This window comes from Amblyomma americanum, chromosome 3 (assembly GCF_052857255.1).
Source record: "Amblyomma americanum isolate KBUSLIRL-KWMA chromosome 3, ASM5285725v1, whole genome shotgun sequence".
NCBI lineage: Eukaryota > Metazoa > Arthropoda > Arachnida > Ixodida > Ixodidae > Amblyomma > Amblyomma americanum.
Window position 1 is genome coordinate 221,873,105 of NC_135499.1, and position 118,306 is coordinate 221,991,410.

General features: G+C 48.6%; 5 protein-coding genes across 8 annotated transcripts; 2 read left to right on the forward strand and 3 right to left on the reverse strand.

The window, feature by feature from the left end:
* Nucleotides 1-1,985: 1,985 nt before the first annotated feature.
* Nucleotides 1,986-11,127, forward strand: LOC144126145 (uncharacterized). Its single transcript, XM_077660113.1, has one exon. The coding sequence runs from the start codon at nucleotides 2,001-2,003 to the stop codon at nucleotides 11,040-11,042; it is 9,042 nt and encodes a 3,013-aa protein (XP_077516239.1). The 5' UTR covers nucleotides 1,986-2,000; the 3' UTR covers nucleotides 11,043-11,127.
* Nucleotides 11,128-49,525: 38,398 nt separating this feature from the next.
* On the forward strand, nucleotides 49,526-65,072 carry LOC144126147 (uncharacterized). The gene is made up of 4 exons (XM_077660115.1): nucleotides 49,526-49,872; nucleotides 56,367-56,463; nucleotides 62,426-62,733; nucleotides 64,261-65,072. Exons 2-4 carry the CDS (start codon nucleotides 56,385-56,387, stop codon nucleotides 64,354-64,356), a joined length of 483 nt encoding a protein of 160 aa, XP_077516241.1. The 5' UTR covers nucleotides 49,526-49,872; nucleotides 56,367-56,384; the 3' UTR covers nucleotides 64,357-65,072.
* Nucleotides 65,073-65,221: 149 nt separating this feature from the next.
* Nucleotides 65,222-77,341, reverse strand: LOC144126146 (dual specificity protein phosphatase 19-like). Its single transcript, XM_077660114.1, has 3 exons — nucleotides 77,002-77,341; nucleotides 73,504-73,753; nucleotides 65,222-65,719 (listed from the first exon to the last, which is right to left on the reverse strand). Exons 1-3 carry the CDS (start codon nucleotides 77,210-77,212, stop codon nucleotides 65,578-65,580), a joined length of 603 nt encoding a protein of 200 aa, XP_077516240.1. The 5' UTR covers nucleotides 77,213-77,341; the 3' UTR covers nucleotides 65,222-65,577.
* A 1,587-nt stretch (nucleotides 77,342-78,928) lies between these two features.
* LOC144126148 (uncharacterized) lies at nucleotides 78,929-90,944 on the reverse strand. Its single transcript, XM_077660116.1, has 6 exons — nucleotides 90,814-90,944; nucleotides 87,711-87,995; nucleotides 85,770-85,874; nucleotides 84,049-84,264; nucleotides 81,704-81,803; nucleotides 78,929-79,137 (listed from the first exon to the last, which is right to left on the reverse strand). The coding sequence occupies exons 1-6, from the start codon at nucleotides 90,919-90,921 to the stop codon at nucleotides 79,010-79,012; spliced, it is 942 nt and encodes a 313-aa protein (XP_077516242.1). The 5' UTR covers nucleotides 90,922-90,944; the 3' UTR covers nucleotides 78,929-79,009.
* A 3,128-nt stretch (nucleotides 90,945-94,072) lies between these two features.
* Nucleotides 94,073-115,387, reverse strand: LOC144126149 (ras-like GTP-binding protein RHO). 4 transcript variants are annotated; one of them, XM_077660117.1, is made up of 6 exons: nucleotides 111,053-111,698; nucleotides 108,489-108,596; nucleotides 97,641-97,772; nucleotides 97,103-97,190; nucleotides 95,861-95,970; nucleotides 94,073-94,791 (listed from the first exon to the last, which is right to left on the reverse strand). In XM_077660117.1, the coding sequence occupies exons 2-6, from the start codon at nucleotides 108,561-108,563 to the stop codon at nucleotides 94,498-94,500; spliced, it is 699 nt and encodes a 232-aa protein (XP_077516243.1). In that variant the 5' UTR covers nucleotides 108,564-108,596; nucleotides 111,053-111,698; the 3' UTR covers nucleotides 94,073-94,497. The 4 variants fall into 4 exon arrangements, with proteins under 4 accessions (XP_077516243.1, XP_077516246.1, XP_077516245.1 ...); XM_077660118.1 differs by lacking the exon at nucleotides 111,053-111,698 and adding an exon at nucleotides 115,369-115,387 and having other exon boundaries at nucleotides 94,346-94,791; XM_077660120.1 differs by lacking the exons at nucleotides 108,489-108,596; nucleotides 111,053-111,698 and adding an exon at nucleotides 103,264-103,419.
* Between the last annotated feature and the right edge of the window lie 2,919 nt (nucleotides 115,388-118,306).

Below are 118,306 nucleotides of genomic sequence, written 5' to 3' on the forward strand. Positions count from 1 at the left end.
TTTGTGATAAAGGGTGAGGCTAGCAATGCGACGACGAAAAGAGAGGGGTGGCAGTCCGGATGTAGCTTTCAAGGATGAGACACTGACGTCATATGAGTATGAGGAATGAATGAATCGGGCAGCACGATTCTGCACAGCTTCCAATGCGATTAGATATGCTTGTTGTGGGCTCCAGATGGGGGATGCATATTCTAATTTGGGTCTTATAAGTGATTTATACGCGGGCAATTTAACATTTGGTGGGGCAAGACGAAGGTGACGTTTTAGAAAACCGAGTGTTTTGTTTGATGCTGAAATGATGTTACCAATATGAACCTGCCATGATAGATTAGAAGAGAGGGTGACTCCTAGATATTTATATGATTGTACTTGCTCAATCTGTGTGTTAGAAATTGAATAATGAAAGAGATATGGATTGTGACGACGAGTGAAGGACATGAGTTTACATTTAGTAGGATTGAGGGACATTAGCCAGTTATCACACCAATTTAGTACGTAAAGCAGAATTTTGGTATCTACACGCAATGCATACAGCAAGTTTCTAAAATGCAAAAGCGAATATGCCGCTAATCAATCTTATTTGATCTCCAGTCGACTTTTCAAATTAACATGTATTGCAGAAACTCAGCACACCGTGCCTGAATATATTGTAACTGGGTACTTACCGCGCCGCTAAGACAGGTGTCCGCTCGCCTTGCTGCAAAGTCTGCAGTCATTACGAGAGAATACATTCATCATCAAAACACCATGCTTATTAGTTCTCTTAAAAAATTCGCGGTCTTTTATTGTCGGCTTGCTTGATGAGGGTAGTACATAGTAGAAATTTGGTGGTTCGTAAACCCAGAAAAATTGTTTTATGCAGTTGAGGCGCGGTGAGGAATCGAGAGTCTTGTATTCAATTTCTTTCACAGTTTATTGTTCTCTCAATTACCTTCCTGAAAAAAATAACTTGCTACTAAGCTGAATCTTTATTACGTATGTCAGTCGTACAATCTGTCTCGTGAACCTGGTGCTCATCAAAAATGCGCGTTGATCATTTCTCTTTCATGTTCCTGGCTTGGCACACAACAGAATGTCACGGCCGGTAAGTCCTAACTTTTATTTATTTATTTATTTATTTGAACATACTGCTGGCCTCACATTTGAGGCCGTCGCAGGAGTGGGACATCACATACACAAAATAACACAGGTCAAGTAAGTGCCAACACAAAGGCGATCGTAGTCCAACAAGGCAATATGCATTATACAAAAGGTAAAACAAAATAGCAAAACAGGAGCAAGTAGCATATTTGAGGACTTCGGCACGATAAAAAAAAAAAAACAGGAGCAAGTAGCATATTTGAGGACTTCGGCACGATAAAAAAAAAATGCAGACAAGTTTTTAAGGAGCAAGAAATGAAACAATAGCTGCTGAAGAATGATACTGATGTAAACTTTGTAAAACTTCCCTTCCGGCTTGCTATTTTTGGTGACTTTAGGCAAACAGGTTTTACTTTACACTCCAAACAAAGAAAATACAGTATTTAAACTGTGGTGCGACGAACAAAAAGTGCCGTCACTATATAAACGCAACTTGCCGAGTCATCGGTAGCGATCACAACATCAGTCATGTGCTTATATTGTTAATAAAAGTGGAAGTGAAACCAAGCATCTGACAGTATAGATGTTGCTGTAGTTAGAAATGGCCGCATATTACGAAATGTAGCAAACTGGCCTATCAAGAGTACATAAAAAAGCTAAATCCACGTTATAAAAGCTTCCTGGCACATTGGAAACATATCCTCGATCTTGAAATTGATCTTTAAAGCAACCATAATTAGTTTTTAGGGCGACCGTGAGCAGAGAAATATAACTCATCACAAATAAAGTATTTCCGCTCTGTTCTAGGCGAACTTGAACGCCAAGAAATATGCCCTCTAAAAGAGTACACTTTGCCTAGTAAGAAGTTCATGACCAACACTTATCGAATCTTTAATATCTATCTAAGCGTCTTTATACGAATGCCTTGTTCGAAATTCTCTCCTTTCAGTGCACTGACATCTTACCAACAAAGAACCACTGAAGATGAAGCATACGTTGTGGACACCCTCAAGGACATCGGTAGAACACTCAAAGAAAAGTTTCTTGTCATAGGCAACCAGATTCAAAACAAGACTCAAGAGCTGAAAGAGGCCGCGGGTAAACACGCCCAGCAGATAAAGGAGCAGCTCAAAGGACTCGGTGAGCAGCTCACGAAATCTCGTGACGCGCTTGCAAAGAAGCTGTTTGAGCTGTTCAGCCCGGCCAAGTACTCGGAAGACAGCGGAAACATCTTTCAGACACTAGCGTCGCTTGCCACCCTCCGTGAGAAGTTGCAGAAGTTCCTCACCGAGGTGCACTCAGCTACCGGCGAGAAATGGGAGAAACTGAAAGTGCTGATCCATGAACTGCGAAGCGAAATCAGGCAGAAAGTCCATGAGCTCCTTCACGGCTCTAGCGCACCTGTCGCCTACAGCGCTCTCGACGTTTATGAAGAGGATGAGGACGACGATGAGGCATACGTTGTGGAAACACTCAAGAACATTAGCAGGAGCCTCAAGGACCAGTTTCTTGTTATTGGTAACCGTATCCAAAACAAGACTCAGGAGCTCAAACAAGCCGCTGGCGAACACGCCCAGCAGATTAAGGAGCAGCTGAAAGGTCTCGGCGAGCAACTCAAGAAATCTCGTGACGCGCTTGCAAAGAAGCTGTTTGAGCTGTTCAGCCCAGCTAAGTACTCGGAATACAGCGGAAACATCTTTCAGACTCTAGCGTCGCTTGCCACCCTCCGTGAGAAGCTGCAAAAGTTCCTCACCGAGGTGCACTCAGCTACCGGCGAGAAATGGGAGAAACTGAAAGTGCTGATCCATGAATTGCGAAGCGAAATCAGGCAGAAAGTCCATGAGCTCCTTCACGGCTCTAGCGCACCTGTCGCCTACAGCGCTCTCGACGTTTATGAAGAGGATGAGGACGACGATGAGGCATACGTTGTGGAAACACTCAAGAACATTAGCAGGAGCCTCAAGGACCAGTTTCTTGTTATTGGTAACCGTATCCAAAACAAGACTCAGGAGCTCAAACAAGCCGCTGGTGAACACGCCCAGCAGATTAAGGAGCAGCTGAAAGGTCTCGGCGAGCAACTCAAAAAATCTCGTGACGCGCTTGCAAAGAAGCTGTTTGAGCTGTTCAGCCCGGCTAAGTACTCGGAATACAGCGGAAACATCTTTCAGACTCTAGCGTCGCTTGCCACCCTCCGTGAGAAGCTGCAAAAGTTCCTCACCGAGGTGCACTCAGCTACCGGCGAGAAATGGGAGAAACTGAAAGTGCTGATCCATGAACTGCGAAGCGAGATCAGGCAGAAAGTCCAGGAGCTTCTTCACGGCTCTAGCGCACCTGTCGCCTACAGCGCTCTCGACGTTTATGAAGAGGATGAGGACGACGATGAGGCATACGTTGTGGAAACACTCAAGAACATTAGAAAGAGCCTCAAGGACCAGTTTCTTGTTATTGGAAACCATATCCAAAACAAGACCCAGGAGCTCAAGCAAGCAGTTGGCGAACACGCCCAGCAGATTAAGGAGCAGCTGAAAGGTCTCGGCGAGCAACTCAAGAAATCTCGTGACGCGCTTGCAAAGAAGCTGTTTGAGCTGTTCAGCCCGGCTAAGTACTCGGAATACAGCGGAAACATCTTTCAGACTCTAGCGTCGCTTGCCACCCTCCGTGAGAAGCTGCAAAAGTTCCTCACCGAGGTGCACTCAGCTACCGGCGAGAAATGGGAGAAACTGAAAGTGCTGATCCATGAACTGCGAAGCGAAATCAGGCAGAAAGTCCAGGAGCTCCTTCACGGCTCTAGCGCACCTGTCGCCTACAGCGCTCTCGACGTTTATGAAGAGGATGAGGACGACGATGAGGCATATGTTGTGGAAACACTCAAGAACATTAGAAAGAGCCTCAAGGACCAGTTTCTTGTTATTGGAAACCATATCCAAAACAAGACCCAGGAGCTCAAGCAAGCAGTTGGCGAACACGCCCAGCAGATTAAGGAGCAGCTGAAAGGTCTCGGCGAGCAACTCAAGAAATCTCGTGACGCGCTTGCAAAGAAGCTGTTTGAGCTGTTCAGCCCGGCTAAGTACTCGGAATACAGCGGAAACATCTTTCAGACTCTAGCGTCGCTTGCCACCCTCCGTGAGAAGCTGCAAAAGTTCCTCACCGAGGTGCACTCAGCTACCGGCGAGAAATGGGAGAAACTGAAAGTGCTGATCCATGAACTGCGAAGCGAAATCAGGCAGAAAGTCCAGGAGCTCCTTCACGGCTCTAGCGCACCTGTCGCCTACAGCGCTCTCGACGTTTATGAAGAGGATGAGGACGACGATGAGGCATACGTTGTGGAAACACTCAAGAACATTAGAAAGAGCCTCAAGGACCAGTTTCTTGTTATTGGAAACCATATCCAAAACAAGACCCAGGAGCTCAAGCAAGCAGTTGGCGAACACGCCCAGCAGATTAAGGAGCAGCTGAAAGGTCTCGGCGAGCAACTCAAGAAATCTCGTGACGCGCTTGCAAAGAAGCTGTTTGAGCTGTTCAGCCCGGCTAAGTACTCGGAATACAGCGGAAACATCTTTCAGACTCTAGCGTCGCTTGCCACCCTCCGTGAGAAGCTGCAAAAGTTCCTCACCGAGGTGCACTCAGCTACCGGCGAGAAATGGGAGAAACTGAAAGTGCTGATCCATGAATTGCGAAGCGAAATCAGGCAGAAAGTCCATGAGCTCCTTCACGGCTCTAGCGCACCTGTCGCCTACAGCGCTCTCGACGTTTATGAAGAGGATGAGGACGACGATGAGGCATACGTTGTGGAAACACTCAAGAACATTAGCAGGAGCCTCAAGGACCAGTTTCTTGTTATTGGTAACCGTATCCAAAACAAGACTCAGGAGCTCAAACAAGCCGCTGGTGAACACGCCCAGCAGATTAAGGAGCAGCTGAAAGGTCTCGGCGAGCAACTCAAGAAATCTCGTGACGCGCTTGCAAAGAAGCTGTTTGAGCTGTTCAGCCCGGCTAAGTACTCGGAATACAGCGGAAACATCTTTCAGACTCTAGCGTCGCTTGCCACCCTCCGTGAGAAGCTGCAAAAGTTCCTCACCGAGGTGCACTCAGCTACCGGCGAGAAATGGGAGAAACTGAAAGTGCTGATCCATGAACTGCGAAGCGAAATCAGGCAGAAAGTCCAGGAGCTCCTTCACGGCTCTAGCGCACCTGTCGCCTACAGCGCTCTCGACGTTTATGAAGAGGATGAGGACGACGATGAGGCATACGTTGTGGAAACACTCAAGAACATTAGAAAGAGCCTCAAGGACCAGTTTCTTGTTATTGGAAACCATATCCAAAACAAGACCCAGGAGCTCAAGCAAGCAGTTGGCGAACACGCCCAGCAGATTAAGGAGCAGCTGAAAGGTCTCGGCGAGCAACTCAAGAAATCTCGTGACGCGCTTGCAAAGAAGCTGTTTGAGCTGTTCAGCCCGGCTAAGTACTCGGAATACAGCGGAAACATCTTTCAGACTCTAGCGTCGCTTGCCACCCTCCGTGAGAAGCTGCAAAAGTTCCTCACCGAGGTGCACTCAGCTACCGGCGAGAAATGGGAGAAACTGAAAGTGCTGATCCATGAATTGCGAAGCGAAATCAGGCAGAAAGTCCATGAGCTCCTTCACGGCTCTAGCGCACCTGTCGCCTACAGCGCTCTCGACGTTTATGAAGAGGATGAGGACGACGATGAGGCATACGTTGTGGAAACACTCAAGAACATTAGCAGGAGCCTCAAGGACCAGTTTCTTGTTATTGGTAACCGTATCCAAAACAAGACTCAGGAGCTCAAACAAGCCGCTGGTGAACACGCCCAGCAGATTAAGGAGCAGCTGAAAGGTCTCGGCGAGCAACTCAAGAAATCTCGTGACGCGCTTGCAAAGAAGCTGTTTGAGCTGTTCAGCCCGGCTAAGTACTCGGAATACAGCGGAAACATCTTTCAGACTCTAGCGTCGCTTGCCACCCTCCGTGAGAAGCTGCAAAAGTTCCTCACCGAGGTGCACTCAGCTACCGGCGAGAAATGGGAGAAACTGAAAGTGCTGATCCATGAACTGCGAAGCGAAATCAGGCAGAAAGTCCAGGAGCTCCTTCACGGCTCTAGCGCACCTGTCGCCTACAGCGCTCTCGACGTTTATGAAGAGGATGAGGACGACGATGAGGCATACGTTGTGGAAACACTCAAGAACATTAGAAAGAGCCTCAAGGACCAGTTTCTTGTTATTGGAAACCATATCCAAAACAAGACCCAGGAGCTCAAGCAAGCAGTTGGCGAACACGCCCAGCAGATTAAGGAGCAGCTGAAAGGTCTCGGCGAGCAACTCAAGAAATCTCGTGACGCGCTTGCAAAGAAGCTGTTTGAGCTGTTCAGCCCGGCTAAGTACTCGGAATACAGCGGAAACATCTTTCAGACTCTAGCGTCGCTTGCCACCCTCCGTGAGAAGCTGCAAAAGTTCCTCACCGAGGTGCACTCAGCTACCGGCGAGAAATGGGAGAAACTGAAAGTGCTGATCCATGAATTGCGAAGCGAAATCAGGCAGAAAGTCCATGAGCTCCTTCACGGCTCTAGCGCACCTGTCGCCTACAGCGCTCTCGACGTTTATGAAGAGGATGAGGACGACGATGAGGCATACGTTGTGGAAACACTCAAGAACATTAGCAGGAGCCTCAAGGACCAGTTTCTTGTTATTGGTAACCGTATCCAAAACAAGACTCAGGAGCTCAAACAAGCCGCTGGTGAACACGCCCAGCAGATTAAGGAGCAGCTGAAAGGTCTCGGCGAGCAACTCAAGAAATCTCGTGACGCGCTTGCAAAGAAGCTGTTTGAGCTGTTCAGCCCGGCTAAGTACTCGGAATACAGCGGAAACATCTTTCAGACTCTAGCGTCGCTTGCCACCCTCCGTGAGAAGCTGCAAAAGTTCCTCACCGAGGTGCACTCAGCTACCGGCGAGAAATGGGAGAAACTGAAAGTGCTGATCCATGAACTGCGAAGCGAAATCAGGCAGAAAGTCCAGGAGCTCCTTCACGGCTCTAGCGCACCTGTCGCCTACAGCGCTCTCGACGTTTATGAAGAGGATGAGGACGACGATGAGGCATACGTTGTGGAAACACTCAAGAACATTAGAAAGAGCCTCAAGGACCAGTTTCTTGTTATTGGAAACCATATCCAAAACAAGACCCAGGAGCTCAAGCAAGCAGTTGGCGAACACGCCCAGCAGATTAAGGAGCAGCTGAAAGGTCTCGGCGAGCAACTCAAGAAATCTCGTGACGCGCTTGCAAAGAAGCTGTTTGAGCTGTTCAGCCCGGCTAAGTACTCGGAATACAGCGGAAACATCTTTCAGACTCTAGCGTCGCTTGCCACCCTCCGTGAGAAGCTGCAAAAGTTCCTCACCGAGGTGCACTCAGCTACCGGCGAGAAATGGGAGAAACTGAAAGTGCTGATCCATGAATTGCGAAGCGAAATCAGGCAGAAAGTCCATGAGCTCCTTCACGGCTCTAGCGCACCTGTCGCCTACAGCGCTCTCGACGTTTATGAAGAGGATGAGGAGGACGATGAGGCATATGTTGTGGAAACACTCAAGAACATTAGAAAGAGCCTCAAGGACCAGTTTCTTGTTATTGGAAACCATATCCAAAACAAGACCCAGGAGCTCAAGCAAGCAGTTGGCGAACACGCCCAGCAGATTAAGGAGCAGCTGAAAGGTCTCGGCGAGCAACTCAAGAAATCTCGTGACGCGCTTGCAAAGAAGCTGTTTGAGCTGTTCAGCCCGGCTAAGTACTCGGAATACAGCGGAAACATCTTTCAGACTCTAGCGTCGCTTGCCACCCTCCGTGAGAAGCTGCAAAAGTTCCTCACCGAGGTGCACTCAGCTACCGGCGAGAAATGGGAGAAACTGAAAGTGCTGATCCATGAACTGCGAAGCGAAATAAGGCAGAAAGTCCAGGAGCTCCTTCACGGCTCTAGCGCACCTGTCGCCTACAGCGCTCTCGACGTTTATGAAGAGGATGAGGACGACGATGAGGCATATGTTGTGGAAACACTCAAGAACATTAGAAAGAGCCTCAAGGACCAGTTTCTTGTTATTGGAAACCATATCCAAAACAAGACCCAGGAGCTCAAGCAAGCAGTTGGCGAACACGCCCAGCAGATTAAGGAGCAGCTGAAAGGTCTCGGCGAGCAACTCAAGAAATCTCGTGACGCGCTTGCAAAGAAGCTGTTTGAGCTGTTCAGCCCGGCTAAGTACTCGGAATACAGCGGAAGCATCTTTCAGACTCTAGCGTCGCTTGCCACCCTCCGTGAGAAGCTGCAAAAGTTCCTCACCGAGGTGCACTCAGCTACCGGCGAGAAATGGGAGAAACTGAAAGTGCTGATCCATGAATTGCGAAGCGAAATCAGGCAGAAAGTCCATGAGCTCCTTCACGGCTCTAGCGCACCTGTCGCCTACAGCGCTCTCGACGTTTATGAAGAGGATGAGGACGACGATGAGGCATACGTTGTGGAAACACTCAAGAACATTAGCAGGAGCCTCAAGGACCAGTTTCTTGTTATTGGTAACCGTATCCAAAACAAGACTCAGGAGCTCAAACAAGCCGCTGGTGAACACGCCCAGCAGATTAAGGAGCAGCTGAAAGGTCTCGGCGAGCAACTCAAGAAATCTCGTGACGCGCTTGCAAAGAAGCTGTTTGAGCTGTTCAGCCCGGCTAAGTACTCGGAATACAGCGGAAACATCTTTCAGACTCTAGCGTCGCTTGCCACCCTCCGTGAGAAGCTGCAAAAGTTCCTCACCGAGGTGCACTCCGCTACTGGTGAGAAATGGGAGAAACTGAAAGTGCTGATCCATGAATTGCGAAGTGAAATCAGGCAGAAAGTCCATGAGCTCCTTCACGGCTCTAGCGCACCTGTCGCCTACAGCGCTCTCGACGTTTATGAAGAGGATGAGGACGACGATGAGGCATACGTTGTGGAAACACTCAAGAACATTAGCAGGAGCCTCAAGGACCAGTTTCTTGTTATTGGTAACCGTATCCAAAACAAGACTCAGGAGCTCAAACAAGCCGCTGGTGAACACGCCCAGCAGATTAAGGAGCAGCTGAAAGGTCTCGGCGAGCAACTCAAGAAATCTCGTGACGCGCTTGCAAAGAAGCTGTTTGAGCTGTTCAGCCCGGCTAAGTACTCGGAATACAGCGGAAACATCTTTCAGACTCTAGCGTCGCTTGCCACCCTCCGTGAGAAGCTGCAAAAGTTCCTCACCGAGGTGCACTCAGCTACCGGCGAGAAATGGGAGAAACTGAAAGTGCTGATCCATGAACTGCGAAGCGAAATCAGGCAGAAAGTCCATGAGCTCCTTCACGGCTCTAGCGCACCTGTCGCCTACAGCGCTCTCGACGTTTATGAAGAGGATGAGGACGACGATGAGGCATACGTTGTGGAAACACTCAAGAACATTAGCAGGAGCCTCAAGGACCAGTTTCTTGTTATTGGTAACCATATCCAAAACAAGACTCAAGAGCTCAAACAAGCCGCTGGTGAACACGCCCAGCAGATTAAGGAGCAGCTGAAAGGTCTCGGCGAGCAACTCAAGAAATCTCGTGACGCGCTTGCAAAGAAGCTGTTCGAGCTGTTCAGCCCGGCTAAGTACTCGGAATACAGCGGAAACATCTTTCAGACTCTAGCGTCGCTTGCCACCCTCCGTGAGAAGCTGCAAAAGTTCCTCACCGAGGTGCACTCCGCTACTGGTGAGAAATGGGAGAAACTGAAAGCGCTGATCCATGAATTGCGAAGTGAAATCAGGCAGAAGGTGCAAGAACTTTTTGTTCAAAAATCGGGTACGGCTTTATATGCCCATAGTGATGAAGATACGGCAGAGCCAACTTCGCCAGTGGCTCAAAGGGCTCTGTCTCTTGCAACGAGAATGTTCTCATTGAGATGGCGTTTGGCAGTCCTGCAAAAGGAGTTGGAGGAAGGCGGTGAGGAAAAATGGAACGACGTGAAAGAAAAAATTGATCGCCTCAGGAAGGAAATTCGGTACCAGACAGAGCTTTATTTTAATCGAACAAAGCCACTCCCTGCATTTTACTATGCGAGCGACGAAAATGAAGAAGATATGTATGTTCTAGACACGCTGAAGGGCGTCGCACACACATTAAAGGAGAAATTTCTAGTCCTCGGAGAAAAGATTAAGGCTAAGGTTGCTGAGCTGAGAGTAACCGTCGGTGAGCGCGCTGTTGTGGTTCAAGAGCAGCTAAATGAACTTTACTTGCAACTTCAGCAAGCCAGAGCACAGCTGAAGAAGCAGCTTTTTGATCTTTTCAGACCTTCCCAGTATGCCTCCTTCAAAGAGAATGCGGTGACAATTTACGAACAATTGGGCGTGCTTCGCGAAAAGCTGCGAAAATTTCTTGAAGACATTAAGAACCTTTATGGGGAAAAGTGGGAACGCGCGAAGGTGACCATTGCTGAGCTCCGACAAGAGATCAGAGAGAAGGTGCAAGAGCTGCTTGGTGGAGGAAAGAAAGGTCCTGCCTCGTACTCAGCTGAAGACAGCGCCTCCAAGAAAAGTCTGGCGGACTCACTGAAAGACGCAGCGACCACGCTGAAGGAAAAGTTTCAGGTTCTCGGCAAGAAAATTCAAGCTAAAGTGGCCGAGCTCAGAGGAGCGGTTGGCGAACATGCAGTGACGATCAAGCAGCAGCTGGAATCCCTCAAGGCTAAATTTAACAAAGCTCACAGTGATCTCATGACGAAGCTTTTTGATATTTTTAAGGTCGCACAGTATGACGCTCTGGATGGTGCTCAGAATGAACAGCAGCAACTTTCGCAGCTGGAGCTGAAGCTGGAGCAACTCTTGTGCATGACTGGAGCAAGCCCTGCTGAAGCGTGGCCGTCCTTGGAAGGCGTAGTTAGTGAGCTGCTCCAAGAGATAGAGGCGTACCTCAAGAAGCATGAATAAGTACTGCAGCAGCTCTAGCTATCTTGCAGCAAATGCGTCGTTTTTATTTCTCATAAGCTGAATAAATTGTTTACGATGAACATCAGTTATTTTCTTGTCTCTTCTTGGTCTGGTGCGGGCAAGGTCTTTTTTTATGGACCTCAACCAGTCAGTTCTTGGGCATATATTGCGGATGATGTAACTTCTCTGCCAAAGACAGCTCACCAACTAGGCTGACGTCAGCTGGCAGTCTAGCTCGGCACCGAGCAAACCGAGTTTTCCTCACCAAGAAAGAAAATAATCAGGTCATTCAGTTTCTGGACTGGTACGACAGACGTACAAGGCGGAATTTAGTAATTCTCCAGCCTTACATTACCGCTTCTGAAAAACTGACCCGTATCTTAAGACACAGCAATCTAGACCGTATGAATACAGTAGCTTCAGCGCGCTGCTTATAATACGAAAGAATCGTAGTCGCTTTCGCGCCGAGTGGTTGTCACTTCTAGGGCATGCAGGTTTAACTTTCCGCTGCAATTCCTTGAGTTCTGTTTCCCCAGCGTGGTCTGCTCTCACTTTGGCTTTTAGCGGATACAAGTAAATGATGATGATTATTGAGGATTTTTATGGCGCAAGGGCGTCTATGACCAAAGAGTGCCACGGCACAGGGTGTTTGCGAGTTCTAAAGGTGGGGTCAAACACCAATTTCCCAAGCATTTCACCCTAAATAAGCCAAGCACAAGACAGGGGAAAGCATGTACCAATTGTATACCAGTGTGTACCCGGCGGCCCTGGGGATCGAACCCCGCATCTCCAGCATGCGAGGCGAATGCTCAACCGCTTGGCCACCGCTGCGGTGCGTACAAGTAAATGCTTGGTTGCTGCGGACTTGTGCGTCTGTCCTGAACTGCAACTAAAGCAGAATTGGACATCCGGCAACAACGGGTCCTACGTTGTCCTGGGCAGAATTTTAGGTTTCGTGGATATAAGGACGCCATCATAACACTTTGTTGGAGCTTGTTCAGCAAACTTTTTCCAGTATATGTAATTCTTTTCTGATGTGCCCTGATGATAAATTCAGCCTGCAAGAAATGTTTCAAAATGCAAGTCACGAGACAGATCATACCACATGGAAAATCACTACGTGGAAAGCTATTCAGTGTACTGATCTCGAGGGTGTGCGCGCTACCCCCCGCGATGGCCGCCTCGCTCTGTCCAGTACGAAGCGTCAACGTGGCCTGCAGGTTCAGGGCCGCCATAGTCGAAGAGCACGCCGTGTCTGTGCTCGGACCTGCCGAGGTGGAGTCGATGGAAGATCCAAATCCATAAAAAGACTCCAATCTGCACTACTTTTCAGAGAGAAATAGTTATTTAATTCGAGCAATGCATCTATTTTCTGTACCACAGATCAGAAGGAAGATTACAAATCTGCATTACTTTTGTTCCGGGTCTTTCCTTTTCTGTAAAAATAAAGCTATAACAATGAATACAAAGTGTCTTGTTCCACTTTTAACTAGTCGATTCCCGATATTGGCTAGTTGCATTACGTTCCTTTCACGTTTGTCTATACCGACATCATTGCACAAGGTTATTTGCCGATTATTATAGATTTAAATGCAGTCATTGCAAAATCAAGATGATTACAAGCGCAATAAATTTCCTTAGCTATTTACCAATGCCTCTGTGCGAAGTTAATCACCAAATATATAGTCGTACTAATTCTTCTAATATCCATGCCGCATGAGCAGGCCTTGTTGGATATGCCTTCCATAGTCCGCACGAACGCCGCAGAGTCGTTTAAATTTGGCGCAAAAAGAAAAAAAGAAACGATTTGTTCTCCGAGGAAAACGCAAGCACGAGAATGTTGGATCATGAGGTACTGCCCCGTAAGAAGCCGCGCCAGGATGAAACGAATCTTGAGGGACTGGTTCTGCCAGCAACCGTTGAAGACGAGCGAGTATGAAATGCGTATGAAACCAACAAGATCATAGCCGTCTACCTTCTCCGTGTCCATGGCCAGCCCCTGGAATCGCGTTATCGACGGCCCGAATCCGGAGCAAAAAAATATAGAAAACACGGAGAAAACTTCAATATAGTCACAAAAAGTACGCCGACAACGCTGTGGCAAGCCTTCCTCCTCCACATATTATACTGAAGGTGATATTTTAGGTTTAAAAGCGACCCTCGGTGCAAACTTGAGAAATATTCTGATTAACAGTGATGTCCTGAGCTCATAAAAACAGAAGTTCGTTCCTGACTATTGCGTTTATGTCGCTTACGTATGTACTTATACCTTTTCATAAGGGTGGCTCCAGAAACATTGAGTAATTAGTGTCCTATCTGGATTCTTCCATGCATTGGTCAAGTTTTCGAAAAGCGTCTGCTACTTACCATGAAGAATTTATTGAATACTCACAGTGTTCTGTCACCTTGTCAGTATGGCTTCACACCAGGAAAAGGAACAACAGTCTTTCTTGAAGAATTCTCTGACGTGCTAAATTCAGCTTTCTATAAGAATCAAGTCGTGTGCTCTCTTTTTCTTGACGTAAGCAAGGCTTTTGATAACATCTGCCACGTTCTTTTGCTTGATAAACTTTCTGCACTGGGATTTCGAGGTTCATTTTTGCAATTGCTTACTAATTTTTTACAAGATATGTGTCAATATGTGTAGATTTAAAATTCCATAGCGATTTCACGGCAGTTACGTCCGGAGTCCCGCAAGGTTCCATATTGAGTCCTTTGCTATTCAGTCTATACGTTAATGATATTGCTAACAATGTGCCTGTTTTGTTTCTCCAATATGCTGACGACACTGTTATTGTTTCACGCGCAAAGAAATACACTGATGCAGTTACAGCATTACAGATAACAGCTGTTAAAGCCATGAACAGGTTAAGCCTAACCTTATCAATGTTAATACTTCTAAAACGCAACTTATATGTTTTCACAACCCATTAAAACAATTTGAGTTGAGTCATCCTGTTTATTCGCATACTCATCCGGTTTTGATTGTAACTGTGTACCAGTAAAATATGCGCAGTCGGTCAAATATCTTGGCCTGATCTTCGACAGTGATCTCTCTTGGAACCACGATGTAAGAATTCTTTTCTATTCTATTCTTACACCGTGCTTGGAACTCACACCTCTCTTTTGTTTGCAAAAGAGTTCGTGCTGTATCGTGTGTGCTGTATAATATCAGATACTTTATGCCTTTTTCTGTCCGTAAATGTGTTACACATGCTCTAGCTAGCCTATAGTGTTCTTAGATATGGCATCACTGTTTATGGTCACGGCACGGTTCGCTGGCAGCACAGGGTGAATTTACTTCTGCGTTCCCTTCTAAAGAATATTGCCTACGACTTGTCTATTGGTAATGACATTGATATTTTTAGAAGGCTAAAGCTTCCAAGTTTTAACGCTTTGTTAACAGAAACTATTGTGCTAAAACATTTCTGGTACAGTTCACCATTAAATATGTTCTTGGACGTGATTTAAGACCAAAATATCATTACTGCATTCCTCGCTCCTAAACCCGGTACGGAGAAGCGCATACGTCAATACCATGTACCTGCCTGTTTCAATAGTTCGCCACCCTAAATATAGCCTGAAAAAAATGTTGCTTCCTGCCCCATAATTATTTCATCTAATGTTACTGTCTTATTTTCAAATTACTGTCATCCCTCTTGATGGTGTAATAAGTTATGTCTCTATATTTGTCTCTCCGTGTTGTTAATTTTTTTAGTTGTTGTCAAGTTCGTTGCAACGTCTTTATTTTTTTGCCAATGTTCGCTGTCTGCCATGCGCTGCCACTCAAGCCCTTTGAGGCTTTAGTAGGCCTGATTCATGCTGCATTAAAATCGACATGAATAAAAGTGTTATCTATGTATGTGCAGCTGGGCATAAATTTGTTCAAAGCTATAACTGAATCCACTGCGCGCACACCACAGACCAGGATGCGACATACACCGCAGCTGAATGCGCTGCTTCTCTGTGACAAGGCAGTCGTTGGTACAACTGCAGCGCTCCTGCAATTGCTCCAAGCAATCGTAGGAGCAATCGTAATCGAAGCATCCCACGGTAGCTTATGAGAATCGTAGAATTGCTCCGATTACGAGCTACCATTTCTCCAAGCAATCGTTTCGGATTGCTCCCATTTTAAACTACGAGTGCTCCAAGCACAAGATATAGTATGAGTGCTCCATCATTATCGGCAACCTGATTATGAATGAATGAATGAATGAATGAATGAATGAATGAACTTTATTTACTCGTCATAGCGAGTGGATACTGGGACTAAAGGCACCGATGACCTGACGAAAGGTCCCAGCCCCCTGCAGTAAACAGTTTCGACAGCAGTGGTAAGAGAAGGAAATACATATAAAAAGCAAAAGAACAGAATTTACACAAGTACAAATATATTATACTTGTAGTACGCACTACGCAGCCACAATGCACACATAGCACAATTAGAGTGGTGCGGGAATTAGTCGCATTGAACATCCTAAGAACGAGCTCTATATATCATTCTTCACACATGGAAGGAAGCCAGACAGCAGACGCTCTCTCATACAGCGTCTTGTGTGTTTATCTTTTTTTGTCCTCATAGTCTTCGCGCTGTTCAGTCTCAAGAACGCCAAGTCGTATATCCCATGGTATACGTCGATCATCCCTTTAGTCATTCATTTATAGGTCATTCCTGCTTCTTGAGAGGGTACATTGAATCCATTTGCGGAAATTGCTTTATTACGTAACTCCCTCCTTTATTCCATCCCTTACGGTGCGTTTCGGGTGTCCACCGATATGTGAGACAGATACTGCCCCATTTACTTTTCCCAAAAACCAATTTTAACGCGACAGCGTTAAGGAGCCCGTGTCGCAGAAAAGACGTTGTCGTCGGCGTCTTTGGCCGTGAGTGAAAAATGGCGCATCTCGGTGCCCACCTGAACCGCGCCGTAAAGAAAGAAATTTTTCTTCCGTTACGGCGCGGTACGGGTGTCCAGAGAGAATTGCGAGACAGGCGTAATTTTCTTTCCTTAAAACCAATTTTCAATTTCCTTCCCTTACGGCCCCGTTCAGGATGTCCACTGAGATACGTGAGACAAGCGTCCTTTCCTTTCCTTAAAAAAATTATTTTCATTTCCCTTTCTTTACGGCGCGGTTCGGGTGTACACCAAGATATGTTTCCTTTCCTTAAATTGTCCGGGAAAGTGGCCGCACCGAAGGACAATGGTGTTCCGTGTATTCCTTGGCAATGCTGCGACACGCTGTCGCGTCCTGCTCTTAAAGGCGAAACTGAAGCGCGCTCCAAATTTTCCATTCTCTATGCCCGTTGACAATTTTTTTCTTTCCCCACTTGCTTTCCTGTCTCTCTAATTTTATAGCGGGAATATCGAAGACAGACGAGCGGGTACAGAGCTTGTAATAAAGGTTAGTGCTGCCTAAGCAGTTAAGCATAAAGCAGTGATGCATTGAGAAATCGCTGATTGCACGTTTCTTTTTGCTTGCTCGGAATAATTAGAGACCTTGAGCGCTTTTTTTGCGTCTTACAAGGTAGTGTGCGCTGTATTTTCAAGAGCTGCTCGGCTCCGTCGGTAGCGATGTAGCGGGCTTTATGTGATGAGTGATGAGGCTGCTTTAAGCCAGCTCGGGTAGAAACCACGAATTGTTCACGAAAATGTCATTTGCATATATGTGATACCTGTACAATGATGGCTCATTGTGATGCCCTTGGAAACCAGACCACTTGTGTAAAGAGTCCTTAACACTTTAGATATTTTCAGAAAAATAAAATTCTCTTAAAAAGGGTGCCCAATGCCATTTTTCATGCTGGTCGCATATAGTTTACAGCAGCGCATTATCGCATTTACCGCAGCCCAGTTTAAAACGCAGTTGTACATATTTTGTTTTGCTTTTCCAGAGCACGTATCTCTATACTGAAACGTTATATGTTCGCTCACTTCAGCGGCTGTTGCCAGTAGAAAGCTACTCATTCGAGTTTTCTTTACGGCGGCCATTTCTGTGATCGTCTCGCTATAGTGAAACTGTCATAAAGGAGGTTTTGCTGTTTGCAATGTGCAGTTACAAGAAACGCCTCTCGTAACAAACACAGACCTCGCTTGCCGGCTGAACCGTGGGTATAAATATTCATTGCAGTCGCCACGAAACGTTTGGCGAGCCAAATCGAACGATTCCTGGCTTTTAGGCACCAGTTTTAGCCTTTCGATGATGGGTTCTTTTCGTTTCTCTTCGCCTTCGTACAGTCTTCGTACTTTTCAGTTCGAAGAGTGTCAGAACAGTGTAGAGACTACCTTAGTGAAACTGCCCGCGACAGCTGCTCCCTTGCAGCGGCGGCTACCATCCCCGCCCTGCGACTGCACAGCCAGCAACACGCAACCTTCCTGGGCTCCTCCACCACGGCGGAGCTGATGGGGATCCGGCTCGGCCCCGCCGCGGTGGCTCAGTGGTTAGGGCGCTCGACTACTGATCCGGAGTTCCCGGGTTCGAACCCGACCGCGGCGGCTGCGTTTTTATGGATGAAAAACGCTAAGGCGCCCGTGTGCTGTGCGATGTCAGTGCACGTTAAAGATCCCCAGGTGGTCGAAATTATTCCGGAGCCCTCCACTACGGCACCTCTCTCTTCCTTTCTTCTTTCACTCCCTCCTTTACCCTTCCCTTACGGCGCGGTTCAGGTGTCCAACGATATATGAGACAGATACTGCGCCATTTCCTTTCCCCCCCAAAAAAACAATTATTATTATTATTAATATGATCCGGCTCGGGCTGGACCTGCTGCTCACCCTCGGCCCTCCTCCGCCCAGGAGTGCTCTGCTGTGCGACTCCCGCGCCGCCCTCAGCCGCCTGCAATCCAACGGCCGCGGTACCCCACTAGTGCGGGAAATTCGCTCGCGCAGAGAGGATCTGCCGTGCGTGCACAGTGGGTGCCCGGTCACTGAGGCATCGCCGGCAACGAAGAAGCTGACGACCTCGCGACCGCTGCACACCAACTACCTGCCAGCGATCTGCCCCTTGCGCTGGAGGACGTGCGTGCGGCCATCCACGACCATCTCCGAAAGCAGCATCCCGACCCACGCATCGCAGGAGGTGAGCGCATCGACAGCATCACCGGCTGTCGCGCACTTACGCGGTCGCAACGTGTAATGATCCTCCGCGCGCGCATTGGCTGCGTGTGGCCCGGGGAATGGCGAGAGCGTCACGGAATCGCGACGAGTGATGTGTGTGACGGATGCGGTGCAGTAGAAACACTAGAACACCTGCTCCTTGCAAATCTCGAAGAACTGGCGAAACGCAATGCGTTATAAACGAATGCTGATAAAAGTAAAGCTCTTTTCTTTCTTGTTGAAAGAAAAACTGTTAATGGCGCAAGAAACGGGGACCCTTTCTTTGTGCGCAGTTCATCAGACGTTATTAAGCATTTAGAGGCTTTGCCCGCCCACAAGTACACCGCGTTCTCCATTGACATAGAGGAACTGTACTACTCGGTTCCTCACCAAGGACTCCTAAGAGCGGTCAGGGATAAAACCCTGTCTACAGGAGAAGTTCGCTTCCAAAATGCCGCTGGAATAAGCACTGATAATTTCATTACGCTATTAGAATTCTACTTGAAATCCACCGCAATTTCCTACGAGGGAAAGTTCTACGTCCAGAAGAAAGGAATCTGCATCGGCTCTTCTGTTGCACCCGTCCTTTGCGACATCTTCCTTTCAGTGGTAGGAGCGGACATCAGCAGACATATCAGTGACCCTCATGTAGTTTCTATACACAGGTATGTCGACGATTTCTTGGTCATTATGAAGGACAATCCGGAACAGGATTTAGACGCTGCCGTCACGAGGATTGTGTCCGTTTTCTCAAGCCACGGCCAGGGTCTCACGTTTACCAAGGAGGTCCCTACGGACGGCCAACTCCAGTTTTTAGATATCAAGTTATTGTTTCCGGAAAAAGGTCTCTGTTGGATGTACAACCCGCGTTCTAAAAAAGGCTTGCTACCATTTGACAGCGCTCATTCAAAGCTTGTGAAACGCGCGATTGTTTCTAACTCCCTGCAATCTGCCTTAAACAAATCCTGCCCCCACATGTTGTCAACAAGCTTTCGCACTCACGTTGAAAGGCAAAAACAGGCAGGTTATCCGCTTTGTCTGATTTCGGCGGTTTGCGAAATGCTTTTGCAGAATCTTAAGCAACTCACTCGCATCAGGGAGCCGGTTTCGCATTCATCAGTAACAGTAATACCGTATATTCACAAGGTGTCGCATAATATTAAGAAAATAGCGAGCAGACACAATGTTCAGGTTGTATTCACCGCGCCTTGTAAGCTTTCAAGACTTTGTGCCATTACCAACAGAGAAAAGCGGCCGGCTTGCACCATAAAACACCAAAAAAAGTTCACGCAATGCAGGACACAAGTGGTTCATGAGATACCGCTTAGCTGTGGCCTCGTTTACATCGGGCAAACAGGTCGTTGTTTTAATGAGCGTGCAAGTGAACATTCCCGAAACTTGCGCAACAACGAAAGGAGCTTCCTCGTTGACCACTGCAATAGCTGTTCTAAGTGCCGTCTCGAATTCGACAAAACTAGATTTTTGAAGAGTGGAAAAGATAAAACAGAGAGAGATTGTTGAGGCATATTTCATCAAAAAAGCTGGAAACAAATGCGTTAGCAGGCCTTCCATTATTCTTAGCAGTGCCGAGACGTCTTTTATAGAAGGTTTTTTGTAGTTCGCAGATTTCCCTTGGTTTTGTGCTCTTGTTTCGTCCTTTCTTTCGATGTTTTACAATTTTTAGTTTTTTAGACGCTAAGACGACTGTTTTTTACAGGAATGATATTCAGTTTTTATCACTTGACGCTAGGCGCTGTATCTTCATACTTCATTCCTCATTACTGTCATCTTTTTTTCACGTGGTTTTATCTCATTGTCGTTCAATTCGTGCTCTTTTTCGCCTTCTTCACGCGTTTCATAAATTGATAGTGTGGACTTGTCATGCCCCTTGGATGATGTTGTTATTATTTCTGCTGGCCAGAAAAGAAGTTGGCTTCCCAAGCTCTGTGTAGATTAGATTCTGTAGTGATCAGCGTTACTTTGTTGCCAGTGTTCGATGAATTGCCGTTTGATATGTACAACGTTTACGCATTTGTTTATATGGCTTGGTTGTGGCATAAAAGGCAGGCTAGGTGCAATAAACCCCAGTTGTAAGTTGGCGTCAGTCCTGTCTTTTGTGTGTCTTCTGTGTCCCCGTTTCTTGCGCCATTACCAGTTTTTCTTTCAACATGAACCAACTCGCCCAAACTAGAGTTTTACTCTTTTCTTTCGCCCAAAAATAAAGATGTATGCACTGTCAATTGCATTAAACATAATAATTCGACAATAGAAATGGTTAGCTCATTTAAAGTACTTGATGTGATCTTCACAGAACAGATGACACGGGATGACCATGCAGATTGCATGGTTATATAATTAAAACTCACGTCCCGAGGCTTGACTAACATGAGCAAACATATCTTACCCATTAAGCTTAAGATTCTTACACATCACGCACTCTTCTTTTCCCGCATCAAATACTCTCACTTGGTCTGAAAACGACAACACTAAGTAACATGCAAAAAATGCATTGCCTTCAGAAAAAAGTATTAATTAGTGTTTCTAATATTTCTCATGATCATACGTGTTTCCCACTTCTTCAAAAACAAAATAATGACTAGATACGATATGCATGCTTATCACTTTTCGGTTTGTAAACAGGAATAAGAGACAATGCCAATTTTATGACCGAACTGGCTTCTTTAAAGAAGAAGGCATTGCATTGTCACGCTCGTAACCCATAAATATGGAACCATTCGGTATGGTGCACAAATTACGGAAAACAAACGATAAGGTGTGGACTTCGAAACTTGTTGAATTTGTTATGCAGACACAGACTTCATTTAGAACGAGCATCAAAATATGATGCAAGATCAGTTTTAGCCACTACCAAACCTAGTTATATTTGACAGGCTTAAATAGAAAATTAACTTTGATGTTCTCCTGCAGGGTAAAGACCATTAGGTTGAAAGCCTTTAAGTTAAAGGTCTTTTTGATAAAAGCCTTCCGGGTAAAGGCCTTTACGTTGCAGTCTTTTAGGTCAAAGGGCTTTACCAGGTCAAGCACCTTTAGATCAGAGGCCTTTATAGTTAAAGCTTTTAGTGCAAAGGCATTTAGGCCACAAGATAATAGTTACTAACGTCCTCAAACAAACAACTAGAAAGCAGTTGAAAGCCCTTGTCTTCGAAGGATTTCAGAGCCGTTTAAGATGCTTTTTCGTCAGCCTTCGATCTGGCGTACCCATTCTCCACAAGACACTTCAGTCGTGCAGTGAAGTGTTGAAGCACACACCGCGGACGTGAGTCATGCGAAGAAGCCCATCAACACAGTTACTTGCGCCAAGATTGCCGCCGCGAGCCCTCTTTCACAGCAGGCCGTATCGGCTTCAACGCCTAGAAAAGGGGCAAATTTTTCGGAATATGTCACTTCCTGTCCCTGCGACATAACACCTTCAAGATCCACGTTCTAGGCGCTGAAGACAATACGGATTCGGCTTGTGCATGCACCTAATACGGCCATGGCAGGGGCGCTGACGCGCGTGTTGAAGACTTCCTTGAGGCACGTCGGCTGGAAACTAAACGCTAGCTGGGTTGTCGTCTGTATAGATGCTCGCAGGTAAGCATGTTTAAATGCGGCAGCAGCAGCCACTGTCACATACGGCTGTGACGAAGCAACGCCTATAGCGAAGAAATCGCGGAGCCCCCTATGACTTTGGTATAATAAGGTTAAACTGTATTCAAATACCCTTTCAGGGGCACTTGCCGCAATTTTCGGGACACATGCGTCCTCGGATTTCAAAATGGTGTAACTAAGGGGGGACTACCGCGTGCATAACCGTAAAGTTTGCGCATATGACTCTTCTGCGCTGACTTTAACGAAAAATTAGGCCTCGGTCGGTAAAACTGGCACCGACCCTCCTTAAAACGAGGTATTTTTGCCCCCGTGGAGCAGCGACTTTCGCCCGATAATGTAAGTGTATTTTGTTGCATTTGTTGTATTTTATTAATTAAACTGTGGCAGAAATAGGTTTGTTAGGGTTTTTAATTACCGAGAAAAGCAATGGTTGCCCCAGTGCATATCGAACTTCAGTAGCAGAAACAGTGGCTTGGGACATTATAGTGTCCCTATGTAACCAAAAGGAAGTTTGGTTCTGCTTTGAATTCGTGTACATGAGCGAAGCTGGCGCCCTCTCGCCTTTCCAAATGTGACATAATAGAAATTATTGGTACTTTTTCGCTTAGTGTCTTTATGTGAGCTGTCCAATTACTTTTTCCTAACTGCTGCTTTTTGCTTCGCAGGAGGATGGCAGGCGCAAATTTTTAGTGTGTGAGATAAACTATTATCTTTTTCGCCGACGGCATTCGTCGCAAGGTCGCGTTACAACTCCACGAGGAGGATTTGGACTTCATGGAGGAAGACGTGGATAAGGTTGAACCAAAGATTGTCACTGAGCCCCTAGACAAGCAGGAGCCTTCCAGTCACTAGAGTAGACGCATCAGGAGAACTGGATCAGCAGCGCTTAACTCTACTGACATTCCCGGGATGAAAGCCGCAGAGAAAATCACATGAAAAAAGTCTCACAGAGCAATGAAATTTAGAAATAAAGCTGGAGTGGAGCACGGGTTAGTAAAGTTCGTTACCAGGCCAAAATAAAGGTAGCGTCACAAAACGCGATTTTCTCGGAATTAATAAATTTAGATGTGCTAGTTTCTGACGCACTTGTAAAAGAAAGAGCCAATTACACACATCTGAACGGAATTCTTTTCGCTACAACTAACGGAGAGATAAAAACGTTCTAGGAGTAAACCTTTTTTTTTCTTGACGTGGGAATGAACACCACCCGGATTTGCTACCACCAGCTGCAAGCTAAAAATGCTCATCCGCCTGCTTTCACCTACATGGGTTTTAACAGGCCACGGTGCGTTCTCTTCTCCCTAGTTTTCATAGCCGGCAACGAGGCTCAAGTCTTGTGCATACGCTGTGACTCGTCGCAGAGTTCACGCAGACCGTAGCCACAGCACGCCAAATGCACGAAGGTTTCCCTGGCAAGCGCTGCGCGAATTGCGCAAAGTGGTTGGTTTATAACCTTCAGTTCAATTATTGCACAGTTTGTACAGTGCACGTGGGCTTTGTGACGGCAAGAAGCTGTTTCCCAGAGTTGCAAAGCGCGAAAGAGTAGCGGCTATGGCCGGAGCAAGTTTACTCCCTTGAGGTACACAAGAACACCTGTGTCCCAACCCATATCTTGTTTTCATTTAATACCAGTTGGCTTATTCTCTGTTTTCTTGTTGTCTTGGAGGCCATATTAAACGAAAAATATTAGTGCACTGATTTTCCCACTGCTCATTTCTTGTGTACCTGAGAGCGCAGCGCTGGTATCACGTAGGAGATCCCGGTTTCGCAAAGCGAATCTCGAGGAGGAGGAGGAGGTTTGCTATGGCAGTCTTATCTGTTCGATGCGATCGATTGAACCATTTAAATATTTTGCTATATATCAGAAGAATGGACCATTACCTTCAATACTGGAATAACAGTGTCTTACAATTTTCCAATTTTCAAAATTGTTGCCCGAAAAAACTGGGCATGATGTTCTTTAGAGCGGCCAACAACTTCAGTTTTCCGGAGAGTGTATGACATTGGCAACGTAAACAATGCTTGGGCAGGTTGTTAGTTGTGTCTGATTAAACGTTTGTTGAGGCAACGACCGGTCTGCCCTATACAGAGACGACCACATCTCAGAGGCCCTTCTTAGGCAACACCAACATCGCACTAATAGGACTTGGTAACAAGCTTGATACTACAAGCCACTTTTTTATGTATTCCGCTCGAAAGTGCACTAAGGCTCGACAGTTTTCGAGGTGCCGTGAAAGCGACGTCCACACCAAACTTTGTTGCTATCGTTTTCAAATTGTGAGGTACGCGCTGGACAAGGCACCACCTCGTAATTATTTTTCTGGTTGTTTTCCATGCCACCGCTAGAAACGGGTTCCCTATCTTCTTGATTACGTAACTGCTCACACAAGCCTTTGGCGACGGCAGTGAGTACAGAATTAGGATAGCCAGCATTCTTGTGGCGTTCAACCTGAAATCCAAAACTGGATTGCAGTTTGTGAAAACATGCGCGACTTTGAAAGCGCAAATCTAAACGACAAAGAAGCGATACCACGCTAAACAAGTTTGGAACATGAGAAATATTATGGTAAATCCGCTTTTCTTGAACGCGGCATAAAGGCTCAACATATGTGGCTTGTCGTGTTAAAAACAACCTTAAATCTAAGAGCTGTAGCGAGCAGTTCTCTGGACGGTCAAAGGTAAAATTCATGGACTTGAAAATGGTTTCGAAAACTCCTCTCGGGTGCCGCACGTGGGCGGGAGGCCAGAGCCCGCAGAAATGCGAAGGGTAAGAATAGGCTCGGGCCATCGCCTGTGAGATCAACGCCCCGCAAGAGCAAAGTTCTGGATCGGAGCGAGAGAAAAAGCGACCGCAGCCGAAGCCGCTGAACCGTCACAAAATTCAGAACGTCTTATTTTTTTTTTTGTGACGCTTGTGCATTGTTTCGAGCTGACTGTGGCTTGTTAGTGCAAAGTTACCGCGGAAACATAGACAGCCACAGCGAGACGACATACATACACAAGCGCTAATTGTCAACTGACTTTATTGCCGAATTTTACTAGCGCTTGTGTGTGTACCGTCTACCTGTGGTTGTCTATGTTCGTGCTATAACGTTTTACTAAATCATTATGCACCAACTCGCCCAAAAAAAGAAGTCTTAATTGTTACGGTTACAAACGTTGTGAGTGTCCTTGCATGCCCCGAAAAAAAAAAACGTTCGTAACAAGGTAAAGGCTCGAATAAGGTGACGACAGCCTGTGAGCTGAAGGTGTTATGCGCTAGCAGACGAAGACTGACGAGATTGCGGAGCTTCGCCGTCTGCGCTCGGTGTAAATTTAAAGTAGTGAAGCACTTTCTCAAAACGTAAAGCTGCGCTCGATCCCGTTGTTTCGTCGCGCTTCTGGCTTCCACGCTTTGCAAATTCTCACTTGTGATCGTTTGTAATCCGTGCTCAATGGCTAGCAAGCTGTGGCGTACATCACAAGGATATCGATCTTTATCGGTTGAAACCAAACTTCAAAACATAAATCCGACGCACGTTTTTTGGTGTTTTTTTCGGTTTGAATAGCAAACTCCGGCTCACAGTAAAAGTTAAAAATGCACATGAATTACTGCGTAAAGTAGAAAACTCAGGGTGCCATTTATCAATAGCGGACACACGTGAGGATAACAAATTACACTCCTTAGGTGTAGTCGGTAGAAAAAATTTGGTCAGAGGCTTAGCTAAAGTGTTAAGCCTGGATATCTCGAAGCGAAAAGCTTCGTGGCGATGCTCGCGGGTAGCTTAAGGTTTCATACATAGGGTTACAATTTGGGCATACCTTTCTAGCTTTTCCAAAACGTGTTGTCTTGGGTATACAAAGCTTGTACAATCGTTATACAAGGCTATTAAAATCTCCAACTCCCACGCTACCACTTCTGGGTTTTCTCCTCCTTCCGTGGCGAAAGGTCAGACGACAGAGTCAGCGCGCGGTGGCTACGACGGCTGCGGCAGCAGCGACCACCTGCGCTCCGCGTGACGTCACTCGGTTTCGCGCATGCGCAGCTGTGGCAAATCTGTAGTGTGGCAAACGCGAAGCCCGGTGTTGACGAGCCTAGTGAAGCTTTTCGCTTCAAAATACAAAAAGTGACATCACATGGACAGCACGGCGAGCGTCTTTGCCTTGCCATCGGCCATACCATGCTGAATACTCCGGTTCTCGTCCGATTTGTCACAGGAGGGCTCCCGCTTAGGGAGTCGATCTTGACATTTTAAACCACGACTCATGACTGTTGGGAGCATGATTTGCTCAGGCCAGGGTGTTTTTCTTTTTTAATTGCTGCCTATTGCTGCTAATTGCCGTTCGCAAGGTGGCGCTCTATAATTTATAAGCGATTTGTCGACTGGCTCCTGTTATCCTGTACTGCATATTGTTACGACGAAGTGGCAGTGGAAGACGAAGTTGCCTCTCGCGTGAAAGGACAAACGAAGGAGAAGAAGCCCCCTGTTCGTGTTGGTGCTCAGCTACCCAGGCTGCGGGGCAGTGGCTAAGTACCTGGCGGTGTTGCGTTAGCTTGCTAAATTTCTCCTTCTTTTTGTCTGTGCCTGTTTGCTCCTGTTCTGGGGTGATTGGGTGCGGGACGAGAGCTTAATGTCGACTTCTTCTCCTGGCCAGGGGTTTTCCCCTTGGTCGGCATCTCTTCCTAAAGACCAGCTCCCACTTGATCTCTTTTTCCGCAGCGGTGTTTCAAGCATTCCAGTCGCATTAGTGCCTTCCGATGGAGGCGCTATCCGACTGAACAACCCGGAGGCAGTGCAGGCAGCCCTTCAGTCCACATCGAAGCACTTTATGCACATTACCGATGTCCGGCAGTTCGGCAGGGGTGGTGTTTTGTGCCGGTCGTCGGATAAAGACTGTATTGAAGATCTTCTCAAGTGCACGACTTTCGCCAGCCACCCGGTGAGCGCATTCATTCCGCCTCATCTAGCATGTTCCAAGGGCTTGGTCCGAGGGGTCGACTCTCGATTGAGCCCTGCGGAAACGCTTGAGAACCTCTCGCCTGCGGGAGTGATTGCTGTCCATCGCTGCAGCAGGCTGGTTGACGGAGTAAAAATTCCTACTGAGTCCGTCATTGCCACATTTGCAGGAATATTTTGTCCGTCAGAGATTAAGGTGTGGCCATTGGTTTTTCGAGTAGATGCCTTTAACTCTCGGCCCCTTCAGTGTCCAAACTGCTGGCGATTTGGCCACAGCGGCAAGGCCTGCAAATCGGCCTTACGCTGTTGTGCCTGTGGGGAACGTCATTGCAGAGAGGAATGTCCTGCACAGCAAGAGAAGTGTTGTTTGTGTAGCGGTGCTCATCCTGCTGATTCGCCTGACTGTCCTGCACGAGCACAAGAAGTTCAGGTGCTCGAGCTTATAGACAAGCGCAGATGCACGCGGAGAGAGGCTTTTGCCGCAGTCAAGGAGAGAGCCTCAGCCTACTCTAGTGTGGCCGCCAAATGCCCACCCATAATGGATTCTAGTTTGTCCCAGGCTATTACAGCGGCAGTTGAGAAAGCTGTGGCAAATGCAATGGATCGCATTATGGAAACCGTGTCCACGTGCATTTCGCAGGTCATAGCTGCTCAGATGACCAATCTTCTGCAGGCGTCCACCACTCCGCTCTTGTCTTCTTTGGCTTCGGCAGCTACCCCTCCTTCTGTAGTAATCGATTCCGCTCCACAGGGCCAAAAACAATGTGAGCAACAAAAGACCTCTCAGCCCTCTCCTTCGAATAGCGTTATGGACGCATCCTCTATGGATTGTATTGATATGGAGTCTGATCTCCGCGCCCAGAAACGAAGTGGGTCTCCTCTGAATATTGCAGGTCCATCTTGCCCCCAGTCAAAGACAAAGAAAAGTCACACAAGTCAAAACGCTAAGACCAGTATTCTAGAAAAGGCAGTCGCGGCTGCGGCACTTCCGCCAAGATAGGGTTCTTAAGTGTCCTCCAGTGGAATTGTCGATCAATATTCTCAGCTTCAATAGATTTAAACTGCCTATGCAATCAGCTTCTACCAGATTTAGTTGCTTTACAGGAAACATGGCTAACTCCAAATTTCAATTATCATCTCAAGGATTACCATCCGTTCCGGCTTGACCGGTCATCACGAGGGGGAAGGTTGTTATTGCTCATATCTAAAAAGTTTTGCCACAGGGCATGCATTTCTTTTCAATATGCGGACAATGAATGTGAAATCCTTGCGGTTGACCTCAGTGTCCCAGGTCAACAGCCCTTTACGGTAGCTAATGCATATTTCCCGTCTGGTGTGCGTGACACTCGGCCCCTTGACTCACTCATGTCTAGTAGCCGATCTCAGGTTCTATTACTTGGCGACTTCAATTCGCACCATGTGACTTGGGGGTTTAAAACAGACAGCTTTGGTTCTAGGCTATTTGATTGGGCTTCTGGCAACAACTTGATCTGCAACAATTCCGGATTGCCTACGTTTGTTCGCAGTCAATGCCGCTCTGCCCTGGATTTAACTTTTTCCTCCCCAGGAGTCTCCGTTATGTCTTGGGCGCCTGTTGACTGTGCAACAAACAGTGATCATCTACCGATTAGTTTCAAGTTTGCGTGTAAATTAACTCTTCCTGAGCGACATCAGCGCACGTTAATAAATTACAATTGCTTTAAAGACACTCTAAAATCAGCCCTCCAAATCACTTCAGACAATCGCGCTCAGATAAGTGCCGAAAGCAAGGCTGCACATCTATGTTCAGTACTGGACCATGCAAGGCAAAAGTCTGAATTTTTGGTTAAGAGAACAAAGGGTGCAATCGCGAACAATTGGTGGAATTCTGAGTGCACGCGTGCATATAGACGACGGAAAGCAGCTTGGAAGAAACTTCTCATCAATCAATGCCCAAAAAATTGGCTGGATTATAAGTATGTTGCAGCAACATTTAAGCGCACTGTCGCCCGTGCAAAGGAGGAGTATAATACAAATCATTATGATTTCCTTTCCCAATCGGGAAGTCAACGAGCCTTGTTTAGTTTCATGAGGCGCAACAAGGTGATTCCTCCGACTGCCAACATTGAATCCCTCGTTCAGTCCCCTGCTGACATCGCAAAGGCCTTAGAAGATATTGCGTGTGGCCTAGAGCTTCGCTTTACATCTGCTTTACCTTCTACTATATTCACATGCACCTCAAGTGATTTCACTGAGGTCTCTATGCCTGAACTGTCGCAAATTGTTCTGCGCTTATCCCCAGCGGCTCCTGGCCCCGATAAGGTCACTTCATCTATGATCAAAATTTTGTTCAATGAATCTCCTGCAGACCTGTTGGCTCTAATTAACCATTCTATTAAAGGTCCTTGGATACCGCATGAGTGGCGTCTTGCTGAAATAGTTACATTGCTTAAAAAGCAAGGGGAGGGCTTAACTGTAGACAATATACGCCCTATTTCGTTAACATCGAACCTAGTGAAATTGGTGGAAAGGGTCCTTCTCGGCCGTGTCATGTCATTCATTTCAGAAAATGCTGTATTGAATCCATGTCAAATTGGTTTCAGGCCGGGTTGTTCAATTTGGTGTGCTCATACTGATCTTGAGAGTCGTATTAAATTAGCTCGCAATAGAAAACAGTTTGCTGCGCTTGTCACCTTGGATATCAGTAAAGCATACGACAGCGTGAAGCACTCGACTCTATTACTAAGATTACAGGAACTCAACTTCCCAAGCTATTTTGTAGCCTGGATTTCTGTTTTTTTAGAAAATAGAGAATTTTACTGGTGCCAAAATGGTATTTCCTCAAGGAGATTTCCACAGACAAGAGGTGTTCCGCAAGGATCAGTTCTCTCCCCTGTTCTTTTTAACATTTTTCTAAGCTCAATTCCATGCATTCAAAATGTGAAAACTTATGTGTACGCCGACGATATTGCATTTTTTGCATCAGCAGGTGACATTCACACTCTTTATCGAACCCTGCAAAATTACCTCAATGTTCTTGACAACTGGCTAGGAAGAATTCATCTGTCCCTTAATGTGAAGAAATGCGCATTGTTAGTATTTCCAGTTTCTGTTCCTGTAAACATCTGCCTGGTCTATAGAAATAACATAATACCTCAAGTTCAGACGGTGAAGTATCTCGGTGTAATATACGACTCTACTCTCTCCTGGCGGCCACACATTGAGCAAGTTTCTGCAAAAGGAGTTCGGGCCATTGGCATCCTGCGCAGGCTTTGTAGTGCTAGGTCAGGCATGAGAAGGCATACGCTTCTGATGATTCATAAAATGTACGTCCGCCCAATTTTGGATTTCGGGTGTGTTTTATTCTCAGGAGCTCCTGCCTATAAACTTCGCCCTCTTGTGCTTTTGGAGCGTGAGGCGTTGCGCCTTTGTCTGGGGCTTCCAAAATATGTCGCCAATGCTGTTCTGCACCTTGAGGCGCGAATGCCTTCGTTATCAGCTAGGTTTCGCCTTTTAACAGTTCAAACATTTTTAAAATTGTGCGACTCCCCTCTTCACGCTTCCAGTATAATATTTCTTAGTCAACCTTCCGCCTTTTTTAGTGCTGCCTGGTCTCGATTTCATACCCCGCAGATATGTTACGTGCAGTCCCTCCTTGATCGCATAAATATCCATTTCACTGCTGTCCGCCAAATATATAAACACTCCTCATCTGTCCAGATTGAATTCGATGACATTTTCCCATCGAATGCAAAGCTGCAGCCCTTCCCGCTTCTTCAGGGTCTATTGCTGGACCACCTAAGGTCCTTTCCCTCTCATGTTCTTATTGCTACCGATGCCTCGCAGGATCGCGAAAAGGCAGGTGTGGGAATTTTTTCACCTTCACTGGATTGGTCTTTTTCTCTCCGTCTTCCTGACTTCACTCCAATTTTTCTGGCTGAATTATTAGCAGTAATCTTAGCCTTACGAAAATTAGAATCTACCGTTTCCCAGGTCGTAGTTATGACAGACTCTCTGTCCATTTGCTCTTCCTTATCCTCGCCCACTGACTCTCGGCCATTACGCCTCTTTAAGTTCCTGATTCCGCTGCATCTAAATTCGGTAAGGTTGCTTTGGGTACCAGGTCACATGGGCTTTCACTTAAATGAGGTTGCAGATTCCTTAGCAAGAGCCTCTCTCAGCGGCCCAATTGTTGCTGTCCTACCATCGTGTGCATATACAGCTGCGGTGAGGTTTCGCAGCTACACAATATTTCAGGAATTTGCTGCCTCGGCTCTTACATCGTCTCCCGAATATCAGCATCTTCTGCATCCTTGGAGTAGCAAAGACTGGCGCTCACGCAGACTAGAGGTCTCTTTCACGCGCTTGCGTTGCCGGGTTCCCCTTCTAAATTTCTACCTTCACAGATCTGGCCTGGCAGCTTCCCCACTGTGCCCTTTTTGTGCCGAACCTGAGACAATAGATCACTTCCTGCTGTTCTGCCGCCGCTTTTCTCATTTGAGGAAGCGTCTTTTGCAAATTCCATTTCATCAACTGGGCTTGCCTGTGTCTTCCGCGGTTGTTCTTTCCATTGGCGCTTCTTTGCTTGGACGAAGCGACAGGAGTGTGCGCTCTGCTGTGCAAAATTTTCTTCAAGAAACGCAGCGACTCCCATTCTAATTTCTTTTTCCTGATCTCTGTCAGTAAGACATTGCAACATTACAGGCATTGTGTACTATTATGCACATTAAGCAATTGTCCCGTCTTCGATCTCCAAGTTAACTGGACCCCTTTCCTTCCCTCATCCAATCTATCAGACTACATACTATTTCCACTGCTTTTCCCGTCAAAAATTTCCTGTATCCAGTAATTAACCGCCTGTGTCTTGGCCACTCCCCCGTAGTGGGTATGTGCCAGCAACGTCTGAGGCCTTCCTTCCTTCCTTCCTTCCGTTGCCGTTCGGTTCCTTCTGGCTGTTGACGTGGCTCAGCTACCCAGGCTGCGGGGCAGTGGCTAAGTACCTGGCGGTGTTGCGTTAGCTTGCTAAATTTCTCCTTCTTTTTGTCTGTGCCTGTTTGCTCCTGTTCTGGGGTGATTGGGTGCGGGACGAGAGCTTAATGTCGACTTCTTCTCCTGGCCAGGGGTTTTCCCCTTGGTCGGCATCTCTTCCTAAAGACCAGCTCCCACTTGATCTCTTTTTCCGCAGCGGTGTTTCAAGCATTCCAGTCGCATTAGTGCCTTCCGATGGAGGCGCTATCCGACTGAACAACCCGGAGGCAGTGCAGGCAGCCCTTCAGTCCACATCGAAGCACTTTATGCACATTACCGATGTCCGGCAGTTCGGCAGGGGTGGTGTTTTGTGCCGGTCGTCGGATAAAGACTGTATTGAAGATCTTCTCAAGTGCACGACTTTCGCCAGCCACCCGGTGAGCGCATTCATTCCGCCTCATCTAGCATGTTCCAAGGGCTTGGTCCGAGGGGTCGACTCTCGATTGAGCCCTGCGGAAACGCTTGAGAACCTCTCGCCTGCGGGAGTGATTGCTGTCCATCGCTGCAGCAGGCTGGTTGACGGAGTAAAAATTCCTACTGAGTCCGTCATTGCCACATTTGCAGGAATATTTTGTCCGTCAGAGATTAAGGTGTGGCCATTGGTTTTTCGAGTAGATGCCTTTAACTCTCGGCCCCTTCAGTGTCCAAACTGCTGGCGATTTGGCCACAGCGGCAAGGCCTGCAAATCGGCCTTACGCTGTTGTGCCTGTGGGGAACGTCATGGCAGAGAGGAATGTCCTGAACAGCACGAGAAGTGTTGTTTGTGTAGCGCTGCTCATCCTGCTGATTCGCCTGACTGTCCTGCACGAGCACAAGAAGTTCAGGTGCTCGAGCTTATAGACAAGCGCAGATGCACGCGGAGAGAGGCTTTTGCCGCAGTCAAGGAGAGAGCCTCAGCCTACTCTAGTGTGGCCGCCAAATGCCCACCCATAATGGATTCTAGTTTGTCCCAGGCTATTACAGCGGCAGTTGAGAAAGCTGTGGCAAATGCAATGGATCGCATTATGGAAACCGTGTCCACGTGCATTTCGCAGGTCATAGCTGCTCAGATGACCAATCTTCTGCAGGCGTCCACCACTCCGCTCTTGTCTTCTTTGGCTTCGGCAGCTACCCCTCCTTCTGTAGTAATCGATTCCGCTCCACAGGGCCAAAAACAATGTGAGCAACAAAAGACCTCTCAGCCCTCTCCTTCGAATAGCGTTATGGACGCATCCTCTATGGATTGTATTGATATGGAGTCTGATCTCCGCGCCCAGAAACGAAGTGGGTCTCCTCTGAATATTGCAGGTCCATCTTGCCCGCAGTCAAAGACAAAGAAAAGTAACGCAAGTCAAAACGCTAAGACCAGTATTCTAGAAAAGGCAGTCGCGGCTGCGGCACTTCCGCCAAGATAGGGTTCTTAAGTGTCCTCCAGTGGAATTGTCGATCAATATTCTCAGCTTCAATAGATTTAAACTGCCTATGCAATCAGCTTCTACCAGATTTAGTTGCTTTACAGGAAACATGGCTAACTCCAAATTTCAATTATCATCTCAAGGATTACCATCCGTTCCGGCTTGACCGGTCATCACGAGGGGGAGGGTTGTTATTGCTCATATCTAAAAAGTTTTGCCACAGGGCATGCATTTCTTTTCAATATGCGGACAATGAATGTGAAATCCTTGCGGTTGACCTCAGTGTCCCAGGTCAACAGCCCTTTACGGTAGCTAATGCATATTTCCCGTCTGGTGTGCGTGACACTCGGCCCCTTGACTCACTCATGTCTAGTAGCCGATCTCAGGTTCTATTACTTGGCGACTTCAATTCGCACCATGTGACTTGGGGGTTTAAAACAGACAGCTTTGGTTCTAGGCTATTTGATTGGGCTTCTGGCAACAACTTGATCTGCAACAATTCCGGATTGCCTACGTTTGTTCGCAGTCAATGCCGCTCTGCCCTGGATTTAACTTTTTCCTCCCCAGGAGTCTCCGTTATGTCTTGGGCGCCTGTTGACTGTGCAACAAACAGTGATCATCTACCGATTAGTTTCAAGTTTGCGTGTAAATTAACTCTTCCTGAGCGACATCAGCGCACGTTAATAAATTACAATTGCTTTAAAGACACTCTAAAATCAGCCCTCCAAATCACTTCAGACAATCGCGCTCAGATAAGTGCCGAAAGCAAGGCTGCACATCTATGTTCAGTACTGGACCATGCAAGGCAAAAGTCTGAATTTTTGGTTAAGAGAACAAAGGGTGCAATCGCGAACAATTGGTGGAATTCTGAGTGCACGCGTGCATATAGACGACGGAAAGCAGCTTGGAAGAAACTTCTCATCAATCAATGCCCAAAAAATTGGCTGGATTATAAGTATGTTGCAGCAACATCTAAGCGCACTGTCGCCCGTGCAAAGGAGGAGTATAATACAAATCATTATGATTTCCTTTCCCAATCGGGAAGTCAACGAGCCTTGTTTAGTTTCATGAGGCGCAACAAGGTGATTCCTCCGACTGCCAACATTGAATCCCTCGTTCAGTCCCCTGCTGACATCGCAAAGGCCTTAGAAGATATTGCGTGTGGCCTAGAGCTTCGCTTTACATCTGCTTTACCTTCTACTATATTCACATGCACCTCAAGTGATTTCACTGAGGTCTCTATGCCTGAACTGTCGCAAATTGTTCTGCGCTTATCCCCAGCGGCTCCTGGCCCCGATAAGGTCACTTCATCTATGATCAAAATTTTGTTCAATGAATCTCCTGCAGACCTGTTGGCTCTAATTAACCATTCTATTAAAGGTCCTTGGATACCGCATGAGTGGCGTCTTGCTGAAATAGTTACATTGCTTAAAAAGCAAGGGGAGGGCTTAACTGTAGACAATATACGCCCTATTTCGTTAACATCGAACCTAGTGAAATTGGTGGAAAGGGTCCTTCTCGGCCGTGTCATGTCATTCATTTCAGAAAATGCTGTATTGAATCCATGTCAAATTGGTTTCAGGCCGGGTTGTTCAATTTGGTGTGCTCATACTGATCTTGAGAGTCGTATTAAATTAGCTCGCAATAGAAAACAGTTTGCTGCGCTTGTCACCTTGGATATCAGTAAAGCATACGACAGCGTGAAGCACTCGACTCTATTACTAAGATTACAGGAACTCAACTTCCCAAGCTATTTTGTAGCCTGGATTTCTGTTTTTTTAGAAAATAGAGAATTTTACTGGTGCCAAAATGGTATTTCCTCAAGGAGATTTCCACAGACAAGAGGTGTTCCGCAAGGATCAGTTCTCTCCCCTGTTCTTTTTAACATTTTTCTAAGCTCAATTCCATGCATTCAAAATGTGAAAACTTATGTGTACGCCGACGATATTGCATTTTTTGCATCAGCAGGTGACATTCACACTCTTTATCGAACCCTGCAAAATTACCTCAATGTTCTTGACAACTGGCTAGGAAGAATTCATCTGTCCCTTAATGTGAAGAAATGCGCATTGTTAGTATTTCCAGTTTCTGTTCCTGTAAACATCTGCCTGGTCTATAGAAATAACATAATACCTCAAGTTCAGACGGTGAAGTATCTCGGTGTAATATACGACTCTACTCTCTCCTGGCGGCCACACATTGAGCAAGTTTCTGCAAAAGGAGTTCGGGCCATTGGCATCCTGCGCAGGCTTTGTAGTGCTAGGTCAGGCATGAGAAGGCATACGCTTCTGATGATTCATAAAATGTACGTCCGCCCAATTTTGGATTTCGGGTGTGTTTTATTCTCAGGAGCTCCTGCCTATAAACTTCGCCCTCTTGTGCTTTTGGAGCGTGAGGCGTTGCGCCTTTGTCTGGGGCTTCCAAAATATGTCGCCAATGCTGTTCTGCACCTTGAGGCGCGAATGCCTTCGTTATCAGCTAGGTTTCGCCTTTTAACAGTTCAAACATTTTTAAAATTGTGCGACTCCCCTCTTCACGCTTCCAGTATAATATTTCTTAGTCAACCTTCCGCCTTTTTTAGTGCTGCCTGGTCTCGATTTCATACCCCGCAGATATGTTACGTGCAGTCCCTCCTTGATCGCATAAATATCCATTTCACTGCTGTCCGCCAAATATATAAACACTCCTCATCTGTCCAGATTGAATTCGATGACATTTTCCCATCGAATGCAAAGCTGCAGCCCTTCCCGCTTCTTCAGGGTCTATTGCTGGACCACCTAAGGTCCTTTCCCTCTCATGTTCTTATTGCTACCGATGCCTCGCAGAATCGCGAAAAGGCAGGTGTGGGAATTTTTTCACCTTCACTGGATTGGTCTTTTTCTCTCCGTCTTCCTGACTTCACTCCAATTTTTCTGGCTGAATTATTAGCAGTAATCTTAGCCTTACGAAAATTAGAATCTACCGTTTCCCAGGTCGTAGTTATGACAGACTCTCTGTCCATTTGCTCTTCCTTATCCTCGCCCACTGACTCTCGGCCATTACGCCTCTTTAAGTTCCTGATTCCGCTGCATCTAAATTCGGTAAGGTTGCTTTGGGTACCAGGTCACATGGGCTTTCACTTAAATGAGGTTGCAGATTCCTTAGCAAGAGCCTCTCTCAGCGGCCCAATTGTTGCTGTCCTACCATCGTGTGCATATACAGCTGCGGTGAGGTTTCGCAGCTACACAATATTTCAGGAATTTGCTGCCTCGGCTCTTACATCGTCTCCCGAATATCAGCATCTTCTGCATCCTTGGAGTAGCAAAGACTGGCGCTCACGCAGACTAGAGGTCTCTTTCACGCGCTTGCGTTGCCGGGTTCCCCTTCTAAATTTCTACCTTCACAGATCTGGCCTGGCAGCTTCCCCACTGTGCCCTTTTTGTGCCGAACCTGAGACAATAGATCACTTCCTGCTGTTCTGCCGCCGCTTTTCTCATTTGAGGAAGCGTCTTTTGCAAATTCCATTTCATCAACTGGGCTTGCCTGTGTCTTCCGCGGTTGTTCTTTCCATTGGCGCTTCTTTGCTTGGACGAAGCGACAGGAGTGTGCGCTCTGCTGTGCAAAATTTTCTTCAAGAAACGCAGCGACTCCCATTCTAATTTCTTTTTCCTGATCTCTGTCAGTAAGACATTGCAACATTACAGGCATTGTGTACTATTATGCACATTAAGCAATTGTCCCGTCTTCGATCTCCAAGTTAACTGGACCCCTTTCCTTCCCTCTTCCAATCTATCAGACTACATACTATTTCCACTGCTTTTCCCGTCAAAAATTTCCTGTATCCAGTAATTAACCGCCTGTGTCTTGGCCACTCCCCCGTAGTGGGTATGTGCCAGCAACGTCTGAGGCCTTCCTTCCTTCCTTCCTTCCGTTGCCGTTCGGTTCCTTCTGGCTGTTGACGTGGCTCAGCTACCCAGGCTGCGGGGCAGTGGCTAAGTACCTGGCGGTGTTGCGTTAGCTTGCTAAATTTCTCCTTCTTTTTGTCTGTGCCTGTTTGCTCCTGTTCTGGGGTGATTGGGTGCGGGACGAGAGCTTAATGTCGACTTCTTCTCCTGGCCAGGGGTTTTCCCCTTGGTCGGCATCTCTTCCTAAAGACCAGCTCCCACTTGATCTCTTTTTCCGCAGCGGTGTTTCAAGCATTCCAGTCGCATTAGTGCCTTCCGATGGAGGCGCTATCCGACTGAACAACCCGGAGGCAGTGCAGGCAGCCCTTCAGTCCACATCGAAGCACTTTATGCACATTACCGATGTCCGGCAGTTCGGCAGGGGTGGTGTTTTGTGCCGGTCGTCGGATAAAGACTGTATTGAAGATCTTCTCAAGTGCACGACTTTCGCCAGCCACCCGGTGAGCGCATTCATTCCGCCTCATCTAGCATGTTCCAAGGGCTTGGTCCGAGGGGTCGACTCTCGATTGAGCCCTGCGGAAACGCTTGAGAACCTCTCGCCTGCGGGAGTGATTGCTGTCCATCGCTGCAGCAGGCTGGTTGACGGAGTAAAAATTCCTACTGAGTCCGTCATTGCCACATTTGCAGGAATATTTTGTCCGTCAGAGATTAAGGTGTGGCCATTGGTTTTTCGAGTAGATGCCTTTAACTCTCGGCCCCTTCAGTGTCCAAACTGCTGGCGATTTGGCCACAGCGGCAAGGCCTGCAAATCGGCCTTACGCTGTTGTGCCTGTGGGGAACGTCATGGCAGAGAGGAATGTCCTGAACAGCACGAGAAGTGTTGTTTGTGTAGCGCTGCTCATCCTGCTGATTCGCCTCACTGTCCTGCACGAGCACAAGAAGTTCAGGTGCTCGAGCTTATAGACAAGCGCAGATGCACGCGGAGAGAGGCTTTTGCCGCAGTCAAGGAGAGAGCCTCAGCCTACTCTAGTGTGGCCGCCAAATTCCCACGCATAATGGATTCTAGTTTGTCCCAGGCCATTACAGCGGCAGTTGAGAAAGCTGTGGCAAATGCAATGGATCGCATTATGGAAACCGTGTCCACGTGCATTTCGCAGGTCATAGCTGCTCAGATGACCAATCTTCTGCAGGCGTCCCCCACTCCGCTCTTGTCCTCTTTGGCTTCGGAAGCTACCCCTCCTTCTGTAGTAATGGATTCTGCTCCACAGGGCCAAGAACAATGTGAGCAACAAAAGGCCTCTCAGCCCTCTCCTTCGAATAGCGTTATGGACGCATCCTCTATGGATTGTATTGATATGGAGTCTGATCTCCGCGCCCAGAAACGAAGTGGGTCTCCTCTGAATATTGCAGGTCCATCTTGCCCCCAGTCAAAGACAAAGAAAAGTAACGCAAGTCAAAAGGCTAAGACCAGTATTCTAGAAAAGGCAGTCGCGGCTGCGGCCCTTCCGCCAAGATAGGGTTCTTAAGTGTACTCCAGTGGAATTGTCGATCAATATTCTCAGCTTCAATAGATTTAAATGGCCTATGCAATCAGCTTCTACCAGATTTAGTTGCTTTACAGGAAACATGGCTAACTCCAAATTTCAATTATCATCTCAAGGATTACCATCCGTTCCGGCTTGACCGGTCATCACGAGGGGGAGGGTTGTTATTGCTCATATCTAAAAAGTTTTGCCACAGGGCATGCATTTCTTTTCAATATGCGGACAATGAATGTGAAATCCTTGCGGTTGACCTCAGTGTCCCAGGTCAACAGCCCTTTACGGTAGCTAATGCATATTTCCCGTCTGGTGTGCGTGACACTCGGCCCCTTGACTCACTCATGTCTAGTAGCCGATCTCAGGTTCTATTACTTGGCGACTTCAATTCGCACCATGTGACTTGGGGGTTTAAAACAGACAGCTTTGGTTCTAGGCTATTTGATTGGGCTTCTGGCAACAACTTGATCTGCAACAATTCCGGATTGCCTACGTTTGTTCGCAGTCAATGCCGCTCTGCCTTGGATTTAACTTTTTCCTCCCCAGGAGTCTCCGTTATGTCTTGGGCGCCTGTTGACTGTGCAACAAACAGTGATCATCTACCGATTAGTCTCAAGTTTGCGTGTAAATTAACTCTTCCTGGGCGACATCAGCGCTCGTTAATAAATTACAATTGCTTTAAAGACACTCTAAAATCAGCCCTCCAAATCACTTCAGACACTCGCGCTCAGATAAGTGCCGAAAGCAAGGCTGCACATCTATGTTCAGTACTGGACCATGCAAGGCAAGCGTCTGAATTTTTCGTTAAGAGAACAAAGGGTGCAATCGCGAAAAATTGGTGGAACGCTGAGTGCACGCGTGCATATAGACGACGGAAAGCAGCTTGGAAGAAACTTCTCATCAATCAATGCCCACAAAACTGGCTGGATTATAAGTATGTTGCAGCAACATTTAAGCGCACTGTCGCCCGTGCAAAGGAGGAGTATAATACAAATCATTATGATTTCCTTTCCCAATCAGGAAGTAAACGAGCTTTGTTTAATTTCATGAGGCGCAACAAGGTGATTCCTCCGACTGCCAACATTGAATCCCTCGTTCAGTCCCCTGCTGACATCGCAAAGGCCTTAGAAGATATTGCGTGTGGCCTAGAGCTTCGCTTTACATCTGCTTTACCTTCTCCTACTATATTCACATGCACCTCAAGTGATTTCACTGAGGTCTCTATGCCTGAGCTGTCGCAAATTGTTCTGCGCTTATCCCCAGCGGCTCCTGGCCCCGATAAGGTCACTTCATCTATGATCAAAATTTTGTTCAATGAATCTCCTGCAGACCTGTTGGCTCTAATTAACCATTCTATTAAAGGTCCTTGGATACCGCATGAGTGGCGTCTTGCTGAAATAGTTCCATTGCTTAAAAACCAAGGGAAGGGCTTAACTTTAGACAATATACGCCCTATTTCGTTAACATCGAACCTAGTGAAATTGGTGGAAAGGGTCCTTCTCAGCCGTGTCATGTCATTCATTTCAGAAAATGCTGTATTGAATCCATGTCAAATTGGTTTCAGGCCGGGTTGTTCAATTTGGTGTGCTCATACTGACCTTGAGAGTCGTATTAAATTAGCTCGCAATAGAAAAGTTTGCTGCGCTTGTCACCTTGGATGTCAGTAAAGCATACGACAGCGTGGAGCACTCGACTCTATTACTAAGATTACAGGAACTCAACTTCCCAAGCTATTTTGTAGCCTGGATTTCTGTTTTTTTAGAAAATAGAGAATTTTACTGCTGCCAAAATGGTGTTTCCTCAAGGAGATTTCCACAGACAAGAGGTGTTCCGCAAGGATCAGTTCTTTCACCTGTTCTTTTTAACATTTTTCTAAGCTCAATTCCATGCATTCAGAATGTGAAAACTTATGTGTACGCCGACGATATTGCATTTTTTGCATCAGCAGGTGACATTCACACTCTTTATCGAACCCTGCAAAATTACCTCAATGTTCTTGACAACTGGCTAGGAAGAATTCATCTGTCCCTTAATGTGAAGAAATGCGCATTGTTAGTATTTCCAGTTTCTGTTCCTGTAAACATCTGCCTGGTTTATAGAAATAACATAATACCTCAAGTTCAGACGGTGAAGTATCTCGGTGTATTATACGACTCTACTCTATCCTGGCGGCCACACATTGAGCAAGTTTCTGCAAAAGGAGTTCGGGCCATTGGCATCCTGCGCAGGCTTTGTAGTGCTAGGTCAGGCATGAGAAGGCATACGCTTCTGATGATTTATAAAATGTACGTCCGCCCAATTTTGGAGTTCGGGTGTGTTTTATTCTCAGGAGCTCCTGCCTATAAACTTCGCCCTCTTGTGCTTTTGGAGCGTGAGGCGTTGCGCCTTTGTCTGGGGCTTCCAAAATATGTCGCCAATGCTGTTCTGCACCTTGAGGCGCGAATGCCTTCGTTATCAGCTAGGTTTCGCCTTTTAACAGTTCAAACATTTTTAAATTTGTGCGACTCACCTCTTCACGCTTCCAGTATAATATTTCTTAGTCAACCTTCCGCCTTTTTTGGTGCTGCCTGGTCTCGATTTAATACCCCGCAGATATGTTACGTGCAGTCCCTCCTTGATCGCATAAATATTCATTTCACTGATGTCCGCCAAATATATAACAACTCCTCATCTGTCCAGATTGAATTCGATGACATTTTCCCATCGAATGCAAAGCTGCAGCCCTTCCCGCTTCTTCAGGGTCTATTGCAGGACCACCTAAGGTCCTTTCCCTCTCATGTTCTTATTGCTACCGATGCCTCGCAGGATCGCGAAAAGGCAGGTGTGGGAATTTTTTCACCTTCACTGGATTGGTCTTTTTCTCTCCGTCTTCCTGACTTCACTCCAATTTTTCTGGCTGAATTATTAGCAGTAATCTTAGCCTTACGAAAATTAGAATCTACCGTTTCCCAGGTCGTGGTTATGACAGACTCTCTGTCCATTTGCTCTTCCTTATCCTCACCCACTGACTCTCGGCCATTACGCCTCTTTAAGTTCCTGATTCCGCTGCATCTAAATTCGGTAAGGCTGCTTTGGGTACCAGGCCACATGGGCTTTCACTTAAATGAGGTTGCAGATTCCTTAGCAAGAGCCTCTCTCAGCGGCCCAATTGTTACTGTCCTACCATCGTGTGCATATACAGCTGCGGTGAGGTTTCGCAGCTACACAATATTTCAGGAATTTGCTGCCTCGGCTCTTACATCATCTCCCGAATATCAGCATCTTCTGCATCCTTGGAGTAGCAAAGACTGGCGCTCACGCAGACTAGAGGTCTCTTTCACGCGTTTGCGTTGCCGGGTTCCCCTTCTAAATTTCTACCTTCACAGATCTGGACTGGCAGCTTCCCCACTGTGCCCTTTTTGTGCCGAACCTGAGACAATGGATCACTTCCTGCTGTTCTGCCGCCGCTTTTCTCATTTGAGGAAGCGTCTTTTGCAAATTCCATTTCATCAACTGGGCTTGCCTGTGTCTTCCGCGGTTGTTCTTTCCATTGGCGCTTCTTTGCTTGGACGAAGCGACAGGAGTGTGCGCTCTGCTGTGCAAAATTTTCTTCAAGAAACGCAGCGACTCCCATTCTAATTTTTCTTTTCCCGATCTCAGTCAGTAAGACATTGCAACATTACAGGCATTGTGTACTATTATGCACATTAAGCAATTGTCCCGTCTTCGATCTCCAAGTTAACTGAATCGCTTTCCTTCCCTCTTCCAATCTATCAGACTACATACTATTTCCACTGCTTTTCCCGTCAAAAATTTCGTGTATCCAGTAATTAACCGCCTGTGTCTTGGCCACTCCCCCGTAGTGGGTATGTGCCAGCAACGTTTGAGACCTTCCTTCCTTCCTTCCTTCCTTCCCTGGTAGGAACTCTTTATTCTAATTCCCCAAACACTTCATAAGCAATTTGTCGACTGGCTCCTGTTATCCTGTACTGCATATACTTGCAGACCGCTCTACTCAATTATGCACCGACTGCAACACACGAACCTGTAGAGGAGACTCAGGGAAAATTGTCTTTCTGCTGTTCGAGTCAATCGAACGGGGTGGAACTTTAATGCAAGCAACGTTCGCTTCGGATCCGAGTTCCAGGTTAAAAGCGCGCAGAGTTATATGGTCGGAGCAACCTTCCAGGGGGAAATTTTCGCGCGTTGCTTGAGTAATTCTGCCTTGTAAACCTACCAGGGAAAGCCCGGATTCCCGTGTCTCTTATCCCACAGCCCCATCCAAGCTGCAGATTTCCTGAGGGCTGCAATTTCCGGGGTCAAACCTGACTGCTCGACACTTGGAAAATGGATGCAGTTTCTTTTTTTGTTTTTTTTTCTATTTATATTATTCTATTTTATAGCGTCTTGCTATGCTGTGACGTTGTGGACTTCAGTCTGGAGGCACTCCGTCGCAGGCATGTCAGAAGAGCTGCTCCCACGACGCGCGGTTTCCTTTTCGGCGCCGAAGTCAAGCGATAATTTTCTCGGGTATTTCGGCATGCAAATTCGCCTTATAGTGCAGAAACCGGATTCACTCCAGTGTACTGGCCGCAAAAGACATTCCACGTCCTTGGTTGCACGCAGCTGGATTTACACACCCGCCCACAAAGACTTAAACAATTGAGCCGGTCTCTGCAAGCGGTTGTAAGGCAGCTATCGGTCAGGCGCACGCGGAACTCGCATATCTTTTGTTGCCAACAAAAGCCGACCAAGCGGGCAAGCGCTCCACTATATATATACAACTCAACACTGGCGTAGCAACGGCCTTAATTAGCTGCGATGAGAGATAAATGCTTCGGAAACTTTTCGCATCCCGGAGACGTACTAGCGGAGACGTATACCGGTCTACCGGACCCCTTCTGCACATGCGCAGTAGCATGGGTGGGGTATACGTCTACGCTAATCCAACTCTCGTAAGCTAAAAGCCTCTATTATTGGGCACGCCTTACCCCATTTGACCCTATTGCCGGACGCCCTGTAGTGTCGATTGGGGGGTGAGAGATAGAGACACGAGTTGTTTCTCCCTAAGCTGTTTTGAGGTATGACGACACTCTTGAAATGGGAATTTTCTTCAAGAATAAAGTTTTGAATTTTCATTTCTCTTTATAACCGCGAACGTTCTTCTACCTTTTGCAAAAATAATTATGATTCTGTCTATAGTGTGATTCAAAAGTTACAGGCAAAAATGTTACTTGCGCCATGCTATATTAAACCAAAAGAAAAAAAAACAAAGAAAAAAGGCGAGCTGCTAAACGTGCGAAAACGGATGGAGGAAAGCTCAAGGAGGACGTTCCTTGGTATGGTAATGTACGGCTGCTACATGTGGTACGGTGCGGCATATGTAGAGGTTGGACTTTTCGGTTTTTGTTTTCTAAAAATCCGGCGGAATTTTTACAATGTTTATTTCAGAATGTGAGTTTCGATTTTTTTTTCGGCGAATATTATTTTCGACAAATAAATTACTGACTTTTTAAGGTAGTCTAATGTAGCAAGTCCTGTGTGATCAAAACTTACTTAAAGACTGTCTCGACGTTTTTAATTGTCAGCGTATATAGTTTACCAGTAATTAAAGTGCAAATGGTAGTACTTGGAGCTGTGCTTGCACAATAAATTTCTATTGTCTTTAAAAGAGTAACTCAATTTAAATGAGACAGCCGGCACACAGAAGCGCAAGTGGAAGTTTACCTCTAAGAACTGGGTTCACATATTATCGTTAGGTTGTCGCGCTCGGTAGGCCGCGAGGGCGGGGTATCATGTGGTTTTATTTATTATTATTTTATTTATTGATACTGTCAGCCGTAAGGCCGTTACAGTGTGGATGCATACAACTCAAGAAGTACACACAAGTGTGCGTTGGTGTCAGCGATGGAACTGCTACTCAATCACCGTGGTAGCCGGAACATGACACTCTTTCGCGACGCCCATGCACGGTTTCGTGTCAGCGTCCCCCCCCCCCCCCCCCCCCAACCATCGCGCAGTTGATTATTTTACCTAACCTACTAAGTGCCCTAAGCTGGTGATTACAGTGAACAAGCAGTGCTTAGCTATCAGGCGGCGAGGCAGTGTTGCACAGGCAGAGCCGTGTACGCTAGCAGAGCAATACTTCAATTAGCAAAACTACGCAGTTTACACAGAATTACCGTGGTCTCATCATGCTCCCGGCATACCTACTTAGTTGATTTTCACCTCTGACTGAGTGTAACTCGTTCTCAACATCCCGCTAGCTAAGCCTTGCATACAAATCGCGCTTCGTCACATCACGCTGCAAATTCACTCAGCTTGTCTTCTTTTGTCTCCGGAAACCACATCAAGAAAAGTACAATACTTCCTGCTGTGACAATGCAATGGATGGCGTGCTTACGTATCATTAGTTTTTTTTTTCTTTTTTTCAGTTCGGGTCTCTTCAAAGGCCCCGGGTCAGCTTGCTCGTATCCTTTAATGTCAATTCATAGATTGGTCAAAATAATGCGCGCATACACAATCTCTGCGACGAATTCCTAAATGCCTTGCCTTCGCTGCAGTAACATAATACTAATGCCGCGCAGCCTATCGTCGAGACATCTGCCAGCCTAACATGTATATCTAATACTGCATGATAGTGGAGTCGACCAGACAATATTTTCGACACAGTGGATAAATACAGGATTATGGAATCCACGTGCATGCTTCTGCGTCCTTGAGCTGTTCTCCATAGCCGTCCACAGCTGGACTATCGATCGTGGCCTCGGTGCACGCGCCCTGCCCCAGACAGTCTTCAGAAATGCTGCAGCAATATGCCGACAGGGGAGGGAGAAAGTTGCAGCGCAAAGAAAATTCACCGAACGTCTACCCTGTGCTCGTTAAAATTTCAGCGATGGGGGGAGGGGTTCCGCAATGCCGGTGCCACTCGGAGAATTTAATAACTCTGGGTAGGGGTGCATAGGCTGCCTGATTGCATTCGTGTCGCTACACTCGCATTAGCCCCATAGGGTAAGCTGTAGTCGATGCCTCGTTATTTCAAGAGTGATATTTTTCTGTTCGAACCAATCAGTGATCGGCATTCTGGCCGATATTCATGGCGCGTTTTTATGGAGTCATGCGAGACATCACTCTATTCTGACCAAATAGCGTGACGCGCTGCGCCTGATGTTCTATGCCATCGACACTGAGGTTGCATAAACGGGAAAAGTGGCCTTAACCACTCGACGCATGAATAGATGGATATTTTAAATGAGGTGGTGGCGGGTGCCAGCATGGCCGCTGTTTTTTCTGTATGTTTCTAATCTGTCAAACTTAAACATACTATCTAGAAATCCTCCCTTCTTAAACAGCCCATCTTGGAAGGCTCTTATTATGCGACGGGCGTTCTCCTCGGCAGAAATCGTGGGCCTCTCCATCCGCAGCTCGTGTCGTCCGCCGCTTGCAGGAGCGATGACGAGAGCTGCAGTAAGTCGATCGGAGATACGGTCTGACAATGGATTTGGAAATCGGCGTCGACCGAAGCAGACGACACCCGATTAGTGGCGGCAGCCGCCGGCACTCAGCGAGCGAGATTGGTCGGCGCCTACGGCTGATTGTGCGCTGGGGCGCCCTGTTGTCTCGTCAAGTGCCTCTCGAGTGGGCCGGCTTGTTTGCACCTTGTACCTGAAAACAAACACACGAGATAAAGCCCGGCTCCGCGCCTCTCTTTTCTTGCGCGGACCTAACGCTTCCAAGTGGCACTGGCTAGCTGGCGAGACATCACAACCACTGCATTAAACTCCCGCTCCTTTGGAAAATGTTTGCAGCTCTTCCGAGACATAATCTGCTGGACATTGAATTCTGGTGGTTTCAACTTAGCCGAGACCTCGAAGAGCATCGGCGTAGAATCGATTGACCGCCAGCACGGATCGAGCAGCAAACCAAACGTAACGGCGCGCCGCTAGTCCAGCCAGAATTAAAGTATCCGGCCTAGAGATTTCAACGCCCTCTACACACATCGACGCCAGCATGCATGCACTGAGAGGAGTCGACGGATTCTGTTTCCGGACAGTACATGATAAGAGCAGTGAGCCTTCGTTGCGTCACTTAGTCTTTTGGGATGTGCGATCCGTTTGTCTCTATTGTGACTAAACGCTGACTCTGCGTGAACCTCGTCGCACTGACAGAAGCCTCAGTTTACGGGCGTGCAGGGGTTCTCGTCTGCGCCAACGTAGCATGCCGCCGCGCAAAGGAGTCACGTGTGTGGTGCGACAGAGAACGTAAGGAGAAGATCATTGTTAACGCATCTCCTTTTTTCTTATCCTTACCGATCAAGAATCTATACTGACTGCGTGGAGTATCGAAAAATCTTGAGAGTCCTTGCTGTGCCCGGCAAGTGGTGTGTACAACGATGGCTCGTGGTTTTATGTATGAGGCAGAAACAGAGAAAGGGAGCCTATATGTACTTTCACTCGCTGACACAACTTGGCCGACAGGTCGCAAAGATGGATAAGCTTAGACAGTCGGGTGCAGCTTAACCCTCTCAGGTACACAATGAAATGAGCGATGGGAAAATCAATACAATAATAATTTTCTTTTGGCCTCCAAAACAACACAAAAGCAGCGAATAAGCCAAGTGGTATTAGATGAAAACTAAAAGCCATAATTGGCAGACGCAAAGCGGAAGACAGACACAACGCCGGCTTTATTCAGCTTTATTCGCCGAGTCGCGCCCTTCAGGGTTTGCTACGGCCCCCGGAAATAATGTCGGCCGGCTTCTTCTCCCGTCGATCCTCGGATTTCGCGCGGACAACGAACCCGCATCCCCCGGGCTGCGCGTGGCTATTAATCGTATACGTTACACAGATCAGTCATCAGTTATTTTATGTACTCTCGAGCAACTAAAAGCCGCATTCGCAATAGTAAGCCCTGACACCATTACTCCTTTCCAAATACCTTTCAGTGCTACACGTCTGTTGTTTACCCCTAATTCTCTATGCTTCATTATCCTGGCTTCTCTGCGCTCTTCCTCCCTAACAGTCTTTTCGTGCTTTTCCATATACACCTCTCCTTCATTTACCCGTACCCTGAGATGCTTGTGTATTTCGTCGCCCTCGGTATATTATCTGATGTCCTTGTAAAGTAAACGCCTGATCAGTAGTATCGTTTAATATCACCAAGTATGACTTGTCTGCGCAAAAAGTAAAGCCTAGAGCGTCTCCTTCCTCTCCACAAATATTAACCAGAGCCTGCAAATCTCCCAGGATATCAGCTAATAATACAATATCGTTCGAATACATTAAAACGGGCGCAACTCTTCTAGCACCATTCTGTCTACCAGAGATTATAATTTTTGTAGGCTTCTTTCTATAGTTATCATATAAATCACGAACAGCAACGGTGAGTACCGACAAGCTGCCTTAATCTTTGAACTCTTGCCGTGCACCGTATGCCTTGCCGTGAAATTAGTAGTCTATTATCTTGGCAGACTTCCTTTAGTAAGACTAGTATATCATGACCGATACCTTCCTCTTTGACTATGCTCCACAGGAGCTCCCTATTTACGGTGCCATACGCACCGCTGATGTCAATTAAGGAAGGCTATTCTCCGCACTAAGGCTGTTTTCCGCACTAAATACTCCTGTGCATTGTGTAAGCACGAACGTTAGGCTGTCACCTAAGTGCCTACCACCTGTGAAACCGTTCTGAAGTTCTCCCGGTACCTTATTACTTTCTATGCATGTCTGCATTTTTTATCTTGCTGCCTGCATTACCAGCCTATAAGTAATTGACGTCATTGTAATCGGTCTGAAGGCTTTTATGCCGGTCTTATCCCGTTTCCCCTTATAGATCTAATTCATTCTACTTTGTCACCAGCTGTCCGGAATTTGCTTGCATGATATGAATTTTTCCTATGCTTTTGATGGCACTTCTTTACTGTTGGAACCATTTTCATAAGTTCACTTGTTTGGGATTTCGTCTATCTCTGCTATAGTGCATTAGCAATATTAGACTCCGCCTTGGTTCAGTCAAGATCACTAAAATCATAACTCCTTTCGGTTCTGTTGTCTTGTGCTGCTTCTCGCGCACACAATGGGATCGCCCATACTGTAGCTCCGAAGTGACTTGGCTATAACCGACCTAATATGTTTCAAAGAATCATCCCTCTCTTGACAGTTTCCGTCAGAATCTCGAATTTGCTCCTGCTTTCTTTGATTCTTCTTGCCAAGAAAGCTTATATGTTTCCTAAATTTTCGTAATCCATTCTTAGTTTTACCATGAACTTCAGTCATCCAGCGATCAGCGACTGTTTTATTTTGCCCTGGACGAGCATTTGTACATACAGATCCTTTTGTCGATATGATTCTCATTTCCAGCCTATTTTATTTTGAGAAAGCTGCGTTTTCTCTCAAAGCCATCCGTCATTGTTCGATGGCCTTTTAATTCCTTATTTCCACCAGCTCCGTGGCTTCCTCTTTCCCTTCCGGCGGTTTGTCAATTTATTACATATTTTTGTTTCGTTTGCATGAGCCGCTAATTCATTATAATTCCGCATTTCCAGGGGGCGCTGCTCTATTGCTTCCCCAATGTCTGCCGCTATTTGACCTATTTGTTTGCCATTTAAATTTGTTTTTCCTTTCAGGTCTCACTAAGGCAGAGCACAAGGTCCATCCAGCTAGCAAAGTCATCCTTGCGAGGTTTTCCCGCATAAAAAATGCCGGAAGCCTACTCCTCTATTGAAATAGGTAGACTGCTTCACCAAAGCTTGCACAGTGTCTTACATGCGACAGTACCCGCTAAGGAAAGTCACCCCTGTAAAGATAATGGCAGCGAATTGGCGCGGATCTGCCCAGCCTCTTGTATCGTTGCAGCGGCGTCCGCAGGGTTGGGCGCCTCTGTGTTTCCCGCGAAAGATGTCTGCGCAGAGGTAACGATAACGCGGCTGTCATGTGTCCTCCTCCTCCTCCACCACCTACCGGCAATGTGTATGTAAACCTCGCAATGGGCGGCCCTGCTACGTTTCCCTCGCAACGTCGGCCGAGCTCTTGGCCACCTTATCACGAATGGAGAACCGTCGTCGATACGCGTGCGTTCGCAACGTGAGGCAAGGGTGCCACCGCGATAAGATCGGCGTCGCCAAATGATCCCCGCCTATTGCAGCCTGCGTCTGTCATCCGGCCCGGTCAACGTAACCATCCGGAACTGCGCGGATCTAATGGGCGTAAGGCTCCCAAGAAGCTGGGGTGCCACAAGCTATAGGACTCCCGAACGCGAGTGTTGCACGGATCGGAAGGCCAACTGAACAACGGCCTCACCACGACTGGCCTCTGCTACGGACCAATCAGTCGCGGAAACCTCCCTCGAAGCTGAGGTGTGCGTGTCAGAGCTCCGTCCGTCGATCTGGTGAGTGGGTGCTTCTTTTTCCTTCACAGCGGTGCCAGTGAACGCGGTGGCCTGCTGTGTGGGAGCTTCTCGAGGTCCTTAAACTTACGTCTAGCACACTGTAAGCGTTAAGGAAGCAGCTTTGCCTGCAGTCTTAAAGGGGTACAACGAGCGAAGTCACACCTGGTGCGATGCCCCATTCCTTTGCGATATAACGAAAGAGAAACTGCTTATTTTCTAACTGGGAACGGTACTTTTACTAATCTGGCATAGATAGCTTGCTTAGGAAATACAGCAATAATTGGAACCAACTTCCCTAACAGTTATTGTTTGATTAGGAGGGAGGCGGGGCCGGCATTTCTTATGTACATCTGCGTTATACTATTTATGTGACGATGCATTAAAATAAGTGCATCAGTGACGATCAGAGACGGCAGGATCTCTCTGGCTGCCAGACTTGCACATCGCAGCATAGCGTCCCTTGAGAGGCACAGTTCATGTGTTGGACAGCATACACCTGCATGGTTAGTATGATGCCGGTCTGCTACTGGAGGCCCCGGTCGCCTCTCACGTAGTCCGACGTGCTTGCGGATAAATCAGCGGAGCGCGAGAATGGACAGGCCGGAGCTGTGGCGAACCGCTGCGCACAGCCTTGAGCCGAGCTGACGTGACTGCTCAGGGTCAGACCCAGTGCATATAATCAGTCCGGTTCGCTCGGTTTGCTTAACCTCGGCACCTATACAGCTGAGTACGACCCATCATGGACAGAGTACGCTAGCACGAGTGCACTATAGCTGCTAGCATGCGCTTTTGACGACACGGTGCTTGGGGTCTGGACGGCAGATGATAGGTTCCTTAGTCTGCCTTCTGATCACAAGCGGTGCGTTATCAGAAGAACGTGGCGCTAACTCAGCTCGTGCCAGTACGCGACTCAAGGTCGACTGCAAGCACTTACACTGTTGTATCAGCTTATTTTATGTGGCACTGCCATGGCAAGCACCTGTGCTTTGTAACGCAACTTTGTAAAACAAATATCGAAACGTTGAAGCACTTCGCGGTGACTGCTTCCCGTCCATGTCTAACACCAGGTTCCCGTCCTCGTGAAGACGGTCGCAAGACTCGCGCCGAGTCTCCGAAGTCGCTCTTGCTCGTTGTAACTTCGTACTTCGCCGTATCTCATTCTCTGGCCTCACTACTCCGCCACTCAAGCTATTACGTAGGTGGCTCAGTCTCACAGCGTTTCTTTGCACCTGGTATCTTTTAGCGCGACAGCACTACTTCACTAGCAAAGCTGGAAAACCCGAGGTAGGTGTGAAGCCTCAACATCTGACGGAGCGCCAGCGGCGGAGGCCTTGCGCAGCTGCCGACTGCGGCTGACGATTGCGGCTGACGATAACACCTGGCACGCGGTTGCCTTTGACGAGGTGTTCCCTCAAGTGCTTTCGCATGTCCTACTTTGTATAATTACGCTAAAACCGTGTACCATTTCTTTTTCTTTGCCGTACAGTGATTGGACCTCAGGCGCAACTGCGCGCTCGTGCGATTCACATTTGTGGAAGCCGCACCTATACGAGTAACGGACGCTGTTCTAGCTCACCATAATCAACATTATTTGCAATTTACTTTCTTGGGCGGAGTTTATTCCCTCCGGGCATACAAGAGAAATGGTTTCGAGAATAAAACAAGGAGCACGGTTATATAAATTTAAAGAGACTCACAGCTCTCATGAAGAGACCGATGATGCGGCCTCTGCGTATGAGCATCATATATGATGCAGAACTACATTGGCAGTTGCTGTTCGTACACGCACACTCTGCAAAATCGTCCGAAAGCCCTGTGATAAAAACAAGTGGTTACGCAGCGGCCGCGAGGCGGCAGATTAGCGCGTATACTGGACACGAACAACATGTGACGAGGAAGTGTGTATGGGAGCTGCTGATTTCTTTTCTCGATCGAAGCACTGCACGCAAAGAAGCGAAAGTGAACGCGAACTCTATCACCGGGAAGCGTTAACACCTCCGTAAGAATAAAGGAAGTGCGGAGTTACTAATGCATTGCTTTAAATGTACGCTAAGAAATGGCAGAAACACGATAGCGCGAAAACTTTCGGCAGACCTTCGTAAGAAAGCGCTTGTTTCGGTCACTTACAAAGTCGCTAGTGGTTATTTGATTCTGTGTTTTGAATCAAACGCAATGATTCAGCCAAGAAATGAGTAGATCGGTAGACCGGCGTTTTTCCTTTATTTTATTGTGCGCATTTACGCCAACACGATTACTCAAGATCTCAGCCAACTTGCCCGTCAACAACTCTTACAACGCAACGCCTCCTTGGCAACGCAGTGACAACTCGGCCGGGTCTCAGCCGCAGTCGTGCACTTGTTTACCGAGCACTTCAGAGATGGCGACTCACTGATTGCCCCCCACTTTCGTGATTGCATCGGAAACGTGCCATTCAGGGTCGCTCACTGCAATCTCGCGCGGCAGGCGGATATGTGCTTATTTGCAACTCTGGCAGCATAGAGAATACTTGTACGCGCCATTGTTGCTTCACTGTGCTCACGTGCGCAAAGGTTGTACAATCATATTATGAATGATATCTGAATCGAACGCTTCCACTCGACACGCCTTAATTTTCCTCCGCCACCAATTTCTCAATGGCCGCGTAGGCTTCTCGTGGTGACACGTGTTTTATATTCGTGTACTTGAGCATACTGCTGGCCTTGTTCGTATGCGGCAGTAGGACGATCCGGTAGCAGTGGGAACCCGAAAAGTTGGTGTAAGCAGAATACACTACCGTAGTTTTCACAGAAGACAACACAAGCCCAGCAAACGTCTTGCAGGGACATTACAAAGACACAACCTGCAATATGTCAAAAATTGCAAGGTCGTGGCGCAGGCCATTTGATGATCCGTTCGATAAACGTCATCCGTTCGATAAACACGGACGAGACAAACGGAGAAAAAATTAGTGGACGTAAGCTTACCGGCTTAGCGCATTAATCAGCGAATCCTGACTGGCATCAGCGGCTGGGAGGTCTGAAGCTGCAGGCCCATTTTGACGCTTCACAGGCGACTGTCCGGTTGGGCGCCTCGTATACGCTCACGTGCATACTCGGCCTTTCTTCCGCTTGCGGTCTCGGTTCGACCCCACACCCTGCGCACTTCACGGGCTCCCGCTTGCACCAAGCAAGACTGTCCAGTTCCCAGTCGAGACCCTCCCCTGGATTCATCAGTAAAGAAAGGCGCATAACTGGCTCATTTTGTCGCCGGACACCTGAACCGCGCTTAACAAAAAAGGTCGGGAAGGTTAAAACACGGATTCTGAGGCTGGGACTTCAAAAATTGCAGAGAATTTTTGCCTAAATGATAAAAACGCGCGAAAGCAGAATTGCATAAACATTGGCTTGTGTTGTTGCTTTACTGTTGACTTTCTAAAGTCAGGTTATCATGCTGTTTTTCATGCCGTACTATCATTGCGCACGCATGTTTTTTATCGAAATGGAGCACACGTGTGCGATGGCTGCCGTTTATACAATGCTGGACGACGCGTAAAGAATTTACAGATAGCACATCACTGAGAACTTAATTGTGTTGCATGAATCAGACGCTATGCAAGTTGACCTCGCGGCAGCTCGGAACACGACTGAGGTCACGCGGTTTTTAAAACGTGCATCATGCGGCATGCACATGTGTTTGGTTTTTAGTTATGTACAGAGCTAGCATATATACGCTATGCGCAGTCAGCCCCTCCTTGCAGCTAGGAGAATTCAACTTCACCGGGGAGCTGTTGCCCACAGAGGGATCTGTGGATGCACGCGATTTCGTTAGGAACACTCGCCCTTTGGTTTGCCTTCCAAGCTTCCCGCCGCTGCGGTCTCCTCGATACCCCCCAGCGAGAGTTGGCGAGACGCGCACGAAGAGGAGCACGCACAGCGTTGGCGGCTCCAACGCCCGGAAACACTGAACTTCAACAGTTCTGGCCCCGCCGCGGTGGCTCAGTGGTTAGGGCGCTCGACTACTGATCCGGAGTTCCCGGGTTTGAACCCGACCGCGGCGGCTGCGTTTTTATGGAGGAAAAACGCTAAGGCGCCCGTGTGCTGTGCGATGTCAGTGCACGTTAAAGATCCCCAGGTGGTCGAAATTATTCCGGAGCCCTCCACTACGGCACCTCTTTCTTCCTTTCTTCTTTCGCTCCCTTCCTTATCCCTTCCCTTACGGCGTGGTTCAGGTGTCCAACGATATATGAGACAGATACTGCGCCATTTCCTTTCCCCAAAAACCAATTATTATTATTATCAACAGCTCTGGGGAAACGGGCTTGCATAGGGGAACGCCGCCGGCCAGAACGGATGCCGCCACTTGTTCAGACAGTAGCAGCTCGTTAAATTGTATACCACTGACCGGATTCCGGGAGACGCTCGCTAGGGCGGCTATAGGGAAACAGCCCGCGGAAACACCAGCCGCATGTGAACGCGGTTCAGCGCTTCCGTGTGGTTCGCGACAGTAGCGGCTCGTTTGAGTTCGATAACGGCTTCAATTCCGGGAGAAGCCAAGCTGACGGGTCTTCTGGAAACCGGCGGACCTGTGGAAGTGTTTAGATGTGTTTTAACGCGACAGCTTTAAGAAGGAGCTCGTGTCGCAGAAAAGCCGGTGTCGTCGGCGTCTTTGGCCGTGAGCGAAAAATGGTGCACCTCGGTGGACACCTGAACCGCGCCGTAAGGGAAGGGATTTTAACGCGACAGCGTTAAGAATTGATTGATTGATTGATTGATTGTTTTCTCCTCCACTTACAGTGCGATCCGGGTGTCCAGCGAGAAATGTGAGACAGGCGTCATTTCCTTTCCTTTAAAGCAATTGTTCATTTCATTTTCCTTCCCTTACGGCCCGTTGCGGTGAGACAGGCGTCCTTCCCTTAAATTGTCCAACGGGCCACGCGTCGCGCCGAACGGGCAATGGCGTTCCGTGTACTCCTCGGCAACGCTGCGACACGCTGTCGCGTCTCACTCTTAAAGACGAAGCTTAAGCGTCCTCCAATTTTTTATTGTCATTTTTTTTGCTTTCGTAGGAGAGAGAGTTTGTGTAACGCGATGGAAGTAACGAACGTGGCACGTACCTAGTGGGTCAATCATTCTGTCGTTCATTCCTAGAAGACCGAATTTTGTGGAGCGAAGTTGATCTTCCTTTTGCACTGTATAGTTTAGAAAGTGGGCTATTAAACCTTATGAAATTGGAAGGCGTGCCGTGCTGGTTGTAAACCAATCAAGTGGTGAGTTTACCGTGATTGGGTGATGCACAATGTGGGCCGAGCTCCGAGGTCTTTAAAACCGAGCGCCGGAGCCTGAAAAATGGTTCTGAGCTAGGCGTTTATGTCCTGCATCTTCGGCTATGCCCAGAAGGAAAGATTTTCCCTGCAGACAGTTTCATAATGTTGCGTTCGCTGTTCAAACTTATGTAAATTTGTAAATCCCTGTATATAAAGCTTCAGTTTGTCTCTGCTAGAGGCCAGCTGTTGCCAGACGTCGTCTCTACACCGTCTCGGATGGTGGGGTACCTTTGTTGCGAAGATTGCAACGATCCTTTACTGTTGACAAACCCGGTGTCGAGTGTTGTTATGACTATATTGGTCTAACGGTATGAGTCCGTCGAGAAGTGCGAGGTGTTGGCCACGACACCGTCCCCCTCTCTACATAATTGTAAATGTTTTTGGGTAAAGGAAATGGCGCAGTATCTGTCTCATATATCGTTGGACACCTGAACCACGCCGTAAGGGAAGGGATAAAGGAGGGAGTGAAAGAAGAAAGGAAGAAAGAGGTGCCGTAGTGGAGGGCTCCGGAATAATTTCGACCACCTGGGGATCTTTAACGTGCACTGACATCGCACAGCACACGGGCGCCTTAGCCTTTTTCTTCCATAAAAATGCAGCCGCCGCGGTCGGGTTCGAACCCGGGAACTCCGGTTCAGTAGCCAAGCGCCCTGACCACTTAGCCACCGCGGCGGGTCATTCGTCCCCCTCTCTCCACCTCCGCTTTCAGTGACGTTCCATAGGAGTGTGGCCTGAGTGGGGCAACGTTTTCTTCAAGGAGCGGAAACTTGAGTCTATTCGCCGTTTATCACAACGCTTATCACATGAGCCTCGTCTGTTTCCGTGGCGACTGCAGCTGCTAGGTCTGCACGATTTGGGCACTGACCCCTGTGGAGCTGCACAGCTTTCCTGAACTAAATGTGCACCTGAACTGAACCTGTACGTTTTTTTTAAACTAATGGTGTCGTGCAGTGGCCGCCATGTTGCACTGCTGAAATGAATGGCGAAGTGCAGCACCGAGAGAACCAGTCCAAGTATAGTGCAGGCGAATCGAATGGTACTAAAAATTTATTCATTTTTCAAGCGCATACGACTCTGTGTCTGCATACGTGGTCCTTATACGAATCCATGATGTCTGGCATCTGGTATGCTTCTGTGCATACAGGTGTGTAGCTTTACATGTGCTTTTATAGTTATTTCTTTCTTTCTGCAGACACTCGTGCGGGAACAGATGACGACGTTTAGGATCAAAATGGCGTTGCTGCCTCGAGTCATGCTGCTGAGTCTACTCTGCACGCTCGACTTTCCCAGTGAGTATACGGATACAACTACTTCCCCTGTGTGCATACAAATGCAAGTGTCTCGCCGAAAGTACCCACAGCCAGCAATCCTGGATATCTCAGTGCAGCGCTGCTTTCTAGGGTGGGGGTATCTCCGCAATTTTCGGGCACATTTAGCCGCATCAAAATGTTCTTTTGTGGAAACCAGCGTTTACGCGTCTTCTCTCCATCACACACTGAAGTCTTATTTCAGATTACATTTTAGAAGCTTTCTCTATATTGAAAGAAGCTTCATTCAGGCACCCTATGAACATCTGCCGACCGCCGCCATCTAACGCCGCTTAGTGGTGGGCCCTGGGCAACTCTGAAGGAGCACACCCTTGATAAGGAATTTCGCCAGGACTTTTGGATTACCGTAATTTCCCACTACACTCTAAGCAGGAATACTCCTAGATGGGTGTAGAAAGGGAGTAAGTTGTCCTCCAGCGCACTCTCTTTTTACTCCTTTCTGTTTGGAGTGTATACTCTGCACCAGGCGTAATCTCCGCAGGACTGGATACTGGCTCGAATACTACTCTTTCAGTGCGAGAGCACTACTTCATGAGGTAAAGCCGGATCACCAGTTTATGTGGAGCTTGACCTTGAGGATGACCTCGTGCAAACCATAATTAAATATTGCCGTGACTAGGATTCGAACTTGCGACGGCGCGACCATACCACACTTCCGTGTACGTGGCGGTGGTGCGACTTGCAAAAAACTGTGCTTTCCACAATATTTCGTGCTTAGCAATGCTAAACCGCCAGCCAATTGTGTTCTCTTTGGTGGTCGGCACCTTGTAGTCCACAGAAGCTAAGCGTACACTCCGCGTGCAAAAATTATGCGCACACGCTAGCTGTCCTGGATGCTTGTCTAGAAGAAAAAAATGCATAATGATTTCTCATCTGCCTTTTTTCTTTCATTTACAAAAAAGCCCGCAGCTTTGCCTTTTTCTCGCCTATGTGAAATTTGGCCGCTTCATGATTTGGCCCGAGGACTTTGCAATGCTCAACTACAACTATTGCAGGAGGCATCGCGGCTTTGAATTGCAATGATTCCGCTATCTGATCTGTTGGCTGCGAGGCAAAATGCCTAGCACATCGCCACGGCCGCTCAGGATATCAGCAAGGCCACGCTCACGGGTTGTGGAAGTCAGGCACCGATGAACAGCCACGTGCTTCGCTTTCTTTGTCGGGACAAGACGCAAACGCGATTGAATTCTTTGAAATCGAGATAGCAGCAAGTCACGTGTGCGACCACTCCGCAGTGCGATGCCGCGGCAAGCACAGCGCAAACATGATCATAACTTCGTTGTGATATTGGTGCTTGGCATGCAGTAACGGGCGGTTTTGAAAAAAAAAAGAACACTGTATATATCAGCACCTGTAGATAATGCGCAGTGTAAAGTTTTAAAGGAGTGTAGACACCTAAATTTTTGGTGCGTGTTTTCTTGTTTGTAATGATGTGTAATAATTCTTATACTTGGATTACCACCTGGAATTATTCAACGACCGATAAATACTTTATATTCGCATTTCTTTCTCGTGCTCTTTCGGTTTCGGTTTCAACAGCCGATTGAACACTGTGACGTCAAAGTGTACCTACAGGTCACGTGAGAGATGAAAAACGTCCATATAATCGCTGCTTCCACATTCGTTGTCATTCCGACTCTTGCGGACGGCTGGCTTCAGAACTGCAGTAAATTAAACCTGTACAACAGCGATTTTAAAGACGTTTTTTCATGTCTCGCGTGACTCAAAAGCCCTCTTTGACGTCACAGCCATCGTTCGGCGGTTGAAACCGAAACAGCACGACAGAAAAAATTCGATTATAAATTATTTAGCGGACGTAGGCGAATATGACATGGTGATTCATGCGTAGTAGTGTCTTCCGCATCGTTGTAGAAAAGGAAATATGCCACTAAAATTAGGTGTCTATACACGTTTAATATTTAAACGATTGCGATTGTTTTCAAGGTAGATGTTTTACTGGGTGTTCCTGAAATCTGCTGTCGTCAGCCGCTTTGGTAGCGACAAACGCGAGCAAGATTCTGAACGTTTAGAGGTACGAGCCTGGCCGATTGCATTCCTTGCTCATGAACTCCGGACGTAGTACAGTCGTGGGCAAAAGAAACAGCCCTCCTCCGTCGTTTTCCGAAGCTCGCCGCTCTGCATGGGGGCGCCACCTGACGAAGACCTGAGGCTGTGTCGAGACGGGCGCCACGGCCGCTTGATGCAAAGCGCGAAGCGTTCGCGCTTTACATTAAGCGGCCGTGCCGGTGCACTGGGCCAATCTCGACAGCCGGAGTGCTTCGTCAGGTGGCGCCCCCATGCAGAGCGGCAAGCTTCGGAAAATGACCGGGGAAGGCTGTTTCTTTTGCCCCATGTTTTGCCCACAACTGCACGCTGCCCAGTTAGCCGGCGCACTCAGCATGGTTTCGCTACAGCGCGGAAGCTCATGCCTACAGAAGTGCAGGCATTTCGCGTGGAAAAGAACGAAGCGTGTGTGCCCAAAAAGTGCTTGCTCGTCTCGCTACGCTGTGTGTTACGGCAGTGCGATCAGCAAGCAAACTTCATCGCAGGTAGCGTTTAGTCCGCAGACTATAATCAGGAAAGAGCCACATTCCTCGTCTCGACGCCTAAGGATTTGGAAGGTACATGGTATATGGCAATTAGAGTTTTCAGTACAACAGTCGCTTCTGTGTTTCCGCGGGTATCGACCTTGGCAACGTCATTGTTTTAGGCGATAATTTAAAACCCCGCGTAGTTAGCAGAGCTCGAATAGACGATATCGTACTAACGCTTAGCAAAAAAGCAAGAAACGAGACTTTTTTAACCTCGTTTAAGCAGCACCTTCTGCACTTAAGCAGGTCCTAGAGAACAGCGCAGAGGATTTGGAAGGTCGCCTCTCAATGCGATTTATCAGTAAAGGCTCGTTCTCGCAACACTGGGCTGTGGCAGCTGTGCGCCTTCCATGCCTGGCTGCGCGGGGAAAACGAATGCAGCACTCTGAAATTTTGTTTCTAGTGACGCCAGTTGTAGCACTACTGTCCATCGCAGTTGGCCAATCATCTGAACTGTCATGTGTGCAGCATGCGGTCTTGCGTTATCGTGATGCAACTTGCGCCCTTTGCCTGTAACTCTGGCCTCTTTGTACATAAGATACGCTGCAGCTTGTCAAAGGAGGAACAATATCGTTATTTGATAACGATCGGTTCGCGTTCGAGAAAGTCTATGGAAATCACGCCCCTATGATCCCAAAAGAATGTCGCCGTCAATTTGCTACGTGACCTCGCAAGTCGCGTCTTCATGCGACGCGGAGATCATGAATGCCTTCATTCCATCGATTGCCACTTGCTCTTCAGGATCTAAATGAAACAGCTAGGTTTCATCACACGTGATGCCATCATGAAAGCACTGTGGACAATTCCCAAAGAAACTTTGCACAAGATAAGTACGCGCAATAGTTCCTGATCTGCCTCATCTCCCTTGTCAAGAGCCGCGGAACCTAGCGAGCACAAATTTTAAAAGGGCTCTGAAAGGGGCTCTGGTTTGGTCTATGGTTTATAGGGGTTTAACGTCCCGAAGCGACTCAGGCTAAGAGGGACGCCGTAGTGGAGGGCTTCGGAAATTTCGACCACCTGGGGTTCATTAACGTGCACTGACATCGCACGGTACACGGGGCTCTAGAATTTCGCCTCCATCGAAATTCGCCCGCCGCGGCCGGGATCGAACTCTAATAAAGTTGAGATATGTCTGGGATGTTGAAGCACGCCGCTTCACGAATATTGTCCAGCAAGAACAATTCTCAGTACCGAAAATTGTTTCCTCGGCCAGGGTGTCCGATATAAAAACACGAGGACATTGAGGCCGACATTCATCACTTGCCGTGGGACTGCCCAGCTCTCAAGCCTACAAGGATCCGGCACCTGATGGTAGCAGGTCTTTCACCAAGCAACCCTGCTTTATACATTGCCTGGACGCAGGGACCGTACCACCGTTCTCTACAGGACTGCATCAAATCAGCTAACCTTTTTCCATTCATTTAATCTCTACTATATCATTCATCACACCTTCACCCATCATTGATGCCCTGGGGCAATAAATTTCGCTTAAAAAAAGAATTTTTTTAATGCGCTTTGTAGAAGCTGAGTAATCTGTAGTTAAAATTTGAATTTCAGCGTCTTCGCGCCTTTCCCTCTCGTCACTTTTTGCACGCTGGGAGGTCGGCGCTCCTCCGCCGGCCCTACCTCCGAGGGCGGAGCTTCCTGACCCGCCAGAGCTACGCGGCTTATTGGCCACGGCCAAGGTAGCTGCCTGTCGTCTGAAAGAATCTAACCAGTAGCCACCCCTCAACTTGTATAGGCAGGTGCGAGCGACGGAGGTGGGAGCAAGCATGAAAAAGTTGCCGGGAAGGGCTCGCCATCTTTCGCGCGTGATTGTAGGTTATCTGCTGCGTGTATAAGTGTATTATTTATCTCAGGTTTTGATGACAACACAATGCAGTGATTGAGCTGGTTGATGTGCTCTCCTCGGAAGGTGTTTCAGAGCCTTTTTAATGCGACAGCATCAGCAGGTCCGTGACGGCGAGACCAATTCGGCGTTGGCGTCTATGGGAAGTCTCAACCTGCCAACCATGGAAGGTGGCGTTTGGAGGATTTCCGCTTTCCACCTGCAATATAACACGTACTGGTCAGAACGAAACACCGGCTATAATGAAGCACCAGCCCTAACGGCACATCGGCGATAGCTACTGCAAGGACACTTTCGTGACGATGTGACAGTGATTGGGTTCAAGAGACGTTCTGTGAAGTTACAAGTAACTGTAGTGGCCGTGGCGGTACTGTTCCTTCTCCAGGCTGCAGAACGGCAGCACAATGGAAGAGAAGGTAGATGAGAATGCTCTCACATTTCATCCGCATCAATCCAATTGATTGCCTCCAATTTTGTCTGCATCCAAATCAATCGATTAGCGTTAAGATGGATCGTTTCGCCACATCCATCTCGTGGTGATGCATCTGTCATTTTGGATGAGTTCGTCATTGACTGAAGCGTTTTCATCGGTTGTGACGGTTGACGCTCTATACCTGAGTGTGGCTGGTCCTAGATATTGCAATCAACAAGCCTAAACCTCTGAAGCCATCGAAACACATTAATTCGATTCATTGTGCTGTCCTCATAGACTGGCAACAGCTTACTGTGAATCGATGTTTCTTAGTTACCTGCGCATTTTCAAAGGAAATCGATCACTGCACGTTAGCGGAGCAGGCTGTCGCGTTGACAGTGGATTGTGTGTGTGTGTGTGTGTGTGTGTGTGTGTGTGTGTGTGTGTGTGTGTGTGTGTGCGTGTGCGTGTGCGTGTGTGTGTGTGTGTGTGTGTGCGTGCGTGCGTGTGTGTGTGTGTGTGTGTGTGTGTGTGTGTGTGTGTGTGTGTGTGTGTGTGTGTGTGTGTGTGTGTGTGTGTGTGTGTGTGTGCGCGCGTGTGCGCGTGTGCGTGTGTGCGTGTGTGTGTGTGTGCGTGTGTGTGCGTGTGTGTGTGTGTGTGTGTGTGTGTGTGTGTGTGTGTGTGTGTGTGTGTGTGTGTGTGTGTGTGTGTGTGTGTGTGTGTGTGTGTGTGTGTGTGTGTGTGTGTGTGTGTGTGTGTGTGTGTGTGTGTGTGTGCGTGTGCGTGTATGTGTGTGTGTGTGCGTGTGTGTGTGTGTGTGCGCGCGCGCGCGCGCGTGTGCGCGTGTGCGCGTGTGCGTGTGCGTGTGTGTGTGTGTGTGTGTGTGTGCGCGCGCACTCCAAGAAGTGACAAAGTGCGGATAACTAACGACACGGAATCTATCGCTGACCATGCCAGTGCTACCAGCCACATTTAGTTGCCGCCGGCAGCTTGTGTAGCAGTGGGGTCGGGGTCTGTGGGTATACACTGTGACGGGCGGAGAGCTATAACTCGATCGGTTCCCCACCGCAGGTGCACCGTTGGCGGCGGTCGCCCCATACAGCGGCCAGCCTTCAACGCTGCTAGGCGACTCGCAGCAGAGCGCCCTGGTGCGCGCAGTGTCCAAGGCGCACGCCGAGGAGCTGGACCAAGCGGATCGGGACATCGCCCAGCTGGTACGCGAGCTGAAGGCGCTGCCTCAGGGAGACGCCCAGAAGGACACTCTCGCCGCCAAGCTCAGGCAGCGGCAGCAGGAGCTCAAGGTGATGCGGGACAAGTTCCGGGACCAAGTTCTCTGCATCCTCAAGCACGAGGCTGACCACGCCACGGCCCACAGCGAGGTACTGCACCGCCGATATATTTAGTCTGCGATGTACTCGTTTATTTCCACGGCCATAGCTGCTAATGGCACGTTCTCCAGCGTTGGCGTAAGACGGAGTGTTAAGGGCAAAGGGGAAAGAAGGGAGAGCGAAGCAGATGCACCGCGACGCGGTGATAGGTCACTATGCAGTGACGTCACGCATAACGTCACTGCAATCCGCCACGCTGAGTGGTCTAGACCACTGTGTCCAACACAGTGAGATCACGGGTGACAGCAAAAACTTGATAAGACTAGATATCTATTTGAGCCTAACACACGTGTCACAAGAACAAAACATGAAAAACACCTATCCGAATACAGATACCGTAGTGATACATTCAAATTTTCATTTTTCCCACATGTGATTCATGAGTGGAATATGTTGCCTCCAGAAATTGTGAACTAAATGTCCCCTGAAGCATTTGTATCGAAGCTAACAAACCATCTTGAAAATTATTAACAACAGTGTCACCATGTGCGTCGTGTACCTTTGTGTAAAATGAAAAAGTTCCTTCTCTGCTGTTTCTCTTTTTCTTTTTTTTCTTTCGCACTTTTTCATATGTATGTAAACCCGATCCTGTTACGGCCTCAAAGTGAGGCCAACAGTATGTACTAAATAAAAAAAATAGTGACGTCACGTACACTCTACAAGAGAAGAAAAATAATGAATGCCTCCCGCTGAGTTATAGGCCAATGATATGCAGCGGCAACCGTCCCACGAGTATTTTACAGCGCTAGATACATTAGCCTAGTCTCTTCGCTTTTGTCGTCATCGTCGTGCTTTCTTTGCATGCTGTGCCAAAAGAGCCAAAATATAGACAACCATACAACTAATGTGCAAAGCCACTGGCTCGGGGACACGACGTTAATCTCCACCCTCCGGCACAGGCCAACTAGGGCAGCAACCGAATATGAAATGGAGGCGGCCACGACACGGACCGTGCTGTAGTGTACATTATACCCTTCAGCTACGAATGCGCCCGATCCGCTACTGCGGCTATTTGTGAGTGATCGGTGGCATTTCAGTGGCAGTTATGCCTGAGCCGCGTCAATCATATCGCGAACAAACCATCTAGCGCTGATCATTCGTCAGACCCTCAGGGTGAGCGGATGAAAATTTTGTTCTGTCTTTACTCCCAAATGAACAAAACAAGAAGGCACGCGATACAAAAGAGCACTTGTACTCTAATGTTCAACTGTTGGTAGAAGGGAACATTAAAAGATCGGGTGACGACTTCAATGCTTCTACTCTTGGAGGCCATTCTGGATCAGATGCGCTCATGACGGACTGCCGAAGGCGCCGTTATTTTTATCGTGCTCGAAAAATATTGGTGAAATCATTTTCAATTGCACGCGATTGATTCGCAGACAGTTATGAAATAGGACTGCAATGCTCTAACCCGCTGCAACATAAATTTAATGCAGGTGCTTCGCGCTAAGAATACAGTGGAAGCAAACTTTAACGCGCCAGTAAAAAATAAAAACGTGTTTTCACGTTCTATTGCAGGCAGCCGACGAAGCAATCCTGCGTAACTGCACTGAAGCCGCAGCTCCAAGTGTGGTCCTTTCAGAGGCGCCTGTCAGCGTGGCGGAGAGACGATGATTTCCTGCGCGCTGCTAGAAGACATCCGCGCACCTGGCAGTCAAAAGCAAAAGCGCAGCTGACGTTCTTATGTTCCCTGTGAGGAAACCGCATGCGCCATTTCGCATGGCTTCAGCGCGGAATACCCTCGTTTCCTGCGATCAGCCCAGCTTGTAATTGCGGCTGCTCACTCGCTCAGACATTGGACCATCCTTGCCACGCCCAGTGCTTCACTCAAAGATTTAAACAGAGCAATTTTCAAAGCTTTGCGTTTCGTCCCAGGAGGGCTGCGGTCAAAGCACGCGATCCCAAGAAAGCCGTCCCCTGTGCCGTGTTATCGGCACGTTCAGTGACAGAACTGCAAAAGACGCTGTTCCTCCAACTGAACTGTGGATGAAGAAGGCCTGACAATTACAAGATTGCGTGTGTGCAGTTTCCTGTTTCGATGTGTGACATGGATCTGTGTTGCCCGGTGGTTTCTAAATGCGACCTGGTCTCCGCTGCTCCAAAGAATTGCCGACCATTGGTCCAAGCCAGCCGCGGCTGTGCATCTAGTTCGCAGTGACATGCACGTGTGACGCAGTGGAAAGTTGTTTTTTTCCAGCGCGGCGGTCTGTGTCAAAGACGTTGTACGCGGGAGCTACGGCAGAACATCTGCTAACTCGGCCTGCACAGCACCTGTTGTGACCTGCCTTCGCGCACCTCTGTCGTACAAATAAAGAGCGCTTTTGCCTGAACCCTGGGCCGAACGTAACCTTCGCGCGCTTAAAGGAGCAATAACTCATGCGAAGTCCAGGAGCAACAAGGGCCGACCAACGGCGTTAGTAGAGAGCTACAGGCGCCAGCAAAATGCGTCGAAATCTGCCCCTACTAAAGAGGGATACACCTTGCTGCAGTAAAAAGTCGGTTCAGCCATACAGTTGGAAGCTTCTAAGCGCTGACAGCTGCCGAAGTGCACAACATGCTTTCGTCCATCCGCTTCTTTGTTTCGCCAAGCAGTTTCTACTCTGGGTGAGTACAGCGCTTCTTGACCACTAACTCTGCACCCAACGGGGCAGCGTCGTTTTAGCCGGGCGCCAAGGGATGCGCGGGCTGTCCCGTCCATACTTTGCGCACGGTGCCTTCTGGTCCGTCCAAGAGCCCGCACGTGGGAAAGAGCAGCGGGAACACCGCTTTAGCCAGGATAGTATTTCAGACGAGCACACCGGCCGCTGCAGCCCGTCCGCCCGCGCCTTGAGCTGATCAGGGCTCCAACTCCGCCAGCTGCCGCAGGAAGCCTTCGTTGGGGCGCACGGAGGGCCGGGCGGAGCGCGTCTTCTCCAGGGCTTCGCCCAGGCTCGCTCCGCGTCTCAGCATCAGGAAGGCCAGCACCAGAGCGCACGACCTGCGTGCGCCAGAGACGCGCTGGTTGGTTCGCGGCACAGGTCTCAACTTTACTGAGCTTTACTGACACCTCAGGTGCGGTGCAACAAGCGTGTACACTGAGTCATATACTCCTCCAAAGGCCGCTTGGCGGGAGGCTGCTTCGGGCGATCCTGCGACGCCCCAGAGCACGGCCTCCAGCTCACCACTGCTTTGTGGTAGAGTGAAAGATGCGAGCCTCAGGCGACAGCTCCCACGAGTCTACTATTCTCACGTGCTCGAGAGGCAGCCCTACAACTAGAACCTTCCACATCGAGCTCATGCTTACATCTTCATCTGCAAAAAAGCCCATCCTCACTGTCCAGTTTGGACAATTAACCTCAGTCTTAAGGTTATGGCACGATAACGTTAATGGATCCCTGCGGCGGCCTAAGGTCTTCTTTGCGCATCACTTAGCAGGCATTAACGCTGTTCTTTCCTTCTCCAGGAAATAGGTTCGAAAATGGCTGGTAAATGAGTTTAATGTGTCGCACGAATGCTTTTGAGCATCGCACTAAGTAGGAATCCTTGGAACGGAGGCGGTAATGTATTATTTAAATTTAAAAAGCATGTTTTTCGAAGTTCGCCGGCAAATCGGTGTGCGCGTAGTGACGGTTTTTGGAACTACTTTTCTAAAAGAGAGATACGTCTTTAGAATGGTGATGTCATGGTGAGCGACAGGCCGTCAGACGCTGCCGTTCGCTGCAGCCACGGGTACACTTCCGGTAGCAGCGAAGTTCGTCTGTTCGTGTTGCTGCGCGAACCTCTCGGGCGTGCGTGAGCAACGTCAGTGGCTTCGCTCACATGGTTCCGATTTGCCGCTAGTTCCGGGGTCATCCGCCGTGGCTTTTGCTTCCGCTTTGGGCCCATTATGGCCGACGACGAAAAACAAGAGAGAAGAGATAAGCAATGACCGGAGAAGTATGAGCGAGAATATTATAAAGGCGAAAAACCACGCGGGACAAAATAGGTGAGATAACCGGAAGTCCGTAAACCAAGCGTCAACCGATGACGTTTTCATGGGCAGGGACAGCGGGGCGCAACCCCCAAGGCACCTTGTTTATTTTTGCCTGGTGTCTCGGCATGTATGAGTTGACGGGTAAAGGAGGAGCGCCATTTTTAATCGCGCCGATATCTTCGGTTTTAATGAAGCTAGCTCGAAAATTGCTGCGGTGGGGTGACGTGTGATGAAGTGTACCTATCGTATTCCTAGTCCCTTTAGGACCGCAATAAGACAGCATTAGAGATCCCTCCCGCGCAAGTACTCCTTCCCAATTACCTGTGTTCTGCCAACATGCCAATATCGGAATTCGTCATTCTCTACTTTGCATTAATAGATGGTGGAGCAGGTCCATGACTGTTTCAAACACAGCCACCGGTGGAGCTTGTGCGACCCAGGTTGCTCTTCCGGAGTAACCTCTCGCGACCACTCATTAATCTATATACCTGCCGCAGGTCACAGCGGGAAGTTTGTTGAGAGACCAATTCCCGCGTTTATGTGCACTAACCCATTACCGTTAAAGCGAAAGTTAAGTTCACCCTCCAGTTTTTGTCAAACGCGTGCAAAGCCGCAAGGCTGCGACCGGAGCGCAGTGGCCCACATATTAAATTTCGGCATAACGAACATACCTCTTACCGTGACAATGCCCCAGCCGCCAGTGCGCATGAGCACTGGCGGCCGGCGATCAGGGCAAGTGATCTCTACAGGCGGTATGGGCTATGCTACAACTCTCAGGTAACAGACTCACCCTCGAATTATCGCTTCACTTCATTCATTAGTGTGTCTGTGAAATCATGGGACACGTTATCTACTATCAAACCATAAATACTAGGACTCGAACCATTTCTTCCATCCTTTCACAACAAAGGTTTCGTAATGGCCCCTTGTGCGAAACCCAGTTAGCGCTCTTCTTTCGCGACTTGCACACTAACCGTAACATGCGGAGACTGACGCGATCTTTCCGTATTTTCAGAAGAACTGTTTAGTGAGAAAGCACTATTCGCCTCGTAAGCTGTAAAATCTGACGTGTGATGAAGCCTCTGAAGTTAGTCGCGTGATGCGGGAAATGGCGGGAAATAAACAAGACTCTGAATGAGGGTGCTGCCAACTTGGGAATAAATACTGCCGCGACTGGGTTCCGAAACCGCGGCGGCCACTGCACGAGAGCACTATCCTACCACTGCAGCCGATCACGCCTCGTGTTAAACTGCGACACATTCTCGCGCAGTGCACTGCACATCGTCGTCTTCATCAACTTCCATCTGCGCGCAAGTCACGGAAGGAAAGGAAACGCCCTTCCAATCGCGCTATCAGGTACGTGCATGGCGTCGGTGTCCACCTGCAAAAACCTGCTTTCGCACAATATTTCGTGGTTAGCAATGCTAGACCGCCACCATTTACTATTTTTTTTATTTAATGCGATAGTACTAGGAGGGCCATGAAGGCGCAAAACTGACCGGCGGCGGCGGCGTCTGGGTGAAGCCTCCATCTTCACGCCGTGGCGAGGGAGATTTCCCTCTCGTCACCTGCCACTCGCCAACCACAACTGAATTTATACCCAAAAAAATCTTCAGTGGATTGAAGTGTTGCTCACTAATCGTTCTCAGTCAGGCTTTAATTGTTACCTTCTAACTACCTCCCAGCCTCATCAGGCGTCCCGCACTGGAGCAGCGAGGTGGCGACAAGCAGCGAGTACATCAGCGTGGGCGGGGCCGAGATTGTCACGTGCTACGTACGCCACGGAGTGACTTGATTTGATGGACGGCGCTTTGTGCTCCCCGCAGGCACGCGGTTTTCGAATGGCGCAAGAAATGACCGAAATTTGTTGAGCCACAGCGGGAGGGTAATCACGTTTTCGAAATTCTAAAATCTCATATGGCTATTACTAACGGCCGGCTAGAGAAAGCTCTACTTGCAAATCAGACGCCTCTCAGCAATAGTTAAAAAGTTAACAAAATTTAGTTCATCACTTTGCTTGTTAACATGATTCGCCTTTTTTTTTTCGACGTACACCAGCACTGGTATTAATATGCCGCAAAAAGCTTCACTTTACTTCAAAAAACCTATTTTTAAAAATTAGTGGCGGGATTCCCTGAAACACCTGATATATTAACGACTTGTATATGCATGTTTCCTACAGTATTCGAATTTCCGCCGACGACTGCGTCATTTACCGCGCCATTAATAACTTCCGTGACCAACGTAGCCGGAAGGCAAATCTTAACAGCTACTTAACTGGTGTAACAACTCCCCAATCAGACTAAATGTGAATCCGTGTCCAGTCGCCATTGTTCCCAATATTCAACTGGCAACACACCAACTGAGTTCGTACCATATTGTAGCGGGAGCTACACTAGGCTACCAGTCGAGCATTTCGCGGTACATGGGAGAGGCCAGTTGTGCGCATGCGCCGTTACCATGGCAACCGGAGAGGAGCAGTGGGTGCGCTGCGTGCCCGCTCCACCGTCGAAGGTGAATGTGACGTCACGCGTATGAGCAGTTGTGGGCATGCGCCGATACCATGGTAACCAGAGAGACCCCACAGCTGCGCCGCGTTCTTCGTCGCCACCTCGCCGCACACCGCGTTCATCACCCGAGCCGCGCGTCGTCGCATGCGCAGCATTGCGTATAAAAGGCGGAGATGTAATTGGCGGCTGTATCCCAACGCTTGATATGGATGCACAGAAGGAGAGTCCAGCCGCTGGTAAACGGCGGTATAGACAAGAGAACAATAACTCTTCCGATCCTGAGGTTGTCGCCTGGCAGTTGGCTACTCAATGAACAGAGAATGAGCGTCAGAAGGCAGAGAGAGCAGCGGAGACGCCCGAACAGAGAGAGGAACGCCTTGCCAAACGGAGATGCCAGACTGCCGAGCGTAATAGACAGCATAGCCGCCGAGATGGAGCCTATGGAAGGCGTCAGTCAACGGGAACCAACCGAACAGGATGTGAGGGCCCGTCGTGTGACTGATCACACCATTCGAGTTTCCGAAAGTACATCTGCGACCCGGACATTTGAAGCAGACTTTGTGACCAATCCGTTTGGACACATTTGTAGTGTGTGCGACAGACTGTGGCACCAAAAGGACTTGACACCAGTGAGTAATCCAGTGTATGACACTGCGTTTGGCATTACCAGAACAACAAGCTCAGCCAGGGAAACGTACCTCCCGCTACGTATATCCTGGCATTGCGGAGCTAAGCCACTGTTAATTTTTTAAATATTTTGGAGTCATCTTGTATTACGATTTATTATAGCACACTCATATCGGCAACATAATTTCAGCACCGACCAAAACACTAGGTTGCCTCAAAAGCTATATCCACCTTTCCCTTAACCACAGTATGTAAATTTGCTCGCGTATAAGTCACTTACCAGAACAAAATTAGAATATCTCTCTGCAATATGGAGTCCGGATCAAGTGTACTTAATCAGTGCATTAGAAGCAGTTCAAAATTATGCCACTAGGTTATCACTCTTCGTTCTCATATGACAACAGCATTTCATCTTTGAAAGCGTAATGTGTACCGGCCCTTTCTTTCCATCGCGGCATTGTGAGTCTCGCCCTTTATCACAAATTCTTTCATTCTTCACTCAATCTATCACCGTATATCACAGCCGCAGCACGCATATCTCACCGCACAGGTCGTCCACTTCAAGTTGCCCGCCCACCATCACACACTGCTACCTGTTCTGCCACGCTCTTTTTTAGAGCAGCTACAGACTCGAGCGGCCTACCTCGTGACATCGTCACCATCGCTTCATCTACTTTTAATGAACGTGTTGCCAATCGCCTTCAATTAAATAATATTCAGTGTTTTTTTCGTTTGTTTAACTAAATAAAATTCTATCCCTTATGCAATAACCTCGGCAAAATGGGGGGAGTAAAACTGAACTAAACTGAACTGGCCGTTGAGACGAATAGATCAGCGAAACTACAATGGTCATCAGTGCATTCAGTAGAGCACCATTTGCGTATAAATTCTAAACAGGTGGCAATTGAGGTCGCACTGTTTATAGTTGGCACGGTCACATGACAACCAAAAAAATTCGCTCATCGAAAGTAACTGCACTTTTGGTTAAATACAACTGTTAGCATCGCCAGCACGCGAAACCAACACACTTCTCAGTTGATGGAGCGCGTATAGAAACTACACGCCATTAATTTACGCAAAGTTATGCACTTGAGTGCCCTAAGCACAGTTGGAAAGCTTTTGTGTACTTTTAAGCACTCTGGTCGTAAGCAGGCCCAAATTTTACGTTGACTGTTGTTTCGTGACCACCTTTGTTTGTTTTTTTAAGCTATAAAAGCCAGATAAATGAAATACACGCATCGCCGTTAAAGGCCGGCTCTACAAGCCAACTGACATGACATCATGTGGTTTCTGTTGTTTGCGAATCTCCAAGGCACCACCTACCGGCGATCACAGAGTTCCTAATGCACTCGACGTCATAAGGTTGCGTTTGGCAAAAAATATTCTATTTTTGACATAAAACAATGCCTAAGCCGAACAAACACGTCCGTTATCGGGAATTTGGGACAGCTCCTAGCTAGCGAACCTAAGCCCTGCGGCCTATGGGGGAAGTCGTGTTCTTAACGCGTTGGGAAAAACCTGCCCGTCCCACCGTCTGCCCGTCCGTCTGAAGCCTCGGATTGCAGGCCACTGCGCGTGAGCACGAAGAGTCCGGTAAACCAGTATCGTCTCCGCTAACACGCCTGCGGTATGCTAAAAAACGTATATTATACACATTTAGCATACCGGAGGCGTCTACCGGACCCCTTCTGCACATGCGCAGCCGGCGTCCGGCATACCGGTACACGTCTGCGCTAATACGTATCCGGTAACGCATATTCAGCCGAATCAATCGCATTGATCGCCTATGATTTTTCGGTTCATCGTACCGGTAACTGATTGAGTTTTTCCATTTGATTTTGGTCCTGGATGATATCCCGCACACCACAAAGGGGGCGATGTCTCGATGGCTTGCCTAAAATTTGTTCCAAAGCAGTTAAAAACTTAAACAATGTGCGTCTATAGAAACGGCGAAATTTTTTAGCCCTTAATTTTGAGACACAAAATTCCATCTTTTAATAATCTACAGCTCCAACCGCTTTTTTCCAGTGGCTTCCAATAGAATAGCTTTCCATTGTTCATGCCATGTTTCCATTGTTCATTGTTCATGCCATGTTCGTCAAAAGAAAATAATACAATTGTCCAAGACTTACATTCTCACAACACGGTTATCATATCTCACGCTCTATATATGTATAAACTCGGCTACGGCCCGACGTAATCGTGCGTATATTGACGCAGTGCATGGTTTATCGGTTTTTTATAACCCTATATATATAAGCTACACACTGAGACTTTGCCGGTGAAGACATGGCTTCAAAAATAGAACATTTTTCTGTCGTCGGTAAATTTTTCTCTCTGTGACATTTCTCTGACACGATTGGGCATTGCTCCATCACTTGTAAAGACGCAATACTGTTCTGGGATGTCCAACAAGCGGATTAATCTGACTCACCACGCTGCACGCTATACTTCATGTTATGCAATATGTTAATAAAACCCTAGACATGTTCTTTCTTATTGAAATACACAGTCTCGAGAAAAGCAGGCCTCCGTCCGTGTCACGAAAAAGCGCCATTCGCCGCGAGGGTGAGGCTGTATTCGTAAGCACTGCCACTGAAAGGAAACAAAGTGGTCGAGCGGAAGTCAAACCGCTGCCCTATAGGTTGCCACACAGGCGCGCTATACCTCTATGCACCAGTGATGATCGTTCGTTTAACGTGATAGCTTAGAGGCCATGTGCGACCGCCTCATACCGCACAGTAGGCAACAAAACAGTTCACTGGAGTCACCAATTCCAGAGTGTCATCCTATCGCATTGTATTCTCTAAGAGTAGGCTAAGCGTCGGCCATGTTTTTGATGTTGCTTGGTTTGGCTTTAAGGGGTTTAACATTCCAAAGTGACTCAGGCGGTGATGGACGCCGCTGTGGAGGGTTCCGGATTATTCCGACCACCTGCAGTTCTTTAACGTGCACTAACGTTGCACAGTACAAGGGCCTGTAGCATTTCCTCCATCGAAATGCGACTGCCGCGGCCGGTTTCGAACCCTCGTTTTTAGGGTCAATAGCCGAGCACCATAGCCACTGAGCCACCGCGGCTAATTTTTTTATGTTGCCTTCTTAGACTTTCTATATATTATAGTTCGTGTACAGAAAACATTTTTTGCTTTTAAATATATTTCCTTTAAGACACACAAAAAAAGAGTCTAGCAGTAGCCGAGTGGCATATCGGTGCGCCGCACAGAAAAAAAAGACTCAGATCGAACCTTCGGTGCCGCAGAGTAATTGTTTTTACTTTTTCCAGAAAAAAATGCAGTGCTTGTTTCTTGTCTCGCTTCACGAGGTGGAAAAACAAGTAAATCAGACAACTGTCTCGGATTCCTGGTAATCAACAGAGCCGCTAATTAAGAGCCAAACAGAATAAATTTTCTGAGAACAAAAACTGGATAGACAAGCCTTCTGTGTCTGTTTAAAGTGCAAGGACGTCTGTCAGCTTCAGTTGTATCGTAATACCGACCGTCTGGCTATTGGTTGTAATCACGTGTTCTGAAAACGTTGATGATGTATAATTAATAATGCCTGCATTCAGACCTTCCGAGCAACTGCTGGCCAATCAAGAGGCGTTGGCCTAACGGTTCGCAAAGATGAGCTAAAGGGTGTCAGCTCCACGACAAGAACCGAAGGCGCGGTCACCTGGACACGCCCGCGTTGCAGTGCACGAGAACAGATCGGCCGGAGGACAGCGCCCCCTCGATGAAGTCGCACGTGGTGTCGATGGTGGCGCGGCTTAGGGTAAACTCAGGCAGGTCGAGCAGCTCTAGCGCCATGTACGTCAAGCCGCGGTCTTCGTGGAAGTTGGGCACCGTCGAGGCGGCCGCGTTCACGACGTGCGTCACGCCACGGGACTCGAGCAGACTCCAGTCGGCAGCGGCGTCCTGCGAACCTGCATGGGTCACGTGCTCAGCCCGCGGACCGAAGGAGCAGGAAAAACTGCCGTAAGCGTGCTTGAACGCTGCGGACGACAGTACAGCGCCGATAGGACACCGGCCACACACATTCCTGAGCCAGTGCCATGCTATACATCCATGGCTTGATGAGGCACGGCAGTTAAGCACACATGCGTCAATCTTTGCACTAAAATAGGCAGCGGTCATTCAGCATTTCGTGCGCTGCGATCAAACGATGCGCAGGAGAATACAACGGCGACACGTGGTGCTTGCGATTTGTGATACGCGCAGCAGAAGACATGCTGGCACACTCGAGGTACGGCCACCGACCGCAGATCCCCCTCCCCCTAGCGAATAAAATATATTACTGCATTCATATGTGATAATCCACAGCAGCACAACCAGGTCAAGATCAGGTTTTTGACGAACGCTTAAGTCTAGGACATTAAAAAAGTAAAGCGTACAGTGACTCGGCTATAGTTCGGACCGCAGTCAGTTTTAAGCTTTTTTTTTTTTGTTTCACACGGACAAAATACCTGGGCCTGGGCCTAATCGAAGATAAAATTTGTCTTCTCCTAACAGCAGCTGAGGAATGCGGAGAAACTCGGTGTGTTGTCACGGACGGTAGATTTCTAATTCCCGCTGCCGTCAATCGCGCCCTGCACCCGGTGAAGTTGTTTTTCTGTTCTTTCCTTCAGAGCAAGCGTTTGCGTTGCATAACGTCATCACGCGTCCCCCCCCCCCTCCCCCCCACCCAATTGTCGTGCTCTGCGGAGAAGCTTGAAGGCCATCGCGAGTTTATTTGAAGATTACGTCGCCATTTCAAACGCAAGCCCAAAAGGACTTCGCATGCTTTACCTGTGAGTTTCACGCATTCGATCCTTTTAAGTTCGTCGTTCAGAAACCTCTGCAGTAGCTCTTTATGTTTACTGAATGAATTCCAAGAGAGGGCAAGGGTAGCAGGGGGGCGTCAAGAGACAGGTAGACAGATGAGCTTTAAGAAGTTTGCGGGGATCAGGTGGCCCAGCCGGCACAGAAGAGGGTTATTTGGAAGAATATGGGAGAGTCATTTTCCGTGCAGTGGGGTGCTGATGATGGTGATGGCGCCCTCTCCTTTTACCGTATATAAAGAGGCAGCCTTCATTGTTTTTTCTTTATAAGCCCATGTGGAAAGCGCAGCCATATCTACGGTGAGTTGTTGATTATCGAAGCTGTCTAAAAATAATACCAGACATTTTTTATGTCCCAATGAGCCGTGTAAAAATAAACAAGTTTGCCCATGTTTGTTCTACCTTTTGTGTTGACGTCAAAGAAGTTAGTGTTTTTCTTGTTTAAAATTGTACGTGTTGCCTCTTCTCAGAATGATGCAAACACGCATCTGAAGAGGTGACCAGAAAATACAAAAATGTGTTAGACCAATGAACACTTTTATTAGAATTTTCGCTAGGATTGTAAAGACTAAATCAACGCATCTTAATTGTTCTAAGGACACTCTCGCTCGGCAACCGAGGCTTTCCTTGCATTGGCAGCGCCAGTCATTGCTGTGTGCACACCATCAATACGACGCATCGCACTTTTCACCTGGGTTGCAGGCCTAAAAATGTTGCCTCGTTCACAGTGTCTGCATATCCTATGAGAGCTTCCTTTAAGCTCGCTTCTCCGCAATGCACGTTGCCAAACTAATGGCGGAAGCAGTTTTCCGAGCAGAAAATGCAAGCGCAGTTCGTGCTTTTTCCAACATACCGTATTTACTCGCGTAATTTGCGTGCCCCTAATTGATTACCCGGGCTTATAAAAAAAAAAAAAACTCTTACTGGAATATATTTTACCCTCCCTGCTGCACCAGAGCACCAGCATGTACGAAGGTGCGCGCAAGGCAGGCTTGGGAAGATCGGCGGGGCCGCGTCACCGTTAGCGTCTGCAAAATGTGCAAGTGGCGATGGGACGAATTGCGCGCCGGTTACTAGGCTCGCTCGCGTTGGCGGTCGCTTTCCCGGACGAACAGATGCGTGCGTTCCGGAATTCGAAACAACTGAACCGTTTGCTGTTCGGTTTGCAGCTAGTTTTTGGCTATAGTCAGCCGAGTGGCAGCGATGGCGCTGTTTTATCGCCTTTCATCTCCGTTTGCCTCTGACTGCTGGCTTCGCGATTATATCGTTGCGCTTTAATTGCTTTCAGCTGCGCACACGCCGTTTTGCCAGACCGCGAGGAACTACATAAAGTGGGAGGGGGTATGCGTCTTATATTTGGAGTCAACTTTTTGGTCAGCGAGGGGTGCGAGTTGGGGGGGGGGGGGGGGCGGCAATATACAGCACATATTGCGCATTATAACCATTGTAGAGTTCGCACCCCCTTTTTGAAGTCTTAATTTAATTAGGAAAAATGCGCAAATTACACGAGTACGTCAGTCATGGAGGAAGAAAAAACTAGAAGGGAGCATGACGTCACGCGCTCAGCCTCTGCAAGCCATCCTCCTCTGACGCCGCTACTGACTCTAGTTAAATAGGCCCTCCACAGTTACCAGACTGCCAACCAGCTTGGATCGTGCTGCTTTTCCGACTGACGCAACACAGCGAGAGAGCGAAACCGAAACCGAAATCCGGCTAAGAGCTACTGCTGCCTTGTCACGTGAGGGCCTATTTCCCATGATGTTTTCCATTATATTTTTTATGACTAGGCTTCAAGATTATGACGTCACGCTCCCCCTAGTTTTCTCTTTCCTCCATGACATCAGTATGTCCAAATGGTTTCATTGTTGCCAGATCGAACTATCCTATGTCGAAAAATTAAAGAACGGCATTTACATTTCCTGCTTGTAAAGCTGCCTGTACCGTCATTAGCAGGGCAAAATATGTTGTGGAGAAGTCGAGTTAAGAATAAGGAAACTCTCCTTACTGTCTCCCATTCACGTGCACACGTGGTGCCTTGACTTAAGCATGACTGCAGCTGCGAACGCAAGAAAACCCTCGGCTGCCAAGCGAAAGGTTCACTTAAAACGAAAATTCTAACACAAGCGTGTACTGGTGTAACAGATTTTTGTATTCGCTGCAACGCTGCACGTCAGCGCGTCCTAAAACAAAGTGAATGGTGCCGCTACCTTACGTAGGACGGCAACACTCAACGCACTCTAAAACAGCAAACCGACGCTTGACGTCGCTACTGGTCGCCACTATTTGCATTGAACTGGCAGGTCAGATTACTTAGCGAGCGAGCGACGTTTACGATTTCCGATCATCCAGCTTACCTATGTAAAGGCCGGGCAGTACTTCGCCCACCTGAAGATCTGGTTTTAGGTCCGGCACGAATCCCATGGACCCGTCGAACGTCGGAGACGACACTGCGCGCGGCTGTCCTTTCGTATCGCGTGTCTCTAAGAACTGGCGGCCGTCCGCAGTCCTGACTCTTGTCTTCACATTCTTTAGTGACGCTCGATCAAATGTCGTTATACCCTCCATGCGAGCGCCGCTGAATGTGGAAGTGCGTGAAAATACACTTTTGCGCCTGACTGAAAACAAACGCGTAGCGAAGCGGTGTCATGTGCTCGAGACAATATCGACAATATTTCTTCAGGTCAAATTTGAGCAGTCACGTGACAACAACAGTGACGCAGCTTCGACGTCATTGCTACGTATGTGCCGAGGTGTCTTTTTATTCCCTTCATGATCTTTCCGCGCGCGCATTCAAAGCTCTCTCTTCATCTCTTCAGTGCCTTGAGGTTGACTTGCTAAATCGATCGCGCGGCAGAGAAGAATCAGAAAAATGGTGTAGCTGGTGGACCCAGCTGCACCGCTACTCCTTGGCCTCAGGATGTGTGCATTCTCTTCAGACAAAACCCGTGTTGCCGAGGGAACACGTGGAATGCTCGTCCCGCCAAAGTTTTTAAAACAACCTTATCAGTTCCGGCTCCAAGCTACATCGGTGTTCGCTTGTGGGGAGTCTAGCTCGCATGCCACCGACGAGCAGGTGAGGGGGGGGGGGGGGGGGGGGGTTCTATTGGCGCAATGCATTTCGTGAACTTTATTCGTCCAAGATGGGATTTTTCATAGTAATACCCGGTAATACCAAAGAAAATTTGTTCCTTCCCCCCCCCCCCTTCCGTCTCTTCCCGTTATGAATTCGCTCCTGCGCGTTTTCCGTTTCCACTCCCTGAAACTTCATTCGATGGCCTCGGAGACTCACCGGTTTGAGATCGACCACCAGTGACCTCCTGGGAAAATGAGCCTCTGCTCCTTTCAACAGTTCGTGTGGGCTACGGAGATAGAAGCGTTCTGGTGTGAAGCTTTTACCCGACAGGTAGAGGCGGAAAGAGAGAACTACACGTCCCTGTGGCGTCATGTGCATTTCTGTTCATATGGAACAAAAGCAATGTACAGCCTTTGCCAGAAATATACAGCCCACGGGGTTTGCTTTGAAGCCTTGCAGCGCGACTTTCTAGACCACTTGTCAGTCCTGGACGCGAGTTTCTCTCACCTGAGAGAGATTAGAGTCACTGGAGATGCGAAATGAGCCACGCCGCAGGGCTCAGGAGCAATCGCCTTGGGCTGCATATTTTGGACAAAAGCTGCACCTTCTATACCTTTTCATGAGGGACGAGGGAAGGTTGTAACTAGAAGTAGGAGTTTTTGGTTTAAACCGAAAAAAACGGACAGTATTGCATCCTATGATGCTTGGACTCAGGGACCGCTTCATCAATCACTCCTAGACTTGATTCGATCAGACAACTTCTCTTTAATTTATATAACCATCTCCCTTGTTCCATTCACATAACAATTTGCCTTTATGCCCTGTGAGAATAAACACCGAAAAAAAGTTAGTATCTATCAGACGTACGCCATAGGTTACAGGCTTTAGCGAAATGCCTTTCCATATCCCGGCTTTTCCAGTAAGCCAGCAGATGCAAACGAATTGTAGTGTCTACGTGCCGATAAACAGATACCATTAATCAAGTGTAGCAAGCGGGCTAAAAGAGTATATAATTCTCGTTCTTAATATATCAATGCACCAGAAACAATGAAACAACGCCGGCGTGTAAGTAATGCTCGACTAAGCTTCTTGAATGCTACTACCTCCTTCATTCCTTCATCACGGCACGGTTGAGGCGTCCACCGAGACGTGAAACAGTCTGAGCCATTTCCTTTCCTGAAAAACCATTTAATTAGCAACCACCAAGCACGAATCCACCTCTGTAGACTGCTGCCCCCTTTCAGGCGATGCGTCATTTTATTGTGAGCAAAATGATACAACCGGTATATCTAGGTGTTGGTTGCAGCACGCCACAAGATGGGGAACTCGTCGGAAGTAGCAGCGTCTCCGGGTGAATGGCCTCCGTGGGTGGGCGGTGAGACGTCCCAGGGTCTCCTGGCCATCACCGCATCGTCCCCTTCGAGAAGTGACGACAGGGAAATGATCCTAAATGTTACTAACACGTCTGCTCTATAGAGACTGTTATAGCACTAGAGACTTATAGCAGCTAGTGTTCAACTGCAGAAGGGAATGATGTCGCTAACAGAAAATGTAACGGAAGTTAAGCACGCGAGTGGAAGTTGATTTCCAAAAGGTGCGTTGCCGTAATATCGCAGTTCTTTTCAGCAATAGCGTGGGGAATCAAGCGAGCTGGGCGTTAGCGACATCAGTGGAACTGCCGCGGAACCGTCGCAGTAGTCAGGGCACCAAACCTCTTCGCGACACTTAGGCATAGTTTTGAGCATCTTTATAATCAGCGGGGAATATTACTAAACCAAGTAATTCTGCCTGAGCCGGTGATGGCGGTGAACAGCGCTATATACGCTAGCAGACGACGTTTAGCGACGAGGTGGAGCCTTCCAGTCGGCAGAGGCGTGTAAGTTATCGAAGCAGTACCTGAAAACTACCAATTTCGCTTCTTAATCATACGGTACACCGTCTCACCACACCCCTTGCTTCCGCAATTTGTCATTTCTCTCTTCTGGCGGAATGTAACTCCTGCCCGGTAACCAGTTATCTGCGGAGCGGATGTCAAGAATACCGACGTTTTTCGCTTAAAACTGCATTTAAAAAACAGAATTCGGCGAACTCATATCGGTGTAAACTGAAAAGTATAGCCCCTACAGCATGTAGTTATAACACACCGGCATTGCCGGTCCGATGTAGAAAAACATCAGTGCAACAATCTTCGACAATCGGATGAGCTCAGCTAGGTAAGCGCCGAGCCGAAATGGAAGCTACCATATATCGAAAAATCGCGAAATTCTTCGCGCATTTTGGCTGCAGAAATGAAGTGTATGCTTTCTTTTGAGAATGTAAGATATACCAAGGCATTACAATATGAGACAAAAATCTCTAGGAAGCATGAAAAGCGATTTAAGCACATAGGTGCCATGCTTGTCAGCGGCATGCACTTAATTTCACTACCACCCATTGCAGTTCGTTAGTCCAACTTTCACCACCACAAGTGTGGCCTCGAGCACTGGCATATAATGAAGCAATCGTCTTCGTTTGAGGCTGATGGTAGCTGTTATCCTGAACGTTAGGTTCGTTCATTATCACATTTGAACGTTGTAACATAGTTATTGACGTAACAGAAAAGAATTTCGCGTAGTATTTTAAGAGTATACCGCAATACTTGAGCAATTTATACTGTTCCTTTATGATAACTAAGTTGCGTTGCTATATAGGAATTTATGTATGTTTGTCGCTCTTTTGTATAGAGCCTGCCGGCCATGAGAAATGTTTGCGTAAATTCTGGAGCACTCTCATTACGATACCAATGTTATAAACGTATAGGCGGGCAGGACTTGGAAGTTAATTTTGACTTGCATGTTGAAGGTCTCATTAGTGCTTTCAACGTGTAGTTTCAAAGTTGTGCTTGAAACGTTGCATTTATGTTCCAAAAATAAAGGCTGCACGAATGACACACAACACAGCATAATATAACTTTCCCCGCAAGCATGTCAAGTTATTATAGCGTGTTGTACTATCTCGGCTACTATTTTGTGCGCATTGACATCAACTGCGCTGCACGCGTATTTCACTTTTCTCAATTGCTGCGGCTCGATAGCTCAATTTACACGATAATAATTCACAAGCGCGATAGAAAGCTTCCAAGACCTCCGTTTTTCCTCTTATTTCTGTCAATCTTCTGGTTTCCCCACGTTTCACGCACACGACAAATCATGCTGTGATCCGTGATTACACTAAGGAAAAAAAAAAAGTCACAGGACGATAACCGCTGTGTAACGCGACATTCAGCGACAGCTGTTAAGGAATTTGTTTCACGATATGCTCAGGTAGAGAATACGAGAGCGACTTCATATCTGTAAAGTTCTAGAGCGCTGTTTTTAGTTTTCTACTCATTACTCGTTTTTCGACTATAGCGCGGAGGCACCGATCTCTCCTCGGGCGGCGTGTTTCGCAGCATCCGCCTCAGACGGATCGCGCTACATCCCTCCGCCCTCGCCAGTCTCTCCCCCGCCTCCTTCCACGGTAATCACTTTCCGAGTGGTGCCCATGGCAATGCACCCACCTGTTACGCCGGCTACAACGACTAGTACTACTGCTATGCAGTTAACCTCGTCATAACGAAGTTGAAGGGGCCCGGCGATTACTTCGTTATATAGCCGTGGCTTCGTTACAGCCTGCGTTTGCCGAGCTGCCGAGCTGTACTATACTATACTGCTACGACGCGAAACCCAGGAACGGGCGCATGACAGCTGTCGGTGTAAAAGCGTAACCTGCATCTTAAACGTTCTTTTTCAATGGCAGGCAACGTGTGACAAGCATAGCAAGGTAAAGGAACAGCGCTAAGTACGGGACAGGAGACAAACATGGAAGCACGAACACGGGCGCTGTTTGTGCTTCCGTGTTTGTCCCCTGTCCCGTACTTAGCGCTGTTCCTTCACTCATGCAATACCCACTAGCCCGTCAACTCGCTCTTCTAAGCGTAGCAAGCATGGAGGCTGCGCTCTCACCAAGCCACCTCGTAGACAGCACACGCCGTGGCACGATGGAGCTCCGATTTCCCGGTGCTCCGTGCAGGGTGCGCATGTGAAACACGATGCAATCGCCCGGCTGCGGGGAACAAAAAGTGCACAGTACGAATTGCAACGGGGTCCCTTGCGCAATGAAGGGAATCAATGTGCGTAGAGGGAGATCTGCTGAAAAGCGAAGGAGGTATTTTTCTCCGAGAGCGGGCATCTTTGCATGCGCTGGGCATACGTATACTCGTCTCCAGCATTGCCATTACAGTGTGACTTCGAGATATACTGGATGAATGGTCACACTTTCCCTTTATTCATAACTTCCGTTTTAGTTGTGCGCTGAACCTTAGGCATAGAAATTAAGACAACCTCAAGATAAGCAGGTTTATACAGCGCCAGCGGAAACACCCACAAACTAGAGAAAGATAACACACAGACTGTATACGTACAGTACTCACGGATTGAAATAGGACATTCGGAGCGCTAGCCTTGCAGTGCCACGCAGGCATGTGGTAAACCACAGGCCGGCTGATTGGCTACTGGAAGGAACAATTCTGCTTTGTAGATGTTCTCCCTCTCACGCCATACCACAATGCACCACCTTGGTTCCATGAGCGTCTACGGGCGGCGCTCCATGAAGCGACGGCCACGCGCTCCGAATGTCCTATTTCAATCCGTGAGTACTGTACATAGTGAAATGTAGGCTTAGTGGAATGTAGGCTTTGCAGGCTTTCGATACTCAAGCTGTTTCTGCAGAAAGCAACCTAACGTCCTGTTATATACATACACTTATTTGTCTGTGAGCGCTGGCACTAGCAAACTGCATGCGCTTTGCTAAAACCAATTAGCTTAGTTTTTATGCCTGTTTAATGCCGGAAAAACACGATTTCTTTTTTTGAAGCTGACCGTTGTGTCCAGCTGGCTTGCAAAGCAAGGTAGAAATTGCACAGTTTGCTCTTCTTTTTGTTTTCTTTGGGGGGGGGGGGGGGGGAGCTTTACGTTAGGTAGCATTCTGTTTGAACGCCGGTAGTCTGAAGGTTGGCGGCGGCATCTCGTGGGACATTTTGTTTTCCCACGCCACAAAGTGTGAGCGATTACTCGTAGCTGTTTTTGCAACCAGTCGTTGTTTCTGGGGTCTGTTAGACCCAATCACAGATGCTGGGTTGGGTCTATTTCGCACATTGAAGAATATTACGCAATCCTTTCAAATGCGCGGGGTTGAGAACACAAAGAAGGAACGGATTAAATGGGGTTCTGACGACACAAATCCTTCAGCCTAGTTATTCGCAGCCTGATGTTTTTTCACAAGCTTCAGACTACACTGCGGAGAAAATAAACCTGCTCTTTCCTTTCCTCGACCCCGATAATAAGGCGGGGCCTCCCTCCATTCCGTTCTCATTTTTTCATCTGCAGAATAATAAAGGCATTGTTCGCATCGCGAAAAACGAAAATCTGAAGAACTTTTAGTGACGCAACCAAGTGTTTAGGCAGGATTACTGACTTGAATGGGAGCTGCTTTCCTCTCTCATCTTTTTTTTTATACAGTTTTGACTTGTATATGCCCTAGATACCTCACGTCACTGAAAAAAGAGAACATCGTCCTTACTTGAGTGACCAACTCATAAAGTATCTATGTACAGAGCCGCTGCGATATCTGAGTGGTTATGGTACTCAGCTGTTGACCCGAAAGACGCGGGTTCGACCCAGGCCGCGGCGGTCGCATTTAGATGGAGGCGAACTTCTCTATAGAGGCACGTGTGCTGCGCGATGTGAGGGCACATTAAAGAACACCAGGTGGTCGAAATTGTCCGAAGCTCTGCACTACGGTGTCCCTCATAGTCCTGAGTCGCTTTGCGACGTTAAAGCCCGTAAAAAAAACACGTATTTGAATGTTTATTGTCACCCTGCTGCATGCGTTCCACTGTTCCTTGTGAACCCTGCGCTCACGGTTTTTTGTTCCGTGTTGATGCGAAAAGAAAAAAAACTTCCGCTCTCTTTCATTTCTTTTAAATAACAGATACTGTTAACTTGTGACGGCACTATGTTGATGCTTTGACAATGTTTTGATGATACCTTTCCTTACATTGTGAAATTCAAATTTGGGCCTTGACGGTAATAAAATAAAATGAATTGAAATATGCGTATTGTGAAAATGCGCCCCTACAGTTCATTCCAGAGGATTCAAGGAGCAACCATAACGGCCTCACAATACAGGCCTTTTCAGCAACAATCCACTCGTGAACATAATGTCCAGATCCATTCCCCAAATTAAGGCTGCCGTGACCGCGAAATGCAAAGCGGAGCCCCTCGGGATTATAGCGTGGCGAGCAGAGCACCTGGAGCGCCCACTTGAGCACGGCGTCGGGTTGGACCTCGGGGACGTCCTCGTAGTCGTGGTCAAGCGCCCGGTCGCCAGACGGCAGCAGCGCGTAGTTTCGGCTGGTGGCGAACTTGCGCGGGAAGAACCACTTGCCCCAACGGTGCGAGCCGGCGACGAACTGGATGGTCGACTCCAGGCCCACGGGGTCCACCGGCATCCAGATGGAGCACACCTGGACTCACAGCCAGCACTATGGTCTTGACTATAGGGACTGAAACTGAGCTAGTCCATATTCCCAATCGTATAGCTTCAGTATCAGCCGAGAACGGAGGACGTCGCAAGAAGAGAGACGAGTCACATCAATCCAACGATATATGAGACAGATACTGCGCCATTTCCTTTCCACCAAAAACCAATTATTATTATTATTATTAGTCACATCAATCGTGTATCTTGTTATTCACGCAGGACGTCACTCGTGACTAAAAAGACGCATGTGTGATCTCGTTCTTCTCTCTTTGTGACGTCCTCTGTACTCGGCTGATGTTAAGAGCTGTGGCTGCGGCTCGTTTCGATGGAGGCGAAACGCAAAGGCGCCCGTAATTGTGCTGTGCGATGTCAGTGCACGTAAAAGATCCCCAGGTGGTCGAAATTATTCCGGAGCCCTCCACTACGGCACCTCTTCCTTTCTTCTTTCTTCTTTGCCTCACTCCTTTACCCCTTCACTTACGGCTCGATTGAGGTGTCCACCGACATGTGACAGTTACTGGGTCATCTCCTTTATTCAAAAACCAATTTTCTTTCACGACATGTCCGTGGTGTTCACAGAGAAATGAGACAGTTACTGCACCATTTCTTCAAAAAAACCTCCGTTTTGTTTCGCTGGCGCAACGGCAAGTTAAGGTGAGCGTCCCCGCGCCGAGCCCTTACCCAGACATTCTACAACGTCTGCTATCACGTTCACGCGAGGAAAGATCATTTAAAACATGGTACAGAGGAATATGGTACACGACACAGAAAAGGAAAAACAGATGCAGCGCTGCGCTGCTGTTCTATAGCTGTTAGAAGCTAGTGCTGCACCTGTCCTCTTGTTATTTATCCATGCGTCCTGTGCACAAAACTAGCATACTGGGTTGGGAAAAGCCACAGTTAATGTTTACAAGTAAATGTAGACCCACCGCGATGGTTCAGTGTTTAATGCGCTTGGCTGGTGAACCCGAGAACGTGGGTTCAGTCCCAACCGCGGCGGCCGCATTTCCGTGACTGCGAAATGCAAGACACCTGTGTACTGTGCGATGTGAGTACACTTTAAAAGAACCCCAGCTCTGCGCTCTCTCGTTTCCTCAAAACCAATTTGTTTTTGTTTTTTTTCTTGGAAGTCAAAATGCATGAATTATTGCACTCTACGCTATCGCCCTTTCCGCGGTGCCGGAGACGCGGCGGTCGACCCTTATAAAAATGGTCTATAGACAGTCAATAGACTTCTTATTGACTCTATTGTCTTCCTATAAATATATCTTTTTGTCTATTCATAGTCTATAGATTTTCTATTGACAAATGTCTACTAAAAGTGTATGGCCATAAATCTATAGATTGTCTATAGACTGTCTATAGGATTTGTATTGCCTATAGACTGTTATTTAGAGTTTGTCTATAGAGAGCCTATAGACTTTATAGACAGAAGTCTTAGGACAGTCTATAGACTGTAAATAAATTTTTGTAAGGGAAGGCGCGCACCTTGTCTCCGTCCACGGGGTAGTAAGGCTGGTCCTGGTGCCACGGCGTCTCCAGCTCGGTCCCGGCGCCCTTGACCAGCACGTGCTCGTGGTAGAAAGCTGCCCACTGCATGCAGAAGCCACGCTGCGGTGTGTTCGCACGAGGACGCTCGCTTCCAGAAGCGCGCATTGTGCAGGAACCGCCGCGGTGGCTCAGTAACGGTTACAGCGTTCGGCTGCTGAGCTCGAATACGTGGGATCAAGTCCTGCCCCAGCATGCCGCTTTTAGACGGAGGCGAAATTAAAAAAAAAATGCCCGTGAGCTGTGCGATATGTCAGTACACGCTACACCACAGGTGGTCGAAATTGTTCTGGAGCCCTCCACTATGGCCTCTCTCTCTCTCTTCCACCTTTCACGCTCTCTTTCATCCTTCCCTCATGATAAGCCCAGGTGTCCACCGAGTAGTAAGCTACCGCGTATACGCAACCTTCATTCTTTAGAGCATGCTCGATTCTCTCCATATTAAACTTCCTTATGCCGATTACTTTACGCTTATTGATTAGCTTTGACAGTTGTGCCAGTCCGACTCAATCTGTATGTTTAGAGGCTGTCATGCTTTGCCGTTTCTAAGTCAGATCTTCCATCTCCTGAGAGAGCTTACTAGTATCCTGTTAAGCTACACACTACCGCCTACTTAGAACTGCGCACTCTGCAATATCTGTGAGATTATCATTCATCGCTTGAACACTAAGATCGTCGTCCTCGGTTAAAGCGCAATGTCTGTTCTGCAGATCCTGAATTCCTCTACTCTCCCTCTTACCGCTACCTCGTTGATGTTCTGTTCCCTGCTCCTATACGCTGCCGGTTCAAATTCGAGACCTTACCAACCTATGGTCCCTGTATACATCTCACCTTACCGAGCACCTTCACACCCTGCACGATACCCGGATGCGCGCAAAATATCAAGCCTATTTCATTTTTAGACTCCGCCATTCCAGCTCTTCCAAGCCTACTTCCGGTTCTCCCGTTTGTGGAAGAAGTATATTAATTATCCGTAAACTATTTCGCTCTGCGAACTCTGCAAATAATTAAGTCCCCTCCCCTGCTATTCCAGCTGCTTTTTTTACGGGCTACTCTTAGAGGAGGCGATTGGAGGGGCGGGGCAAGTTTCATTTGAGCCATGTATTTAATGGACTTTCATAGTTCGGAAATTCAGCATGGCATTCCTATGTAAAATAGACAGTTTTAGCGTAGATGGACAGCCGTGCTGCGAATACGGTAACGCGTTGCTGTTTCTACCGCAGCCAGGCTTTCCTAGCCGCATTTGCCGTACGGTAGCCGTTGCCGTAGTTGCTGTGTTCACCGTGAGTACGTGCGGCTAAACGTCTCTAATAGAGCCTCGATAGAGTACGGCATTATAACGACAAGTATCCCACTATCACTGAAAACAGAGCTTTTATAAGCAAGAAAAGATCAAGAAACGAAACACAAGTGGCGCCATCACTGGCGTATTCTACAACTAAACTACGTGCGCCGACAACAAATATATACACGCGGATCGCAGAGATTATGCTACACCGGCATTCATTTTATAACAACGTCACCAATCTTAACCGAGCGGCCAGAAAATTTTTGACTTGGATTTTCTCAGTAATAAATGTCTTCCTGCCAACAAATATTAATATACCCAGAAAAACTCGGAGCATCTATTTTTACTGAGAACGACTGGATGGAGTTGTCTTTAGTGTCCCTTCAGGGCACTGTCTGGTAGATGTCCATATTTTGCGAGTTACACGGGAAAATGAATCACCTAAAATGCAGTGCCATCCAGCATTTGAGTTCAATGACCTCTTTAAAACCTTCAGAACTTAGCTCAGTGCCCCAAGAAGGCGTCGTAGGCCACCGCCAAAGCGCACAAGGTGCGAAATGTTTTGCAGAATAAATTGCAGAGTGCGCACTCACCGCGGACCGCATGAGGCGCCCGGCGATCTCCTTGGCCGGCGACTCGAGCACGTACTCGCACAGTTCGTGGATCCGCCTCCAATTGCAGTAGTCGTTGAAGTAGACACCGTCCTTGCCCTGCACCCTGAGGGCCTCGCTGCCGGGGCCCGGCTCCGCGACGTTCTTGCGGATGCCCTCGCGCGCGAGCTCGAGCCATCGGTCGTCAAACACATCCCGCAGACACACGGCGCCGTCCCGGTTGAAATCCTCCACGTCCCGGTCACTTAGACGCACAGAGGCCATGGTCTGCGTGTGCACCGCACTTGCGAGCTATTGCGGACATCTCCGCACTAACAAAGATGCGGGACAGCGCGTTTCCACAAAGGCCGTGCAGATAACCCGTTGATTGTCGGTTGTGCGCCGACCTGTCAAGGCGCTGGATGAATCATGCCGTATGAGCCTGACAAACACACCCATTGCTATGATTTGGGGAGAGAAAAAAAGCTGTGCTCACCCCTTGCAGCTGCAGCAGAAATGAGGTTGAATGTGGAGTCTCCTTCGGTGCACGGTCTTCGTTCCGTGGTAACGAGGTGCAACGACCCGCAAGGCGGCGGATACGATTTCGCTTGGGCTATCACGGCGAGTGTTATTATGCGAGCATATCAGACAATCGTGCAGGTTTCCTACGCGTTACACCTTGCGAGAACGTTGCTTTTAAAAGTTGCGTGCCAAGTACGCTCCACTTACATTTTGGACAATACTTATGCGATACAAAAACATATTTCACAGAAAAGTGACTGCAAGTGTCCTGCTACTTGCTGCAGAGAAGTCCTCCGTTACGGCATTAAATGAAGAAAAAATAAGTAGCTTGTAACGAAGCCAAAGATCATGCATGAGAACTTCTATACACGGAACCCGACAGTGAGCAGATCAACGCCGAGCGTGAGAAAATTCACGTGAATGCTAGACCCTACGGAAGTACGGGGACAAGCAGCAGTTGGCTAGCCACAGCTGTGCTATCACACTTTAATCCAAACAACAAACTGCGCATTCCCCCTTTAGGGGATTGACTAAGAATGCACTCTAAGCAGAAAGTAGTAAGAAGGGAGTAAGCTGCCCTCTAGCGCACTCACTTTTATGAAAGGTAGGGCGCTAGAGAGGACACGATTTTAGTTTCGATACCCGGGCGCCGCCATGTTCGTTTTACCCGAGCGCCGCCTGCCGCCGACGCCATCATGGGCTGATAATCTGCAGCCCGTGGGCTGCAGACGAAACAGCGTTTGTTTTCTAGGAGTGTCATGCGCCAGTTTTATTCCTGCCAAGCCTAAAAATGGTGCGTGGGAGTTCACCTCGTGTTAATCCTCGTGAGTGCTGTGCCATTAGCGCCTGCAACAACCAGCGGGAGCAAGCGACCATGCTTCGATGGAGCGAACGAGCAGCATCGGTGAGTGCCATGCTCGCAGTTCACGCGTGTAGTTTTTGTCGCCGGTTGCCTGTACGGCAAACGTTGCACCGTGTTGCATGTTCGAAAAACAAAAGCGAAATGTGCTGAAACTCAAGATCGCATAGATCAGTCGAATATCTCGTTTTTCATGGAACACATGTAATTAACGCTTGCACTGCCTGCTTTGACATGGCGAGTGTGACAATTTAGATGCAGAGCTTACGACAGAGTATACTCTGTTCACAAACTGAACATTCGGGAGACAACAGCGAGCTCTGTGGCCGTAACGAATCCACGTCTGATCATTGCAGTGTTTGTTTGCGGCGATACGCGCGATAAAATTGAAATTCGCCCCCTCCTGTCGCTCGCGTAGGGCTGTTCATATACTTAGAGCGTTACAAGCCAGTTCACTGAAAGCAACACGCATTCTTGCCTACTCTGCTCCCGCCTGTACTCACTGGTCCATAAATACCAGAAAATGGGTAATTACACAAACTGAAAGGTTGGTACGCTAATGGAACGTTATTATCGCTTATTGACAGGCCGAATAGCCGCACCTGTGTTGAGAATTCCAATCTCAGTCGGGTAGGGGCATTTTCTTACAGTGCATTCGATGTGATTTCCCGCGCATGCCGTATATGTTCTTTCTTCTTACGTTGCCGTGGCTGCATTTTTAAATGCTCACTTTGCAGATGGGTAAAAGTTCGTGTCGCCGCTATCATTCATGCCATTGTGCAAATGAAGTTAGTATTTCTGTACTAACAGCGTGTTTTTTTTTCCAGGTGGCGATGCCCACACGCTCACGATATTCGTGAACATGTGGGGTGGCGAAACGAAGTTGTGACCACATTTGCGAAGTGGCTGTATATCGTGTATACTGCTGAATTAAAACAGCTTTGCCAAGACCATCCAAAAGCTTGATCTCTTATAATTATGTACAGGGTATAGTTTGGAAAACCAGGCGCTGTGCTTCGTTCCGCGCCCGATATTAAGCACGGGCAATGGGTTTGCTTCTGTCTGCGTTTCAGTCACAAAATGTGCTGATGCGTAAGCTTGCTGTTGGCGCAAGTATTTTCTGTTCGCCAACTACGTCCACTACCGATGCAACTCGGGGCCGGCGGGAAAGCGGTGAAGAAACAGACATCGCAGACACGCTGAGACCTTCCCATAACATGGTGCGCGTACATACTTGCGGCTTTTTTTTTTTACTTCCGTCGAATATTGCCGCAACCGGCAATAAAACATTGATGTCTAGAGGACGTTGGCTTTACCGTACAACATTGCAGCTTTTGTCGTACAGACGCAAACACGCGCTTGACCGGTGGCTAACCAGCCGAACGTTGCTCCGCGCGCCCGATTATCAGTCCAGGGGAGGATGGCAACAGTGGGGTGTCACGCAGCGCACGTGTTTGAGAGTATTTCTCCCTCTCCTGCCCGCTCCTCGTAAAATGGCGTTCTTAGTATTCGTGTTTAGTGTGTGGGGTAGTATACATGGCGAGGCTGATCAGCCGGAGCTTCGGGAGGAAAAAAATAAAGAGAAGGAAAGGTATGAAAACAAAACTGAGACGATAACACACGCGGTATCACCGTGCATGCGGGTCTATTAAAGAAAAGAGGGCGTTCTCAGTTCAACAGAAGCGCAAAGCGTAATAGATCTATAATGGCAGCCGGTGCGCTCACATTTGTGATGATGTCGTCGTCACCGTACTCTGTCGAAATGACACGTGTACCCACGCTGCGGGGTTGTCGCGAAGCGCTTGTTTGTTTTCTGCTTTGTTCTTCGCGCATGTTTTCTTTTTATCGCCGGTGGCGTGCGGGCTTATCACTTTGTCACATACGGGAGACGACCGCACTTGTCTGGAAAGGTTGCAGCCGCCGCCAACTGCTTCCACGATGGCCCAGATTGCTGTAGGTGTTGCAGGCGCCTACTTTCCACGGGGCTGTCGTGGCTGTTGGAAGACTAGGAGCTAGAGTGACGGTCAATGGACTTTAGGTATAGACTTTCTCGGTGAGACTTTGTCATGCTTTCTCTCTAAGATGCCCTTCCACTCAACACGCACTTGGAACATCGTACTGCTCTTAGTGTTCCTGAAGTGAACGTCTCACCCCGGAGAAGCGTTATCGCGCCTACAGGTGCCGGGGATACCGAGAACGTCGAAGGCATCATCGAAAACGACCGCGGCGGCTGCGTTTTTATGGAGGCAAAACGCTAAGGCTCCCGTGTGCTGTGCGATGTCAGTGCACGTTAAAGATCCCCAGGTGGTCGAAATTATTCCGGAGCCCTCCACTACGCCACCTCTTTCTTCCTTTCTTCTCTCACTCCCTCCTTTATCCCTTCCCTTACGGCGCGGTTCAGGTGTCCAACGATATACGAGACAGATACTGCGCCATTTCCTTTCCCCAAAAACAATTATATTATCTTCGTCACCGTCGAAGGTTTTGCTTCGCTCCGCTACGCATCGCAGATCCCACAAACTTTTGCGGCCGATAGTACACATGCATGTGATCATCCGCGAATTTCACCGACATTGTTTCACATTCTAAATATGTTGCGGCGTCTAGGGAGGTCATGCAAATTGCTCAAGTTCGTTTCAAGTGATCATGGGCATTCGGCTGTGCATAGAGAAAGCAAAACTGAAAACTGCGTCGTTCTGAATTCGGATCTCACAGATGTCAGTCAGATGAAATACGCAAAATCCTAGCATGCGAAATTTCACCGCTCTCAGGTGCGTATGCGTAGCTCTAAAAGCGTCATTCGATGCGTTGGATCAGTGCCCTCGAAAGTGGGCTAGGTTACAGGCATACGCACAGTGACTTACCTTTCCTGCACGATGACTCCATTATAGACGCGTTGGACCAATAGCCCCAAGCTATTTTAAAAAAAACCGCGGTAATACAACGGCGCAATGTATCACTGTTGTGAAGATCACTAACTCATTCCTGCATCTATTGCCGGCGTTGGCATCACGCACTTAGTTTGTGATAATTTTGTCATTTTTTTTGGTGCAGCAGCTAATGGACGTTCTGTCCTCACAGAAGCAAGCACAAACTCTCAAGACAGCTCTGCGATAACAGTGGTCTATGTCATGAAGTGCCCATATGTAAAGAGCGTCGTGAATTATTCCCCCAATCGACCACAGGAATATCAGCTCTACTTCCCTGCACACGTACTGCTTCAAAAATACGCTTCACGTCGGCATCGAAGCAGCGGTGCTAAATATAACTTGGGTACCTTCTTGATGACACGTTAACGAAGGAAATGCGATAGTATTGGAGGTGGGCCAACGGCCAAATTTTGGGGATGGGCCAATTGCATAATTTTGGTGATCCTCAGCATTTTCAAATTTGGCGGTGCTGACGACGTGACTATCCTCTCGACCAATCGGGATAACTTAAATGCAACTTAAAACTCACTTGACATTCGGATGCGGAGCATCTAATCGCACCGCTAGCGGCAGCTCCGAACGCCAGAAATGACAACCGTCCTAGTGGCGCCACCTGTTGCACACAGAGCGAAGTGCCCTCTGTAGACGCTCACGAAGGTTTGTTGTCACCTTCAGTTCAGTACGACCAAGAGCGAAAGCCATTTTGATCTTTGTAGAGAGCCAAGCCCACTCGCCGCTGTCGCCGATCTCTGTTTGCAGACACAAGATCGCCTAATAAACAGTTTTTCGAGTTTGATGCAAGTCTGTCGATCTTGCTTCCGAACTGCCTGCTGTCGCCACTGCGTGACAATAACATGTTCACTCGCAGTCAATTTTCCTGTCCTCTCTTCCTGTCCCCTCACCTCTTTCATATCATTTCTCCATTCTGCCTGCTATCCTTTATTTCCGCTGCCCCAGCTCAGGTGCTTCAGTATCGATGGCCGATGCCGGGGCTAGCAAAATTTTTTCCTTCCTTTTCATTATTATTTTGATAAAAACCACTGACTACTTACTACTACAGTCAGTTAGTGGAAGGCAGTATTAGAGAAAACATTCAACATATCTTTCGACGCATCCTGCGATAGGTATGTGCAACCTTAATGCTTACTGTGCGAATTACATTATGCAGACACAAAAATTAGCAGCACAACAAACAGGACAAAAGAGACAGACACAAGCGCTCTCTTCTTGTCCCGTCTGTTGCGCTGCTGATTTTTGTGTCATGAACCAACTAGCCCGGCCAATTCTTCTACAATTGCTGAACGTGTGAGTTGGTGTGCATTCTTGAGGGTAGCAGCGCAAAAGACGGGGACTAAAGAAAGAACACAGGGCGAGCGCTGCCTGTGTTCTTTCGTCCCCGCCTTTTACGCTGCTACCCTCAAGAATCTAATTCCGGTCTTGGACATATTGCAGCATTAATTAGGTCTCGAGCAACACGCCTCGAGAATTTATTTTTAACACAGTCGGCTTCCATGGACTCTTGACGGCGGGTGTGCACATAAGCAAGTAACAACCACTCACCTGAGCTAGACAGGTCCATTCGCTATAGTCCTCGAATAAAGGATTTCTTTCCTCTCAGTCCTATATACGCCCTAGCCTCGCAAACAGAAGACGTATAACAACGTGTCAAGCAGCTGCTTCGAGGCATCAACCGATAACTACTCGCGTTAAGAAACTCATCCGTTCATCACGCGCTCTGAAGTAGACAATAGACTGAGAGGAGTGTTTGACTGTTGAACCTCACATGATGCGTTTATTTGACCGGCACAAAGGAGAAAGGTGGTCCCGGACGGGAATCTGAAAACAGACTGCAATCCAACAAGCGAGAAGCGCTGATTAAAGATGGAGTGTTTGTTACTCCTGCTAGTGCGCCTCTCCCAGAAATCGGCACCGCACTTCTTGTCAAAGAACTTGCCCACAAAAGCCTTAAACACAACCTCCCTGCAAGACACAAGTGTTCTGCGAGACGCTCGATGCGTTCAAGCGTTCGTGGAAGGATGAGAAATGCAACGCCGTTCCAAGCTTTCGCCGGTAGGGGCACATTTATTTTACACGAAAACTTGTACTGCGGTGAACGAGATGGCAAAATACTACTCCGAAAAAACTGCGACGCGTAGTCAACTATTGAAAAAAAAAGTCTCTCACAGTCTTGACTAGCACTGGACGGCTCGCTTCTCACTGCCGACGGCGCGGCTTCCGAGCTCGACGCCGTCAGCGCAGCGGTGCCGTCGCCCCGTGGTGGACACTGTTCGGGCCCTCCAACCCCACTGAATGTCCGCAGGGATCATTTGATGTCGTGAGGGCATGCGAGGATGGGCCGAAACGCACAGGCGGCAATGCCTAGCGGCACAGTCACATACTCTCCGGCACACACACCGTCACCGCCAAAAGTGAGCTGCAGTCCGAGGTGGGAGGGAAGTGCACCTTGAGGGGAGGTGCTTCACATGAGGATGCACGCCTTGTGTCGCGTGGGCGACGCGTCGCGGCCCTTGGCCGACTCCGGGTGGTCGGGTCCGAGCGCGGCCCGCGCAGCCGCCTTCCAGGCGTCGCGGACGCTGCGCGGAGCGGCGCGGGCGCTCGTCTCGACGTAGGCGACGGCGCCCAGCCTCGAGGCCCACGCCAGGGCGTCTTCGGCGCTGACGCAGCCCCCGCGCTGGCTCATGCGGGCGTCGCTCTGGCAGCCGATGAGCAGCAGGGACGCCCCCGGGCAGTGCTGCCGGACCTCGGGCTGCCACTGCAAAGCACCACGTGCACTGAAATACCTCCACGCAGGACTTAAGAAGGGTCGACCGAAACGAAAAGCACGGACGGCTGGCTCCAGGCACAGACATTCAGCGATCACAAATCCTGCTTTTATCCCACTCTGTGTGATACACAAATAGGGAAGTGGCGCCTGCGGATTATCGGCGACTAAAGACTCTAGGACGCTTGAAAAGCGATTTAAGCCCGTAGACGCCATATTTGTCAGCAATAACATCATTTCACTACTACGGTAGAATAACCCGAGTTGGACATTCACCTCTACAGTGCAGTCTCAATCCAGCTGGTAATAATCGAGTTGTCTGCTTCGTTCGCGGTTCAAGCATCCTCGAAACTTTTGTGCCCGACTGTACATAAACGACCTTTCTCGCATGAAAACAGTGCGACGTGGAATCCTTTTCAACCATTCAAAAAACAACCGCAGCGCAGTCATTTCTAGCCAAGAATTTCCTCTGAGGTGGCTTCGCACTTTTGTGTTGTTTAATGCTCTCCATGATACGTCACGCACTATCGGGAGCAAAAGTGGGGTGCACCATTTGATCTTGGTGGCCTGCCGTTGAAACAGGCGAGGACGCAATTGTCTTTATCTGCAGGCACGTCAATTTGTTGGCATCGATTTGTGGCGCTCTTGCTTGGCAAAAAGCCGAAAGGCATCGCACGACCAGCGAGCGATGCAAGTGGGCGTACACCTCTCGCTCCCGCAGTACAAACTATCTTATCTTAATTTGCAGATATTTCACAATAAACGAAGTAATCATCATCATCATCATCATGACAAAGGACAGAGGCCTCCCCCATATCTCTCCAATTAAAACCTTGCCCTTTTCCAGCTGCGGCCACCTTATCATTGCAAACTTCCTATACTGTCACCAGCCCACCTGAGTCCTCACTCTCTGCCCTACACTGCTATGAATGCCTTCTCTTGGAATCCACATCGGCCGTTTTCCTTTCGTATTGCATACCCTGTCAATGCCCAATTATTTTTCTTCCACACAAACCTTCTACAAGTTTCGCCCTGGCCGCAGCGTCCGTTCCTCGCTCACCTTGTGGATGACGTTGTGCAGGGACTCCGGGGCCCCAACATTGAAGCAGAGAAGCACCACGCTGGCGTCCTGGTACGAGAGTGGGCGGACGGTGTCGTAGGCCGTCGACCCTGTGAGAGAGGCACAATTCGTGCAACTGTGAGAACATTTCATGATGAGCACGCGTCTCGACTTTCATATCACTGGCGCTGCTTTTCTTGACAGGCCTGAGCCGCACGTCCAGTCGCAAGCTGTTGCTTGACTGCCGAAAAGCATTGCTGACGATCGCTGTAGCTTTGAGATAGCACAGCGAAGGTTTAGTTAGAGATACAGGAAATCGCGCTTTAATGCAAGGGTTTTCAGTGTCACCGTAGCGCTGGGATTTGACTCAACCTTGAAAAGATATACAGTAAAAGCCAGCAGACTGAACTGCTTTCTTCTGGCCCATACTAGTTTTGTGGCGATTCTTATGTCTGCCACTAGCGCGATTCATGCATTTTCTTTATTGTATTACGCTTTCTTCGTGCGCAATCTGAGCACAAATTGAACTTCTAATTTTCATATTTGATGGCAGTTAGGCAAGACCAGGAAATAAGAACACAAATTAATAAATGTCTCTCCCAGGAGTTTCAGCAGGATATAAGGGTGGTCCAAAACGTCGCCACTGCGAGCTTTGGCCAAGTTGCTGACACGCGCCTTCACACTACTACGCGAAAAGTTTTGGTCATTCTAGCTGTCAGTGCATGTAAACCTCCAGGGGACAGCTTAAGTTTTTGCAAGCACTCCTGTAATAGTGGAGGACTTCCTTGGCATCAGACTGCTTTAAACATCCCATGACATATAGAATAGAATATGGGTGCTGCCCTCTATATAGGTCTCACAAATTCCGAAGCTCCTTTGCGACTTTGCGATACTCTACTGAATCAGGAGAGGCTGTCTCTGATTGCACAGTTTTGGGTACAACACCCATGGCTACTGTATCAGCATATCCTGTTAGGACTGACCTATGACATAGCTTCCATCGAAGCCTGCAGCGTAGTAACGCACACGTGACTTGGCAGCACACGCCTTACGTGACCTTCTATGTCCTGTCTAAGCTGGAGCAGCGGTGAGCAAGGTCACGCGGCACGTGCGCCGCGGAATGACGTGTACTGGTGGGCGTTTCTAGGCGCTCGCAAAAGACGTGCAGTTTATGAAAGAAAATGACCAAAATTTGCTTTCTATCACTTTCTATCGCTTTTCTGTCACTGCACTGTCACTCACCGGACGTGTCCCAGACGGAGAAGTGGAATTTCTGTCCCGCAGCTTCGTCGCAAGTCGTGTACCGGTCAAAGCCAGTCGGCGTGTAGTCCTGCGCATTTCGACACCAGTCAACGAGAGTTCTCCAGTCATCTCTTTGCCAGCGCCCGTACGCGCATGCGCCACAGAGAATGATCGAGCAACCGCCTGTAACGTGCTTCGTGATTCCCCTCTCCAAAAAAGGGCACAACACCACACCTTCGTACGGTATCTCGATGCAGGTTTTGAAACACCCTAGAATTTGGCGTTAAGCATTGCCCCCAACGCAAGGCCCTGCTGCGCTTAACGTTTTCTTTTACCCTTTTTCTATGCTCGAGATTAGCTGGATGCAGATTATTTACGACATCCCTAGGGGACTCCATGTCCCCATCTGGGCCAGATAATGAGGTAACGAGGTGCGTCTGAGCAAAAAGCTGCGGTGCTGTGCCGCAGGTTTCGAGCTCTTATAAACTGCCTGCAGCCACCACAAAAAGCGCAAATAGCAATGGGATAAGCGACGCACCGTGGTGAAGGCGTCGCTGACGAAGCGGTTGGCGAGCGCCGTCTTTCCGCAACGCGTGTCCCCGACCAGGACCACCTTGAGGGGATGCTCGGGACACAGGCCTGGCACGCGGGGCTCGCTGGTCGGCTCGGCCTGCGACGTAAGCGCAGCAGCAATTATTCCACTATACCCTTGTACAGATACGGAGGAAGACACAAACATAAATGTCGGTGAATGTTACACGCCACAAGGTTTATGAATGGAACACCTCGGAGGAATGTTACGGTGCTTCCACTGCATCCACCATTCGGCGTGGGCAGCGAATTCTTTATCTTCCTTGGCCACCCTCCATACATCATTGGCTCACATATTGCATATAGATGGCTGTTTTACAGTCCGGTCAATTTCTGTTTCACGTTGTATATAAACTCGGTTGCATAAACAAGCACGACGTGCTCCTTCTACATTTCTGACGGCGCAAAATATTTGTAACAATTGCGATAACTTGCGACACGTTTTAAATACTGTGTACAATCGCGTTCACTTTGATCTTCACTGATGCAGTCACAGCTACTCTATACAAGCTTGAAAAACAGTCAAAATGTATCGATTACAGTGGATTCGCCGAGCACGCTTCCACAAGTGTGGCGGAGTAGGGCGCTGGACCTGACGCGGCTGGAAGATGGAAACCTCGCCGAATAGGTCGTTGCCCTTCTTTTACATTACGTTGGCACGGTGAATAACTGGAGTTATTCGCTGATGAGTCAAGCTTAACCACAGCGCGCACACAAATTTCGGCTCTTCACGGGCTCATGACCTCAGATCGTCGCTGCGTCCACGCATGCTGGGCTTGATCCCGCTGTTTGACTGTGAGCAGCTGCAGACTCGTGAAGGGCGAAACCCTGTCAAGCTGCTGTACAGGACTTGCGGCAGCACCAATGTCAAGACAATGGAAGCCTGATAAGCAGCAACGTACAAAGCGCAAAAAAAGAACAGTAAAAGCACGACGGCCGGCTAGAGCGTGAGTGCACTGAACGTTCTTGAGACGGCTAATTATAAGGCCCGCGAAAAGGCGGGATTCGTCTAATCTCGGTCATGGCGAGCAGTGATTGTCGCAGGGCCGGTGAAGCAAGCGTCGCCTCTGGCCATCAAGTAATCGATCCGGTTGACTTGCTGGCGAGAACGAGGCCTTCCGTCTACCGCCTGTAGCAGGCTACTTGCGGTGCATCGACGAACGCTGACCCAGTGGCATGTGATAAAACTTTGAAAATACGCTCAGAGCAGGTCGACACCTTAAATGACCAAACAACGTAAAGCTTCACTTCAAAGAAGTCTTTTTTTTTTTTCGAGGGGGGGGGGGGGGGCGGGGGCAAGATTAAGCAAACTCACAAACCTCTGCAGTGCTTAGCGTAAAGAAAATTCTGCAAGAACACGGCCTGGCACCGGAAACAGAATTAGTAGTATGTTAATATCCAAATGATAGTGTGACATCAACTGAGAACGGTCACAATATGCACTGAACCTTAATATATATGAACGAAGAGCGCTCTTTAGAACGCTTTCGAAACCAAAGTGAACTGGCGCGGAAGCAGGCGCGTAAAACGTAACATTGAAATTAACGCCGATGTGCTAAAACAGCAGTTATGGACGGTAATCAAACAGCTACCGGAACGCGCGACTGAATTCTGTGTTCCTGAAGGGTACGCCTTGCATAAATGTGAGTACTGCACACTTCTCGCTGGCTCTCATTCACTCTACTAAGCAACAACGCGAGGAAGCGCTTGATTTAAAATCCGCAGGCAATGGGAACAAACTACGGTGAAGAGCGGATACCGATTTTGACGAAGAAACATTTTTTTTCCAAAATAAACCGTTACGTGAGCACAGCGGCAGAAACATGCCCCACATATTTTCAAGGCTAAGGCAGACGGCCGAGAACATTTGTAACAACAGACACGGCCGTCACAAAACCAGCATGCATGCATTAACAGTGTCACATAAGCTTTTCACTGACTTGTCACGGCATTTCACACAGCGTGTTTTCAAAGCTAGGGCATATCTTCGTGAGGGCAGCACCGACCGTTCTGCAGCGCAGCGGGCCCTTGGGGGCGCGCGTGGCTTCGCTCCTCACTCAACGCGCAAGAAATGGGCAAAAGCTTCGGCGCGTTTCCAACCCTCTTCCGGGCGTGAAGGTCGCGGGAGCGCCGCCAGTCCAAAAGAAGGATGTCGTCGTAGCGTGTGCTTCACTAAGCCTCACAATGAGTTGCTCTGACATCTGAATAGAACATCCCTGAGATGCCATGTAGTACAATGTATCACTGAAAATGTAGTGAATGTAAGGAACAAAGAGAAGAGAGGAATACTAAGGCAAGAGAGCATGGAACATTTATTCTAGTTAGGCTGCCCCTGCACAAAATGCTAGTTTGTTATTCAAGCAATGTGTTATTCTTTATGTGCTGTGCTTGTTTCGTTATTTTCTTTACTTCTTTTTGGTGTTGCTGAAATTTTAGACATTATGTTTACTAGACAAGTATGAGCGAGTTCTACCTTCTGGAGGCTAATTTTATAAGTTACTTTAAGCTTGAGTAGCTATGACCAGCTGAATTTTGATGACAAAGCATATAAATGCCAAGGACAGGAGCTTGCTGGCATGAGCGCTGTGCTGGAGAAGGCAGACTATGGCAGAGGTAGGAGGGACTGTTACTACTTCTGGAAAAAAAAAAACATTAGTTGACCTTAGCTGCCAATGTTTTATCCAAGATGCAAACAAGCGCTAGCTTGTATTTTTTTCCTTCGTGATAAACATGAAAAAGCTTGTCTCCACCTTAGTATAAACCTTAGCCTCTTTCTCATTTTCAATATTACAGTAGCCACCTAATTTCGTCACCTTCACTGTTCTTGGCCCTTCCTGACCCCTATCTTCACATAAAGAAATTTCAGCCTTCCCATGGCCCCCTTCACTTGCAGGCAATTTCAACGCTCAGATTATTCACTGTGTCAGCTGGACTACCCAAGAGTGGGACTCATGACTGGCAACCCTGAGTTAAAAACTCAATTCGAGGCAGTGCGCTCTGTGAGCGGTTTGGGTGTTCTGTCGCTGTGTCAACACACCTTGTTTGCATTTCATTAACAGCTTTCCTGCACTTTCCTTTCACCTGCACACGGCGTCCTCACTACTGCAATATGGGTTGTCAGAAGAGGCAAACACGTTTTACGTTTTTTATGGTAATTGAATCATGTGATGCTGATCATAATGGTTCAGACATGTTTGTATGGAGGTCTGTGCTGTATATTCTGTAGTATAAATTAAAGGGCACACTTTTATAATTCCAGAAGTAGCCATTGCCTGTGCAGTACCTGTGCAGTCCTTGTAAGTTTCATTTTTGCTATGTTACCATAGCACATTGAACCTTTGCATTTAGTTTAGTAGTAGCAGCACTGACAGCTGAGATTGGAGCAATATTTAAAGATGAAAGACCATTATGTGCGTGTAAAAAAAAAAACTGCGCCTGAATAATTTTGTCCTAGGAACAGCTGATAGGAACAGCAGGATATGGCTGGCGTAGTAACACAGTTGAGTGCATTGTCATCTGAGGGTATTATGCTTTAAAGGGGCTTTGAAAGGGGCAGTAATAAAGTTGCGGTATACCGGGGATGTTAAAGTACGCCGCTTCACGATTATTGTCCAGCTAGAATTTTTTTTAATGCGCTTTCTAGAAGCGGAGTTATCTGTAGTCAAAATTTGATTTTCAGTGTCTTCGCGGCTTTCCCTCTCCTCTTGTCACTTTTTGCCCGCTGGGAGGTTGGCGGTCCTCCTCCGGCCCCACCTCTGGGAGCGGATCCTCCTCACCCGCCGGAGCTATGCACATGATTGGCCGCGGCCACGGTGCTGCCCGACGTATGAACGATTCTAACCAATAGCCAGTGATTGTCGCAGGGCCGGTGAAGCAAGCGTCGCCTCTGGCCATCAAGTAATCGATCCGGTTGACTTGCTGGCGAGAACGAGGCCTTCCGCCTACCGCCTGTAGCAGGCTACTTGCGGTGCATCGACGAACGCTGACCCAGTGGCATGTGATAAAACTTTGAAAATACGCTCAGAGCAGGTCGACACCTTAAATGACCAAACAACGTAAAGCTTCACTTCAAAGAAGTCTTTTTTTTTTCGAGGGGGGGGGGGGGGGGGGGGGGCGGGGGCAAGATTAAGCAAACTCACAAACCTCTGCAGTGCTTAGCGTAAAGAAAATTCTGCAAGAACACGGCCTGGCACCGGAAACAGAATTAGTAGTATGTTAATATCCAAATGATAGTGTGACATCAACTGAGAACGGTCACAATATGCACTGAGCCTTAATATATATGAACGAAGAGCGCTCTTTAGAACGCTTTCGAAACCAAAGTGAACTGGCGCGGAAGCAGGCGCGTAAAACGTAACATTGAAATTAACGCCGATGTGCTAAAACAGCAGTTATGGACGGTAATCAAACAGCTACCGGAACGCGCGACTGAATTCTGTGTTCCTGAAGGGTACGCCTTGCATAAATGTGAGTACTGCACACTTCTCGCTGGCTCTCATTCACTCTACTAAGCAACAACGCGAGGAAGCGCTTGATTTAAAATCCGCAGGCAATGGGAACAAACTGCGGTGAAAAGCGGATACCGATTTTGACGAAGAAACATTTTTTTTCCAAAATAAACCGTTACGTGAGCACAGCGGCAGAAACATGCCCCACATATTTTCAAGGCTAATGCAGACGGCCGAGAACATTTGTAACAACAGACACGGCCGTCACAAAACCAGCATGCATGCATTAACAGCGTCAAATAAGCTTTTCACTGACTTGTCACGGCATTTCACACAGCGTGTTTTCAAATCAAGGGCATATCTTCGTGAGGGCAGCACCGACCGTTCTGCAGCGCAGCGGGCCCTTGGGGGCGCGCGTGGCTTCGCTCCTCACTCAACGCGCAAGAAATGGGCAAAAGCTTCGGCGCGTTTCCAACCCCCTTCCGGGCGTGAAGAAGGTCGCGGGAGCGCCGCCAGTCCGGTAGGACGGCAACCGACAGGCGAGGGCGGGAAACTCACGCAGCGATTGACGTCCGCTTCGAGCCTGCAGTAACGTGCGCGGCCGCCCGAGAACAGCTCCATTGCCTTTGTGACCGCGCTGAAGACGAGCTCGTCGGGTTTTGAAGCAGCGCACACGAGAAGAGGGCGACGGAACACGACGCGCAGTGCAGCGGCTGACGGAAGGACGGGCAGTCAGAACGAGAATGAGGTGTTCGGACCGCGCGACAGCCCAAGACGTAAACACGGGGTCGCACCGCGGGACGCTGCGCAGTGACGCAGTTGTCCCGCCGGTGAGCGCGTGCCAGCTACGCTGCATTGTCTGCGCCGCGGGCGTTGTGCAACGAGCAAAGCAGGCGTCAACGGGGTTGCACTCCCCGCGGGCTGCCAAGACGCCGTGCGCAAGCTGGCGGAGAAAGTCGCCGCTGACTCACAGGCTGCTGCCGCGACCCAACAGAAAGCGCCGGTAAGACGCTCGACGACTGTTTGGAGAGGGATGCGCACCCCTGGCTTCGTTAATTCACGCGCCCATCACTTCGTGGTTAAAAGCGGAGCAAGCGCACGTAGCCGCAAAAAGGTGCTCACCTTGCGGTGGCCGCGCCGTCGCCCGCTGCCCCAGCGAGCCAGCGCGTCCATGGAGCCTCGCTTCGCGCCGTATCTGTCACGGCGGCTGATAGAGGAACATCCCGTGGCCGGCGCTTATCGGCGCAACGAGAGCGCGCATACCACGGCGTCCGCGCAGGTGCTCGTCAAGGCGCCCTCAAGGGCACCGCCGCCACGGCGCTGCCGTCTGGTCACTTCGTTCGGTGGAATGCGCCTCCAGCAGGCGTGCTCGCGCGCAGTACTCGGTCGGGCGGCGCCGCTTTCGCGCCTTTGCTGGCGTCCCCTCTTTTCCAAACACGCCGTGACAGGGAACGAATGAGCCCACGTTCTCAGTCATGAAGAGCAGTCCCCTAACGGCCCTAGTTCCAGGACTACAACTCTCGAGAAGAGCGTGCGTGCAATCCATCGCATAGGCACCGCGGCCTCGATCAACTTCGCCTGAAACGTCGCAGCCTTCCGCCTCCAACCGACGGCTTCACGCGCCGAGACGGCCAAGCAACGCCTTCACTCCCATACGAGACCTAATAATGACCGGACTGGAATTCCTCATCGTCAGTTCCGTTATCGTAACACAAAACACACCTACTGGACCTGCTATTCGGTTGCTTCTTTGCAACTACTGGTACATACCTGTCGCCTCGCCTCTCCAGCTAACATCATTAAACTGAAAAGACATTATCGCACTCAGAATTGACAAATGTATCATGGTCTTCTAGCGGGAGACGAGGGCACTATCGACCTTTAGCATTTAGTGTCGCTGTCTTGTTTGCATAAGCTCAGTTTCCTTGAGGTATTATTCTCGAGAAGGTCTTTCGTGACGCACTTCAGGCTGCTCGCAAGCAAATTTCTTGCACGGATCGGCTCACATTTTCTCGACATTCCGCAAAACGGCGAGTAGAATTTCATATCATCGAACCGCGTTTTTGTTTGCATGGCTACACCGTGTACAGGGCTACACCGCCATGTCATCCTCATTGTGTAAATGAACGATACATGTCCTGACGCGGCCGTCGATCGGCGTAAAATGGCCACCTCCCTAGCACATTCTGTAAGCAGCATGCAGATGGAGGCAGAACACTTGATGATGTACGCAGATGAAAACGTCAGCGGTCAGGTGACGCAGTGGCTCAGTGGTTAGTGCACGTGGCTGCTGTGCACTCGGGTTCAGTTCCGATCACGCCAGACAGCGGTGTAATGTGAAATGTCAGCGCACGTTAAAGACCCCCGGGTGGTCGAAATTATTCCGGAGCCCTCCACTACGGCACCACCTCCACTCTTTTATTCCCGCCTTCATCTCTTCCTTTATCGCTCAGTTGAGGTATCCACCGACATATGTGAGACAGTTACTGCGCTATCCTGTTTCCTCAAAACCACAAATTATTATTACTATTCGTGACATCAGCACAGCTTCCCGAGGACATGCAGGAACACTTCCTGAATCTGAAATATTTTTTTCTCTGCCTTTTTCTCGGCGACAGAAGAGAGCAGCCGCACTTAAAAGGGCGGAGGCATCAAATTTTACGTGGGTAGTTTTTTTTGCTTTGGAATGATTCGTGACATATTAGTAAATTGGATCGGCAGCCCGCTGAATTCCCCTGCGGTGGTGTTAGATGTGCAGGCGGGGTTAGCCTTACAACGGACTCTCGGCTATTGCTAAGTCACTGATTTGACTGATTTCGTCTCTACCACTCCGTAAATTTACAATTGAATTTTCTCTCCCACGTAGTTTCAGTAGTTGAGCGATGTATGCGACATCACAAATAGGTACGAGGTCACGTGGGACACACAAAAAGTGTAGTACTTATAATCTTAATGCGCTCCAACTCTTACGCTAGCCCGCTGCAGAAGTCTAAATGACAGTGAGCGAAAAAAAAACAGCTATTATACCTCAGTAATTATGTCTCACGCGATTTCAACTTGTTTTTAACGTCAGTATCGCTGTTCCGCTGCTGAAAGCTAAGCTAGAACTACGTACATAGGGGAGGAAGTCCGATTATAAATTATTCACCCAGCGTGGGCGAATTTCATGCGATAATCCATGTTTGCTGATGTCTTTCGCACCATTCAAAAGCACGACACGGAACAGAAATTGGTGGTTTATTCTTCTTTTTATTTTGTTCACCGTATGAATAATCATTTAAGAATGACGAAAGCGCGGCAAAAGGAAGACCTGAACTCGAGTAGTTGCGCCCACGGTAGAAGTAAGTACGAGAAGAGGACATACTGCATGGGATGATGAGAGTTTCGAAACAAAGCACGTGAGTGCACACGCATGCGTGCCTTCGTGGTCGATAGAATAAGTTTGGCGGCTGTTTTAGTGCTTCTTCACGCCTGTCTTTTTCGGCACAGTCCATCGCATGGCGAATCCTCGGAAAAATTCAGCTCTCAACCGTGGCCGTCGGGTCGAAGAGCCGCCAAAGAGTACTCTAGATCACTGCAAACGGGCGGCAAATGCGCGGTTCCGCGAGCAAATACGCCGACCAACAGCCACAAATCCCCCGCCGACTGACCGCGGCGGGGGTGCGGGCGCAGCACAAGGCTCCCTTCTCGGAATGCCCCGACCGGCAGCACTCGCCGAGGCGGCTTCCGTCCGCAGAGGGGAATGCCGTCCGTTCCCACGGTGGTGGGACGCCCTCCCGCATCACCCCCACCGTCGCCCTTTCCTTCGGCTGTCTGCTCTGGACAGTTGAGTTCCGTGCAGCGGGACCAGACCCACAACGGCTGTGACTGGTTCACACTGCTGTTGCGAGGAGCGTGCCGTTATTCTAGAGCACTCTACCCTGGGACTGATCGCGTAATATTCTCTGAGCACACTCACAGAACACCAAAGCTAAGTGATCGGCGTAAAACGCTCCTTCAGTGTTTCTACGAGTATTTCTGACACATTCAACGCAGGCTGTTTCTTACTATACTTACTCGCACTGCCTATGAACGGAGGCAGAGGCTGAAGCCTTTGCAGCTTGGCCGAGGCCTCGGTGTTCGTGATCAGGGACGTCTCGAGCCAGCGGCCTTAACAGCCAATGAAAGTTGGTCAGTCAAGTGCAGCGTCTACTTTTCTGTTCGTCGCTCCACGAAGGCGTCATGCAGAGTGAGCAACGGCCAGTGTGCAGTTCTCCGTTTTGACGTGGAGAGCTCCCTCAGCTGACGCGCTGCGTGCAACTTGAACAGGCCGACTCCACTCCCCTCTCGCGTCTCTCTAGTACGCCGTCCATTCATGGGAGGCCGCCACTTTTTGTTTTGCTCTTCTCGTGGGCCAGGCGTCTGCGCGCCTCCCGCTTGCCCGGGAATAAGCGCTTGACGAGAACCTTTCACTCGCCGGCACTGAGTCCTCCTCCTTTCACGCCTCGGCTCGGGTGTCAGGTGCAAAGCCCCATGTGTGCCGCGGGCGACGCAGTGGCAGCTTAGTGGTCCCTGAGAAATTTTGCAGGCTCCTCCATTCGAGTCGCCCACCACTCCGCTCCTCCTGCCACTGCACCCTGCAACACGGCGCTGTCTACGCAGCGGTATCTGCGCGAAGCATTTTTTTTTTCTTCTTTGCTCCCGCGACCCGTGTCAATGCGTAGGCCGTACAGCATGCACTCGCTCGGCTTCCTCGGGCTGTCGAACCGGCGAGATATCGGCGGTCCCATTCTGGGGCCGATGCGCGTTTCCACAAACACGGCTGCCGCTGTTGAACCCGTTTCTTTCTCACGATGCCTATCGAGCTCGTCGCTGCGGTGGATGGAGAAAACGGTGCCCGCGGCGCTGCAGGTGCGCGCACTGGGCCCCGTCCAGCGACGCATGATAACGCCGGCCATTCGAGCGACGCTTGCTTTTCTCTCTCTCTTTTCTGCTCGCACCGCGCGGCCATTCGCCGCCGGCGTCTTCGGATTGCGCACTGCGCACTGCACCACCCCGTTCCTGCGGTGGGAAACGAAATCGTCCTCGGGCAGACCCGGTTTGGCTGCGCTGCCGTTTCAGACGAAGGCGCCGCCCCGGTTCTCTTCTTCTGCAATTCCCAAGAACCCAGCGAGTGCCGGTTTCTGTTTTGTTGTTTATAGAGCCCGTTCTCTATTTGTCGGCCGAGCACGTAACGCTAGTCCAGTAAAAGCCACGTACGACTGAAGACTCCATTACGCACATGTATCGGGGCTGAAGCAGTTTTTGTAACCGTCGATAGTCAAGGTTCCAAGCGTGGCGAAGGTTCCATGCGTAGACATAATTCACTCCACATGTAACGACACATACTTCGAGCGAAAAGAGCGGGAAAAAAAAGAAGAAACGAATGACGAAACACGCGCACCATGCATGAGGGACGAAAGCCGCACTTTCGCTTTGCATAGGCTGACATACAGGCTGAGCAAATCGACAACAGACCACCAAAAGCTCCATTGTAAATCTGCTAAAAACAATGAGTGTGGGAGCAAACTCTGATTTTACCCCACTTGCTTTGCTCTAGGAGGTCCCCCCGACAGTCGTTCACTATGGGACCTCCTTCTGTACTGATTTTATTGTTACTGTGCGCGTTTTCAATACACTTGAAAACAGACAAAAGCGCCCCATCTGGTGTCCCCGCTTGTCTTCACCGCATTTCTCGAAGACGCTGCCGATCAGTGAGTTGTCAGTCGTAGACTTTCTTCTCGTGGTTAGGGCCCACCGCTCCGGTCCACGCGCACAAATGACGCGTGTCGTGAGCCAAAGGCCCATTCGTTACAACGAGATATCTTCGAGCGTTCCAACAACAAGCGTTTGTCTGCAGTAGAAGTGGCGGGGTACTATAGTCTGTACAACTCAAGAACGAAAATGGCCCTCAAAGGAGGTTCTAGCTCCTACCGACGACATCGGCCTACTATCACGATACTTTTTTCAGTTGCCTGCCGGTCACCTGCTTGTGGCTGTGGCAGGAGCAGGGCCGTTGACTGCAACGTCAAGACAATAGGCCCACCGTATTGGTCGGGGATTTGAGGAGCAACTGCCACTTCGTTCTTGAGCAGCGATGTATTTATTCGTCGGCGCCCTCACTGTTTTGTTTCGTTCCTGTGTGTTGATTTTCCCTTGAGTTCCTTGCTCGCATCAAACTTCTCCACAGCGCAAACAAAGACCTGACGGCGTGTCAGAATTTGCAGGTCCTCGCAAGTGTGATTATGTTTACGAGAAGAATGCGACAGCTCTTCCTTCTCACCGCCCGCCGGTGGCTGGCACAGTGCATGCGTACAATATATACTCACCGTGGTGTAGCCGTATATTGCGTGTCTGTGCAGCGTCCCGCCGACGAGGCATCGGGGCGCGGTGGTGGTGGCCATCGCCGGCACGACTTCCAGCAAAGTCTTCAACAGCTGCAACATACACAGAGAGGTGCCAAATGTGATTCGCGCACGCGTGTTCTGGGGGATGGAGAGACTGGTCAACTTTTTTCGCATCGCATCTCTCATTATCGCCAACCGAAGCGCAGTCTGTGGCTACGAAAGAAAGAAAAATTTCGGTCTCAGAAACTTTGCAACCGCCGAAAAATTCGTCCAGCTTCGGGACTCGAGCCCGGGACCACCACCTGTACAGAGTAATCGCTCTACCAACTGCGCTAATCATGAAAAGGTTAGCGGAAGTCAGGGCTAGGCCAACAGTTCCGGACAGGCAGCAGGCCCGTGCGCGGGTCCAACTCATATATACCAAAGCCAATTTTCCTTCAACTGAGAAGATTCCGAGAAATTTTTGTCCTTCGCAGCTCAGGTGGGCGACGACGAGTAATATTGAAATTTACTATGCAGTCCTAAGCACGCACACAGCGAGAAAACGGAGGAAACGTCGAAAGGCATAAATGCGAGGCATGACTGCAGTTCCGTACTCACTTCTTACAAAACGCGACACTGCCTTCGCGCTAGCCTATAAGTGATAACCATAATGCTAAGAACAAAACAGCAGATATGCATGGCAGAACAGGCTGTTAGCACGATGCAAATTTTTAGCTTTAATCGCGGAAAGAAAGGGAGGTCAGTGTTATCCACGAATAGAACACTTCTCGTTCATCTGGGCGGTGGTGGGGAGGCAGTCGGCCTCCGCATAAATCAGCCCGTTCTATTGGCCCCGGTAAGCTGCCAGCGTCATTGATTTGCTTTTTTGCATCTACGCTAGGTGGCGAACGTACTCATTATTTGGTAAGCAGAATCAGCAGCGAAATAACTCAGAGCTTTACAATCTTCTGATGACTTGTGCGGCTACCTGTGTTCGATATGCAAGTTAACTTCAAAATCAACTAGACAGAGAGACGCTAAACACAAGTGTCGCGCTACAAAATGCGGACGAAAAAATTTGTAAAGAGTAATTAAAAGTTAATGACATGTTTACCAATTTACAACAATAATTAATTCGACATTGAAGGAGGTTAAACCATATCTTACAGTTGTTCCCTGTAGGAACTACGCAGAAATTGAGACTGTTGTATAGTGCGTGAGGCATAACAAAAACCGGCGTCGTAAAATCGTTATCCTCGCCACTGCTTCTTCGGCAACATCATGGCGGGGGCCTCCGAGAATGTGGGCCAACTCTTCAGCAACGCCGATCTTAGTTGAACCTTGTTATAACTAAGTAGAAGGGGCTCGGTGATTACTTCGTTATAGCCGTAGCTTGGCTATATCCATTATTTCGTTGTAAACCGTTTCGTTATAACGAGGTTCGAACTGTATTGCCATCATACACGTGATCGTCGTGGTGTGTTGGCGCAAATCTCGTCAAGTGCACCGTTGCGCGAGCAGTGGTTTCCGTTCTCCTCGCAGTACCCGCCGTTCACAGCGCCGTCCAGCCAGCGCGCTTAACTGGCAGTTCGGAGCTTCACCAACAGGACTGTGAGATTTTTCCGGTCACCATAAAACATGTGTGCGTATTCCTAGTTAATCTGTTTTGTGAACTGCAACGCATATCAATAGGTTTCACTGGAGTCTCATTCAAAGGACGATGTATTAAGCGCGCTACCATTCAGCTATGCGTATTCTTACGAAGGTGCACAAAAGCAATGGCACGTGAACATAATAGGCTCGTTTCCTGGAAAAAGCTGAACATGCCCTAGAAAAAAATACCAATGCCTTCTTTCATTCCTTCCCCTCTGATTGATCAGTCAATAATCAATGGAATAAAAAAATCGATATTGTTCCTTGGATTTGCAGGCAGGAATCGAGCGTAGTAGAACGCGAGGTAAATGCGCGCGCTCGACTCGGCCGCGTCCCTGTGCCCTAGTTTTGATCTTCGCAAGAGTCCTCGCGGTATCAAAAATAGCGGCGCCTAGTGGGAAGTTGAGGACAGAGCACCGAAAAGACTGCGTACAAGCGTTTAGGCAGGCCGCAGAGTGGATGCGAGCGTTCGAGACCACCCCAAAACGTGGACGACACGGCGGGATGTTGACCTCCAACAGTCTTCGGAGTGTTCGATCAAGGGTCGTGCACATGTTGGCGTCTCCAGCGCGGGAAAAAGAAGAGAAGCCCAGTTGACCAACAAGCGCGAGTCCAGCCCATATATCGAACCGCCCAACAAACCCCCAACAGGGGTCTAGGAAAACGATTTAGGTTTTACAGTATACGCCGAGATACCCGGACAAAGCTAATGTGTCGAACGGCTGCGTTGAAAAGACCCCCCTTTTCCAATGTGTTCCTTTCAACTTTGTGCACCGCTCCGATGCACAGGCTTTGCACAGCACAACACACACCGAACATTTCTGCGCAGCCGGACAACACAGCATTCCTTTTCGCGCAGGCTGTCGGCGAGAATCGCTCATTAAACGAAGGAGTCCCGATGATCCACTCACCTGCTCGAAACCGGACGGAGTCGCCGGCGGCCGGTGCGCAGCGTGGCTCACTGCAGAGCGCAGAGTGGGCGACGAGAGCCTCCGAGGGGGTCGCCGCGTGCGTGCGCGCTCCTCGGTCCAAACGCGGAACGGGCAACCGGATAGGAGGACGCGGCGCCCGAGACTGTGCACGTTTCTTGCCCGCTCCTGTTCAAACGTGTTTCGTGGCCCCCACCGGAGGACCTGTCTGTCCGCCGCCGGAGAGGAGGAGGCGAGGCCGAATCACGCGGACGCCTTCCTTTTCGCACGCCGCGCTCTCTTTTTCCCAGAGGGGGTCTCTTCTTCTCGGGGGATCTACGCGCGGGGGGTCGTTCCGTCTTCCGAGCCGCGAGGAATGCGTCGGCTCCACGGGGAGAGGGGGAGGGCTGCCTCCGCGAGGAAGAGCGAAAGTCCGCGGAGCACATAATAAACAGCCCACGGGCCTCCGGCTTCAGCTGACGCGGCCAGTTCCATTGACGGCGAAGCTGGAATGCCCGGAATCTTCGGGGGTCCTGCCTTCTGGCTCGGAGGCGCTTCTTCCAGCGACGGGGTCAGCAGGCTGGGCGGTGCGCGTCGCAACGGGACCCGCTCCTCCCTGCCGGCCGCTGGACGCACTTTTCTCAAAGAGGAGTCTTTGTTGCCGGCGCTCCTTCCGGGAGCTGCGACGTTTATTTTCCCTTCCCGAGGAAGAGGGGGAGTTTCGAACCGCCCGAGCTGCTTGCGAGATGAGGGGGCGTTCCCTCCTCCCTCGAACGGAATGTTGATGCCGCGTGAAAAGAATCGCAGACGCCTGCACTGGCTCGCCTATTTTCTGCACGCATTCTCGCCCCGGCCTCAAAGGCTGATGCCGGCCTCCTCGGGCAGACCAAATTCCGTGATAAAAAGACATGAGGGAAGCCGTGGTGAAAGATTTTCAAGGTCAGCGCCCGGACGACTGGCACGCCCAAGACCTTTCCACCGCTGCCATTATCCACCCAGCAGAGGAGAGTGAAGTCAGATCACCTCGGCTAATGCCTTCACTCAAAGAACCGATAACTTTTATGCTTGTTAGGTAAATTGTGAAGTTCAGTGATATCTTCGCGTTGCAGTCCAGGTGTCCACTCATTGTAAGACAACTACCGCGCGTTTACTTTCTCTACATAACCCTTAAGTAGACGCCAACTTTCTAGGAAGAAGCCGCGCCCATGCGCAATCACAGACGAGAGATCGTAACGGATGAAACCATAAGTGCTAACTGTGACTGCCTTCTCGTCTGCGTATGCCTATTTGCTTTGTTGCTTCCAATAAGAAAGAGGCAAATGCTCCTGAAAGTAGGGCCTCTAGCCATTACCGTTGATTGATCCTCATGACTACGTCGTGGTTAATCCCTTTGAGCCTGCTAGCGTGGCATCGGAGGGAGTAGCAGATGAGAGGAGTTTAACCACGGCTTAAATGGATAAGCCGCGGCGTGACGAAAATCAGTCGACGCCATTGGCTGGAGAGCCTCCTTTGCGGGTCATCTGCCGCTTGGTGCTTGAGTTACTACAGCCAGCTGCCAGTAAGTACTCACCTCACTCTTCGTGGCTTCGGCAGAGCGAGGACGGTAAAATTTCGAGGTCGATGCTAACAGCTATCGCTGTCTAAGACATTGAGCACGAGCGAAGATGTCCAGGAAACTCCAGGGCTCTGAACGCGACACAACACTTAGCGCTCGCGAGAAGCAGCGACGACCCCCCTTTGCTGTCTCTCGCGTTGGCGTCACTTCTCGGCGAGGTTGCGTCATGTCACACAGTGCAGTCTGCACCGAGTCACGTGCACTGCTGATGTAGAATTTCCCGCTCAAACGGAAAATTTTGCATCGGGAAACTCTCCCTCCTTCCTGAAACGGTCAAAATATATGCGTAGTGCAAATACGAACGCCCTACCATGCACATCGTGAGATACATAATTCGGAATTGTTGCGCCAATCCGTACGTGGCATTCAGAAGTCACGTGTTGGCACCCTCAGAGGCTGAAGTACGTCGGTGTTAGAACTCTCAGGCGGCGCGTAACTCCCAGAACATTCGGACGAAAATAAAATCGCCTCAGGTTCTCAGTCGAACCGGAGTCGTCCTACCTCGGGTTCGAGTTCGTGTTCTCCCCCGTTTCGCCGCAGTTTGCCTGGGTTTTTCTAGAACGAGCGTTAAAGGTATTTCGTGCTTAGAAACAGCCGCAGGAGGTGGTCTTATTCTGGTGGAGGAGGGTCGCGAACGTTCCGGCGGATTTTGATGCGCAACCGATACGCATCACCACCAACAACGTTCGCTCTGACCTGGCCCGCGGCTGTTGCCAGCCTACTCAGGATGGAGATAGACCAATGTCGACGACAATCCTTTTCTACATTCCTATACACAAAAGGTCACCGCGGTGAGCACGGAGGCTCAAAGGCCCCCCCGCAGCCCCCTTCTTTTCTTTAAGCACGAACCCTGTGTTGGGGTGCGCGGGGAGCCTCACAAAGGGTGAATGCACTCCCGCTTCCACATCCTCTCTGTGCGAGTGCCTCAACAATAAAGACCGCTCCTGACCCCAAGCCCGTTCCCCCGCCTTTCAAAAGCGAAAGATGGCCGAGCAGACTTCGGCTGTGTGCTATCACGTGACAATATCAGCAGCGCCAGGAATACAATGCTCCCACCTTTCCAACTTTTTCCGCTCTGAAGCTCTTATTGTCGTCCTCATATTTCGTCGGCACTTAATACCTAGACGCGCGCAGGGGCGAGGAGGGAGGGGGGGGGGGGGGGTTAGCATACTTGACGACAGCCCACCTTCGTCTTGCAAATCGGCCGCCTGTGACTCTAGGCTACACAACCTCGGACATTATGCAAAAAAAAAATACCTGAAAGAAATTAATCCCTTCTTTTTAAACGATAGCTGCGCTGCGCTGTTTTATGATGTAAGCGACAAGGCTTGAGTTAGCCGCTGGCTAATAAGAAGGACGGGGAGTTGGCGACGTAAAAAATATGCCTCGTGGTACAGCCCCTCAGGTGTTGGTGAAGAGGGTACGACGTAACTGTTGTCATGACTTCTTCAGCCGGAAGGAGATAAATTTTGGGAGGATTAGAAAATGAGTTTGGTGCGCTGAAATCACTGGTTACTGCTTTCCACAAAAGCTGACAAAAGGACACATCAGCCGACATATGCAGTGGTAAAATACACAACGCAGTACATCAATCGATACGCAACGATACAATGCACTATGGGTCAGTAAAGATAAACGATAAAAAACAAGCAACCTTGAAAAGCATCATTCCGTCCCAGAACTTACTAAGGAAACTGAGGGGAAGTGACAGCGAGGCGATGTTCATTGCTGCTTGTGTGCCAGAAAGTTTGAAGCAGGAACGAAAAGAGGAGAAACTGATGCAGGAGGCAGACAACTTCCTGGACGAATAATTTCGCGACATTTCACTGCACCTCCATCTCGAGCCATATATGACTGCTGTCCTTCCTTTTCTCTAGCTGGTCAACGTTGCTAAAATAGTTGGCACAACCTCCTGCCTCCAAAGTTATTTCGCATCCGTACAACCCTTCTTAGCCAAACACGCGTCGATTACCGCGCTCTCCCGGATCGAGTCTTTCAGCCTCAGACATCGCAGCCTGCCATCAGGAATCAATCAGCGCGATATTGTTTGGCGAGCCTTGACGCAAATCATCACGTCAGAGCTCACGATGATGTTCTTTCTTTTCTTCCTTTCGCAACACTCCTGCTTAACTTCACGTAGCTGCAAAACTAGTTTTCTCGTTAGTACCTCGAAAGACCGAGAACAAGGTAAGTGTGACGGACGGAACATGTCGGAGCGCGCCATAACTCGCCTGGACAGGGTGTGACATGAAAACGCAGCAGAAAGGGTCAGTGCCCCTGCTTCGGAGAGGTAAGCACGCGTCGACAGAGGACGTTACAAGGTGAGGCACGGAATGGGAGCACTTCTGAGTCACCGCACGTCGACTATGGACGTCGAGGTCGATCCAGCCGACTGGATCGCATATCTTGGGTGAGCTGCATCGGAATCAGTCGTAGCTTAAACTAACAATTAAACCTGTCATCTCTGTTACCGAGTCTTGTGCCTCATTTCCTCACAATTCTGGGTATAGACCCTCGAAAGCGTGGCGCAACCCTGAACAGGGCCATCCCACAAGGTTGGTAGCGTTGAACGACAACAGGAGACTGGGGGCGGAATATGTACGATGGCGCAGACCTGAGGTCTGCGTGCGCTGTCTCAGGGTCTTGCGTGCTCCGTTTCTTGCGCTCTGCTTCCGCAGTTCTGAGAACGGCTGTGGTGACTCACCGCGGATCAGGGCTTCTGGCGGAACAGGAACACACCCAGCAGACCGGCCGGAACGACCAGGATGACAAGTGCGGTGGAGAGCAGCACCCACACGAAGAAGACCACGCTGAACGGCTTAGTGGTGCGGCGGGCCAGCTGCTGTTCGCTGTTCATGGTTGACGAAGTCGTTGCAGTCGCGCTCAGGTGTAGTTGTTGTTGGTCCCTGGTTGAATGGCGCCCTGCGGAATGGTCTCGCAAGTTTCTTCTTCCTCTGTGGACCGTGCAGATCAGAGTACAACCCTCAGCCTTAGTTATCCAAATCGTAGTTCACCTTACTTGTTTTATGTGACACTTACGTCTAAGGCAACAGGTGCTCATTCGCTGGCCCGAGCCTCCACAAAGCCTTTCGTTCTTTAAGCAGGCGGATCCAGGACAGTTGCCACCAAATGAAATAACATGAATGCATAAAGCTGGTCTAGGTAAAAGTGAAGTCAACCATCCGAGAAAAAAGTGGTAGGATTTTAACGTAGCTAAACCGAGTAGACGTGCCAAAGCATGCGTTTAGTCTGGCTGTCCCATTGTTTTACTTTGCTGGGTCGTCGGCACGTATGGCGACGATATTAGACTCAGGTATGTTCGCGCCGCAGATAGGGGACGTACTTTGCATCATTTTGGGAGGATGCATGCAAGGGTGCGACTTATAGACACAGAAATGCGCCCTCATGGGTGCATTTTTTTTTTGCGCTGAGGGTCACCCCGAAAACATTTTCCTTCCTCCATGCCGAAAACAATCCTCCGTAACCACGCCATATGTTGCATGAATTGAGGCGCCCCCTCTAGGTAGTGAAAATCGCCAATAGCTCGGGGGGTCTTAGCTGAATGTAAAGTGAAGGCCACTGAGAGCTCATCCCGCGTAGAAGTCCTCAAATGCGAGCCGAGAATTTGCAAATAATATTTAAAAATTCCCATTTTTCGCGCCTTGCGGCGACGTCCTCCCAGCCGCTCTTTCGCGCGAATCCTGCTATGCGACTTCATGTGGCTCGATGTAGCGCGCGTGACGTCAGTCGCAAGGGGTTGTTATTAGACAAAAATTGGCAGCGGCTTAACTTGGCTAACCCTGTAATTCAGCGAAAACCAAGCACGCTTGATAAGCGTTTGATGCTCTTCCACGGCAGCTCCGCTACACGCTCGCGACAGACGGTCTAATATATACCCACACGACCACGTGGCTATGACGTGTATCACATGGCCTTACGACACCCCCATCGGATGTCAAGGGTCGAAGGTCAACTAAAGGCCATGGGCCAAGGTCAGGGGTCAAGGGTTTGACGCCATAACTGTACCACATATGGTCATAGATGGCTAACGTGGTTAGGCTGAAGGTCGTTCAAGGCCATTCTCTGGCCTACGCGACGACTGATTTGCCTAGCGTAGTGAAGCTTTTCGCTTCAAAAACAGTTACGGCGTACGTAAACGAAGCAGGCGAAGGTGTTGAGGCGGAGCACGGCCAGATGGAGACGGCGGCGCGTCGCTGCCTTAATTCCAGCCTAGGTTTCCTCGGTGGGCCATGGGACCGTGGCAGGGTTCGTATGTAGCGACTGGCGAGCGGCTAAAAACAAAGCATCGAGCCTAGCTGGTGACGCATTCGTGGGCGAAGACCAAAGTCCCGGCCTGTAATCTGGCTCTCTCCAGAGTATGAGTTGAAAAAAAATGATTGGCCTAAGCTAGGCTACGGCTTATGGTTAAAAGATTCGGCGAGAGCCGTCAGTGGATTCATCCATGCATGCTCAGCTTCCCTGGACATTAGTCGTGCACTGGAAAATTTTCACAGTAACGCTACTGGACCGTAGCGCTAGAGTTTCTCAAGATTAGAAACTTTATATGCTGGACATCAGCAGCTATAGCGTCATATATATATATATATATATATATATATATATATATATATATATATATATATATATATATATATATATATATATATATATATATATATATATGTGTGTGTGTATGTATGTATGTATGTATGTATGTATGTATATATGTGTGTGTGTGTGTGTGTGTGTGTGTGTGTGTGTGTGTGTGTGTGTGTGTGTGTGTGTGTGTGTGTGTGTGTGTGTGTGTGCGTGTTAGCCGCCAGTAGCGAACACCGCGTTACTGAATGGGGATAATTTTAATTTAATAATAATAATTGGTTTTTGTGGAAAGGAAATGGCGCAGTATCTGTCTCTCTAGTTACCATGGTATCGGTGCATGCGCACAACTGCTCTTCTGCGTGACGTCACGCTCGGTTTTGACGGTGGAGATACATAGTATATTCTACGCACTGCAGTATATTCTAGGCACTGTAGTGGAACGGGCGCGCGGTTCCGGCGACGGCGAAGCGCACGCCGCACTTTGCTCCTCTTCGGTTGCCATGGTAACGGCGCATGCGCACAACTTTCCTCTCCCATGTACCGCGAAATGTTTGACAGGTATCCCTCTGTAGGGTGAAAGAAATATGGGAGCGACGGAAAGAAAGGATATGCAGGCGTCCGGTTTTCGCTTTAATTGGCGACTGGCGTTAGCAGTTTATACTTGAAAGCGCCACCAGCATGCCGCTAGTGGGCTGAAGCTGGCTCGGGAAAGGACTTTGATAAGTGGGTCCCGTATTACGTATAGCTATCGTCCCTCTGAGTTTTTAGTCTCTGCTGAGCAAATGAACGTACGTACCAGAAGGGAACTTTGCGCCTCGGGAACTAACATTTCAGCGCAATGTTTTGGTTTCGTTTCTGCGAATTTGTGTGCATTAATTCGGGTCGTTGTTTTTGTGTGCGTGTGAGAAAAAAATGTCAAGTAAATTGGACAATAGATATAAAAACACAAAAGGACGCACCACTTAATTTGTATGACAATCATACTGTCATACTGCATGAATGGTAGGGTTGGCGTTGGACACGCGCGCGTGGAACGGGTTTCC

What these genes read in the sequence shown, in the direction of transcription:
- LOC144126145 (XM_077660113.1), top strand. Translation starts at nt 2,001, where the DNA reads ATGCCTTGTTCGAAATTCTCTCCTTTCAGTGCACTGACATCTTACCAA.
- LOC144126147 (XM_077660115.1), top strand. Translation starts at nt 56,385, where the DNA reads ATGACGACGTTTAGGATCAAAATGGCGTTGCTGCCTCGAGTCATGCTG. An exon ending in CTGCACGCTCGACTTTCCCA is followed by an intron (nt 56,464 to 62,425) that starts GTGAGTATACGG and finishes TCCCCACCGCAG; the next exon opens with GTGCACCGTTGGCGGCGGTC. An exon ending in ACGCCACGGCCCACAGCGAG is followed by an intron (nt 62,734 to 64,260) that starts GTACTGCACCGC and finishes GTTCTATTGCAG; the next exon opens with GCAGCCGACGAAGCAATCCT.
- LOC144126146 (XM_077660114.1), bottom strand. Translation starts at nt 77,212, where the DNA reads ATGGAGGGTATAACGACATTTGATCGAGCGTCACTAAAGAATGTGAAG. An exon ending in ACTGCCCGGCCTTTACATAG is followed by an intron (nt 73,754 to 77,001) that starts GTAAGCTGGATG and finishes TGACCCATGCAG; the next exon opens with GTTCGCAGGACGCCGCTGCC. An exon ending in TGCAACGCGGGCGTGTCCAG is followed by an intron (nt 65,720 to 73,503) that starts GTGACCGCGCCT and finishes TGGCGCACGCAG; the next exon opens with GTCGTGCGCTCTGGTGCTGG.
- LOC144126148 (XM_077660116.1), bottom strand. Translation starts at nt 90,921, where the DNA reads ATGCGCGAAGAACAAAGCAGAAAACAAACAAGCGCTTCGCGACAACCC. An exon ending in ACGACGACATCATCACAAAT is followed by an intron (nt 87,996 to 90,813) that starts GTGAGCGCACCG and finishes GTGCACACGCAG; the next exon opens with ACCATGGCCTCTGTGCGTCT. An exon ending in ACCCCGTGGACGGAGACAAG is followed by an intron (nt 84,265 to 85,769) that starts GTGCGCGCCTTC and finishes CTGTGAGTCCAG; the next exon opens with GTGTGCTCCATCTGGATGCC.
- LOC144126149 (XM_077660117.1), bottom strand. Translation starts at nt 108,563, where the DNA reads ATGGCCACCACCACCGCGCCCCGATGCCTCGTCGGCGGGACGCTGCAC. An exon ending in CAATATACGGCTACACCACG is followed by an intron (nt 97,773 to 108,488) that starts GTGAGTATATAT and finishes CTTACGTCGCAG; the next exon opens with GCCGAGCCGACCAGCGAGCC. An exon ending in TGCACAACGTCATCCACAAG is followed by an intron (nt 94,792 to 95,860) that starts GTGAGCGAGGAA and finishes GGTGCTTTGCAG; the next exon opens with TGGCAGCCCGAGGTCCGGCA.